At 35.7% G+C, this 135,924-nt stretch overlaps 1 protein-coding gene across 9 annotated transcripts; it reads right to left on the reverse strand.

The window, feature by feature from the left end:
- Positions 1–43,568: 43,568 nt before the first annotated feature.
- On the reverse strand, positions 43,569–114,462 carry Dhod (dihydroorotate dehydrogenase 2). Of its 9 annotated transcripts, none has more exons than XM_081758896.1 (9): positions 114,284–114,462; positions 100,276–100,504; positions 94,987–95,196; positions 82,763–82,962; positions 77,330–77,524; positions 73,426–73,609; positions 67,863–68,016; positions 64,900–65,059; positions 43,569–44,022 (listed from the first exon to the last, which is right to left on the reverse strand). In XM_081758896.1, the coding sequence occupies exons 2-9, from the start codon at positions 100,294–100,296 to the stop codon at positions 43,962–43,964; spliced, it is 1,185 nt and encodes a 394-aa protein (XP_081615022.1). In that variant the 5' UTR covers positions 100,297–100,504; positions 114,284–114,462; the 3' UTR covers positions 43,569–43,961. The 9 variants fall into 9 exon arrangements, with proteins under 9 accessions (XP_081615022.1, XP_081615021.1, XP_081615025.1 ...); XM_081758895.1 differs by lacking the exon at positions 114,284–114,462 and adding an exon at positions 114,075–114,228; XM_081758899.1 differs by lacking the exon at positions 100,276–100,504 and having other exon boundaries at positions 114,284–114,458.
- Between the last annotated feature and the right edge of the window lie 21,462 nt (positions 114,463–135,924).

Consider the following 135,924-nt stretch of genomic DNA (forward strand, 5'->3'; position numbering starts at 1 on the left):
GTGGAGAAATTGGCACACCAGAACACCACATTATGTGGTGCCCAACAATGGAAGATGACGTGATACTAAGAAGGGATATTCGAAACAAGACTTTACAAGAAATATTAACTAGTAAGGAAGATTGTGAGAAATTGAAAAAAATAAGTAATGAATACTTAGATATAAGAAGAAATATGTACAGAAGAAATTTAAACAATGGAGAGAATTAAAGTGATGGGTGAAAGAAAATGAACGAATGTGAGACTTGTTCCTGGACCGGAGAAAAGACTCCAGGAGAGGAAACACAGGAAATCCGTGTCTCCCACCGGGAACAAATTGAATGAATGTATGCACCTCCAGCCAAGGGACTGGAAGAGGAATTCCGGTGCAAGAGTGTGTGAAGAAGAGTGCGTGAAGTGGAGAGTGGTGGTGGGTTCACGGGAGGGAATAGGGTAATGGCAAGAAAGGACAAAATGGAAAACACCGCATTTACCGTTTCGGGCGCCAGGTGAAGTTGGTGAGGATAGCACTGGGATACAACGAACCGGGGACCACACTAAGTGCTCCGAGTGGACCCCGGACCCAGTCTATAAGAACCAGCCAAGATACCAAGGAACGCAAAATAAGCGGTTAAAAGAAATAAATAAATAATGAATACAGTATTAGAGTTAAATGAAAAGATAAATTTTTAGTATGTGGAAGAGAGAAAGTAGACAATAAATGGAAAAACATACAGGCTGAAAAACTAAAAGCTTAAGTTAAGCCAGAAATTCGTGTGGTGCAAGGTGAAGTTAAATATATATATATACGAGTATATATAAATAGAAAGTCATATAGGTGAAAAATAAGTGTCAGTGATTATTAGTGTTAGTGACAGCAAAAGCATACAGTGTAGTGTAGTGTTAAGAATATTAGTTTTGGTGCACAAGTGTTAGTGTGGAAACACAGGTGAAAACCATTAGTGCAGTGAAAGAAATACGGTGAATACCAAAGAAATATATATATAAAAAAATATATATATATGTGTGTATATATGTATATATATATATATATATATATATATGTGTGTATATATATATATATATATATATATATATATATATATATATATATATATATATATATATATATAAAACATGGGTGAAAAAACCTAATCATACAGGGAAAACCTGCAAGAAACAAGAAGAAGCCTAAGGTAAAAAGAAGAAGCAGCCAATAGGTAAAAACATAAATACGCAGAGAACACAGATACCAAACACACAGAAATACACAAAAAACAAGCAATCTAGATTCAAACTTATTTGTTAAATTCTTAGTTTTTTTGTTTGTTTTTCGTTTTTGTAAATTTTCCCTTTTTTTGGTCTCTTTTCCTTCGCTATCCTTTCCCTCCCAAATTTTCCTAATTTTTTTCTTTTTTCACTTATGGAAATAAAGAAAAAACCAAAACTACTATAGAAATCATTCGCAATGATGATAACTCGTCGGTTTTCGAATGCTCTAGGTAACCGACTAAGAGTAACGCGACTGAGCGAATGTAAAATAACAAATCACTGTGGAATTGTTGATGGATAGAATGGTGCACACCGGCATGGGACCATAACCAAGTAAAGAGTGCAAGGAAGAAAGAAACACTGGTCGGTAGTACTGGGTGTATGTATAGACATAGATTAGGTGATTCAAGGTACCTAGATCTTCCTAGCAGTAGCAGAGTGGATTATCCCGTAGGCCCTGAGGATATTTTTGCACTGGAGTCTATGCGGTGTTGAGTCGAAGTCGGGTGAACAACACATGATGAGCATGAGTCCATTTAGGGTGATAGATAAAAGAACGCGTGGTAGGATTAGGTTCTATTCTCCAGCAATATTTACCTGGTCCACCTCGAGCCTGATGTTGATAGTTCCGGCATTTACTCTGCTGTTGTTCTCCAAGTTTTGGGATAAATGATGTGGCCGATAACTTCACCGGTACAGGTGCTAATAACGCTCCTTGTTTAGATAATTGGTCTACCTCTTCATTACCTGGTATCATTTTATGAGCTGGTACATGGATGAATGTTACCTGTAGTCCTTTGCTTTGAATTTGACATACCTGTTGTAGAATATTGACCAGAATCCAGTTGGAATAAGCTGGTTGGGCTGTGGGAAGAAGACGACGAAGAACACTGACTGTCACTACAAATACAGCTAACAGGTAGTTGGAGACATAACACTCGTTGCAATGCGGCTCGAATAGCAAACGCTTCGGCCATGTTGATTGATGTGTGGCCAGGCAATGCTTGATGATGCGGTATAAAGACGCCAATGCCCACCTTCGATTGTCCAGCCTTGACCTGTTTAGAAGCATCCGTGTAAATTAGCAAAGCGTCTGCATGGTGTTGGTTAATATAGTCTTGCCATAAATGCGATGTTAGAGAGCGGGGAGCGTTATTTAGCCAGTGGGGCAAAAGAGATGGAAATTCTACTTGCGTAGGATGTGCGTGGTGTATGAGGATTGGTAGGATGGAAGTTTAGGCGTGCGGTAGATAAAATTCAGCCATTGTTTTACACGAACATACGCAAAATAGGTCCAAGGCAACTGGCGATGATAGGGTATAGGAGTTGAGTTTTGGGGATGATGGGTGACGTTGTAATTGCCATACGGTTCAAGATGAAAAGTTTAGCTACATGAAAAGCTTGGATATTGTATGGAATGATACCTGCTTCTTCCAGGAGTGCCCTGTTGGGTGAGTTTCGAGGTTGCCGAAGTATTGAACGGAGTCCTTGCACTTGTAATCGAACACATAGTTCACTGAGACGCCGAGGTAGTGGAGAAAGAGTTGGTCAGCCATATAGAAGCCTTGATTTGAAGCACTGACGAAATATACATAACTGTGATCTGATATCCAATCCCCATCTCTTAGTACTAAGTCCGCTGATTAGGTTAAGAACGGGTTGCACTTTGGTGTTAAGTGTATCAAGATGTGCTGTCCAAAGTATTCGAGAATCCAATGTCACTCCGAAGTAATGGAGATGAGAAACAGACGAGAGTTGGGCATCTTGGAGTATTAGTGGCGAAGCGAATGTGCGCTTTTTCCGGGTGAAAATGATGTACTGACTCTTACGCCAGTTTACACTAAGGCCATGATCTCTGCACCAGTGTTGTAGGCTATCTATGGCGTGACGAAGTTGGTTGACACCATGGATCACTGTGGACGTGCGAACATATAACAAGAAATCATCGGCGAACTGATTTACTCTAACAAACGCTCGAAGCTGCCTATGAAGCGAGATGGTGAATAGATTAAAAAGAAGCGGGCAAAGTGGAGAACCCTGTGGCAATCCTTGAGATACTATCCTGGGGTCTGTATAGCGGTGACCAATGCGCACTGATACTTGACGGTGTATGAGCCAATTATGCATGAAGTGGAGGTATCCAGCTGATATCTTAAGTGAAAATAACTCTTGGACGAGCACATCTAAGGGTACACTATCGTAGGCTCGTGCGAGGTCAATATGAACTGCCATAAGATATTCCCTCCGTTGGAAAGTACTTCATATGTCGGTGACGAGACTAGTAAGAGCGTCGTGTGTGCTTCGAGATCGGCGGAACCCGTCAAGGGTTGGGGGAAATATACCGTAATACTCGGCCCACCACATAAGACGTTGTAGGAGAATCTTCTCAAATATTTTAGAGATGCACGGCAATAGTGTGATCGGTCTGTAGCTGCTAGGTTCCCCAGAGGGCACATTAGGTTTTGGAACTGGCACAACAAGGTGGTGTTTCCAGGATTGCGGCACGTGTGAAGTTTGAAGCACGCTGTTGTACAGTTGCAGCAGATAGTTGAAACCGCTGGCAGGAAGCAGTTGAAGGTGGCAAAATTTGATTCCATCAACACCAGGTGAGGTAGAAGGAGAACTCTGAAGCACTCGTTGAAGCTCTGTGGCTGTTGTTGGAAGTAAAGGAGGATCCTTTTCAGAAGGCACCAAGCAGTGCTGCAGGTTTTGCCGAGCCGGTAATGGAGTGGCCGGAGTGATCATCGCATGAAACGAAGTAAGCCAGTCTTCATTAAGTACCATTGGTGGAGGCCTCTGAATGTACCCTTGCATTCTGGATCGGATATAGTTCCATAAACGTCGAGGTGTGGTGGAGAGAGTTAGAGTACGACAAAACTGTATTCAGTAAGCCTTTTTCTTGGAAGCTTGTGTTCGTCGAAATTTGGCATGGGCTTCCTGATATCGAAGATAAGCTTCTCGGGATTGACTTCGTAGGTACTCCAGTTGACAACTCCTGCGATAGTTACAGCAGCGCTGACATTCTATGTCCCACCATGGTGGATTGCTGAGAGGTGAGCGACTAGTGCGAGCTGTAGAAGTAGGCGGCTTTGTAGGTGTGACAGCTTTGCGGCAGCGAATACAATGGTGTCCTGAAGATGATTCACTGAACGTTCGTCCACTGTAGTACACTCACGGAAGATATCCTGGAAATGCTTATGAAAGATACTAGGCTGGGATGGGAAAGGGACTTTAGGAATAGAAAGAGGGAGCATCCGTTCTGAGTCGTGTGTGGGACGGGCGACCCGTGATGAGTGAAGAGTCAAAAGAATGGGAAAATGATCGCTTTCATAAGCATAGCCATGAACTCGCCAGGTATGCTGGATATACAACTCTGGACTAAGAATGGTGATGTCAGGAGCACTGGGTCTGGCGTGAAGAGAAGGCATCCTAGTAGGAGTACCGTCATTTGCTAATAAATAGGTACAGTGGCGGAGAGCCGTAAGCAGGTCCGTACCAGCCGTGTTGGTGACTGCATTGCCCCACAGAGGGCTCTTCGTATTACGATCTCCTCCGATGACAGTGGAGTGCGGGAATTGGTTAAACAGGCGGGTCCAATAAACGGTAGGAATAGGATATTCTGGGGGTGAATAAACATTGATGAAATTTACATCTCCTAAACATATACCTTGTAATTGCGTGTTGGGAGACGGTGAAGGTGGTATCCCATTGAGGATAGCATAGGGAAATCCACGTCGAATCCCCAGACCGATACCGCCATATTGATCCAGTCGGTCTTCCTGTAGTAGGCGGTAACCTGGGATGCGTAATCGAAAATGATGAAACGACCAGACCTCTTGGATTAGGAGTATGGTTGGTTGAAAAATAGTACACAGTCGTTGTAAAGCCATTTGCTTGCCCTGTGCTTGATGAATGTTCCACTGTAACATGGTCATTACACTTGTTCCTGCCATCCTAAGATATGTGAGATTGTGGTAAGCGCAGGTTCTAGGTCACTATCGTTAAGAAGATTGGTACTCACTAGTTGTTGAAACAACACAGTTCGAATGGCTTTGTATTGATTTTTGAGGACAGTAGTAGAACTGTCCTTAATTAAACAATCTGGTATTTTAGGTTCAGAATGAAGTTGGCGCACTACATCTCGTAACGGTTCTCTGCGAGCACGAGTGGAAGAAGCTGGTGAGGTAGTTGAAGAGGCAGATAAGGGAGAAGTCTCCAAAGAGAATAGACCTTTGCGCCTCTTGGAGGAAGAAGGTTCTTGCAACGAACCAAGCTGGGCGTCACGATCTGCTGGTATACTGTAAGCAGTCAGGAATCGAGCATGGCGTCTCGGCGATGTAGGTGGTGGGCGCTGTGCACTGGGAATCGTTCCAGTAGAACGAGTAGCTACACTAAATGTGCTATCGGAACGAGGTGAAGCCTGTACCGTTTGAGCGTAGGTGGCTTGCCTTGGATGTAACTTTCGTGCTTCACTGTAAGATAACTTCGATTTAACCATAATTTCTTGTAGTTTTTGTGATGTTGGCGTTCTGGACAAGCCGGATCATCAGCCACATGGGAAGCACCACAATAAAGGCAGATCATAGGGTTAGAGCATTGATCAGAGGTATGGCCCTGACCACACTGACGACATCTAGCGGCCGATTTGCAAGTTTTGGCGATGTGCCCGTATCGATAGCATTTGCGGCATATTTTCGCTAACGGTACATAAGGTACAACTTTGAAACGGTAAAAATATAACTTACACTCGATAGGAAGTATTTGGCTGTGAAAAGTGAGGACGACTGTAGAGGTGGGAAGACGAGTCGGCTGTACCGGCGGATCAGTAGGTATGTTAGGAGCATCTGACCCTTGCACTACTGTAGTGATCGGAGTGCGGACCATACGTTCTATTCGCCGTGCATGTACCACAGGAGTTCCAGCACACTGTATATCAGCGAGTAGATCTTCCATCGAAACGTCGACAGGCACTCCTTTAATAACACCCATGGTAGTAACTGCATAGTTAGGTATATACGCCGTCCAACCTTGTTGTTTGAGAATATCATTATTAAGCAGAGCATTAGCGTGGGTAGCACTGTCACAGGTTGCCTTTATTAAATTGCGCCCGATGATGTCAAAACTGGTTATTCCTGTCACTTTGGATTTCAAGAGAGCACGTCCTAAAGCTATGGGATGAGTTTTCCCCACAGGTTTGGAATGATCTTTCGTAGTGATGTGCACTACATAAGGAGCCAGATGATGAGATTTGTATGTAACGGAAGGCTGAGCAGCCACCGGAGAAGAGGATGGAGCAGTGGTAAGGGTGACTTCCATAGCTGGACTTGGAGGCTTCTGCAATTCTGACATAGGTAAATCCGGTATCAATGGGCCAGGCGGGAGCCAGATGGTGAAATCAATGGCTTTCCACCCGATTGGGCGGCCATGTTGAATAATTGCCCCCAAGGAGGCAAATATATAAGCACTAAACACGACACACAATGAAAATAACACAAACACTAATCACAGCACAAGTAACAGACGGAAAGTCGGTGTGATAGGAGAATTCGAAGATTAGACGAGGACAGGTACCGAACGCCACCAGGTCTAACTCGTGAATCCGAACTCACATTATTTGATTGTTTTCCTTCGTTATCCGAGTCCAAACAAATTTGACAACATTACTCTTCTTCTTTTACTACCAAAATTAATTTAAATATATACGCATCATTCAAGCCATGTCGACAATATCACTGTGTTGTTTTGTATCGGAATTGAAAATGAAAAAAAAAAAAATAATTGATAAAAGTTAGCATATGAACTGCAAAATAAAGGAAAGTAAGAAAACTTGTTGGTACCGATGAACGGATTGCCTGACTCCGAATAATATATCACAAATATAAAATTTACTATTATTTTATTTGCGCAAATGTATTTTAATTCTTTTCCTTCCTTCAGCCTAATGTTCAGTAAGGTAACCGAGTTATTATTCTTTAAATCATTAAGGCCTCTTGTACTTCGTCAATTGTTGTTGGGATCTTCCTACGGTCTCAGAGCTACAGAGATTGATTTACTTTTTTATATTGTGTCCCTTCATTGGTTTCTTCCCAATGACTATAGTTACCGTAACACGTGTGTTGTTGTGTGTTAAGCAAATTAACCAAATTAAAGTACCGCTATAATTTTATCATTTTTCTGTAATCAAACTGAAAAATATTCGAAAAATTGCTTTGTAGGAACAGTAGGTATTATATCCATGTATGTAGAAGATAATTGCTTGAGTTCAGCAGTCAAGAGAACGGCTTCTTTTTTCTTTCCTTTCTGTTTTTTTTAGTGTACCTTAATAATATGCTTTGAGAATCATAACTATTCAAACATTACTATGTTATAAATAAAATAATAACAATAAGACTGCAGACTGTTTTTTCAAACATATGTAAACAAGAAAAACTTACTGCGTCAATACAAAAATAATTTACATAATAAAGCTATTAAATTTTAAAAATAAATCGCATATAGTGCAAATTGATAGGTCGGTATAGTGCCCACTATCACATTGGTCCAGGGATTTTATTACATCCAGGTACCAGACCATATTTAAAAAAGAAAGTCGATGGGCGGACGAGTACACAGTAAAAAATGGTTGTGTTAATTCAACTCAATTTTAACACAGGGGAGTGTTTCCAGTGTGACTACCACTATGCGGTGTTAGTTCAACACAGACCCTGCAGTGTTGGCATTTAACGCATTGGGTGTGTTACGTCTTTAACACACAACCGGTGTTGAGCGGTGTTAAATTCGGATCTGAGTTAGTATTTCTGGTGTTGATTCGACACCATGTCAGGGTCGGTAGTGTGGAGAAAAGTGTTGAGTATTACTTGTGGCGGTGCTGCACCAACACGAAGAAAGTAACACAGTGCGTAGTGTGTTAATTATTTTGTGTTAATATTATACCATGTCAAGTATCATTATAACACAGTCCCTGTGTTACTTCAACATCATTTTCTTATTACTTCAACACACAATCTGTATCATAATTCAAGATCAAAGTCGTGCAACACCGTTTTGGTGTTAATTCAACACTCCCTGTGTTAAAATTCAAAGTCAGACCACCAGATTAACACCGTTTTTGGCGTTAGTTCGACTCCACTTGTGTTACTACGACTCCTATTTTGGCGTTGAAATAACTCCGTGTGTTGTGTTGATGTAACCATTTTTCTGTGTTGGGAAACCACATAGTGTGCATGCTTACGCTTACCGAAGATTCTAATTTTAAAATAAGAATAGTAAACTACAGAACATTTCATATAGAAAATCTTCATAAAAATTTTTGTCGTCCTCCCCAACATTTATTGTGAAGTATTTCTCGATGGTGCAAAACACAACCTTCACCAGCATCTTGTTCAAGAATGATAGGAAAGTCTTACCTATATCCTTATAATAAGTTTGCCCCTTAATTGTCATTCTACTTGTTTTCCGCCATTTTTGAAGCACAGTCCCCGGTCTTAACTGGTGAGCTCTAGTGCAGTGAAGAAATGACACACTAATATGATGCTGTTTCTCTTGTCTTGTCTTGTCTTTTTCACTATTTAAAGGTGTTTCATTCCTTTTGCACCCTCCTATTGTTGTGCAACAAATGTTGATAATAGATTTTTTTTATATATTTCATTATTGATGTTTAATTTTTCCTTGGAAGTATATATTAGACTTATTTTCCTTGTGCCTTCTGTTGGTTATTACGAGTTCACTGTAAGGTTGTTGTTGTTTTTTTTCCCCTTCTTCAAGGTTTGCATATTACTTCCTTGTATTGGTTAGTTTGAAATGAAAATAGAATAAAAGGAAGGTAGAAAGATTTTTTTAAATATCAAGTCCTGACTTCACTATATATTGTATAATTGCTTTTATTCCTTTCCAGTTATTGGATGCCAAAACCAATTTGTATGAGAAGGATCCATGTCCCAGAGTATAGTTCAGTTGTTGAAGTAGATTAGTTCGGTGTGATTTAAATAGTTCGCATTCAAATAATAAGTGATTCAGGGTGCCGATACCTTTATTTCACCAACAATGATAAGTATCTTTTCTTTTTATTTGAAATAATTTAGACGGAGTTAATGCGGTGTTAAATAACATGCGATAATATATTATCTCTTCTCGTCTAGTCTAGGAAGATAGATTTTTGGAGAAGATTGCAAAATTATTTCCATGAATTTCCCAATAAAGTTTTCCAGGTAGTGACGAATTATTTGATCTACATTGCTTAATTTCTGATTTTTCATACTCTGATATTATATATTTGAAATTTTGTGGTGCTAGTTTAATATTTATATTTTGGCCTTCTCGACATGCTCTTTTTGCTGCTAGGTCAATAATAGTTCAATTTGGATCCAAGTTAACATGTGCTTTACTGAACACAAATGATATTTTATATTTATTTTTTGACATAGTTGCGTATAGATATTTGATATTTAATATGATCCAGGTAGACTTTTTGTTCCAGAGTGTTGAGTTGAGAGACATTAATACACTTAAAGAGTCAGAACATATTAATGTATTCACTATTTTATTTCTTTTTATGTACAGTAGAGCCTGACGTATCGCGAAAGCTTCTCCTTCAAATATGGATGTATATTGTGGTAGTCTGTATTTAATAGTTTTTGGATTTTTCAGGAATAAATACTTCAGCTCCGACTTTAGAATTTGGGAATTTTGAAGCATCAGTATATATAAATATAAAATCTTCGTCAAAGGTATTCATGATATCTTTCCAAATATTCTGGTAGATTGATTGATTGAGATCTTCATGGTAAATTTTTATATAATTCGGTATTATTGGATTGATCTGCGTAATGTTTACGTGATAATACCAGACAAAACAACTTAGAGTGGGAACTTCTGAATATGTGGATTAATGTTTTTTAAGTCCAAATATGCTTGAATGAGCCATGGTCTGTTTTTGGAAAAAGGAATATTTCTTTTCTGCAGAATTAAGTCTATTTGTTGTAATTTAATTGAGATTGGGGAATTGGATTTTCCAAGAACGTTTAAAATATATTGGTGAGCATATTTCGAAATAATTATGTGAATTGGATTACAACCAATTTCTGATAATAGACCTCTTTTTGGGCAGAAGGCCGGTTGTGAAAAAAATAATCTTGCTAGTGAATAAAATATTTGATCCAGTTTGTTGATGTGGGACTGAATATGATACATGAATATGATGCCGTAAAGTACCTTTGCTATAAATCCTTGTTTAAGAATAGTTACTAGGGATATAGGATTAATCCCCCATTTTTTTATGCAAGACAACTAAGTAAATTTTGATATTTTATAAATTCGGTCATCAAGTATTGAACATGTTTTCTCCATATTAATTTCTTGTCAAAGTGCATTCCTAGATATTTCATTTCACATACAGGGTTGATCTTATTGTTTTTCATTTTTATTTATATTATTGGTTATTCCTCTTCCTATTAAAGATGATGAATTTAGTTTTTTTTTTCATTAAGTTCTAAACCGTTCTGATTCATCCAATTGTTTATTTTGTCTAGATTCCTTTCTAGTGTAGGAAGACTACTTTCCATATTATTAGATTGTATGCTTATCAAGACATCATCTGCAAAGCCTATCAACTGGTATGGATGCAAGTTGTATTTCATTAAATCCGAGATGTATATATTGAAAAGGATGGGGCTTAATTTGCTTCCTTATAATAAACCCAATGAAGTTTCCCTGGGTAGGGAATATGAATTGTTCCATTTAATATACAATTTCCTGTTAATTAAGGAGTTGTGTATAATTCTTATCATTTTTCCTGGTATTTTTAATACATGCATTTTTGATGAGAATATCTAATATAACGTTATCATATGCACCCTTAATGTCCAGGGATATTGCTAGTAATGAACGCCTTAAATAAAAAGATTTGTAAATATCTAATATCAATAACGACAAAGCATCGTGAGTTGAGAATTTTTTCCTAAAACCAGTTATATTAGGAGGAAGAATTTGAAAATGTTCTATAAACCACATGAGACGATTTAGTAAAAGGTTTTCGAATATTTTCATTGAGCAATTTAGTAACGCTATTGGACGAAAGTTGTTTGAAGTATCATTCTGTTGTTTAATTTCTGGAATTGGAGTCACTAAGTTTTGTTTCCATGTTGATGGTATAATACCAGAGTTCCAAATGTTATTGTAGTAGTTTAGCAAGATTTGGAGACCTGGTGGGAAATTTTTATAATGTTTGAATCCAATGCCATCAATACCTGCGGATAAGTTTTTATGTACATTTTTGAGCACAATTTCCAGTTTTTTTTATTGTAAAGTCTTTGTCTAATTGAGGGTTGGGGTTGTTAAATAATAAGTGCTTAGTATCATTCTGTCGTTATTGACTGAACATGGTGTTAGTTTGCAATGAAATGATTCAATCCAAGTGAAGTCGTTAATTGTAAGCGAGTTTACATTGTTGGTATGGTAGTTTCTAAAATTCTTCCAGAAGTTCCATATTCTATATGTTGACGTGCGGTCTGATAAAGAGTTGCAGAAATTTTGCCAGTATTGTCTTTTTGTATTATTGATTGTAATTTTCGTTAGGGCTTTCTTTTGTTGATAGTAAAATTAGCAGGAGATTTTACTGTTATAAATTGTTTGAAGGCATGTATGCATTTGTTAACACTTTTTTGACATTCGACGTTCCACCATATTGGTTTGTTACATGTATTCAGCTTGGAGTTTTTAATTCTGACCAGCTCTTGTTTTTGCCTCTCTGATAGACTGGAGGCAGAGATTTTGATTAATTTAAACAAGTCTTGCTCTCTGGTTAAATTTGAAATGTTTTCTTGAATTATGCTGCTAAACGCTGTCCAATTTAATTCCTTTGCCACATGCTGAAGTTTTGATTACAAGGTACCTTGAAATTCTGAGGATTGTCCGGTATCTGTTTTATTATGTGAGTTTTGAAAATGATAGGATAATGATCACTGTTACACGTATGAAAATATGTAGACCATTCTGCTTCAATATAATGATCTCTTTTGGTTAGGATTAGGTCTGGAACACTAAATGAGTTATTTTGGACTCTAGTTGGAGCCCCGTTGTTTATAAACGTGAATGACGATTCTGTAAGAATTTTAAGGAATCTGCGTCCTTCTGGGTGTTCTATTTGATCCCCATATGGTATGCGATACATTGAGATCGCCACAAATGTAATCAAATTCTTGTTGGTTTTGTAATAAGGATTTTCAAAAGGAATTGTTAACTTTTGTTTTGGGTGGGATATATAGGTTTATCAACTTTATATTATAAATTTGAATTCCAATATATTGAATATGCTCATGATGATCAGCTAATTGAACATTAAAAGTTTGATATTGTAAATTTGATTTTATACAGGCAGCAATTCCTCCATGAGAATCGTGTCTGAACTGGTTGATGCAAGTGTAGCCCTTTATTCTTAGTGGAATATTAGGTATACACCATGTTTCTTGTAACAAGACTATATCTGGAGAATATATATTAATTAGTGATTTTATATGATAAAGTTTCCCATATATACTTTGTGCATTCCATTGTAAAATAACCAATTTTCTATTAATTATGTTATCCATTAAGGTTTATCTTAATAAAGCTATGGTTAAATTTTAATTTTTTTTCTTTTGGAACACTTTTTTTAAAATCTAAGATTGAGTATAGTTCTTGAATAATTGTATCAACTTGTGCTTCGGTTTCACTAGATTCTGGCTATGAATTAATCAAATATCATTGGAGAATTTCTCTTAATTTAAGAATTTTGTTTTCAGATTTTCTTACTGAGTCCGTTTTACTATCTATTTCGTGAATAGATGCTGAGTCCATGTCTTTAGGTGTACGGGATGTTGGATGATAGGTTTTGGTTCTATTAGGAAAATCTTTTCCTTGAAAAAGAGCGTTGTTCAAAAGGGAGTGCTGTGTGGGTGGTTTGAAGGGTATTTTCCTTTTAAAAGCTAGTGCTCCTTCTTTTGAGCCCATAGAGAGTCTGCTACTGTCCTTCTTCACACTAAGAATTCTGAAGGAGAGTTTTAGATGTCGTAGGTTGTTGATCTTTAAAGTTTGGTTCAGTATCAATGTTAAATTGAACCATTTTTTGTTGTTATCACTCATACTTTTTGCGGATTTATGTTCCACTATATATTTTTTTTTCTGGTGGACTACCGAATGTTTCTCCGCGCTGGGATTCGGTAGATGGAATAGATTTGTTTGAAATAGCCTCCGAGTAAGTGAACTGTTTTACTCTAGGAGAGAATGGTGGCAGAGAAGTTTGCGCTGTTGTATCTTTGTGTATTTCAAAATGAAATGATGAGTTTTCTAAAGCTGGGGGTCGTTTTATGATTGTGCTAGCTTCATTAAAAGATATTTTTTCTTTGGTCATTAATTCCATGATTTTGGATTGTCTTATGCGTTCTACGCATTGATTGTAGTCTGCTCTGTGATTGCCTCCGCAATTTAAGCTTTGAGCTGGGTTATTGCAAGCATCTAGTTGATGGCATTGACCGCACTTGACACATGTGTTTTTTTTTTTTTTTTTTGCGCGACAGCTATTTTTTCTGTGACCAAATTTGTAACAACCTGATAGGCATTGTTTAATACTTGGAATATATAAATGTACATCTCGTTTCATGTAATATAATTTGATATCTGTAGGAAGTGTTTGAGCATCAAATGTTAAGATAACTGTTGACGTTGGTTGAAGCTCTTTGTTATCATTTTTGCGGAAGATTCTGCGCGCTGAGGTGACTTGAACGTCACACTGTATGTCTGATAAAAGTTCATCCATGGTTATATCTGGATCTATACCATAAATGGCGCCAGTTGAATATAATAGATGATTTGGGATGAAGGCTTCCCATTGATTGTTAGTTAAAATGGGATGTAACAAAGTTAAAATGATAACAAAGAGCCTCGGCAAAAGGTCGGCAACTTTGAGCAAGTAGATCGTCGTGCAGTCGCGGACGGCTGCCGACTGCCTACCGCCGGCAATCTCTCCTGCCGAGCGCGACTTCCTGATGGGGTTGTTTGATATTATCCCAGTTCAATAACAGTGAACTTGAGTACGGGTTTTACAAACGTGGAGAAGTGTATTCGTCGTGCTCCTGAAAAGTTGTTCGGTTTCGTGTGAAGTAGTGCGTTTCGTGTGAAGTGTGTGTGTTCATTGTGTGAGTTTTTAGTGAACACAACAATGAAAACAGCATAAAATTTGGTAAAGTGGTTTAAAAATAACAAACAAAAACATTAACAATATTTTGTGTAAATCACCATTATAAAGCAATACACGTATAATATTTAAAAGAGAAGAACTCTAAAAAGTAAAAACTCATGAATTATCACTTCCTGTGTTGCTGTCGTATCATCTGTTGGACTACAATGGTTGAGGTGAGTGATTTGTAATTTTCTGTCATTAGTGGTAGTTAGGCAACTATATATATATATATATATATATATATATATATATATATATATATATATATATATATATATATATATATATACACATATATATATATATATATATATAGTAATCTTAAGTTGGAGAAGCATCAACACGAGTGTGGTATAGGCAACCCTCCACATGTTAGTGCGCTGCGCGTTATCTGTACTTTTTAAGGGGCAGTATGCAAAGAACACCATCATCAGTGAGAAAACAAAAACAATCAAGAGAAGACTCAGCAGTTAGTCATTCCAACCCTCAAGCGACACCAACAAGAATGGAAGAAGAGAAGGCGCGTAAAAGAACAAGGGAGGAAGCATCACCAGAGACACAACCTTCAAAGAAATACTCAACTATGACATCCTATGGCTTTGACACAATTGATCAATATGAAAGTGAACTCAGCTACTTAGATAGCTTTCTAGATTGGAAAAAGACAGGGAAGGGTCATCTTGACAAACTAAAGAAAAGAATGGTGGTATGAGTTAAAGATAGAACACTTTTAGAAGGGAAACTCCAACAAATGGAGAAAATAAATGAGGAACTCCAGAGTAGATACGAGGATCTCCAGAAAGAAAAATTAATAATTGAAATAGAAGTTATGAACGGACACAAGGGCTCAAGACTGGAGGATAAACAGACAATTGAGAACCTTCACGAGATCATAAAGGACCAGGAAAAGGAAATAGAAGAACTGAGGAAGGACAAACAAGAAATAAGACAGGAAAGGGACAAACAAATACAAAAAATGGAGAGCGAACTTAAAGAAAAAACGTCCCACCTAAGGAAATCAGAAGACAAAGGTAACCAACTGGAAAAGGAAAATAAAAAACTAAAAGAAAAGGTAAAGGAACTAGGTCTCATGGTAAAGATCACGAGATGAACTCATTAAAAGAATTTTCTATTTTAAAAGAAAAAATGGGAAATACAAATCTAAACGAGGAACTAAGGGAAATAACAAAAAAAAATCGACAATCTAAAATCAGATAAAATGGAAGCAGTTGAAGCGTCTATATCATGGTCAGAAGTAGTGAGACAGAGAAGAAAGATTACAGAGAAGGAGAAAAAGATATGGAGGTTTCGGCTAAGATAAAACCGGCACTAATCTTTAGACCGAAAGAGGGAGAAATCAGCAAACAAATGGCACAAAGACTGGTCGAAGTCATTGACCCAAGGAAAGAAAAATTTAAAATAACCGGAGTGAGAACTACGAAGGACATTGTCGTACTGGAAACGGCCACCAAGGAAGATATAAATAGAATAAAATCGAAAGAAGAAATTAAAAGTAACTTCAACTTTGAAGAAAACAGAAAACGGAACCCACTAATGATCGTATATGGTGTTCCATCCGATCTGAAAGATGAAGAAACTCTGGAAACAATGATCGAACAGAACTTCGAAGACAACTTACCTGAAGTAAAAGAGCAAATTTAGGCCAGATTTCGTGCAGGGAAAAAGAACCAAAAGAAGTGCCACTTGGTAATTGAAGTTACTCCTAATATCAGAAAGTACCTAATAAATAAGGACAAGGTTTATATCGATCACGAGTCACACAAGGTTAAAGACTTCCTAGTGGTGCCGAAGTGTTACATCTGTCAAGAGTTCGGGTACATCACAAAATATTGTGATAAATATAAAACAAGATGCAGATACTACGGTACACTGAAACACAAAAGTGAAGACTGCGATGAAAAAGAAAAACATTTGCGTTCCTGGCAAACTAAAACACAAAACATGTCAAACCCCAAATACAGAGGAATGTGTGTCCTATAGAGTAGCCCGAGAGAGGATAATTAGTAAAATAAACTATGGATAAAGATATCCAACAAAAAATAAAAATAAGAAAAACAAACAACGAGCAAAGTTAAAAGAGAGAGAATAAGACTGGAAACATTCTTAGAAAGGAAGAGAAACGAGAATATAACAAAGAACAAATATGTACAAACAGAAGATCCAGATACAGTGAAACCAATACAGAGCGAATTTACAACATTATTGGAGAATCGGAAGAAAAAACAAAAGAAGAAACACATCGGAAGAAAAATTGGAAAATTCGTTCACACATGGTGAAGAGAAATACTTATTTCCAGCCAAAGAAGAGAAAATCCAAGACCCAACAATTTCAACAACATCCACAGATATTTCAGAAATATCTCCAATATTCAAAGAACCAAAGCCACTTTATAAAAAAAAAAAAAAGGAGAGACAATATAAGCTTGCCAAGTTGGATAATAAGCAAATACTAACAGTGGCGTTTAGGCAAATAACAATGGATCTTCACGAGAAGGGTAGATCTATAACATATCCCGTTCTGGAAGAAGTAGACAGGATGGAATTACGAACTTACGATTTACCGGCGAACGGATGGGAATTAGTAGATTTAATTGACGAAGCATTTGAACCACGGGTAATTTATTGGAATTTGAAAAATGTATACAAGGAACTCGTGAATGCTCATGGACGAATATATTTTGACTTCAGCAAATCCGGCAAGGAGGTATTGGTCCATACTAAATATGCATAATAAATTTACAAAATTAAAAATAGTGCAAAACAACACCCAAAGATCAAAAATTGCCACGATGGAATTAAGAACATTTGTTGAAATCAATGAAATAGACATAGTAAACATACAGGAACCATACACTGTCAAGAGCAAATTAACAGCATTTCCGCCGACAGCAAGAATAATAAAGGAAGGAAACGATCCGAAAGCAATAACGGTAATCATGAATAAAAATATTCAAGTACTAAACATTGCGCAATATTGTGACGAATGAACAGTATGCACGGAGGTAACCTTCGGTAACAAATCCTTTTGGCTGATTAATTCTTATTTCCAATATAGCTTAAATATACAGGATTTCATACAAAAAATACAAACAATAATTTAGCAAAATCAAAGGACTAATTTTATTATTACAATAGATGCAAACGCAAAATCAAGTAAGTGGGGCTCACCGATAATAGATGACAAAGGCGAAATCCTGGAAGATTTTATTCTACAAAATGGTTTAAGAGTTACAAAAAAATGTAACACACCAACATTCGCAGGTCGAGAGGGAAGTCCTTCATTGATGTTATTATAAGCACTATTCAATTAGAGGAACTAATAGTGAACTGGACAGTTCAAGACAATGTAACAGCAAGCGATCATGAAGTAATAACATTTAACATAGAAGATACCACTCTTCGAACAAAAGGTAAGAATTATAACATACGAAAAATAGATTGGGAACTTTTCGAGAAAAACCTGTGCTCATCACAAATTGATGACTACGACGACCTAGATAAATTGGTAACAGAGATAGAAAATAAAACAAAAAAATCTATAGAGGAATCAATTCCAGAAGCCAAGACAAAGAAAAGATATAATGACTTATGGTCCCCGAAACTAGAAAGACTAAAGAAGATAGCAAAAGCAAAAAGAAAAAGCTACCAATCTACAATAATTTCTTTACTTAAAGAAAGAAGACTAGAAAATTATAGGCTAGCGAAACATAAATATACGGAAGAATTATTAGCTGCTAAAAAGAAGAGTTGGGAACAATTTCTAAAAAATAATATAGAACTGGATCAATGGGGGCTTCCCTATAAACTAATCATGCAGAAGGTTAAAAACATAACGCTAACTACACTAAAGAATAATGATAATTCATATAAGAAAACAAGAGAAGAAACTATGCTTAAACTGTCAAATAACTTTTTCCCAAGGGATGACGTAAATGAAGAAACAGATCAACAACGAAAATTAAGGGAGGACTATAATCAAATTATCAAAAAAGAACATGAAGACCAAATAGACTTAGTAACAAATGAGGAAATCGAACAAATAATAAAGAAATTGAAATCAGGAAAAGCCTCTGGACTAGACGAAATAAAAAATGAAATTTATAAAAAGAAAAAAGAAATATGGATACCCTATTTAACTAAATTATGCAATACTCTACTAAGGAAGAGGAAATTTTCGCTCCCTTGGAAGGAATCAAAATTAATAATATTAATGAAAAGTGAAGATAGAAACCCAACAGATGTAAGCTCCTACAGACCAATTTGCCTCCTCCGGAATATTTCCAAAATTTATGAAAAAACAATAGCTTTCAGATTACAAAAATATAGAAATATTAAAGGAAATAACTTGCAATACGGCTTCAGAAGGGGGAAATCAACCGAAGACGCTCTAAATGCTTTTGTGGATAAAATTATGGATCGCAGGAGCGCAAAAAAGTACGTATTAACCTTGTTTGTAGATATAGAAGTAGATGTAGATATAGAATATGTGGCTCCCCTCGCTGGTACGAAGACTAAAAGAGCTAAAAATACCAAAATACCTAGTGAACACAATAGAAGATTATTTTCAATACAGAAAAATAATAATAAAAGAAGAGAGTGGAGATATAAGCATTAATACACAAAAAGGATTCCCACAGGGATCTATTCTAGGCCCATTAATGTGGGACATCGAATTTCAGCCATGCTTGGAAGCATTAAATAAAAATAAATGCGTAGATCGAGTAATAGCCTTTGTAGATGACCCCGCAGTAATATCAGCAAACACAAGAAGGGAAATAGAAGAAAATTCAAAAGAAATAATAAGAATATTACAAGATTGGAGTTCAGAAAGTAAACTTAAATTATCTAAGAAAAAAACCAAATATATGATTTTTGGAACAAAACTGGCAAGAGACCCAATCATCAAAATTGGAGAAGAAAAAATAAAAAGAGTAAGCAAATTCAAATATCTTGGCATTCAGGTGGATCATAAATTAAATTTTGGACATCACATAAATTATATTAGTGATAAAGGACAGAAGGTTACCAATAAACTAATAAATATAGCAAGTAATAAATATAAGCTTCCTATGAACTATGCTGCCAGCGTTTGGGCTCACAGGTTATTAGAAAACAATACACTAAAACAGAAAGTAGAAAGACCCCAAAGAAATATAATGATCAGACTAAGCGGGGCATTTGGTACTACTCCCGAAAATGCACTAGCTGTATTGTTGGGGTTAAAACCAATGCATTTATTAATAATCCAACGGGCGGCAATGTATTGGTTTAAAAAAGGAAGCAAAAGTAGGGTATAGGACCTAATAGGCAAAGGAATAGATAACATACAAGACATAGAACAAGTAATATTAGAAAAGTGGCAACAAGATTGGAATAACTCAGAGAAGGCAAGAAGAACACATAAAGTAATCCCAAACATAAGTGAAAGACTAAAATGGAACCATTTTGAACCATCTCCAGGTCTTGTCCACTTCCTCACGGGACATGGGCCCTATGGTCAATATTTACAAAGATTTGGCTTAAAAGAAGAAGGGTACTGTGGTTGTGGCGAATTTGGAACTCCGGACACTATGTAATGTGGTGTCCCCTGCTAGAAGACCTATTGAACGAGAGGAACAATATAAGAAGAGGAAGATTAGAAGATACGAGTATTATCACCGAAGAGAAAGACTTTAAAGTGTTGAATAGAATTACGGCTGAATTTTCCGAACTGAGCTAAAAACAATATGAAGAAAGGAATCTAGCAAACAGAAACCAATAAGGAATTAACAGATATGTAAATGAATTAGATTGAATGTGTGAACGTGTGTGTGGGTCGTTCCTTTCGGACCGGAGCTCTCCTCCAGGATTGTTGGTATTCCGCATGCCCCGGAAGGAAGCGCAGGAGTGAAAGTGGGATCGACACATCCCCGGGACAGACCGGATCGGAACTCCGGATGCGTCAGACCGGAGTGAATTTCGTGTTTCGGTGGTGGGTCATCGTGCATTCTAACATATAGCATATTAATATCTCACAGAACTAAGCAATGAGACAAATGAAGTTAACTCGAGTGAAACAAAACAGTGACCGTCCGCGATCTTGCGTTCGCGCCACTTTCGGTTCCGGTGCACACGGTGATGGGACACAACTGACCAGGGCCCGCACTAAGTGCTCCGAGTGGGTCCTGGACTCCAAGCCGTTGTATTGGGATCCGTGGACATACGCAAACAACCGAGGAACGTAAATCAAAAACAAAATCATTTCACATGAGATAGACCGGATTTAACGAAGAATGCACGAAAGGAAACGGAACAAGTGCAGTGTGTGTAGTAGAATTAGTAGTTGTGTTTCACACACAGGAGTGTGATAGTGTATTAGTGTAATATTATAAATACCAGTGTGGATAGTGCTTAATAGTGATAAGTGAAGTATGTGTTTCGACATTTAGTGGGATAATGTGGTAAATCAATAAGAAACCATACAGGAGAGAATCAAATTATATACGAAGGTGAAAAATCAAACAGGGAAAACCTGAACGAAATGAAACAAAGAAGAAGAAATACTACATGGATGGGCTAAGTATAGACCAAAAGCAATGAATGATGATATTTATGATAGGATCAACGTTAAACTCGACTTGAGTCAGAAACTAGAGTCGATTAGTTTGATTAGACAAAGAAGACTTAAATCATATTTAGATAACAGCAGTTAGTAGTTAGGATTTGCTTTTTTTCTTTAAATTTTATTTTGTTTTGTTTGTTTTGTTCTGTTCAATGTGTTGTGGTTTCGTAATCCAACCCTCGTCCTGGTCCTTGTCCTTGTCCTTGTCCCCGATAAAGAATAAAATGAATGATGAAATAAAGAAGGAAGAGAAAATTGCAATGATGATAGCCCGTTTCGGTTCAAATCTTCAGGTGCCGAAACTGAAGAGGCGCGTCTGAGCAAAAAAAAAAAAAAGTTCAATAACAGTTATTAAATCAAGAAAAGTCAGTTATATATTTTTTATCTCATGGGCTCTTCTTTCTTAATCTACATCCGATATTCTTGTATAAAAATTCTCAAATTAATACTTCTCATTACCTCAAAATTTAACAATAGTTATGGGTAAAGACGAAACTTTTTCGCAAATGCGATATGTGCGAAACGTTAAGAAAACGCGTGTTTCACGAAACCTCAAACTTTTCGCTTCAGAGCCAGAAATCACGTTTATATTATTGCGATTTTTTGCGAAATTCGGCATTATTTGCGATAAATGCGAAAAAGTGGAATTCTTGCTAATTATTGCTAATAATAACCAAAAAGCTCATTTTCAATATTATTTTACTTTAAAATCGTAGCATTTTACCGAAAACATGCACGACGCTAAATTAAATTCTCCATAAAATCCGTAAGCTTGCATGGTGTGATGTCACTTTCTGGGATTTTCAACGCCTCTTTTTCTGTCACTAAGGCCAGTCGGGACCCTTATGCTCACCTTGTTGTCGGGAAAACGAAAACTTGCAAAATAAATTAGTTAGCTCAAACAGGAAAATTTGGGTCTGCTACTGCAGAATTAAAAAGAATAGTGCTTCTCACCAGGCTGAAGTTGAAGTAAAGTTGTAAACTGTGTGTCAAAAGTATTGATGAAGCTGCAAAATTATACGCAAGCAAGTGACGACAATTCTGTGTGGAGAGTACGAAAAGCTCTGCTAGGTATTTGACCCAGAAACTGTTTCACTTCATAAAGATGTAGACATCAACAAAACTGAACTATTGTTTAAATCGTTGACTGTGTTTTGTGGTGAAAATGTTCATGATTTGTTGGTTACTTAACGGCGAATTTAAAAGTAAGGTTATTGAAGTTCTCAACAATGAAAATAAGGAAGTTGGCATTGTATAATTGTTAAACAGTTTAAAAGTTAACTACAAGTCTTTTGCTGTCAGCTCTAGGGATGCGCTCGAGTCGAGACATGTCTCGAATCTCGACTCGACTCGACTCGAATTCGAGTCGAGATTCGAGTCGAGACACACTTTGTAAAATTCGAGACGAGTCGAGACAAACGTATTTCTCGACTCGAATTTTCGAGTCGAGACACGAGTCGAGTCGAGACGGCTCTTAAAAATCTCGACTCGACTCGAATGTCTCGAAAATCTTTCTATAATTTTTAATATTATTTTGAAGAAAGTATTCACTCAGAAACAGCCTTGAAACCAATTCCAGCTTTTATTCCTTCAGAAAGGTACAGAACGCATAAAATTAATAGTTAATCTTTAAAGATCAAGATTTAATTTTCAGCTCAATTCAGTTAATTAGAACTAATAGCTAATGTCGTTGTATTTGGTTGTAATGCAAATATAATGATAATAATAATAATAATTGATTATTTAGTTTGTATAAAACTATTATCCGTAGTCTAAATCTAGTTTGTATAAAACTATTGCGATAGAGTGAACTTCATAAATTCTCTGAATGAGCAGTTGGTAGTCTATAGTAATTTAGCATAGTTATAATTATTGTGTTTTCGTTCCCATGAACGCAATAGGGTTACGTAACTTCTGGATTATTCGCTTGCCCAACTATTCTGAGGCTTTAATATGTTGCAGCATATCACGAGCTACGGATAATATATAATGTAACATTTGTTGTACATCACATATTATGATACGAGACTATTTTACATAGTATATCTTATCTAATATAAATAAAATAAAGAGTTTGTTTGTGTGTTTGTCTGTCTGTCTGTGTGCGACGTGGGGACCAGACGAGTGGACCGAGAGTTCCCGAAATTTGGTCACGGGTACCTTAGTCCAGGCCCCAGATCAAGACGAAGCGTTTTTTTTTTAATTTCGAACCAGAGGGTCTCGGGGGGGACGTTTACTGGGACCGACCTGGGGACCAGACAAGTTGACCGAGAGTTACCAAATTTTGGTCACGGATACCTTGGTCCAGGTCCCAGTCTAAGGCGAAGCGTTTTTGTCAAAATTGGAACCAGGGGGTCTCAGGGTGGCGTTTAGCGAGACATGTAGTAAAAGTAATCCAAATTGATCGACATTAGTGTCAAATCCATAGTTTTCACGGTCGCTGAGATCAATGGTGACACTTCCATCAGCGATGACTTGCAAATTCAGCTACTACTGTATGCGGGCCGGATGTCAGCGGGTGAGGAATACCGAGACATGTATAAATAGCCCATATTGATTGAAACTAGTGTCAAATCCATAGTTTTCGCGGTCACTGAAATGAATGGTGATACTTCCACAGGTGTTGACTTCCAAATACAGCCCCCATGCGAAGAATGGGTATATTAAGCTAGTATTACAATAAATGGACTGCTTGGATGCCAAGAACTAGTACAGATAAGTACCATTCACTTCTATGAATAGGTATTTTTTTAAAGGATTTTTGTAAACACTAAGTTATAAAACAATGAACTACATACAGTAGTTATGGTTTTGGTTCCCAACATAAAAGAAATATGGATTCTTCATGAGATATTGAACTTCAACTTTCACTCCTGGAAAATTTCAATTTTGGAGTTAGGCCACTTGGCATCAAAGCAGTTCACTGTAAGATAAATACACTCCGCACATTAGTAACATAGATGTTCAGGGGCCTTCGATTTCCATCCTCTCAAATGAAAGCTGAACGATTGCTTGATACATGCTTACTATATAGGAGAAATAGTGTATTAAGTTTTCGAGCTTTGGTGCGTATCCGTATTTACATTCTGATATAACTTTAAGTTCACACTCAAATCCAGCTAATTGTTTAATGCATTTCGAAAGCTTTTGTTTTTATGCAGCTCATTAAGGAAAATCTATTTCATAATCGTAACATTTATGTACTAAGAAACTATGAACGTAAAGTGGACTCGACCTAGCCCCGTGGCCGCTGTGACTCAGTGGCACAGCTCACACCCTTGGTGTGTGAGGACTCTGATTCTGTGTGTGTGTGTGAACTCCGCGGCTAGTGTACGCGTCTTTGCCGTGGAAGATTCGGGTTCAATTCCCGGCGCGAGCTCATGTAGTTCGGATTCCACGTTAATCAGTAGGTCTACATTTCATATATCCTCGCTGCTGAAAGAGACGGTAAAGTCAAAATCAACTCAACAATATATATGTGTGTGTGCTTATGTGAATTTCCTCATGGCTGTATGGTTAACACATACGCCTTGATCGCGGGAGACTCTGGTTTGATTTACGGTGGAAGCTCATGAAGTTGATACCGGTATCCCACTTTAAACTGTAGATCCATGTCTCATATAACCATAGATATAATATATATGCCATTGATACACTTATTTTCCGACTTGGAAGCCATCGAAAATTTCCGGACGCAGAGTCCCGTAGACCGAAAATGAGAAACATGGCTACAGAGTAAAACAGCCATAGAAATTTAAGCTTTTTAGGCTAACTTAATCCTTACATATAATGCAACTAGCTTGGCCAAGTTATAATGGAGGAAATGCTATCATTGCAACACTCTGAGAATAGAAAATGTTCGTCAGGTATTACTATCCCCCCCTCTCCTGCAGAATGAAAATCCTGACTAAAACTCAATATATATATATAAAACTATTTTGTGTAATGTAACAAACAGTGGCGGATAGTATTCATGTTTCCTTCCAGAGGGTTCGCTTCCATCTTCCTCTCCCCAAGAACTAAAATAAATTTAAAAAATTGCTATTACTTGTTAATCTTGTACAAAGGACGCAATTAAAGTCCCAGTGTAACACCCCTTCACATTTAGATTTTTCCCCTGGAAGAAAACCAGTTATTATTGTTTCTTGATTTCTCAGTCTCACCCACATAAACATACGAATAGAATTACAGGATAGGACATGTTTAGAGTGCTTGCACGTGACATTTAACTATATTTCTCATCAAATATGTCACAGATGAAAATTTCCGTTTGTACTGCCTCTATTTTCTGGTACATATGTTTCATTTATGTTATGTTGCAAAAAAAAATTCGTTAGGAAACAAGTACAGACTGCGCCTGTGTGCCTGACAAAACGTAAATGTACTGGATAATTATTTCTTCACTTTCTTCCAGAAAAAAAGTAACCCATCTCATGTCGGCTAACAAAAGGAGGTAGCGGACCAAAGATAGCCGTTGTTTACCTAAGGTTGTTACACAGCAGGGGTTTCATTCAGTCAGAGGGAAAAGAAAAATAATTTAAGGTTTCTACATTTGTTTTGAAGTGCAATATACTTCTTCCTTTGATTTTAAGAACCATTTCCTTCTCATTTGTCTGCATCAGAAAAAAATGCAAAAAAATCACTAGAATGTGCCTATTTACCCAAAGTACGTACTAGATCACTAGTTCAATAGTAAAATCACTAAATCTAGTACGAAATCATACATGTGGCATCCCTGGGTTGGAGCGAAAGTAATGGTTGGAGTAAAAACTAGTCCGTATTTCTACTGCGTTCTGTTGTTGAATTCACAGAAATGTTCAAAAATAAATTCAAGAAGTAAAACACGATCCTACAAAAGACTGTTTACTTGCTCACTGGTTTTAGTATTGTGAACTGAAACTCAAGTGCGCAGTCATGTTGAATACTTCTGTCCCTTTCTACTTTACAACTTGAGGTGGGATGAGGGTCAAGATAGATCTATTGATATACCGCTAAAGGAAGTGCTTCAGTACAGAGTCGGAAGCGGTATGTATTGTTTATACTACTTACAACGTTACCCCCCACATAAAATATAAATTCACCCTTTCTCCCTTCCCTTTTTCGAATACAATGAACCGACTCTTTTGCCGAAGAAAGATGCGAAAAGAAAATTGAAACATCTGTGTCTAAACTTTCTTTGAAGCGCAGTCTTTTGTATTTGTAAGGTTTTGCGAGTGTTTTCGAGATAGTCAAATCTTTTACCATGGACTCCTCCTGCAAACTGACCGTGAGTAAACACCAGATCTCGCTGTGCTCAATTTCTCTCGCACACGTGAAATGGGTTTGTTGTTTCCAAAACAAATAGGAAGTTACCTTGTGCTTTTGCATTTCTGCACGCACACAGGTACCATTGTTGTTTTAATGATCAGAAGAAATATCAAAAACCATCCGATATATATGATACAAAACAGCTAACAGAGGGAGGCAAAGATAAAAGTAGGCCTATACCAAGTTTTCCGCGTGGTACCATTATGGAGAATAAACATTTGATAAAGTCACGTAGATGCGCTTAAACCTATTCCATCTGTCCTTATAATTTTTCTGGTCTCATCAATTTCTCAGGAGAATACGTACAACTTATGTCCAAATTCCATATATCCTCTTTCTAAACTAATGAGTAAACTCATTAAGAACACCAACTGATATCAATAAACAGGAAAGAAAACAATACTTTATACTTCTATCATTTGGTACACATCTCTATGAAGCACAGCTTGTTTCTTTTCGAAATAGCTCCTTCGTGTCACAGCTGTGGTTAGTTTTGTTTTGTGTTAGGATGAAAGAGAGAAATGCAACATTTGCTTCGCCGTGAATTATATATATTATTAAGATGAGCGGTGATAAGCGAGGTTTAACAAAGAGTGCCTTTCGGATGCCCAATTTAACGGGTAGTTGCAGTCCGTGTTGAGAATCGAACCAAAGCTATGTAAGACATGTTAATATTGAGCTCTTTTGTGGTAAAAGTGAACTTCAGAAACACACAAAAGACTTGAAACATCAAGCTAATATAAAGCAATTGAAAAATAGCCTACCTATCGCTGCATTTTTTCTGTGGCCAGGAACATGCAGTGTGTAGCAACAAGAATCGTGTTAAGGACTTTTTTTTTCGAACATAACATTCCCTTCCACACCATAAAAGACAATATAATGTTTGTTAAAAGAAAGTGCACATAATATTTTTAAATTTTGTTTGTGATCCTATCATGCATAATTATAAATAATGCCTTTCATACTACGAGAATGAGTTCAACTATACGTCATGGCCCCTCTAAAGTGCGGCCGCGGTGGCTCAGTGGTAGATCGTTCACCTCTGGTGTTTGGGGACCCTGGTTCGATCCCAGCTCGCACCAAGTGAACTTTGTTGTGGACAAACACCGTGTGCGTGGGTTTCCTCGGGGTTCTTCCGTTCCTCCCACTTTCTTCAATCCACGATTTCACTAATTTCTCATCATCACCCCTCTCCTTTAGCCTAACCGGCATAACCGTGGGACGTAAAACTCAAAGATTTCACTTCATTTTTTCCCTCGAAAGCGATATGTTTCAAAATTATTTATTGTTAGATATTGTAAATTTACGGTATCTATTTTAGTGGACGGGAAATTTTGCATCTAATCGGATAATTTCATGGCTTCTAACAGGAATTCGCAGTTACGAAATTTGCATCACTGTCTTTTGAAAGGATCCCTAGAAAAAATACTACTAGAAAATAACTGAAAACACAAAATGGATTTGATAGCCAAATTCACGTCATCTTGGTGCGTCATCATTTTTCTTTAAATATTTGTATTTAGTATTAGATTAGAGTTTAGTGTCCCTTTCAGCATCAAGGCTATATGAGACGTGAACTTACAAATTAACGTGGGTTCAGAACCACAGGAGTTCCCATCGGAAATCGAACCTAGGTCTCCCGCAGCAAAGACGCGTACGCTAATCATATGGACAAGGGTGTTCGATATTTAGTAATGTGTACATAAAGTTGTGAAATTGCGCTTGTATAATGGAATGCAATTCCTTCTACTGACATAAACCTTCACAATACTTAGCTGGACAAAGTATCTTTAAAAAGAAAATGTCACTCTTTGTGTTTCAGTTCCTGGTTCGACTGAAGGATGGAACAAATTGCAATGAGCGTTTTTGGATCCTACTTTGTGTAGTTGATTCATCATAAACTTGGTATTTGATATGGATATGAACTATTACACTTATTTGGTGTTTATTTCTAAATAATAAGTCCTAATACAACTTCATAAAGTTGTAATTCTTCTTTAGTTTGTATCACTTTACACAATGACAAATCCAAAAGGTGTATTGTATCGGTGCAGTACCAGTTTATCACGTTTTTCAAAATGTTCCAAAACCCAAAGAATAATCTTTAATTTCTGATATTTTAGTCGTCACAAATTACAATTTTATAATGTAGTCAATGTTTATAATTACTGGGCAGTTGGGCGTTTAAACTAATGTCATCATAATAAAGTCAAAACCATAATTTTGAGTTGAATTGATTCTGAGTTTAACGTCCCGTTCAGCAGCGAGGCTATGTGAGACGTGGACCTACTGATTAACGTGGAATCCGAACCACATGAACTCCCACCGGGAATCAAGCCCAGGTTTTCCACGCCAAAGACAAGTATGCTAACCGTTAGCCACGAAGGAGCTCCACCATAATTTTAGTGGGCGATAAGAAATATCTCGCCAGTGCTTTTACAATAAATAAAATTTTATAAGTATTAAAGAATAGTGGTAAGAGATTTTATAATAGCTCTTTTATTTATGAGATATGAGTATTTTGAAAAAAAAAACAACTAAAGAATAGGTTGGCGGAACCACAAAAGACTCGTAAAATAAACTTTCTTATAAATACATACGCACCTTACTCACCTTTTATAATTGCTATGCTTACGTTCTCCATAAAAACAGAAATTCTCTTTTAGTGATACTTTACACAAGATCATGAAGTGGGTTCAAATTTAATTAAAGGCAAAATACAATACAATAGTCCTCAAATATTGCCTCAAGTGAATTTAAAGATTTCTAAACACTAGTGCGAAACCGGGCTCTGCCGTTGCGATCGATTTACAGGTCTTGAGACGAAAGTAAGAAGGGACTAACGCACACAGTAAGTAAAAACAATTAATATGCCTGTAACTTTCCCCCAAATGGGTGTATCTTAAAACTAACCTCACCATTATTTTTCTAATTAAATTCTAGCCCGAAATTATGTATCATATTACCCTAATCCCATTTTGAAAACTTGACCTTAATTCAAAATGGCGGATTTTAAGATGGCTGCCATCAAGGTCATATCTACCATACGACTTCCCCCAGGACTTATATGTATCCACATGGTTTTTCTTCACTTTTCTTCATTAACGCTCCGTTTACAAAGGGTAGTAAGAGACTTCTGTAGTAATATCTAATAACCACATCACAACTCTTAAAAGTTATTTAAAAAAAAATAGAAAACATGCACCAGGGCAAAAATTTGTCATCACAAGTAATGATGCATACATGCCTTCTATCAGCAAAAAAAGTTTCATTGAAACTGGAGCCGGACATTTGAGTGATGTCCCTTGTGGGATGTGATTGAACGTCACGTCAGAACACATCGCCCCCCTTCCCGGAATTTACGGGAATTAGGTGAGCTGAGTGAGCACATGTGGTGCCAGCTCTCTCCAGCGACCTATCAAGGATCATTGCGTGTATACCAAGACGTGTCGCCGTTTTTATCCATGCCAAAAGTCGACATACTGACAATTAGGTAGGTAGTCATGATGGTCTGGCTGAAGTGTGCGTATATTTTAACTCATATATTTTGTCTCGACTCGAATTTCGAGACGTCTCGACTCGAATTCGAGTCGAGTCGAGACAGAGACTGTCGAGTCGAGACACGAGACGAGACAGAAACATATTTTCGAGTCGAGACACGAGTCGAGACAACATTTTCTCGAGTCGAGTCGAGACAGGCTTAAATCTCGACTCGACTCGACTCGAATGCATCCCTAGTCAGCTCGTTACGTTCAATATGGTTGCCAGTCTCGAGTGTTAATGCCCAGAGATATTTTTCGAAGTATAATATGATTTTACTGACAGAAGAACAAACTTAAAAGAAGAATTGGTAATGTTTTCTTGCATGTTATCCTTTAACTAAGGATGAGGTTAGAGGAAGTACTTTTGTATTAATTTCTATTTCCAGATAATACATTAGCTACAATGTGCACCTAATTAAGGTATATCCTCATTTTTGTATTAGATATACACCTTACTACCAAAAATATACTGTTTACAAGTACCATATTTTTTTTAAAAAAAAAACTTGTGCTATATTTAAAAAAATAAATGCGAAAATTGTGATAATTAATGCTACAAAATATCAAAATTGTTGCGAAAATATTTCGTCTCTAGTTATGGGCATGCAAGCAGTGTAACTATATAAATCGTGTATATTATCAACAAAAAATACTAACATTTTCCAGCGCAGATATTAGTTCTTGTTTATTATTACAGAGGTTGTTCAGTCTACATTTGGTCAATTTCGACTTACCTAAAAATTTGGAAGAATCCATGCCGTCAGGTCTGTAAGTGCTCGATGTGTTTCCCTTCGTTCCTAACAACAGCCCGACAGCGTAATTTCCACTGTAATACGCTTCTATGAAGAACTGGGAGGGGAATCTTGTCCCATTCCCTTTGCACAGCTTTCCAAAGTCCTTCCACAGTTGTCACACGCTGTTTTCCCAAAGCCCGCTTCAGCAATCCAAATCCACAATAGTCTATAGGACTTACATCTGGAGATTTAACAGGTATCTCATTGAAAGGTATCACCTGTATATCACTTGCCGCCTCCATCTCCCTGTAGAATGCGAGGGACGATCGTGAGGTATGTGATGAGGTCTTGTAAATGTGAATGCGCACCAGGTTGGCGTCATTTCCGTACATTGTTGGAATCTCATGCTCGTAGATCGGCCGCATGATCTGCTCCTGAAGATACTGCGAATTTATTTTGCAGTTCTTCGCCACCCTACGAATCTTCAGTTTATCTCGGTAACAGTAAACAGTAACGACCATGTACCATTTTGGGAAGGATTCTTTACAGACACGGACACAGCTTCTGAAGTTCTTGGCGCCTTTCTCTCGGTACATGATGGCTCTCGGTTTGCCGCAGTCGGAAAGGTAAATCCATGCTTCATCGAGCGTCACGACGTACATCCACCTTTGTTCTGCCAGATGTCGTTCGTACAGCTTCCGAGCGTTACACTTTCGTTCCTTTTGGTAGGCATCCGTGAGAAGATGGCCGTGAGCTTTCATGACTTTTTCCAGCTTGAGTTAATGGTGTAACGTCCGGCTCACAGTCCCCAAAGACACGTCAAGACGATTAGCCATACACCTTTGTGTTGGCGGATTTTCTTGCATTGCCATTTTGCGAAGTTTCCTCTGCATGGTGGAGGTGGCCTTGGTGCATTCCCGCTTCCTAGGCAACTTTGTTGGTGATCCAAATGGTGGAGCTTCGTTGCCCTTGTACTTTTTAATAACATTTTTTATTCCACTTAAACTGATGTTGCAACCATTCGTCTTGCATTGTTTTCTAATGACAGAAACACTAAAGTGGGCGTCATAAAGAGCCGCAACATGGCCTTCCCAAAACCGGCTTAGTTTGGGCGGCATTTTGGTCACAGAGCGGAAACCTACACACTTGGAAACAAATTTAACACAACACTCACAACAATGGTCCTGTTTTGTGCGTTATTGTCGTCCGCGCGGAAAAACAACTCCGTTTACAGGAAGCCACTGCACAACACTGCAGGACGCCACGAGCCAGGTCGCGTCAGTCTATTCTGCCCGGGAGAAGAAAGGGACGAAATCGGCCAAACGTAGGCGGAACAACCTCTGTATAATGCACACTTGGAACATCAGATAATTATGGAAAAGAGTAATGAAAATATATTTACTCAACAACTACCGCTGTCTCACGATGTCATCATACTTGTTTTGTATTTACCTGCACTCAACTCGAGCGCTGATTGGCTATTGAATGTACATGAATTGGGTTGTTTAGAACAGGACCGAAACGAAATATCTTGAAACTATTGAATTCAAGACAAAAGTGACGTCAGTGCTGACATCTTGTTTCATCAAGAATCTTGAATGGTGTTGAACAAGAGTCTTGCTCAAGGTTTCTTGGATCGTCTACAAGCGGTATTAGACTGAACGATTTCAAGGCCAAACCGGCTGCTTATAGATTTTCCCGTCCCATGATTGGCCTTGAAGACAAGGAAGACAAGGAGTTAACTTAAAAAAAAAAAAAAAAAAACTGCTCGATGCTAGCGCCTAGGTCTCACCTGGTGGCCAACTGATTCCAACCGACTTCTTAAACTCTTAATATCACACCGAGAGATCTATTCTTTACACTGGTTTTTCTTTTTGTTTATCATTTTCTTGCTTCCCATCATTCTGTAGAGCAAGATTACGTTTTCCACTTTTAATATATGCTTGTCCTCCTGCAGTTCATAAGAGCCGTCAGAGGGCCGGAAGCATAATTTAACCAGGTTGCTTTAATGAATAGTCATTCCCGAGGAAACATTTCTTCCTTAACTTTTCTTGTATTGCTCTCCCACTCCTTCTCTTCACAAATCGGGGGATGTCTACACTCGGAGTCAGAAGCCTGGCCTCTCAAGGCTACAAGTCATATAGCATAATATATTCAGCTAATTTTGAACTTAGTTCCATTGTTACTCGAACATATTAATAAACTTCGAAACAAAATAATGCATGAAGAGAAATGTTATAAAAATTACTACAGTAAATAAGAAGTTACCTTAACGTTTCAAAAACCTATACAAGGAGCAAAATGCTTTCATTTCGAACTTACTTCAAAGTCCTTGGGTATGCACTTACAGTATTTTTTCCTCAAAAGTTTCAAACTTGTTAATATAACTTCAATATATCTTTAAGACAAATCTTTCAAAAACAGAATTAACGAAAACAAGTACTGCAGAATAAATTATTGATAAACGCATTACAGAAAGACTATTGTTCTTTTAAGAGTTTTATTTTGTTCCTAAATATGTCTATCTAAAATAGCATTCTAAATTGTCTTCGATAACAACATTCAAATTAAAAGCAATTCTGGGTGTTTATACTTATAATAATAATAATAATAATAATAATAATAATAATAATAATAATAATAATAATAATAATAATAATAATAATAATAATAATAATAATAAGCAAATACGGAAAGTGTTTCAAACGAACATACTGATTGAACGCGTTGGTGTTTTAACTTTCCCTTCCAGCCTTCAGACGGACCTACAGGCATTCGGTTCCAGTTATCTCTGAGCTCGATAGCCCTGTTTTATGGCCTGATGAAAAACTGCTAGCAGATAATTCACCACGATACCTAGTTGGTAAGAAAATAACCTCTTTGCAATGTTTACTAGTCAGAAACCCAAACCACATGGAACGATTCGCGAGCAATTCACTACTCTGGTTGAATATGCTAATATGAGTGTAACCGAAGCTGGTGAACAACTTGGTGGTCTCCGTGTTACAGCATACGCTTGATGGAAGTAGTATAGAGAAACAGGTAACGCGGCTCAAAACATCGCCATTAGCTCTCAAAGGATCTTAACCCAGGACCAAATTCATGGCTTGATTAATGTTAGCAGTCAAAACCTGTTCATGACTTCCCGACAATGTTGTCATCTCGTTTCCCTGGAACTGCTCGACGACGCCTCAAGGATGCCAGTGTTCAGGCTTATGGAGTTGTACGCAAGGAGCAGTTGGCAGACATCCATAAAGTCAACTGACTAGTATTTGTTGAGGCAAATATTAATCGTAACTGAGATAGAGTAATATTTATAGATGAGAACATATTTGCATCATCGAACGATGGTCCAAGACCCATTTACGTCCTGCGGCCGCGGTGGCTCAGTGGTAGAGCTAGGGATGCGCACGAGTCGAGACAAACGTATTTCTCGACTCGAAAATTCGGGTCGAGACACCTCGTAAAAATCTCGACTTGACTGGAATGTCTCGAAATTTTTTCTATAATTTTTAATATTAATTTGAAGAAAGTACTCATTCAGAAACACTCGGCACGAGAATTTCGGAAACTGCAGGACTTGTCACGTGTTCGAGGAGTGTTGTGGTGAGTCTTCAACAAGTGGCGAAACTAAGGGAAAACGACGTCCAAACGTCGAGGGTTGAGCGTCCCCCCCCCCTCATTACATTTGTTCGACGTCGTAGGCTGGGCAGACTGGTAAAACAGGACAGGCAGCGAACTGTGTCGAAACTAACATCAGAGCTTAATGCTGGGCCAAGTACAAGTGTGTCTGAAGTAGTGTTGTGAAATTTCCGGAAATTTTGAACCTGTTGGTAAAAAGCAGTTTTTTTTTTTCGATTTATTTCCGGAAAAATTGGCAACATTGAAAAAATAAAAAAGTTTGTATGAGGTTAATTTTATTAGTAATGACTAGTGACATTTCGCCAAAAGCTGGCGGCCTCGCAGCGACTCTACGTGGTTTCCACACTTCTATTTTGAAAATTACACCAGCATTGGCCCAACAGGGGCAGAGACACGACGGAACGCCAATGAATCACAAATTACTCCCCAAAAGTACGTTAAGTTCCCATTATGCGTGATTTGTTTACATTAAGGTTTGTCAAGAGAAACACTTTTTAAAAAAGTAAAAGAAACATGTTCGGGATGGGCGCGAACCGCCAACCTTGTGATTGCTAGTCTCGTTCTCTTCCGAGTTTGCTTCGGAGGCGATAAAGAAAACAATGCTTCTGGAGGGATAAATCGTTGAAGTCTTTTTTGATTCGCTAATCAGAGTCCTCCTTTAACCTTGTATATTCGACAATAATCGTTTAGGATCAGATAAAATGCATTTGTATTGTTGTAATTTTATAATAAAATAACACGCGTCTCTTTACTTCATTTCATAGTTCTCCTATATTCACTTTCTAATGATCATCCATATTGCCATCTAAATTCATTGAAGTATACGCACTCACATCTCACAACTTTTCCTTTATGATCAAGAAGAAGAAAAGAGAGAAGATAGACGGATTATAGATATATCTGTGTGTGTGTGTATGTATGTGTAAAAGAAAGAGAGAGACAGACAGACAGAAACACGCTAAAGTTCACTTACTTTTGCTAGAAAACTTTGTAAAAGCATTCAGACTGTTTCATATTGTATTCATCCCAGACACACACACATATATATAAGATAGTTTTCTTGCGGTTATGTCGTGGCTTCTTTTTATGCTTGTAAAGATTTTGTCATAGTCAATATGCATTCAGCTTATTTATTCAATAGACAATAAATATATAACCACATTAATATACTGATAAAAATCCGTTATCCGAAAAGCGGTATACCGTATTGTACAAATATACGGGATCCTTATGTTTACTGCAAAAGTCTGCACGGAACATACGTTATCTATGTGCTACATATGCACTGCCTTTTTCACGCTTAGATGTCACATACTGCAGTTACAAGATGTCTGACATCTAACAGTCTTCCTTATATTACATACGTATACGTATGTTACATACGTCAGCTATATGTTACATATGCCCATCTGTATGTGAGATCCTGACCACCTTTGTACATTTTTTTTTGTTCGTACGGTAAGTACGTTTATTCAGAACACTTATACGGAAAGAATGTATAAAATATACTTCTTCAGTTATACGTTTGCAGTACGTTAAGTCCAAAAACTACAGACTTTCTTAGACTGAGAAAAAATTGTATGTGGCGTACGTAAAATCGTATGTTACATTTGTAAATCTTGTAAGTTTTGGACTTAACGTACAGCAAACGTATAACTGAAAATGCATGTTTTATAATACTTTCTGTATGTGTTCCATCTGTACGTACTTTCCATAAGAAACAACATAGGCGGTCAGGATCTCACATACAAATGGACGTATATAACATATAGCCGACAAAGGTAACATACATATATGTATGTAACATACAGAAGACTGTTAAATATCAGACATCCTGCAACGGCATAATGTGACATCTAAGAGCAGTGCATATGTAGCATACGGATAACGTATGCTTCGTAGTAATTTCTGGAGTAAGCTAAAGAATTCCGTATATTTGTACAATGTACCGCTGTCCTGAGAACAGATTTTTCTCAGTGTACGCACAACGGCACTTAACGTTTTTTCTCAATGTAAACGTTAAAAACACAAACGTATTACTTACTATTGTCTGAAGTAATAGGATTCTATATACAGATATATCAGTACTGCCTAATATCATAAGGCAGTACTTCCTGACTGTCTATGATAATGAAACGTCGCTCAAAGAGAAGAGCAGCAACCATGAACTCCACATAAGTAGCAAACGTGTAAGGTGAAAGCATGTGTGCCTGATACGCATCTACTGTCATTAGTTCACCGGTACCATGATGTAAGATAAAGGGACCATAGAAAGCGTAGTGTTCAACTATGTATTGGACCACATCTTTACGTACGTTCATCGCATACTCTTCAGTACCAAACAATGCCAAACTAAATGTCCGGAAGAAACAAGCCCCATCTCCACAAACATTGTGCACATGAAACTTAGTTATTTCTTGATCAATGCATATTGCAAATTCTTTGGATTTTGCAGAATTGAAAACTACATTGTTTTGGGAATAAGGATTTTCAAGTTCCATAGTAATCTGTTTTAGTATATTAGAATTCTTATTCTTTCTTCAACCTACTGCTTTCTTTCTTGGACGACCAGATCTTTTACGCACATTGGAAGTCAAGGGTGAAGGTATTATAACAGAATAATTACAATCACTCTCATCAATAGGAAGTTCAGGTGGAATTGAAGTGGCTTTTGGTGGACGACCCAACTTCCTCTTTTTTGGTCTCCCACATTTAGAAGTAGAAGAGTGTTCAATACATAGAGGGTATTCAGCAACAAACCTAGTTTGAAGTGGTGAAACATATGGAAGAGCTGGTGAAGGAAGTGGTGTAGTAATTGGCCTCAATAGACTGAAGTGGCCACTCTCGCGCGGTCCAGTGAGCAATGCGATAATCATATCCCACTCACGGTTGCCCTCATCACACAGTACTTCCTGACCCTCTATGATAATGAAACGTCGCTCAAAGAGAAGAGCAGCAGCCATGAACTCCACATAAGTAGCAAACGTGTAATGCGAAAGCATGTGTGCCTGATACGCATCTACTGTCATTGGTTCACCGGTATCATGGTGTAAGATAAAGGGACCATAAAAAGCGTAGTGTTCAACTATGTATTAGACCACATCTTTACGTATGTTCATCGCATAAATCCCCTCTTTAGACCCCCTAAAAATTAAAAATATTCCCTTTTGGCAATTTTCCCGCGAATTTGTCCCGAAAAGCTATAATCATGTCAAATTTAATCATTGTAGCCCTGCAGGAAGTGCTCAATAATTTGAGGGTGTAAAAGGTGTCCCATATAAATAACATGGGAAAGATTTTTCAGTTCCCTATAAAACCACTCTAAAGTTGGAATTTTTTACTTTTGGCAATTTTTCTGTCGGTTAGTCCTGGAAGGCTACAATCATGCCAAATTTCGTCATTCTAATCTTGCCGAAAGTGCCTAAACATTTTGGGGTATACAAGACGTCCCGTATAAATAATATTGGAAAGATTTTTCAGTTCCCCATAAAACCACCTTACGGTTAGAAATTTTCATTTCTGATGATTCACTTAGGTAAAGCTAACGAAAACGTACAAGCATACCGAATTTGAAGTTTTTATTCCAATTCTAAGTACCTAAAACATGAGATTATAGGTCCAGAAAAAATCTCATTTAAATAACATGGGGAAATTCTTCATCCTCTCTTTAGACCCTCTAAAAATTAAAAATATTCACTTTTGGCAATTTTCCTGTGGGTTTGTCCCGAAAAGCTATAATCATGTCAAATTTAATCATTGTAGCCCTGCAGGAAGTGCTCAATAATTTGAGGGTGTAAAAGGTGTCCCATATAAATAACATGGGAAAGATTTTTCAGTTCCCTATAAAACCACTCTAAAGTTGGAATTTTTTACTTTTGGCAATTTTTCTGTCGGTTAGTCCTGGAAGGCTACAATCATGCCAAATTTCGTCATTCTAATCTTGCCGAAAGTGCCTAAACATTTTGGGGTATAGAAGACGTCCCGTATAAATAACATTGGAAAGATTTTTTAGTTCCCCATAAAACCACCTTACGGTTAGAAATTTTCATTTCTGATGATTCACTTAGGTAAAGCTAACGAAAACGTACAAGCATACCGAATTTGAAGTTTTTATTCCAATTCTAAGTACCTAAAACATGAGATTATAGGTCCAGAAAAAGTCTCATTTAAATAACATGGGGAAATTCTTCATCCCCTCTAAAAATTAAAAATATTCACTTTTGGCAATTTTCCTGTGGGTTTGTCCCGAAAAGCTATAATCATGTCAAATTTAATCATTGTAACTCTGCAGGAAGTGCTCAATAATTTGAGGGTGTAAAAGGTGTCTCATATAAATAGCATGGAAAAGATTTTTCAGTTCCCTATAAAACCACTCTAAGTTCGGAATTTTTTACTTGTACTGATTCACTTAGGTAGTGCTAACGAAAATGTGTAAGCATACCGAATTTCAAGTTTCTATTCCAATTCTAAGTACCTAAAACATGAGATTATACGTCCAAAAAAAGGTCCATTTAAATAACATGGGGAAATTTTTCATCCCCTCTTTAGACCCCCTAAAAATTAAAAATATTCACTTTTGACAATTTTCCTGTGGGTTAGTTCCGGAAAGCTACAATCATGCCAAATTTAATCATTGTAGCCCTACAGGAAGTGCTCAATAATTTATGTCAGCTCATGTAGTTTTATATATAGTTAGGATATTCTTTTTTTTCAAACGCGTGAAAAATATAAGTTCAAAAATTTCAATATTGCGAATATTAAAAAACAGCACTCGAAAATAAAACTATTCCAATTATTATCTGTATTAAAATACTAGATTTACGTGTATATGTTTGTCCCCAAAGAAAAGTTTATAAGTTTGTCTCCAGTCCTTTCGTCAATGAGATATTGAACCCACAAGTGCTAGAAACGTGCTGTTTTCATTGGTCGATTCCAAATTTTGTGTAAATTGTCCAGTTCTAATGAATATTTAAAAAAAACATGGTAATTAGTTCTTTATTAAATCTTTAGGGGTACACTGGAAATACTGAAATTTTTGAAAAAGTAAAGCTTCATACCCTACGAGTTATATATTCCAACATCTCATAGTTGTATATAGGGGTTGTATATCTCTCAGGTGTTTGTTTCATGGCCAAATGATAAGAAAACGAAAGATAACCATTTCTCCTGTCTAAGGTGAATCTTCATTGTTTGGGGAGTTTTTTGTTTTAATGAACTCCGTATATAACTGACATAATTAATTGTGTGTGTAATTTATTTACTTATTACATAATGCATGCAAAAAGAAAGAAAACACTGGCCATATATGAATTACAAATTCCAACCACAAGTGGGTTCAAATCTTGCAAATGGTGCGAGATATTGAAAAAAAATAGTCGAAAAAGTTTCCCCTTTATGATACTCCTTGCCGATTTTTATGAAGGCGTTCTTCACTTGTATCTGTAAAGGGACATGTACAGATATGAGGAATGACAAGGGGATTTATGCTCATATGTGAATGATGCGCTGTGTAGAGAGCGCAGGCTCAGCTAGTTGAAAATTAATAGTCTGCACTTATTTCTGTTATATCCTTTATTCGTGGATGTGCATTAATTACAGAAGTTACAGTTACATGCATTAATTACAGTTACATACAAGCCTACCAACATGAAGTGTTCTGTTGCAACAAATAGGTCTTTTGAATAAAACTGAGTTCTCAATATGCTCTTTGGTCTGATGAAGTTTTGTTAATTTTAACCAAATTACTTCTTAAGAGAAAGAACAGTAGGCAAATCTCACTAATACTCATGCACTAAAACATATAATTACTATTATTTAATATTTTAATATAGACTTTTATAAACTTTATGTACAAAATCCTGTATGTAAACTAATACATGTTTTCTACTGCGACAGATTATCTTTTACAATCAAAATGAAAGAGACTGTTTCTAACTTAATAGCTCTTGTTGATGCGTGGGAAAAATTTGCACAGGGACATCGATAAGTCGCCAACTTAATTAACTCTTTACCAAGGAGATTAAGAGCCGTCATAGAAGCTAATGGAGACTATACAAGATATTGATCTTGAATAATTTCTTAATCAAATCTAAAAAGCTCTTTTCAGAGCTGCCTAATTACATCTTTCTGGCCTTAAATGTCTCTCTGGGGGGCCACTCTTTTTGTGACAAATATTTTCCTGTGGCTCTTGAGTCCCAAAGACACACAAAACAACAGTACTTTGTAAATCCACCTTGCAGACCAAGTAATATTGCAATAACTTTCAAATCTCCGCAAATTTGTCAACCATATTCTTTGTAGTTAATACGATTTAAAATGAGTGCGAGATTCTCGTAAGTCTCTTTCATCGAAACAGAGTGTGCCACAGGAAAAGACGGCAGCTTATTTTCATTATGAAGTAAAACCGCTTTCAGACTGTACTTAGACGAATCTATGAAAATACGCCAATCGGATGGATCATGTTGAATTTCTAATTCATTCATCAGACCATTGATGTCCGTGCATACGCAAAGGGAATCTTCCATTCTGTAGTATTCTGAAAAGGGCTCGTTCCTTTTCCTGTAGTGAGTGTAAGTAGTTCCAGGAGCCAGTAAATTCCACTCTTTGAGTCTAGCACCCAAAAGTTGAGCTTTCTCTTTCGAAAGCTGTAACTCTCTCACTAAATCATTCAACTCATGTTGTAGGATGCAGTGAGACTCATTTTTTACGTGGAAGGAACTATCTCTCGGATCTTCATCTGCAGATATTGAGTTGATGTCTTCATCGCTTCCTGTAGGCGCTGTAATATCGATAGTTTCCCAATGTTTTGGAGGACTAGGTACAGGTAAATTTTCTCCATGGGGCACTGGTCAGATCGCGGATTGCAAGTTTGGGTATTCGACGGCACGTTGTTTCTTCTTGTTACTTCCTGCTGTATTCGTCATACAGAAATAGCAATCATCATGATTCCGGGGTTCTCTCCATATCATCGGAACAGAAAAAGGCATCCTTCGTTTGGTTCCTTTAAGCCAGGCAATCAGAGTCGCATAACACATCAAACACACATGAGGGGCCCAGCTTTTATCTTGATCACCGATCTTGCAGCCAAAATAAAAATAATATCCTTTCCTAACGTCATCATTTATCGATTAATCTGCGACTTAACCATAAATACGTCACAGATATAACAAAATCTGTCCGGTGAATTTTTATATCCTCTGCGGGAAGAACTTGACATTGTGCACAGGAAAGCGAAACATAGAACAACTGCACAACCACTTATTCCATAAAATCACTAAAAGATACTGAAAACACAGGCAAACAGTTCTAAAAATACGGTAAAATAAAACTGAAGTTACTGACAAAAATTTCAAGTCAATTCTCCCGACAAAATACTTAGACACTTGAGAGATTACTTACTGCAATGCATAAGAGCAAGACTGAGCCGCGCAGTCGGCGCTTTTTTCGCCCGCGTCATCGTGCCGCTCATTGTTGCTACATAGACCCTATTTTTTAAACCGGTTTCAGTGGTCTAAAAACAAACAAACAAAGGACGGGGAGGAACACAAGTGTCAAGCATTTCAATCATCCCCGTCCTCCCGATATTCATTTATATATATATATATATATATGCCAACAACAAGGGGGGTCCTAACTGTCGCCAACTGAGTGAAATCTAATTTATTTCTTACTCAAATAGTATTGTCAGACTGGTTACTTCGATGACAACTGAAACCGTCTCTACAAAATGGCAAAATTGGCAACAATGCATAACGCCAAAATACGAGCTAATGTAGTAAAGCGGGTATCAATTTCGAATTCAGCATCCTGAAATTAGTCAGAATCAGAGGTTTTCCTTTCTGTAACTAAACTGATGTCGGCCAGTGATTATTATTATCTGGTTTCGTTTGACATCCACTCTCTACATTTCAACTTACTAACACCAAAGCTGAGATGTGCTTGCTTAGAAGGAGTTTCCTTCTCAGTTGAGTCACTATCACTACTAGAGTTCAAATCTGTGTTATAAACTGTAACTCATCGTGCAGCTCTTGATTACGACTATCCAATGATTCTACGACAGATTCACTGGTTTTCCTAAAATTTTCCAAAGAACGCATAGAACTACGATATTCATCTAAACAGTTTGACATACTCTATATACTGGTTTCATGAGATTGTAAAACTTTACCCTCTTATTAAGATCTGTTTCTAAATTTTGAAATTGAGCTTCCTGCTGTAATTGAACGAAGGTGAAATGAAAGAAAAAGTTCTAATAAACATGAGTCGAAAAATGCCTTGTTTCTGGGGTTATAAACCGCTGAAAATGCGAAATATCACGTTTTAAAACGCTTGGCTTGAAAACTTTGGAATTTATCGCTCGCGGTTCAAGCAATTACACAATAACTAATATACGCTAGATTTCAATATCCATGCTCCAGAATTCTCTGATACCGGCGAAACTAATGCTCCTTTAGTATTTAAAAGCGTATTCCTATACCCAAACTTTCTTCATACAATTCGTTTCACCGATATTGGAAGACAAGGATATTTTGACAGAGCGCGTACTAGTCAGTGAAGGCAGCAAAAATTCGACAATTGGGTGTTCTTCCATACATTTATATCAGAATACAGAAGAGTAAGGCAATTATTTTTATAATTTATTAATTAACAGTATCTAATCCGCAGCGTTTTAAAGTACTTGCGAATAAAAGACTATAGCCTCATTACATAATTATCAAAAGTTGTTTTCATAATAAATAAATGAAATTTAGAGTCCCAGTAATTGTGTTGCATCCATGCTAAAACAGAAATTCTTTAAATCTACAATGGCTGAAGCTTAATGTTGCAGAAATGAAGATAGGAAAATAGAGGTAATTTTATCACTGAATAACGATTCCTAGAAACTTAGCGGGAAAAATGTATTTTATTATCTTGTATTTTTTTCATGATAATTAATAATGCAACTTAAGAAATTGAACTCTGTCGTGGATGTAAAGTAATATCCATGAATTTTATAGGTTACTTACAAGAACTTAAAAAAATGGTTGATAAAAAGTATTAAATAGTATGCGTGCCAAAGTGCAAAGTGTACATAGTTGTTTTACTCAAGGTTATACACAACACACCTCTGCGAAACTTCGACAATCGCGTGCATGAAAATGAAAACGAACATTAAATGATCCAACACTTTTTTTTTTTTTTTTCAGATACCTCGTACATAAAATTGGGTCCTGTCAGATTGTAATTTTTAAAAAAAAATCATAGTGAAGCAAGAAATAATTCAGTTTTAACAATAAACTAACCTTTTATTCACAGAAAAATACAGCAAAGTGATGTCTTTAATAGCAAATATAACTCACTTAAAAAACAAATGTAACTGATCCAATTCATTCAACTAACTTTATTCCTTTCCACTGTTAGTACACTTCGATGGTAATGCAACGAGAAATAACATATTTTAAAATGTAGAAGGCGATAAAAAGTCATCTTTATTGTGTTGTTTCCCTTTCTATATTAGTAATAAGGCACTAACAACTGGCACGCACGTTTCATATTGACGAGGATGCAGTTTTATCATTTCAATTCTATACAGAATCATAAATACATATACACTCACTTCACTATCAATTGGCATCAGTTTTCATAACCACGCGCTTCGTCGTGAAACAAGAGTTACTTCTTAGAATGAGATTCACTTCCCACTGCAGCTGAGACTGATTCAACACCATCGGCACTGTGGAGAAAACAATTACAATAACAACCTTCAAACATCATAAAAAGTTAATTAAAGTACTACCGAATTCACTTAGCGTTTCTTACTTTACATAAACTAAAGGTGACGAAGGGTTATGCTTAATGTTGCAGGATAGAGATGCGTGTCCATACATTGTCTTTACAATTTTAGACTTTAATAACTTTAAAACTATCAGATAATAACAAACGGTTTTCAGCATGTCACAAGATAAATCATAAAGTTTTGTTTCCTCTTACATGTCAATGTGTGCATGCCTACTGGCATGGACAACGTCCAATCGGCATTCAAATTCTTCTCATGTACGCTCCAGATACTTCACGGTGACATGTTCAAATGCATTGCCAATGCGTGTCTTCAGGTCCTCTAGGACTGTAACGTTGGTTCGGTACATCTGATCCTTTACAGAACCCAATAAGAAGGGTTACTATAAAACCTTCTTATGGGGTTCCGTATCTATTAACCGGGCTACATACTAAGCTTTCTCCTGTATCATCTAAATCATAAAATAAAAAAAAATATAAAAAGTTTATGAATTATCTAGTCACCTGTTGAAAACCGTTTGTTTTTACATACTAGAGTTTTGAAGTTATTAAAGATGAAAGTTGAAAAGGTAATTTATAGACACCCGATATATTTTGCCATTTTCCTTTCAAGCCTATGTAGAGGAAAAAGAAAATTTTTCGAGTTCATACACACATACATACACACACATATCTATATATCTATCTATCTATCTATATCTATATCTATCTATCTATCTATCTATATATATATATATATATATATATATATATATATATATATATCTGACGGACTGCTGTATGAACATACTGTAGTGTGTGTAATTTGCAATGAAACAATATCAGTCCTCAAAGAATATACTATAAAACGTCATTATGACACTAAACATTCTCAGAATTACTCCAAATTTACAGGAAGCCTACGGTTTGAAAGGTATGGATCTTTGAAAAGCAGATTGAAATCTCAGCAACTGTTGTTAAAGAAATTAAATGCTGAACAAGAAACATCAACTCCTACTAATTTTCAAGTGACTCATTCAATAGCGAAACCATTGGAATTGGAAATCCATTTACTGACGTCGATTTAATTAAGGATTGCATGATGGCAGACACAGAAGAAATGTATCCAGAAAAAGCATTAGTTTGTCAGCAGACACTGATTTCTCCTGGCTTTTACAGGTACATTTATTTATTTATTTTTTAGAAAGAATCGTGTTCTGTAGTAGTTCAAACTGAACTTCATGCTGTAGTGTAGGGATGCGCACGAGACAAAATTTGGGTCTGTCTCGACTCGAAAATGTGCTGTAAAACTGATGTCTTGACTCGAAAAATATATATTTTTCTGTTAGAAGGGCTTTGTCTTGTAAGGGGTCACTGGTTCGTTTTATCTTAAAAGTTAATCTTCATAATAATTTACACGCCTTGTATCACTTTCTTAACTGTCGTTTAATATTTGATCACTTGTAAGTGTACATAATCGACTTTTCTATATATACAATAAAAATATTTATTCCTTCATACATTCACTTCCTTACTCGTTAATATGTCTTCGTATATGTATATTATTTACGACGTTGCTATAGAAACATCAACACACACTTATTTTTGTTACTGATTACCTAAATAATAATTCGAAATCTCAATATATCTTTCTTTTCCTTATACATCATATTGCTCACATAATTCGCCTCTGATTCCTTTCATTAAATAGGCACAGATTGATAATAAAACAAAATGAAACATACAACGTTATCGTTGTAGATGTCGCTTCGAACGGGACTTCCATAATAGTCGTACTATGAAGGAAAGAACCCTGGGTTAACTACCATGAAACATTTATCTTTCGAATAGCCCTCATATATATAATGTCACCTTTAATATACATATTCTACTTTTCCATATATAATATACTATAATATAACACATTTTCATATCTGTCAAAATATCTCAATATTAATAATGACGCATTACCAATTATCATAAGTAAGGCTATTCACAAATTGAACCTAACTGGTAGTTTTCTTCTAGGGTACAAAATTAACTATTCCTTCATATACAAATAACACTATTTACAAACCAAGATCTTCATAACATTAAATATTGATAGGATCAGAAGTTAACAAAGTTGGAACATATGAACGCATTGATGGTTCTTATTTAATACATTAATAAACTTCGAGAAATTAAGAGATTCGATATTCATTATTCTTATTCTTTTCCATATAATAAGGTGCATTTATCTTATATATCTGTCATTACTTTCATAAGTTTACATTAAAATTGTGATCTTTCAAATATTCATAATATTCAAATGAAATCCGAATGAAATAAAAACACGAAAACAGTAATAGCTTCTTGTAATAAAGCTCTTAGATAATTTCTTATCATGAAACACAAATTAACATTTTCTCAATTAATGCTATAAAAAGGAAATTGCAACAAAACAGTAAGGAATTAATTCAATAATATTTTCAATTAACTACGATAAATTAACTTCGGTCAACTTTCCGTAAATAATGAGTTTTACCCATAATCAAAATATTTCATAATTACATATGTTTTCAACGTATATTTTAATAATAAATTGAACGAAGAACACATTAACCATAGACGTAAGCAAAGGTCAAATTAATACAAATCCATCGGACGCCTTTTTGTCAGTTGATACGTTCAAAGGGTTCATTCAAGGAACATTGTATAGCACAATCTTGTGTACGTACTTGTCTTTCATAGGATGATACCATATTTTGATTCCTATTTACGAAATTCCTGCTATCTGCAAATTGATTTTGTGAAGATCGGCGGTAATTATTATTCCTATTGAAATTCCTGTTGTTGTTCCTGAAATTCCTAGCTCCATTTCTATAGTTAGGTTGCGTTTGATTTCCGGTACCATTATAACTATTCATTCTATTATTCACGCTACGAACATTAGTATCATTTTCAGGTCGTACATCTACGTTACGAACTGGAGCATATTGTGTTTGATTACGTGCATAATTACCCTGACCTCTATCCTGCATTTTATTGTTATTCTGAATTACAGATTGACTCTCATAGCTTTGAACGAGCATTATTAAATGACTGAAATTAATACACTGAGCTGACATTAACAACTGTTGTAATCTAAATGGCAACAAGATCCTAATTGAAGCTATAATTCGAGATTCAGGATGGTTAGGATTTAATGATCTTAGCTCATGATATGTCGACACTACAAATTCGGTAATACTTCGGTGTAACTTAGGATTGTAATGGTTCGTTCGCAAAACAGCATCTCTATTTGCTACCATAAAATCGTTTTCGTAGTTTGACAAAAGAGCATTTTTAAAATCTGAATACGAACGGATACTATCCCTAATAGCCTTAAACCAAGTTAGGCAAGGTGGCAACAAGATATGGGGTAATAATTTTAAGTATTGAGACTCATTTACACCGATGAGCTCGCATTCATCTTGGAATTTTTCAAGAAATGACCTGGCAGGCATATCTCCTGGCACGCCACTAAACTTGGTAAGCGACTTTATTTCACTAAAACGTAACCGATTACCTGTGGTTGTCTTCAAATTTCTACTGGAGATGTGTCGGCGCTTGGATATTTGTCTCACTTGTTCTTCTCTGTCACTACCCTCTGCACTGCTGGATGATCCCTCTAATTCCAATGTTGTTCTTGGATGGTGATCAGGTACCCAACCTGTGGCTATATGATGACTCGCGCCTTCGGTATCCTGGAATGAAGTTCCGGGAATACATTTTTCTTTGAAGTAATTAACTTCATCTCGCAGCATTTTGATATGATTATCATGGACGTTGATAGTTGATTTTAGAACATCCATGGATTCCTCTATTTCTGTACTTCTTTGTACCATCTTTCCTATCTTCTCCTCATATTTCTCGAATTTTTCCGTCACCTGGAGGTTGATCTGATTTAGCTGATGACACACCTGCTCCCATCTGTCTTCATTACGTTGGCTTAGTTTCACTAATTTTTCATCAAAGTCCTGTGCTAAATGAGTCAATTTCTGGTCCAATTTGTCATGAATTTGTTGAGATTGGTTTTTCATCTGCTGGCCCAAATCTTTTAAGATATCAGCCAAATTGTCACTCGAAGTTGGTTTGGGATATACATTCTGTTCACCAGTCATGTTATTACACTCAATACTCATATCCATATTTCGCCTAATAATTTTTCCACTTCGCAATTTTGTGACGTGTTGAGATGCCGTTTTTACTGATCTTCGAAACGACACACTTATACTCCCATGGTTCGGCACCAATTATTGTAAAGGGTCACTGGTTCGTTTTATCTTAAAAGTTAATCTTCATAATAATTTACACGCCTTGTATCATTTTCTTAACTGTCGTTTAATATTTGATCACTTGTAAGTGTACATAATCGACTTTTCTACATATACAATAAAAAAATTTATTCCTTCATACATTCACTTCCTTACTCGTTAATATGTCTTCGTATATGTATATTATTTACGACGTTGCTATAGAAACATCAACACACACTTATTTTTGTTACTGATTACCTAAATAATAATTCGAAATCTCAATATATCTTTCTTTTCCTTATACATCATATTGCTCACATAATTCGCCTCTGATTCCTTTCATTAAATAGGCACAGATTGATAATAAAACAAAATGAAACATACAACGTTATCGTTGTAGTCTCGACTCGAATTTTGTCAGGAAAATTCTGCCTCGTCTCGTCTCGTCTCGTCCGCATCCCTAGTGCGTTTAGTAGTCTCATTAGTGGCTTGAAGAGTAAATTATATTGCAGAAACTGTCTAACAAAAATCGAAACTTATAGTTGTTCTCTTTGGCTCTGGATGAGTCAATTGATGTTTCAGATACTGCTCAGGTGTTATTGTTATTCAAAGGAATATATACAAATTATGAAATGTATGAACAACTTCTTGACATTCATAGAATTCACGACACGACCACTGGAAAGGATACTTTTAAAAGATTTGAACATGTTCTTACAATAAATAAATAAATAAATAAATAAATAAATAAATAAATAAATAAATAAATAAATAAATAAATAAATAAAATAAATACTGTATCACTACTGATAGTGGCAAAAACATGCATGGAAAAAATAAAGATGATGTTGCTCTCGTGTCACATGCCGTAGAAAATTATGGTGGTTCAAAACCATTAATCGTACATTGCATCATTCATCAACAGTCTTTGTGCGAAAAATACTTGGATATATCAGAAGTTTTAAAGCCAGTCATGTCAGCTGTTAATTATATCAAATAACATGTGTTCAATCATCGCCAATTTAGCGAGTTTATCAAAGAAATGGGAGAAAATGACTTAACCATGTTATACTGTAAAACGTTGGCTTAGCTGCGGAGAAGTTCCAACGCGATTTTTGGAGCTCCGAACAATGACTGAAATTTTCTTCAATAAAATAATCATACGGTGGCTAAGTTACACATCAACGAGTGGATATGAAAGTTAGCATTTTATACAGATGTAACCAAATATATGAATAACCTTAATTTAAAATTACAAGGAGAAAACCAATTTCTACCTGATTGATACACTCTCATTAAGTCCTTTCGAAAAAAGAATTGTTTTGTTTCAATCCCAATTGAAAATAAATATAAATAAATAGAAAATTTCACGCATTTTAATGTATGCTTGCCAAACATTTAGTCGGAGTCTCTCCGGTGGATTTTGCAATTAATGCTTTGGGTGCTTTAAAAATAAATTTTGAGTCTCATTTTCCACATTTGATGCAAACGACATCAAGATTTTCCAAAATCCTTTTAACGCCAACACACGCCCTTGCCCCAGAACTTTAAATGGAAATGATTAATTTGCAGTGCAGTGACATTTTTGAAGAAAAATATTTCAATTCACCATTGATGGAATTTTATAGAAGTGTTCCACTCATACAGATTGATCAGTTCCATAAATTTTCTCGTGGTATTCTTTCCACTTCCGAAACTACTGATCTGTGTGAACATATCCGAAACATTCTCCAGAATCAAATATACAAAAGAATATTTACAGACTCAAGTTAACTGATAAGCATTTGAAGTCACTGCTGATAATTTCCACTAGCAAACAGTTCTCAGTGTAAAGCTACAACACAAATCTTACTAATGAAACAGAAGCAAGCAATACGGATAATATTTGGTCTACACATGAGAACATCATGCGAAGATAAATTTAAACAGCACTACATCCTTACCCTACCATTTATGTATGTATACGAAACTGCAATCTATGCAGCAAAATTGAAAGGCGGAACTCAAATAAGTCACGTTTATAATACTAGACAGCAAAATGAAAGAAGACAATATTTTACAAAACTAGTACAGGAAGGCCCAAGCCATATGGGAGTACAAATTTACAATAAGCTGCCCAGAGAAATAAAAAATGAATAAAATATAAATGTTTTTAAAAAGAAACTCAAGAGATTCCTGGTGGATAAAGTATATTACAGCGTAGCAGATTATCTTTGCAATAATGCGTATTAAATAATGTAACATGTTTCCTTTTTTAAAAGTGTATTAGAAACAAGAAAGAGGACTGTCTGAACCCTCCAAATACCAAATGTATCTTGGTTTCAAATGTAGTAAATAAGTACAAATACATAATTACAATGTTTAATTTCGTTATGTGAATTACCTATATATGTCACTTATTTTATTTTTCTAGGATAAATCTCGTATCTATAAATACAGTTAAAATGTTCAATTTCATCATGTATATGAGTTATTGTGTTTCTTAATTGGTCGCATAAAACCATCTGATTATTACCTTGTAATTTACTTAGTAGGTTTTACAATTTAATCAAAAGAAACTGTGGTGGACCAGTGTTCACCCGCGGGCCGTAGTTTGGAGAATCCTAGTCCAGTGCATTATGTTTACCTTGCACTTTTTATAAGAACAATGCATGACAATTTCCCTTTATATTTGAACCCCTAACACATAAAGCGTTGATTTGGATAAGGGCTTATGTAGCTTTTTCTTCAGGATGCGTTTTAATGTATAAAGATTACGTTTGGATATGAACTGATGTCTACACAATGCCTATCAAAGTATACGGCGAAATTAGGATAACCTTATATTCATACAAACCAAGTACAAAAACAAAATCTGTAAAAGATGGAATGAAAAATATTATTATTAACATAGCCTTCCCACTTGTCTAGTGATTAGCGCGTACGCATTTGTTGTACGTGATCCCGGATTTGATTCCTAGTAGAAGAGCCCAAAATTTAATTACACAATTATTCATTCATTAATCAGCCGTCTCCTTTAGCCTAAAGGGCATAACTAAGAGACGTTAAATAAAATTTCATTTCAATAATAATAATAATAATAATAATAATAATAATAATAATAATAATAATAATAATAATAGTAAAAAATTATCCTCTAAAATTTCAAATTTGTTGCATGAGCCTTATCCAAATCGACCTTCCATATGTAATTTCTAGTCAAGTGCGGCTCTTCTTTTCTTTCACCTTAACAAATTATCATTTATTTACTTAATTCAATAATTATATCACTAACAAAGAAAATCGTATCTTAGAGATGCTTTTGAAAATTCAACAACACTGACCTCAGAATCAACTTTTTCTACGTGCCTAAGAAGTTCTGTTGTGTGTGAAACTCCAATTTTTCCTTCTAATGGCTGCCATCTTCAGCGTTTAAGAACAAGTTACTTTTGGTAAGTCAAATAGAATAGAAAGTAATCATTATATCTAACAGAGGGAGAAAAGAAGGATAAAATATTTGAAGAATTTGTTTGCCGTCGTAACTCTAACTGTAGAAAACCAAACGGTGTCATAGCTCTCATATCTTAAATTTGATGACAATTGCAGGTGACACAAAAAACTGACTTACGCGATCTTACTTTTGGACCTGTCGACATTTCATATTATTTTTCACATTGAGAATAACGATAAAATGATTATGTCTCACATTTCCTCGAAATGATATGATCAGTGTTTATATATATTAGAAAACAAATCATATTATCACACAGCACTTTTTAAAAAAACATTCTTAAGACATTCCAACATTGATGCGCCCACCTTGACGATTCACAGCCACTTTTCTGGACTTCAATATGCTTTTATACATATTTCGACGTTTGTGAAATCGCTTTCACATCTTGACACCCTAACAGCGATTTACAATGTACATGGAGGTCTTAAGCAGGTTTAAGATTGTATTGCTGAAAAATTTCCTGCAATATTTGAGATATGCGAATTAGGATACACCTATCCAGTTTGCACGCTTATTTCATTTTGATTCATTACATTGTGTGTTTAACCGCTTAATCTGTGTTCGGTATAATATGCCCGCCGATATATCTTACTAAATTAGAGCATTCACCTCTGGTGCATGATGTCCTTGGTTCGATCCCAGCTCGCGCTAAGTGAACTTTGTGGTGGACAAACACCGTGTAAGTGGGGCTTTTTTCGCGGTTCTTCCATTTCCTACCACTGTATTCATCCCACCATTTCATTTATTTCTCATCACCGTTTCCTTTAGCTTAGCCGGTATAATCGTGGGACGTAAAATTTTAATTTTTTTCTCTTACTAAATTTATCTGTGTTGAACGGAATAATACGTTTTTCGCTGGTATTTGGTCATGATTTCCAATTTAAACTACTCGCTGAGCAAAACAATACGTTCATTATAAATACTATTATTAATGTGTAACAGTTTGGCCAATACTTGGGCTCATCAGACACTATAAACATACAGGTAATGACCAGATTATATATATATATCAGAGGTAGCGAAGCAATTCCTGAATGCTGATTGGCTACCACAGGCTACTTCAGCAAATCCCCTTCAATCACAAAACCAGAATATAAAAGAGAAACAAAATTCGCTAATTCCCTCCCCCCCCCTTTGTTGACACGATATACATACATATCTAATTTACAAAATAACCTTACAAATAACTCTGAAATCTGAAAATTAAATAAATAGCATAGAATAAATAAATATAAAATTCACAAAAATAACCTGTACAATGAACATATTTAATATTTGAGGCTCCTTAACAATTTATTCCACTGTTCATCAATTTTAAGTCCTGAATTCCAGTTCATGATGCTATTACCTTCTATTTCAATGAATCTTGATTCTTTCCATTTTCTCAAGGGCGTATACTAGTTTGACGGTATGGGATACCACTGACCTTGTATAATATTATTATTATTATTATTATTATTAGTAGTAGTAGTAGTAGTAGTAGTAGTAGTAGTAGTAGTAATAATAATAATAATAATAATAATAATAATAATAATATAAAAATATCCACAACAATGAACAAATGGTGGTTGATGTTTCAGACTATTAATGTTTTCCACCGTAAATGAAATGCCATCATACCGCTGCGCAGTTAACTTTTCGTAGAACTAGATTGCATCCGTAAAATGCTAATTTTTACCAATGTCACTTCCACTAAGAGATTCCTCTGTTACTGGTGTTGGTAATCATTCCGTACCAGTCCTCGCAAAACTTCTGCGTACAACAACACAAAACGCGCAGAAAGTCGTTATAATTGCCGTGTCTATTATCACAACCTAAATCGTAAATTTTGGGTCGTGTTAATGCAAACAGTTACTGAATATGCCAGGTTATCCTATGTAATATTCTTCCCATGTTCAAAGAAATCAAGAGCAATTTTTCGTTCATCAGTTTGCATCACGAATAATGTACAGTGATATTGCTATCAGACCTAAATCTGTCGCTGAACTGATTTTAGGCTTACAAACGTTCAATAATCAATTTACTTTGTAATAAAAATAAAAATAATTTTCGTCGTAGTATTTCATTTTCCAACTAGATATCAATCACAACGTTCACAAGAGCAGATAGAAGTCAATATATTCTGTAATCGACACTATGCCTCATTTCTCATTTCTGTTACCTTAATTCGTAAAGATTCGCGCAAAATTTGCTTATTATACTGCAATACAAATAACAATAAGTAATTATAATTACAATACCAACAATCGTAAAATAAACTAATTTTGCATTGTGTTGACCAAAATCGCTGTGGAATGATGCCCCGAAATTCTCAGATATCCCCAAAAATGGCTGAACTCCCATTCACTCTGTCGCTCTGCCTTCGGAAACCGATATACAGAGGGGCAATCTGCATAGTTGCCAGCCCGTAGCTCGCTGCACGTTGTTAAAGCGGAATCTACGAGGACACAGAAGCAGTTACACGATCCTTTCTGCTGGCAGTAGCAGGGCAGCAGACAGTGGTATCCCAGGGGGTTGCCACATCACCAGTCTCTAAGAAAGAAAAGGGATTGCGTTCAAAGCGTTAACAGCTGTGTCTTAGTACGTATTGGCACCAGAAGGGGAGGGCAGAGTGGGACCGGTCCCCCTGGCTCACGAGAATGCATAGTAAACCACGTATATTAAACACCAGAAATACCAAACGTAATGTAGCAACCATGGAGATAGCCCCCCTACAAAATTTTCTTCGGGCACCCCTGAGTATCCATGTTTGCGAAAAATATAGATTAACTAGTAGCTGTAAACTTATTATTTTAAATTAGTTTATAGTGTTATATTAACTTTCCATTTTTAATGTTGTAAGGCTACTGCCGGTAGCCTCGGTTGCCCATAAAATACGCCCCTGCATTTTCTCACTAACCTTCTCTCCTCTTGGCCCTGCACTTTCATTTCACTCCAAGTAATTGAATGTCCCTGAATGAAAGATGTCAAGGCTAAAGAGACAGGGGTGTGCAAAGTAGGGATGAGCAAAACCGGTTTCTATAAAACAGAAAACCGGTTTCTAGAAAACCTAATCCTGAAACCCATTTCGGTTTCTCCAAAACTGGTTTCAGTTTTCTTCAAAACCGGTTCGGTTTTCACCCGAAACTGGTTTCGGTAAAATCATTTGCAAGACACAAAACTATTTCTGTGGCTAACTGATTCATACTAGCTTTGCTCTATTTAATAACTTACACTAAAATACAAATTGCTGAGCAAAGCAACGTTTATTATAAAATAATAAATGTGACAGTTTCGCCAACTAACTGAACATATTGCTTCATCAGACACTGTAAAAACAAGAGAGAGTTGCATCTAGATATAACAGAATCACAGAAAATGGTTCTGAACGCTGACTGGTTGATCAAAACAGATTTAGCCAATCATAACAGAAGTTGACAAAAATTAAACACCGAAGATCATTTCCCTCCCTGATTCAGTGTAAAAGTAAGCTACAAATTAAAGACTTTCCAATAACTTTCCCCACTGTTCGTCAATTTTAAGTCCTGTATTTCAATTCATAACACAGCTTTTCTCTTTTTCAGTGAACCTGGCCTCCTTCCACTTTCTTATTAACGTCCTTTGTTCCTGTGCTAACACTTCAATCTCGCACCAATTAATATGCCCTGTGTCCTTTACATGTTTAAAAATGGCATTTCATTCCCTTTCCAATTTCACATTATCTTGGTGCTGTTTTAAGCGTTCTTTTAGTTTTTTCCCGTTTCACCAATATACCAACTATTACAATGACCGCACCATATCTTAAAACCACTCCTCTTCTTTCCATCAGCTCTTCTCGGCTTTCCTCTTCCTCTTCTTTCTTCTTTTTCTTCATGCATAACACGTCCAATAGTCTCTTACTCCCTTTCCTGTACGTTGAAACGTTCCTATTTTCTTTAGAGCTTTCTTGATTATCTCAATATCTTCCCCTATACTTTCTATTCCCCACCATGGTTTCTTTTCTTCCCTCCATTTTCTTCCTTATATTCCTTCTTCTTACTTTTCTGGTTCTTTCTTTCTTATTTTTTCCATCCTTAGCTTCCTTTTATCATATCCGTTGATCTCCAATTGGTTGTGAAATTTCTCTATGTCTTCCTCTGCCTTCCTTTTGTCACTACTGATCCACATGATCCTCTCCTCCATATTTTCTATGAAATTTCTCTTCGTTGATCGATCAACATCACTCCTTTTGACAGAAGTTCCCTGATGCACACTTCTTCTGGAACCATTCTGTGACCAACTTGTCACTCTGCCTGCTTATTTTCATATCTAGAAACACAATTGTCCCTTCCTCTTCTATTTCCAATTCCAGTTCTATGCCCTTCACTTGATCTTCTATTTCCTTCCCAAGTTTAAGAAGTTGCCTCCGAGTACCTTTCCGTATCCCGAAGCAATCATCGACATACCTGCTGAAAAACATGAGCTTGTCCCCTCCTTTCCTTTTGGCTTCCTTTTCCCACCTGTTCATCACTATCTCCGCCAATACCGGACTCATTCTCGATCCTATGCTCAGGCTCTCCTTGATCCTTGCTAACCTCTCTCTTATAACGCAGAAACTGTTCCTCCATATGGTCTTCAAGGCTTCTTTGAGCTTTTCTGCACTCTAACCATGTATTTTCTTTCCTCCCATTTTCTCTGTCACTGCTTTCAATATATACTCCCTCTTCAAGCTCGGAAACTTTGCTTTCGCATCAATGCTAAACAACAGCGTTCTACCTTCCATACGTCCCATGTTGCCCAGTCTATCCTTCAGCTCCTTCGAATTTTTCACACTATTACTCTCCTGCTCTTTCCTTAAACCTTCAGCTATCCTCTTGACCTTCTCCTCCAGCGGATCACACAGATTCCCTCTGCAGTCAAGCACCGGCCTCAGCTTTATCACTTCCTTATGAATCTTGGGAAATCCTTTCATTACTGGAATTCTTTCTTCCTCATTTAAACCTGGTTGGTAACCTTCTTTCTTCAAAAACAAATACCGTTTCTTTTATTTCTCTCCTTAAATCTTTCCCCTCTATCACTTCGCATGTCCCATCACACAAGTCATTTAATTTTGTCTCATACCATTGCTTTTCCATCACTATCACTGCACCCCCTTTGTCCACTTTCTGCACTATTATATCCTTTCTCTTAACAAATTTTCTAAGCGTCACCTTCTCTTCTTTAGTAACGTTTCCCCCTTCCTTTTTCATGTTTTTCTTAACTATCGCCACAGCCTTTCTCCTAATTTTGTTTCTCTTTTCTTTATCTTCAACCTGGCTAACGGCCTGTTCAACAGAATAAATCACTTCTTCCACATTCAATCTGTCATCTTTGATTTTGAATTTATGTCCTAAGCTTAATAACTTCTTTTCTTCCTCTGACACTGATACATCACCAATCACTACCAGAGAAAAGCTGTTATGAACTGGAATGCAGGACTTAAAATTCACGAGCAGTGGGGAAAGTTATTGGAAAGTCTTAATTTGTAGCTTAGTTTTCCACTGGACCACGGACGGAAATGATCTTCGGTGTTTAGTTTAATATTTGTCAACTTCTGTTATGATTGGCTGAATCTGTTTTGATCAACCAATCACCATTCAGATCTATTTTCTGTGTTCTTCTTATATTTAGATGCAACTCTCTCTATGGGTCAATCCATACGAAGTGGTCCAGAGGTGGTTACTCAACAATCTCCGAAAAATATAAAACACTGAGTGTGATGAACCTTGTGTACGAGAAGATCAATAACATGATTCACGTTGAGATATGTACAAGTGTTCGTGAATGGTGGCCATCTTTGTTGTCAGTGGAGTGCCAATTTTTGCATTTGCAAGCGTTTACGAAAATTACAGTTGCTCAGGACGTACGAATCAGACTAACAACAAACAAAAACGAATGTTTAGAGGAGAGACCGAGGTATGCGGAGAATATAAACTTGCGTCAAAAAATATGCAGGGTTGCAGACCAATACATGAAATCACCAGGAAAACTACAGAAAATTACACTTTTAAAGGGGCTGTATTTTGGAATGACATAACGTGGGGGATTCATAAGTTTTGTGCTGAATATTATTGCATGTAAAGAGTCTGCAGAAATATCCACAGCTATGATAATACTGGCACTGTACATTTATGGGGTCCAAAAGTTGAAGTTTGTGGTTTTGATGCCATTTTTGGGGCATAATATCTCAGGAGGGCAAATTGCTAAAAATTACTGCTTATACCACAAAGTAATTCTGTATGTTAATAAACTATTGCAAAAAAAATCATGACTGATATTACACGGAGAAAAAAGTGGGAACATGGTAAAAACGCGAAGAAAGCACGTGCGTGACGATGGTTGTGACCCGGAAAAAGTAAATGTTTGGATATGTTTTATGCTAGATCTCAAAAACTATGCATGGTGCAGCAATTACGCCCGCTTTGTTTGTGTTCAGTTGTGTAAAAGCTTGCGAGTGGCGTTTATTTCATCTTTCTAGCTCCATGATCATTGCCACGTCTATATGGCAAGGGGTTAGCTCCCCCTTGCTCCCACGACACATATCGTCGAACTGGACCTCAGTATTAAAGCATCTAATGTATCAGCTAAGTGATATTGAAATCCAATCACAGTTACGGAAGTTAATATGTTCACAAAGTTGCGTTATGTAGGATAGACTAGTCTTTGGCTAGCTGGGGACCCCACACCCCAACCCCCGCGTTTGCTCGGCCTACGGCCTCGAACCTCTAAAACCTACAATTCTACCAAATTTCAAATTTCTTTTCGTATTTCAATTATGTAAAAGATAAGATTTTGTATCACAAGAAAACACCCATTTAAATAACATGGCAATTACTTCATCCCCCAATAGATACCTTAAAAACTAAAAATATTTACTTTTGGCAATTTTCTGTTGATTAGTCTACAATCATGCCAAATTTCATCATTCTAATCGTGCCGGAAGTGCCTAAACATTTTGGGGTGTAGAAGATGTCTCATATAAATAATATTGGGAAGACTTTTCAGTTCCCCATAAAACATCTCTACGGTTTAACTTCTTTTATTATGGGTGATTTACTTAAGTAACGCTAACGGAAACGTACAAGCATATAGAATTTCAAGTTTTTATTCCAATTCCAAGTACCTAAAATATGAGATTAAAAAGGGCTCATTTAAATAGCAGAGAGAATTTCTTCATCCCCCCCTTAAACCCCCTAAAAATTAAAAAAAAAAAATAAAAAGAAACTTTCCTGTGGGTTAGTACTTGAAAGCTACAATCATGCTAAATTTCAACTTCCCACGTCAACCAAAAGTACCCCTTTATTTTATGTCAGTTCAAGTAGTTTTATACATAGTTAGGATAGATATAACGCAACCTTTTGAACATATTAACTTCCGTAACTGGGATTGGATTTCAATGTCACTTTGCTGCAGGGACGTGTAGTGCATATTACCGCTGTTACCGGCGGTAACGGTAAAAATATTACAGTTTTTCGTTGTTTTCATATATCTTCAAATTTCATTATCGACATGGGAAGATGTTTACATTTTCCTTTTTCTTTTCTTTTCTTTTCTTTTTTTTTAAGTTTGGATGGCCTATGCTTCATTTACATTGTGAACGAATGCAACATGCCAAACCAAATAGGAGCATACTGTTGTTGATACCGCAGATTTCAGAGGTAACGCGAACCCCGATAGCGTTCGTTCACTCCAGAAGCACCTTTTAGCGTGTCAGCCAGAAGCATCCTGCGCGCTCGTATTTGGACTTCCGGAATAGCCCTTATGTTACCGTTCGGCTGAGTGGAACAGGAAAAAATAGGAACGTTCCCTGTCAAAACAAGGAGAATCTAGAATATCATCAACATGTATATTCTGCTCACCGCCCGCTTAGGAGTCTATTCGCTTTCCTCTCGCTGTTGAGGATCGAGCGGGCGGTAACTCTACTATACTGTTTCGTTTGCTTCCCCATTCTAAGGATAGAAACTTGGCTGTAATTTCAGTATTCATAAGGTTATTTCACTGTCTTAACAGCATACACTTTCGGACAAATATAAGTAGCATTTTTTTCATACTACAGTGAAACCTGTCTATGTTGGCCACTATCGGTTCCATCGAAAAGTGGCCAACTTACAGAAAATAAGTGTGATTTGTGTATTTTTAGAATAGGATTTCTAGTATTACTTGATTGTAAAATTTTAATAAGCAGTGGCACGACAGCTACTTATAAATAATGTATATAGAGTAATCATAAAAATATACAGTACTAGAAAATATTACTATAGTATGTGTAATATATGTGCATATCTTTCTCTTCCTGAAAACTAGTCTGGTACATTGGATTATTCGGATTGAAAACACAATAACACAAACAACCATGAAATAGAAGCGTATGTACGCAGTTTATTGAAATTGATATTATAGCACACTGAGTTATTCAGATTGAAAACAAGAAAAACTAAGTTATAAATTGAGAAATTCATATGCAAGTTATACGACTTCTTTTCAGTTGTTACTGAATGGTGGTTCATTCTAGACGTATTTCTTTTATTCTTTTTGGCAGATATGCACATTCTAATATTGTAGTTAACTACCTCTTGTTAACGAGCTAAAAGTGTTTCCCTCGGAGCAAAAGATGTTTTGAGAAAATCTTGAAGTAATTGATATCTCAAATACTCCGCTATCTTTTGACAAGCCAACAGGTGCCAATAGTTGACAATTGAGATGGTTAGTTTTAACCTTGAGAATTTTCCGGAATTACTAAAGCTCCCCACTGATGTGAGGAGTTGATATAGCTAATGGTTTTACCAAAACAGACAAGGTAAACAAATACGTACAACCATTTCCTGAATTCCTGTACGTGCTTTTTCTTATTCACACCTTCCTTCACCACCCTTTATGAGGGTAGTGTTCTGGCCATTGACCTCCAAGAACAAATCGTCCGAATCTATGCTTCTTTGTGTCCAGTCACAAACACAGAACATCTGCCTCTTATATGGGAATAAGAAAGAGTTAAGAAAAATAACAAAACATATTTCGCGTGGCCAAGATACGCAGGTAAATTTATCATTATCATCATAGGATAAACATTGCTTCAGTGTGGCCAACTTCCAAGATAAATAGGTGGCCAACTTACAGAGTAGTAAGTAACGAATGTCTTATGGAAAAATGCAGGTTCAAGACGAACTAGGCCAAGATATGCAGGTGGCCAACTTAGAGAGGTGGCCAAGTTGACATGTTTCACTGTAATAGTATTTAACACGTGCTACTGTGAGACTGATGTTCTAGTGCATTATTTATATGTTAATCTATCATTTTTACACGACTTTTGTATGTTAATACGTTATCTTTAAATTTGTATAATACAGCAACAGTGAACAAGAAGAATATATTCCATAGGATATTCTAACAAAAATTTAATATAGCTTTAATTTGGTTCAAAATAAAGTTTCTCATTGAATGTTAATTTGAGCTTACGGGCATTTTTTTTTTTTTTTTTGTTTTGTTTTGTTTTGTTTTGTTTTAATTGAGATTTTATTTCTGTTTAAACGGTATATATAAATTTAGATGGCTATCTCATGCCTGAAGGAGCAAAGATATTGTCAGTCCCTGAAGTGTCATTAAGTATATAGAAATGCCTATCGATGAAACACATTGTGCTATATGGGAACTGTTTCAAGAGCAAGGGGAATAGTAATAATTAGAGCGAAGCAGAGATGTTGCCCGCACTTATTCCAATTCGAGTAATTATTATTATTTAGGATTTATGCTAATTAAGTTGAAAATATTTTGTTTTTAATTTAGTATAGAAAACTTTCGATGCAACAAATTTCCAACTCCAACCACTAGCCTGCTAGTTGAATTTGCACTTTGATGCAGTTTGATGCGTTGAAAAAGAACTGTGCAATCGTCTTCATCGTGTCGCAGTTTGACTGTCTGACTAATTTTCAATACGGAAAACTTGTTGCTCAAACATACGATGAAACTCCAGTTATGGTTGGTGAGATAGGGAACTGCAGCCTCTTGTTAATTATATTTTCATTCTTATGCCCATAGACTTAATTTAGTTTTAGAAAAGTCCGTTGATTATAAAAAAGGGCACAGGCGTAAATAGCACCTTCGCAACCCTCGTGGCGGAGGGGGGGGGGGAGCGCACGAGCTCCAGGGTCGCAAAATATATCGAAACTAGGGGCGCATAACTAGGTTGCGGGGGTACTGAAGCTTCAAGTTACGCTACTGGAAAAAGGTATAAGTTGTTTTTTTAAATTGTGTTGGGACTTGCTACTTCTTCCTCGAAGTCTTCAAAAAGAACAAATGCTCTGGATTATTTAGTCAACAAAAGTATCCCAACAGTCTCAAACACAGGGTATGGAACTATAGAAGTAGGGTAAATGATGTGCTGTATGTCTTTAAAGATGAACTGTTAGGAGTCTTTAAATTCATGATGGATTAAACGGACGAATAGGATTCTCAAACCAGAGTTTGTGTAGCAAAATTCTATCAAACATTTCAAAGTTTTGACTTCAATTTTTTACTTGAACTGTTTTCTGTTATAGCATCAAGATAAGAAATCTTGTTCAATATCTTACAAAAGAAAGTTCATGATGTAGGTTACTGCAGAAAGAAAACAGTTGAGTTTGAAGAATGTCTAAGATCATTGAGAGACAGTTTCAATAATATTTAGTAAAAATATGAAAGAACCTGAAGAGTCACATTGTTCAAAAAGGTCAAGAGTAAATGAAGTGGGATTTGACCACTTTGCCAATGCCTATAGTTTGAAATGGTTGATACTCGGAAAGAAAAAGTGACTACTAGATTTTCTGTTATTGAGAAACAAGAGTTACTTGTAGTATCAGCAACCGGTAACAATCGTCAAAGTGTCACGCCACGCCACTGCTTTGCTGATACATTAAATGGCTTAATACCGCGGTCCAGTTCGACGATGGGTGTCGTGGGTACAAGGGGGAGCTAACCTCCTTACCAAATAGAAGTGGCAATGGTCACAGAGCTAGAAAGATGGAACAAACACCACTCGCAAGCTTTTGCACAACTGAACACAAACAAAAGCGGGCCTAATTGTTGCGCCATATATAGCTTTTGAGAACTAACATGAAATATAATCCAAACATTTAAATTTTTCCGGGCTACGACCATCGTCACGCACGTGCTTTCTTATCATTTTTACCATATCCTCACTTTTTTATCCATGTAATATCAGTCGTTTTTTTTTTTTTTTTTGTTGTTGTTGTTTTTTTTTGCAATAGCTTATTCACATACAGAATTACTTTGTGGCATAAGAGGCAATTTTTAGCAATTTGCCCTTCTGAGATATTACGCCCCAAAAATGGCACCAAAATCACAAACTTCAACTTTCGGACCCCCATAAATCTACGGTGTCGGTAGTATCATAGCTGTGGATATTTCTGCAGACTCTTTATATGCAATACTATTCAGCACAAAACTTATGAACCCCCTCCCCCCACTTTATGTCATTCCAAAATACAGCCCCTTTAAGTGTAATTTTCTGTAGTTATCCTGGTGATTTCACGTATTGGTTTGCAACCCTATATATATATATATATATATATATATTTTTAACGCAAAAGTTTATATTCTCCGTATACCTCGGTCTCTCCTCTAAACATTCGTTTCTGTTTGGTGTTTGTTTGATTCGTATATCCTAAGCAAATATAATTTTCGTAAACGCTTGCAAATGCAAAAATTGGCACTCCGCCGACAACAAAGATGGCCGCCATTTAGGAAAAAAATGAAATGAAATCTTTAAGTTTTACGTCCCACGGTTATGCCGGTTAGGCTAAAGGAGACGATGATCATGAGAAATGAGTGAAATGAACAAAGTGGGAGGAAACGGGAGAACCCCGACAAAACCCACGAGCACAGTGTTTGTCCACCACAAAGTCCACACGGCGCGAGCTGGGATCGAACCAGGGACCCCAAGCACCGGAGGTGAACGCTCTACCACTGTGCCACCGCGCCTCCCGCCATTTAGGACCACGTGCACATACGAAAACGGGAATCATGTTATAGACCTTCTATGGTTCGTCACACTCAAATGCTTATAATTTTCGGAGATGATCGAGCAACCATTTTTGGACCACTTCAGATGGATTAACTCCTATTATTTTATAATAAACGTTGCTTAGCTCGGTAATTTGTATTTTAGTGCAAGTTATTTTTGTGGAAACGGAATCCGTTTCTGGAGAACAACGAAACATTAGCCTGGTCAGAAATGGAACCAATTTTGTAAAAAAAACGGAACCGGTGAAAAACCGGAAAACCTGTTTTTGCGCCCACCACTAGTGCAAAGTATTGTACTCTGTAAATCAGAAAGAATTTCATCGTGGATATATGGTTACCATAGTACCTTCGGCGCGGGAGACCCATGTTCGATTCCTGGTGGGAGCTCAAGTGGTTCAGCTCCCACGTTGCGCTATAGATTCACGTTCCATATAGCCTCGATATTGAAAAGAGCACTAAACTCCAATTCAACCAACCAATCTATAGGGCAGAAATATGGACATTACGCAAAAGCGATGAGAAAAGACTAGAGGCTTTCGAAATATGGATGAGAAGAAGAATGGAAATAATTAACTGGGTTGAACGGAAAACGAATGAGAAAATATTAGGAATAATAGGAGAGAAAAGAGCAATTCTAGACATAATTAAATAGAGAAAGGCGTTGGCTGAGAAGGTGTATCTTGAGAGACATAATAGAATATACGGTGGTAGAAGAAGAAGGAGAAGGAAAAAAATACAGTTGATGGACTATATTAAAACAGAAAATTATTATTCCAGGACAAAAAGGTTAGCTGAAGACCGTAGTATATGGAAATTTCTCAGATTTTGGCAAATGACCTGTCAATACTGATTAAAACAATACACCATTTACAAGGTAAGAGTTGCTTCCTATCATGTTGGACTTATTTACCTAAAATAATCTATTTCTAATCTAATCTTACTCTACTGAAGTTTAACCCAAGCCATACAGATTTGGGAACCGAAATTCCACTTCTGAGGTACGTCAAAAAATTTATATTGATTGTTACGTGCGTTCTATCAATATACTTACCTTAGTAGTTCATCCAGTTCACGTTTTATCCTTGTCACTATTGGTGGACCATGGTATGTAAATGCAGTGTACAACTGCACGAGACTAGCTCCTGCCTTTATTTTATCATATGCATCTTTACCAGTGAACACGCCACCTACTCCAATGATTGGTATTTTACCTTTAAAAAAGTACGAACTAATGCATTCGACAACAGTATCAAATACAGAATAATGTTAATTCGCTTTCAATATACATTTCACACCAATTACACAAAAATATCTACAATCTGTACAATTTTAGTTCTTGAATCTAGTGAAATTTTATTAACATGCATGCAGACTGTAAACTTATTATTCATTATCATAAAATATCTAATACTATAAGAGTGAATTGTAAGTAATTTAATGGACATAACTGTAAAATGCACAGAATTGTAATGAAAATGCAGTTGTTAACTATAATAATAAACATAAATTTATTTCAACAGAGATATTTTCCGTATGCCAATGAAATCTCTCGGGGCGCTAAAGAAATTCTATTCGCAAAAAATGGAAAAATCAGTGAAAAATTACCGTATTTAAATTGGAGTTTTTGAGTCATGTGCCAATAAATGAACGCTAAGAAGCCAATCTCCTCCTGATAAAATAACTGAATGTTTTCATTTTTGTATAAGACGCTGCCGATTATTTCAATGTCCTATTGACGTTTTCTTTTGGACGAGTGCATATTAGTGACTTTAATTGAACTCAAAATTGAATTTAGTATTTTCTACTAGTGACAGGTGATTACCAATAACATTCACGGAGTGTTTAGTAATATTAAATATTTTCAGTTGAAAAAATTACAAGATAAACAATAAATTTATCAGCCGCTCAAGTAACTTAAGGCTTGTTCTTTAAAAAAAAAAAAATGTCACTATGACAATGAAATACTCGAAGCTTAAATTGAACTCAAATACGCTAAAATATGTGTCTTTATTTCTTTATTGTTTTACTCCTCTTAGCCCTGCCCCGAATCCCGGAGAAGGCAGTGGACAATCAATTAGGCTGAGCTTGACGTATTGATTAAAAACTACGAAAAATATTCTGTTTTCCATCATACTCATCAAATGTTACATAAAATACATTAAAACCGTACTATCCTGGATTTCATAAAATTACTAACGTAACAATCTCTTCGAAAAAAAAAACAACGAAAAAACGAGGTATTGCTTCAGAGTTAGCACATCATCATCATAGGTATTCTGCCTTTATTGGCAGGTCACTTGCCGCAGCTGAGAAGCTTCCATGCTCCACGGTCCTCCGCTAACCTTTTCGTCTTCGCGTATGATCTTTCTGTTTTAATATCATCCATAATTGTAGTCTCCTTCGCCCCCTCCCTCTCTTTCCCGCCACCATACCCTCTAGGACGTCCCTCATAATACAATCTCTTCTTAGGCAATGTCCCAACCAGTTTCTCTTCCTCTTCCTAATAATATCTAAAAGTGTTCTTTTCTCACCCACCATTTCTAACACTTTCTCATTCGTTTTCCGCTCGACCCAACTAACTCTTTCCATTCTTCTCCACACCACATTTCGAAGGCTTCCAGTCGATTTTCGTCACCCTTACGCAATGTCCACGTTTCCGCCCCATACAGCACAACACTCCACACGAAGCATTTTATGAGTCTTTTTCTCAACTCTTTGTTCAAGGTCCCACAAAACAGACTTTTCTTTCTTTTAAAGGCTTCTTTCGCCATTCCTATCCTTGCTTTTATTTCACGTTCGCATTTCATGTCATTACTAAGAACACTACCCAGGTATCGAAAACTATTCACTTGTTCTATTTTCTCCCCTCCTACTTTTATATTTGACACAGACCCCTTCGTTCCAATCACCATGGCTTTTGTCTTTCTAACATTTATTTTCATCCCATATTCTTCAAAGCCCCTTCTCATTTTTTCTAACATTTTATTGATTTTCTTTTCAGATTCTGCAACAAGGGCCATATCGTCTGCAAATCTCATGCATCTAATCATTCTACCTCCTACCGAAATGCCATCATCATCATGTAGGCTCTTTTTCACTATCTCTTCTAGATAGACATTAAATAGTGTTGGCGAGAGGCAGCATCCTTGTCGAACTCCCCTTCCAATTGCACTCTCTTCCGTCAGTTCTTCCCCTATCCTAACACTTACTTGTTGGTTCATGTATAGGTTTCTTATGAGTCTTCTATCTTTCCATTCCAACCCTATCTTTGTTAGAACTCCCAACAACAATTCCCAATTCACGCGGTCAAAAGCCTTTTCTAGATCAATAAATACAACATACACCTCTTTCCCTTTTTCTATAAATCTTTCACCGATCACCCTTAATAATCCAATAGCATCTCTAGTGCCCTTGCCTCTTCTGAACCCGAACTGCTCTTCCTCAACATCTTTATTTGTTCTTCCATATAACCTTCTGTTCAGTATTCGGAGCAGAATTTTAGCTGCATGAGAAATGAGACTAATAGTTCTATAATCCTCACATCTCTTTGGGTTCGATTTCTTAGCCATCGGTATCATGATCGTTTTCAGAAAGTCTCTTGGCCATTCTCCTGTTTCATATATTTCATTGCATAGTCGCCACAATTCTTTCTTTCCCTTGTCTCCTATATTTTTAATGAATTCAATTGGTATGTTATCTATTCCTGTTGCCTTTCCATTCCTAATCTCGGATATAGCCTTTTCAAACTCATCCCGAAGAATACTAAATCCTTTATCATCCTCGCCTACTTCATTTTCCACACGATAAAATTTATTATACTAATTTCAAACCATTAATAACGAAAAAAATTGTTATTGACAATTGATAATTTCTTACAAATTTATTTCTTATATCTAAAAGTTAAGACGGCCAAGCACAAATTTTGACTCCTATATAGTTTTGGTATGAAATGAATGCAGGTACTAAATAAATAATTTACTTGATTAATTAATTAATAAAATAAATAAAACTAACCTTGCGTTAATTGGTACATTTCTGCTATAAGCGCCGTGGAAATTTCTTTGAGAGGAGCACCACTTAATCCCCCTTCTTCATTCCGATTGTCACTTTGGAGATTTGACGGTCGAGATACAGTAGTATTACTAATTATAAGTCCATCTACACGACACTATTGACAAAGAATGAAAAATATTATTATTAATTTTGTGAATTGATTTGGATTTCTTCTTTCTTTCTTTTTTTTTTTTTTTTCATTTCATTTAAATGATATAACATTACATTATATAGAAAAGATACACTATAGTATTAATAATTGTTTACAGGTTCACAATTTTAACTTTTCTTGAATGAATAGACTTTCGTTATCAAGGGCCCATTGAATACTTACTTTTAATTTCACCGTGATATTCATCATCCTACTCGCTGGTTCAGTGGCTAGTACGTGCGCCTTTAGTTCACACGGTCCCGGATTACCTTCCCGGTGGAGAGGATTAAAATTTGAAAGCATTACGGTGGTTCGGATTCCATCTTAAAACTGAAAGTCCAAGTTTCATATACCCTAAATGCTGAAAAGAGAGGCTAAACTTAAACAAACAAACAAACAAGCACTTCGTGCTTCCACTACATCCCATACGCTGTATTCACGGCCACACTATGTTCGGTAAACTTTTCGTAAGTGGTGAAACACAGTAAACAGGCTCTATGTTTCGCTACTCCTAGCGCAGTATATCAACTAACTGGACCAGAAATTTGATGCTCGAATTTTCCAGAGAAGCATGAGACTTATGATATGAACTACTGTGAAGTTGCATAAAGAGTCCTTCGGTTCACCACTGTTGACCAACAATGGCAAAGAACAATATTAATTTACTCAGCAGGATGGTCCACAATTTTTCATTGATGACTCAACCATATGGGACAATTTCTCAGTGAACAGAATTTGAGGCGTCAACACGGAAGAAATATTGGGAATTCTATCGCTCATGAACAAAAATGGTTGAAAGTTCTAAAACTACATACTAAAAATAAAATAATTAAAATTCGTTAGCAATATTTATTATGACGATCCAGAGTTTGAAAAGTTTGTGGTGACAGTTTGAAACTGGTTCTGTAAGTGCAAAAGTGATAGCATGTATGACTATTCGGCAAGATGCGACGAAAAAAGCGAATTTTCGAATACCGAGTTCCAATAGTACGGAAAAATTGAGTATTCGTATTCTAAACGAAGGAAAATATTGAAAAACAATCTATATTTTCCTCATTTCGCGCAAAAGGCCCGAAGTTTGAAAAATTAACTAAAAAATCTATTATTCATTTTCCAACTTCCAATAGCATGAAATTATTTATTTCTAAAATAACAGTGGTACATTTAGAACTCGCGCATTTGGCCTAAAGTTAGTGAATTTTTATGAAAAATCGATTTTTTGAAGTTTTACAAACAGACGAACTTTCGCATTAAAATGTATATACAAGGCTAGTTTCTAACTCATTTTTTTAGAGAGTGATTTTATATATTCAAATTTGAAATGAAAATGTTAGCTTGTAGCTTTTTGTCCATTACGCAAAATTATTCTCGCTAAAATGGCTCAGATCTCATCACGTGTAGCTGAGTGCAATTTGAGTTGCATCCATGCCCTACCCAATCCTTCAGAACATGTTAAGGGTCATCACTACAGCGAAATTAAACTACCGCTAATTTTAGATTTTTCTGTAATATCTTGAAAACAAATAAAAATATTCGAAAAGCATAAACGTAGTGAACTAGACAACAGCGGCGGTTGGTACTATATGTTGCATGGTTGTGCAACCGGATATTTTTTTTTAATACTAAAAATATTTTTAGTATTAAAGTAGTGTATCAGTAAAAAATAAATCTTTGCCCTTGAGCGCAAAACAGTATTGATGCATTTCCTTCAAAAAATCAATTAAAAAGCTGAAAGAAAGAGAGAGATTTACATTTCCAGTGGCAGCGAGCGTTGCCACTGGAAGCAGTAACATTGAACATATGGCAGCGAGCTCCTATCTCTTAACATGGGGAAGTGGATTTATTCTTGCATCGCTCCTATCTTCCCGTATTGCTCGCTTGCAGTAGCACCTTCTTCCGCAACTGGTCAACTTCTGTAATAGTTACGAATTCCTCCGCTTAGCAGCACATGACTCAATTGATAGGGTGAGAGAGATACAGACGCTTGGAAGAAAGAAGTTATTCACAAAGCACAAACTCGCAAAGAACAAATATAAATCTGGTGGTAGCAAGGACGGATCCAGGCTGAAAGTTTGGGGGACGGTCGTTCGAAGTCAATAGATTTTACTTAACATTTTTAATACAAAGGTGAAAATTCTTGGGATAAGTTTTATTTAAGAAAAAAAATCCTATTCTGAGGGGGGGAGGCGATCGAGTATCGAAGAAGAAAATGTCTTACCACTGGTCTAATTCCTAGCTCTGTCTCTTTCGTGCACATGATCCCGTGTTCGATTTCCGGCGGAGAGCATAAAAAATTAATATCAAATCATTCACCTCCAATATTCATATGTCTTCTTTAGCCTAATTTGCTGGAATGTTAAACTATTTTCTCTCTCTTTTTTTTTTTTTTTTTTTTTCATTCTCGAAGGAGAACATCTTAGATTTCATGCTTCTTTATACTAGAGCAACAGACAAAAATACGTGATTTCTGGGTTGATGGACTTTTTGTACCGTATATTTACACAAAGAAATGCTAACAAAATGCATATTGTTGGAGGAGAGAGGTGTTTCTGGACCCTAAAGAAAATAAAGCGCAAAATATTTGCGGTAGCGATGCTTTCTATTCAGAAAAACTTGGCGAGCAGCGTTTCAGATTTCAGTGAAGTCAGAAAAAATTGAAGCTCGAAAATAACGAAGAAAGACCTTCCATTTTAAAATAATGCATAGTTTATATAATTAAATAATTTTGTTTAACTGCATGCATGCAATTTTCTTGCTTTTTTTTTTTTTTTTTTTATTCTTTTCGGGTTAACGCCATCATTCATGGCTTACAGCACATGCTATATATTCGATTTATCTCTTGTTCAAGAACATGAGTGTAGAAGTTTTGTATATAAATAGTGTATAAACGTACATTGATAATGGTTGTTTGAAAAAAAGGAAATAGCATATATATTAAACCAATATTAGAGAAATAATTTAATCAATAATATACAAATAGAGCTTAAAAGACTTTCCTCTTCATATTTCTTGAATATTTTTTGGATAAGATTCAAGAATGCTGGGGGAAGGGAACACTTGCGCGTACGTACGTACCTTTGATATTGCAACATTGCAACCGGTGCTTGTACAGACCACGAACCGCTACTGCTAGACAATACGATTTTGCATATGATACCGTTATCACAACTCATCTATCTGCTTTTGATTTGCAACTGTAGATGGATTTAGAATTTTTTTGCGGGTTCTGTAAATAGCGGCATAGTAAAAGCAGATGTGTGAATTGTGGTAAAGGTATCACATGTAAAATTAGTTCACTATGTTTCTGCTTTTCGAATATTTTTATTTGTTTTGGTGATATTACAGAAAAATTCTAAAATTAGCGGTAGTTTAATTTCGCTATAGTGAAGACCCTTAACCCAACCCCTGTTTCGCCACTATCGGTCAAGGCGGTCATCTTGAAATCGGATTTCCAATTTAATTTAGGCATCAAAAACTGCAATGTTGCTCTAATATATCCATCATTGTTATCCTGTCCGCACACTTTTTCGGCGATTTCCGTCGTAACAAACCTTTGCACTGTTTGAGCGTGATAGGTAACTTTATAAATTCAAACTCAGTTTTATTTTGCACAAATGATAAAATATTTTCTGTTGTCAGGCTTTCAATAATTGAAGGGGATAATAGCTTACATTTCATTTAATCAATTAGATCAATGTACTCCTTGACATTAATATGTATTAAGGGAGGCATAAGTATTAAGGACAGATTTTCTCTTCGTTAGTTGATTCCTTGCTGTCAGTATTTTCCTGTAACCCAATTTTTGTTCGCGTTATCTCTCAGCCACTGTTATCGCTAACATGTTGTCATAATGACCAAAAAAAAAAAAAAAAGCATGCCAGGAAAGCAGTGTTGCCAATACCACACCTAAAATTACACTGACATTGTTTTCTGCGATACTCAAACTTACGAATATGGGGACTTCTCGGACGCCCTGTATATACTTGAATTCGCACTATAGAGGATTGGTGTGATATAAAAGACGGGTTATTTCTTTCATTTATCATATATAATGCAAAAGTCAGAGGTATTCTGTAATATAGACACTGGGTTGTCCAAACACAAACAGGCGTAGTGGCAGAGTTCATGTGTTCTGAGTGGATAAGCACAGACTCATGAGTGAGAGAACATATGGCTGTTCAGGGAGCGTAGTTTGTAGCGTACTGAGTAAAGCATCGGCACTGTAAGCTGAAGACCCAACTTTAAATTACATTTCTCATTATTTGTATATAATTTAATTATATTTCTTAACAATTTTGTGCTCAACTAATTTTAACTATTTGTTATGTGACAAACTCTCTAATTTCACTCTTTGAATGAAGAAGAAATGAGCTATCTAATACTTCTTGTAAAGACTGTAAAACTCTGCATTAATTGAAACCATACACTTACTACGCTGATACTGAAAGTAAAGTACCAAACACTGAACTATAATTGCATACTTCACTCTCCTCACATTGAACGAACAAGTTCATGAACTCCTGTTACAACAAACAACTTGAAGTACTAAACTGACATGATTACAAATATTCACTTGCACTAATATTGACATACGTGTGTTATTTAGTAATAGCCGTAATTTTTCAAGATGTTGATTTCGGGTATTGAATGCGTTTGGTGCAAATTTAACTTGAATATGTTTTGTGAACTACAGATTGTCGCGTAACATTGGAGAAGAATTATAGGCAGCAGTATAGAGAAATTATTCTATAGAAGTTCCAACTAGCGCTTTTTTTCTTTGTTAAATAACTGGTGAGTGTGTGTCAACAAATGGTATTAAGTAAAAGAAAAAAAAAGAAAAAGAAAGAAAGAAAGAAAGAAAGAATAGCGTATTAGTGAATACTTATATCAGGGTAAAAGTACTATAAAATATATTGCATATATCATGTTATTCACAAAAAGATCAGCAATGTTTATAATCTCAAGCTGACAACCGTATAGCATATTTGTACAATTCTCGAAACTTTTAAGTAATCAGAAAAATCTCAAGAATGATTCTGTGAAAGTTCAAAATTTTAAGAGTGCAATTTTTGTTACTGACATTACCATTTGTACGTATTTTCATTAACCAGGAAAAAAAAATTGTTTTGGTATTTCTACACACAACCATGGATGTCCTGTGACGTGATGAGTTTCCTCGCCACTGAAGAAGATACAGATTTCCACTGCAAATTTACGCAATTAATAGACGTATGTATATCAAGATTAGTTCAAGTGAATATCCTGTTACATTTGTTTCTTTCTAGAAAGGAAGTTCTCAGACGCAAGACACATATTGAATTCTTAAACTCCCAAAAATGAATGATACACGACATATACTTGGAAAATACCCACCTTTTCTTTAACGATTATCGAAGCTATACTCTTCCTTTCTTCCTGTGTAAGGTCGGGTGCAAGTTTTAATAATAATGGAGGCTTCTTCTCTATCTGCAGCGAATTTCGCGTTGCAATAACTTTTGTAAGCAACTCTTCTAAATGATGTTCCTTTTGTAAATCGCGAAGACCTGCAGTATTAGGACTGGAAAATTAATGTAGAATTACTTTATTTGATGTAAATTGAAATTAGAAAACATTTAAATTTAGATGAAACAAGCATTAGAAACGTAACTATAGATAATATATGAAAAGATATTGTTATACAAAAATCTGTCTTTGCAATTTAGTATAGCAATTATTAACATAATGGTCCTAAGCACCAAACTGGAGTTAAAAAATGTACCAAATTTAATTACTTCACCCAGTTCATATTAACCATACTGCTGGCATAACTTGTTATTTGTGTTTAGCACTTGGCAATACTGAAGAACGCAAAATTTATTTGACGTAATCTCAAATATAGTTCAATTACAATTTGTGAAGCATTTTATAAATATTTTAAATATATATTTTTTTTGTTTTGTAGCTTATAGCTGCATGTTGTTTCCTAGATTTTACAAGAGCAAGCATCTGCCCAGCTAGTTATAAGAATGGTTCATTATTCTGTTTTTTGTTAGAAAAGAAACAGAATCGAATATAAATGTGAATTCCTTGACAATGACATTTCATTCTCCGAAGCAGCTTTTGAAATGATTCTATATCAAAAAGCGATAGCATATGAAATGTTAACAATAGCTTTTATTTTAACAAAATGTGCCAGACGCTTTTCTATATTACCTATGGCACAAGGACCAGAATACTAAGTAGCAACGATCAGAGTACTTAGTAATGTTCACTCATTTTATCATTTTTGCATTCAGTATTCCGTAGTTACACTCAATGTGAGTGTATGTGTGAAGGGAATGGATATATCAACATTGCATAAGAAACTGGAAGTCGTCAGTGTTGGCATCCGCGTAAGTCCCAACCATAATGACTATCGTTTTGCCTATCTTTCACAATTCATTTTGCTAATTTTACTGCATTACGAGTACAACCCTAGCTACTTAATTTTTATTTATGAAGTGCGACAAAAAAGTACTCACGTAGGTGCTGGTACTTGCCGTAATACTGTCTAGTGTAACCATTACCTTCGAAGTAGTCCCTTTGACATTCACATAATTCTGCATTTGATGTTGCCACTGTTGACAACAATACTGAATCATTTTCTGTGAGTTCGCGTAAAAGGTCTGCTGTTTTCGACTTGACTTCTTCAACTGTGGCACAATCTGTTAGTCTGGGCAGAAAAAGTCATACAGTGTCAGATCCGGGGAGTAGGGAGAGATGTTCCATGACAGTGTTTTTACACTCCAAATATTGCCTGACAAAAAGACCCTTAGGGATCTTCATAGTCGAGGCCCTTTCTCTGGTCAAATGGTGGTGTAGTAGCACCCATTGACTGTCTTCTAGTAAGAACCCACTCAAACATAATTCCATGCATGTCAAAGAACACGAACAGAATTTTGAGTGTAACATACTTATTTTTTTCTTTCTTTTGTCTGGGGAAACCAGGGCCTTTCCACTGCACGGACTGCCACTTGGTCTCTGGGTCATAGATATAAATCCATGTTTCATTGAAAGTGATTACAGATTTCAACAAGTCTGGTTAATTTTCGAACCGTTCCAACATGTCCGCACCCAATGCTTGACGGTACTCTTTGTTCCTGCGAGAGATTTTCCCGCAAAACTTCGGGACAGATTTTCCTTATGTTTAATTCTTCTGTGATAATCTGCCAAATAGATTTCCTATTCAAGTTCACTAGTAGGTCCAACGACGCTCAATCTTGGGTCACTTTTGATCACTTCATGTATTCTGTTGATGTTTATATCAGTAACCGAAGACCATGGCTTGCTTGAACTATCATTGTCTTCAACACTTTCTCTTCCCTCCGAAAAACGTTTATGTCGCTGAAAGACTTGCACTCTGGACATACACAATCCGCATCAGCATTCGGACTGTTTGGCTTGGTGCCTTTTTAAGTTTCACTAGAAAGCTACGTTAATACTTTGTTCCACATTCGAAATAATCATTTCCCGACACAGCACAACTACACGTGACGATGCCTCGGAACTACCAAGGTCGTAGATGTTCAAACTTCATGCAGATGGCAAAGAGAGGGGGAAAAGATGGTGCTTCAACACACACATTAACCAATTTAGTGCAAATATAATAAATTCGGTACTTTCTTTTTGTATGTGTCCTCCTCGTATAAATCCTATTATTTTCTTCAATATTAACAGAATATAATTTATTTTGAATCACTAGCTCGTGTTATAAGCAGCGTTTCTATCTGTAGGTCTATCGCGAGCATCATTCCTTCCTCACGGTTCACCAACAAGGTTCAATCAATGTAGGTACTAAGTTTGTCCTCATAATTAATTGGGAACACAATAAATTAATTTTTAGTGTTAATCCACATAAATTCATTCCACATTTCCATAATCCACATAAATTCAATATTATGGAAATGTCCAGTTTGAATGAGAAACGGAAGCACTAAATCATACTGTACAAAACAAGCCGTAGATATTACGAGGGCCATCCGGAAAGTGGTACCCGTTTGTGAAATACACACTAGTACATATTAACAAATATACACATTTTTATTGGAAAGAGCATACTTTACACTACTTCTCCACATAATCACCAAGCAAATTGAGGCATTTGTCATACCGTGTGACGAGTTTTTGTATTCCAGCGTCATAGTCCCCCGCCGCCAGCGTATTGAGATACGTAGAATGACGCCTATAGACAACAGACCTCGCCGTCGATTTTGTATTGCCCGCCGTAATTTCTTTAACGTTTCACAATACGCATTAGCATTAATTGTGTCTCCACGGGCCATAAAATCAATGAGCAGTACACCTCGTCGATCCCAGAGTATGGTTGCCATGAGTTTCCTGGTGGACGGAACTGTCTTGAATTTTTTTGGTTTGGTTGGTGAATGAGCGTGATGCCATCCACTCCATCAACTGTCGTTTACTCTCAGGTGATGCATAACAAACCCATGTTCCGTCCCCTGTAATGATGCGATTCAGGAAAGAGTCTCCTTCATCGGAATAACGTCCCAGAAATGTCAGTGCTGCAGCCATACGCTTGGTTTTGTGCCTATCTGTGAGCATGCGAGGTACCCACCTTGCACAGATTTTTGAATAATGCAGATAGTCTTTGACAATTTCATGAACAATTGTTCGAGACACGTTAGGAAAATGTTCACAGAGTTCATCAATTGTGACGCGCCGATCGTTCCTCACGCATTCGTCTACTGACCTCAGCAGTTCGTCTGTAATGACAGATGGTCTCCCTGAACGCTCCTCGTCGTGTGTACTCCCCCTCCCCAGGTTGAAGTTGCGACACCAGCGCCGAACAGACGACTCGTCCATCACACTGTCTCCATACACCTCCTTTAATTGGCGATGAATTTCACAAGGTCGAACGTTTCGTGCATTAAGAAATTTAATCACGGCCCTCACTTCACAACTGGCGGGGTTCTCAATTCGTTTAATCATTATAAACGAGCACAGACACAACACAGGCACTGCTAGCGTCACGCAACCTCGCAAAGAGCAGGCAGACAAGCCACTGACGCGGTCTGACCTTGCCCAGCGGCTCCCCGAGTCGCCAGCGCTTCATGCGGCGCAAACGGGTACCACTTTCCGGATGGCCCTCGTAAATGCAGATTTGCAGACAATACTACCTAGGTATGAACTACAGTTTAGAAAATCAGAGCTTACATACTTGCAAAGTTAACAAAAATCGTCAACAATAATCTATTCACTTACAGTTTACCATTTCAAACTTATATATTCTGTCCACACATACCTGGAAACATTAATAACTAGGTAATCCGCAACGTCGCCGAACTTCTTTACTCCCTCTACGTAGTCTTTAATAGGATCAGGTGAACTTTTGTTTTTCCCTAAGTTGACACCAACAATGCCACAGAATTTTTCTGTGTCTTTTAAGGCTTGCAACCTACTATATACAATATTGTGCCCATCACTGTTAAAACCATACCTGAAAGAACATTTAAATATTACGTTCGTATAACTTAGAACGTATTATGAGTTCTAATGATACAACGAAAACTATCTTGCATTATAATACTGTAATTCAAGATATACATATTAAAAAAACATTAATGAGCTACAAAAACTTGCACAGACAATATCATGTCCAATGTACTATGAACAATCGAAGTAACGAAAGTGATGACAATTTGGCATGAAATAGCGTAATATCAAATCTGAATCAAAGAACATACCAATGTCGCATAGGTGCATCTACTTCCAAATCTTTCCAAACTCACGGGAGAGAGGATTTTTTTTCGAACAAGGTCTAAAAAGAAATACTAATCCCTACACCCTTTTCAGATCAGCAGTTTCTCGATTGGTTTGACGCAGCTTTCTATTCTTCCCTATCTTGAGTCAGACTTCTCATTTTCCTTCCTGTATCTTATATTGTTTGTTCATCCTCCATATACTTCAATTACAGCCTTTCTACAGGTATTTTTTTCTCTCATTCCCTTTATAGTTTCTACGTTTCACAATGTGTATAACTATTCTCTCTTCTTTTCGATATAATGCTCCATAAATTATCTTTTCTTCCCCTACTATTTGCCATACTTTCATTTAATACTTTTTGCATGCATCTAATTATGAACATTCTTCTAATGCACCACATCTTTGTTTTACTCTTCTCCTAGAGTAAATGACTTAAATCCACATAATCACACTTCATGCATACGCTTTATTAGTCTCTTCTTCGTTTCTACTTTCACCTGAGCTATTCTCGATTTTACATCTTGTTTGTACCTATTATTACTTGTTATTTTACTGCAGACTGAAAATTAACAGAACTTCAGCACCTTCTTCTACCATTTTGCCTCACTGCCTCGTGAGCCAGTCACGTCTTGTCAGCCCTCGACGAGTTCGTCTTTGAGACGCGTGATTCCGAATTAGTCTAGAGGACGGCATTGTAGACTCATGCAACGTGTTTTTGTTGATTGAAAATCGATTCCAAAGCAGCATGATGTCTAAAGCAACCAGAATGCGGCCTGAGGTTTTAAATTAGTTAACTTAAAAAAAATAATCCAGTACCCTGAAACAGCAGATTCCAATCAATATCAGTATCTGTTCAATGCCTTGCCGTAAAAAAATCAGGGCCTGAGGCGAGAGCATACGGCAGCGCCTCCGTACATATGAGTTGTCAATTTAAAGTTGACTTTTCTGGACTATTTTTTCTGCATAATACTTTACTATTTTATCATGACTGAAATCAGAAAGTTTCAGCATTATTATACTGGAATCGTAAAAGTGTGTAATTACTGAATTCACTGCAGTTCCATTTTTTCCTTCTCCCAGAACAGTGATGTCTTAGAGTAGTGGCTTAAGCGTTAGTCTCATAATGTTGGGGACGCGAGTTCGATACCGGCTGTGACAATTTAGCAAATTTTTATAATTTGCAACACTGATACTTCTGATATATACTAACATGAAAAATATTCAATTTCTCTGGGTCTAAGAGTTGACACGACTTCCTTCATAGGTGAAATGCCAACAACACAAAATTACGTCATCCGTATCAACTTTATTCGTAACTGTCTGGGAAGTAACGTGTTTGGACAAGAATTGATGAATACATAAAGGCTAAACACGTCCTTACTGCTGTAGTATGGGCCAAAAATGAGTTCCGATGAATTGTTCCTAGCTATGCACAAATTGCAAATAGTGATCGAACTTACAACGCTAGTCACGGGAATGATCCTATTTAAGATGTCACCTCACCTTTCTACCTAGAAGAAGGGCTAAACAAAATGCATTACTGTTATCAGCTAACACATATTTATATTCCCTTTCTTGTTGTAAACGTAAACGTAATAATATTATTGCGTTCATGTGTAAACCTAAGAAACATCTGACATACTGTAAATCTTTTGTTCCTATGAACACTTTCGACTATGTTACTTTTTCTTTCCTTCCGTGGTAATAATAATAATAATAATAATAATAATAATAATAAAGGAATAACATAATTACAATACCAATTACATACACATTATCTTCCCACTCAGAAAAATTAATAATTGCCACGACGGGATTTGAACCCAGGTAGCTGCAATGGGAGCTTTCACAATTTTTTTTAAAACAAATCACTCCAACCGGAGCGTTGTTCGCCACTGGCAGCTCATGTCCTTTCGAAGTATTCCAAACACTACAAGGACACGAACACAGAAATACTGAGGACAGTTAAAATTCCGCCCTTGCTCTTCAGAGGAATTCGAACCCCTAGTGGATTGCGCCTCATGATCAGAAGCCGAACGCCCGAGATCACTCGGCTAGTACTACTGGCTCAATTTGACACAAATTCCTCATATGAATATAAGAAAATAAACTAGTAGTTATGGAACATAAACATAGAACTGTCTATTTCTACACGTGTTGATACAATTCAAAGAATGTGAAAATAATTTCTGTCGTCTTTTTTTCTTTGAAAATTAGGAGTTATGGTAAAGACGAAATGTAATGTAAATCGGGACCATTCCTGCAACCGATGACCAGCGCCGTAACTTAGATTTTTTCTGAGGGCAAGCACTAATAAGCTTATTTAGGCCCTCTAGAAAAAGTTGTTTTTCTAATTCTTGGGCCCCCTCTTTCCAACTTTCTCTTAATCTTTATGCCCCCCCCCCGTAGCCTGTGGGCCCTCCGCACGGCAAGGTCTGCGGTTCCGTTAGTTACTCCCTGGGCCCATTCCATAGATGACAAGAATATTAAGGGGACAATATTGATAAATCTCAAAGCCATACGAATATATATTATTTCTAGAGCCCCTAATAGTAGACACTTTTTACTGAAATGGGTCCTCGACTCATTTTTGTTCTATTTACCTTTTGAGTGCTGTTTTGTTTACGTAATGACCCTATTTGATGCTTCATTTCTAATTTCATGTTCGTATCATATATGGAGTAAGAAAATTTTCTCAAAATGGGCCCCCTCGAACGGCGGGGAGCTTCTTTGGAGGGGTAGTTTTTCCCTGCCCCCTCACAAGTTACGGCTCTGCCGATGACGTAGCCTCAACTTGAAGAACGTTTCGTGATATCTTTCTGATTGAGGAACGTCTATATAACTTGTTTTTGAGTTAAACAAGGAAATCTCGAATAAGTCATTAAGAAACTCACACAAGTTGCTTATATTTCCTTGTTTATATTTTTATTTATACTTTGTTTGTTTTTGTTATATTTGAGTAACTTGTTTATATTTTTCCACGAAACGATTTTAACTAGGTATTAGTTTGGGTGTGAAGATTAAGTGGCGCGGTAGGTGAGTGGTTAGCGCATTGAACTTCTATTCGGTAGACACGGGTTCCAATCCCGGCCAGGCTGAAACTTTTTCAAGTGTTCCTGTTTCAATTTCAATTTCAATGCATAATTAGTGTGACAAGCAAGATCTTCTCTGCTCTAGAGAGAAAAAGATGTTGGAATAAGGAGAATTGGAGAAGGTCTGTCAATGGAGACAGTGATTTACAAACTTATTTCCAGCAGTTGTTCTATATTTGATATTTGATATTATCAAGCATTTTCTGATTTATGTGTGATCAGTGTTTTTATTTCTTTGAATATACAGTATATAAAGAAATAATACATTACATACACAGCAATATTAACATATGATGTCCATTGGGCAACAGCTCTGAACCAGAGAGATTGATCTCAGAACGCAGAAATGTTTCGTGCGTCATCTACTCACAATTTTACTTGCATAAAGACTTGACTCAGTGCTACCAACTGCTGTCAGTGCCGAGAAAAGGTACGTGTAAGTTAGGTTGCATCTGTCTAGGCGTTCTCACAACTGCAAATGACCTGGACCCCAAGTAATGGAATTAAAGCACTTAGGGAGGGAGATACTTTTGTGACATAGGACCACCCCTTAAATTTGGGAATTGTTAAAAAAATTCATAAATGTCCTCTACGACCTTAATATATACCAATGTAAATTTGGGTGATCCATTTTGTTTGTAAATTTGAAGGTTTTGACCTCTTGGTTCATTACATTATATAATTATTTTGTTGAGTATAGGAGTCCGTTTTTTTTCCACAAGACATGGGTACATTTAAGTACTCCTTTAACCTTTTGGGAGGTGTACATTGGTCCACCCCTTAAATTTACGAATTGTCAAAAACAAAAATTGGTAAATATTCTCTAGTCAAATTATATATATATATATATATATATATATATATATATATATATATATATATATATATATATATATATATCTGTAAATTTATGTTTTCTTGCTTATTCTCTTTTGAGTTAAAATAATAATAATAATAATAATAATAATAATAGTCAAATATTAGAATAGCCACGTGGTCGGTTATTGACCTAAATTATGTTCTTCAATGAGCCTTTAACACTTTATATGATGATATGGATTAGTACAAGGGTCCATTCTCTTTTTGTAGGACATGTGTACATTGATGCTCCCTTCTTAAAATTTGGAAGGTGTACATACGACCACTCCTTGAACTTGCGAATTGTCAAAAAACAAAATTTGGTAAACGTTCTCTAGGACTCAAATATATATAAGTTCGAGTACTTCTGCTATCATCTTCTACGGATAAGCAATTGGCAAAATGTTCATATTATCATGTGGTAGGTTATTGGTCTAATTTATCGTCTTAGATGTGCCTTTATTAGATCATATGGCTGAGACAGGGTCAATTCTGTTTTCACAGGAGATAGAACCCACTCTTGGAACGCTGAATTGATTGCAAAAAAAACCGCATCTCGATATTTCTTACCGTTTTTGCTCTAATACCTGTCGAAAGATTGACGATGGACGAAGCCGTTCTCTACGATTTATGACTCTAGGCATAGCACAGTAGGAAGGTCTAATACCAAGGAACTACACAATTTACACCATTTACCAAACATTGTTAGGATTATTAAGTCTAGGACGCTTAAATGGGCAGATAACATGGACAAAATAGAAAAAAGTAGGAACGCTTTCACATAAAAATTCAATCGGAAAAAGACTATTAGGAACACAGAGGTGAAGATAGGAGATGGACAGTATCATTTTTCTATATTTATTGTACTTGATATAGGCTATCATTCACTTCATTCCGCGAATCAAAAGTTATTTCCAGTATACGTTAATGTATAACTAACAGTATTAATTTAGCAATACCACGTGTACATCCTAGATTCTGTATTCGTTTGCAAAATAATAAAACAGTATAAAAGGACATACCTATTAATAATTGCATGATCCTCTTTCAATCGAAATACCCTTGGTTTGTCATTCCCCATTTGTGGCTCTGGTGTTACGGATCCAACTTCAATGAAGCCAAATCCTACTTTACTCAGTGCTTCTACGGCTTCTCCATGCTTATCAAAGCCAGCAGCTATACCTACAGGATTTTGAAAGCTTAAACTCCATACTTGGGTTTTCTGAAAGAATACATATTGTAAGTATTTCTAGAACTAAGTTTATAACGTATACATTGAGATTATAATATTTACTATAGTATGGACGCTATGAACTTCATTGTGTATTAAGCTATACCTTTTTTATTCCTAAAAAAAAAAAAGAAAAAATAACAACCTACACAACATACGTACATGTCAAAATAATAATTTGACTGTTATAATAATTTAACAAGTCAGCTAATTGATATGAATACCTACGAAATAATCATTCTCTTTCAGCGGCTTACAACGATAATGTACTATATCAACTTTCGTTATAGACTAAAATAAAATATATAGGAATAGACTAGGTTGATTCGATGTGTTGATTCAACAGTTTCCTTACCGTTTTGATATATAATTTTCAGTACGTTTAGGCCGTGACCGAACTCCGGAAGAACATTTCTTAGATCAAATAAAATTAAAAAAAAAAAAAAAAAAATCTAATACAAACAGGTCAAAAGTCGCCGAGAATGCAAAATGTAACGTTTTAAAAGCTTGACTTGAAAACTAAGGAATCTGTCACAAGTGGTTCAACAAATGCTCATTTAAAATTAGTATTTAAACATGTATCCTCATACCTAAACTTCCTTTATACAATTCGTTTTGGTACAAGAGAATAGTAAAACAGATTATTTACGTAAAGCGCATACTAGTACCTGTATAATTCATTGAACCGTTTGCAACATGTACCGTAGTTCTCAAGCCAGAATATTTTAAACGTGATATTTTATATTTTCAGTGATTTATAGCTTTGAAAGGTGTTTCTTCATCCATATTTATCAGAATTTATTTTTTCTTTTATTCGATATAAGGAATCACCTCCCGGAGTTTGGACACTGAATTTTTAAAACACTATATATATATATATACGAGATATGTTCAAGAAGCATCGTACCTTATTTTTTCCTGCGTAAACCAATGAAGCACGGGAGACTTTCTTCAGTGTAGATGTAGAGGGGACACTAATGCGCAGTCATTAATTTTTCCCGCCCTCAGAAAGCGTGTCGCTGGCAGTCGGTCAACAAGTGGAAACGTGTAGTAAGTGGTCGTCGGATTTCATTTCTTTTGTAAAATAACAGAAAAACTTGAGCAGCGATATTACACCAAATTTTGCCAAAAGCTTGGAGATACTCAAGAGGAAACCATTCAATCGATTAGGTCATTCAATTTTGAACGAGAATTCGGGCATGAGGAGAGTCTCCGCGAAATTTGATTCAGTCTTTCATCACCGAACACAACATTTCTGTGTGTCATCAGGCTCCCTACTCATCCGACATGGCTCCATGTAACTTTTGGTTATTTCCCAAGCTGAAAATGGCACTAAAAAGGACCCGATTTGAGTCAAGAGAAGACATCATGCGGAATGCGAGACACGATTGCTCACCATTCCAAAAACTGCGTTCCAGAATGGCGGAAGTGCTGGGAGAAGTGTGTGCATTACCAAGAAGAGTACTTTGAAGGGGATTAGTATTTCCAGTTTCTAAACCAACAAATGTATTTTTGCCAACCAAAGATTGGATACTTTTTGAACATACCTCATATATATATATATAACAGTGGGGGATGATGCTACACGTAACAAGAAGATGAAAACATATGGCCTTATTTCAGCAGTAAGTCCGGTAAAGATATAACGATGTGACAACACTGCATGATATCGGGGTTAGGTGTATGACTTAACCAGGCGATCCATGTTCAAATTCTACCAAGGATTCTTTTTTTCAAAGGTGCGAAACGTTATTGGAAGCTAAATGTGAACAAAAACAAGGAAGCAAGGAGGGAATAGTGTCATGAAATAAGTACACTCACTTATCATATAAATGTGTGAACGTGTCTAAGTTTTGTTACAAACCAGAGATGCAGTTAGAGATGTTCTGACAAGGACACAAGCAAGTAACATCCATATGCATGATTTGAGCATTCCTCGCATACCAAGCGGCTAGGAGATTCAATTTCAATGCACGTGAACTTCCTTGTGGCTATATGATTACCATACGCGCCTTTGGTGCGGGAAACGCTTGTTTGATTTCTCGTGGAAGCTCATATGGTTCAGATCACACGTTAAGCTAAAGGTTTCATGTCTCATATAACTTCGGTGCTGAACTCAAACTTAACTAATCCAGTGCGCGTGAGTCTGGTTCATAAATCTATATGATACGTCAGAGTACTTATTTCTGTTTTTCACAGTATTCCCACTTTGTTTCAGTTTCCATTCACATTTAGCTTGCAATAATATTTTGCACCATACTAATAAATAGAATCAAAAAAGTGAAGTCCGTGGTAGGATTTGAACACGGATCGCCAGGTTGCTAGTAACACATGTTACACCTATTCCATGCCAGTGTTATTTTATCTGTTAGACATTTACCTTGTAATATGCCATGCGGTATGCCACATCGTCATATTTTTACCGGGCCCTGCCGTCGAAAAAAGGTCCCGGAAGTCGAACGTCATACATATGTTCTTGTCTTCCTTTTAAATCTAGCATCACCCCCTGTTGAGTATAGGCGTGAATTTTAGCATCCGAGAAAGAGAGAGAGATTTATCAAGGTCTTTATTTATTTAGGTTTACAAAGTCTCTGTAACAAAACCCCGAAAAATGAGTGCACCATAGTTTCATTTATTGAAATCGGAAAAATAAATATTACCATTTATTTACAACGAGAAAAATTAATTTATCGTCTAATGTACTAAGAATAATTATAAGAAGTTATTTTCACAGTGGTTTATCTTAATCTACTCTGACATTCACCATTCGTATTTAATGCGCTCCAGTTTACTATCGTATTTAGTGCATTCACAACTCACTAAAAGGAAATAAGTTATTATAACTTTTGCTTATTAACGACATCAATAACAAGAACACCATGTTTGGTTAAGATTTTGTTACTTTTTCTATTATTTTTAATATTACGGCAATTATAATATCAAAATAAAGTTATGATTTTTAATTAGTTTTCTAAATTCATGTTCTGTACCATAGCTACTTTCCAAATGACTGGCCCTTATATTTAGAAAATACAATTGAATTACGTATTATTAATGAATACTAAGATAAATAAAGGAACTAAACTGATTCATGATTACAAAATTAATTTAACAAAAGAAATACTGTCCAAAGCTTAAAACCCATTGTATTTTAAATTATAATAAGTAATGGTTTCGGATATCTAACATATCCTTCAGACACTATCATACATAAATGAAAATACAGATATATACGCGCCACAGTGATCACAAATTTTCGTACCATCAAAATCGAACGCGGAGTCCTTGGCAGTTACAAACCGTTCAGGGCGTTCAGCTAAGTATCCACTCTTAAAGAATGCATATAGAATGATATTGGTGTAACGGGTGCCGTCACATTCCATCAGTTCTTATCTTACCGTTATATCAATATGATTCTATACGCATTGTTCGCCTTTGATCTTCATGGTCTGAACGTTTGTGATCACTGTGGCACGTCATTTTTCATTCGCTGTTCATGTTGCAAGTTAATGATTTATTTTCAACATTTCGTGAATGTCGACGATGTCCATTTTGTGAAGTGTAATACATATATCCCATAGAAGATTGATCTCTGCACCTCCCCGTGTCACCCTCCTGATGCACATGGTGAGTCATTAGCAGCTAATATTTTTCCTGTCATCATTATTCACACTACACTTTCAAATGAGCCTTACTAGAGATTGCACTTCTGACCTCGCACTCAAGGGGTTCCTTGTGAGACTGTATTTTCTTCCATAGAAAACTCCACTTCCAGTACACCAGGGTTTTCAGCACAGAATTTGAAGCTGTAAATTTTCGAAAATTTTAGATCATTTCTTGGTCATCAGTATTACGCTTGTGTATTTCTGACAAAATACATTTTGTCACATTGAGGAAATATTCCTGTTTCATACTGACAACAACAAAAAGTTTGCGTTTGTTGGTACGCAGTATTACATTTCTCCATGCATCTGGTGTTTACACCGCTCCCACAATGTGCCCTCTTGAATTTTACAATTTTTCCAAAATCTCTGTCGGTAGACAGCAGGGTGTGGCCTGGAATCAGAAAGCAGTGTTCAATTGATGAAAATTTTCTACTTTTGGTTAGGTGATGCCACAAAGCCATAGTTGTCCAATTTTTGTTTTGTCCTGGACAGTTGTTTTCGATTAATTTATTTTCTTATACTGTTAGCATGTACAAAACTAAATCTAAAAAATGGGATAGGCAGCATCTTTTTGTAACACTACATTTAAAAATTTTCGGGTTAATAAATTGCGGTCAGTTCCTGTTCTAATTCAATACACAGAAGACCTCTCGTCCCCATCTTTTGTGTGCAACCAACGATTTTCCCATGAAACGAAGAAAAGCACATGCCACTATTATGTACCCCATGCATGGATACGAAGCAGAAAAATAACATTGAAGATTCAGTTTCAAACAAACCTTATACAGAGTGTCTATCGGTCACGAAAAACACGAAATTAGAAAACGGTCATGAAAAAAAAAAAGTCAAGAAAAAGTCACGAAATTTAGTTTTTGGGTCACGATTTTTTTTTCTGTACAAATATAAGTACAGACTGGAAAATTTTGTTCTATAAAACATCAAATTCACCACCAAAAATGTCTGTGGTCGGCTTTAGGCGCTACCAAATCGCTAGCAAAGCAAGTTTCTATTACATGCATGAAAATTCGTCCTAATTCGCACCCAAATTCCCTTTTGAGAATGTTAAAATATTTTATGGTTTGGTAAATAAAAGGTCACAAAATTTCATTTTGGAATTTTAGTAGATACCCTGTTATGGTTCTAAGCGCACATATTTTTCATTAACCTATTACACCTATACTAATTAACTTTCCATTCAATGGTTCAAATACCTTTCACAACCTTGAAAGGCATCACCCAATCAGGAATTTACTTCCTCATTTCAATAAACTATTAATATTATTGCTATTTCAAACATAGGACGGCTTCAAACGAGAGCACACGAAGAATTTCAGAAAATAGTCCAAAGCCACATTTTATTTTAAAAATCCAGTTCGCTTTCTTGAATCCAAATCCTCGTCACTGGAATCCAGGGAACCTTCTTCGTCACTACTGCGCAATAATTCATTAATATGATTTTCAAAATCCACATATGACAATCTTTTTTTCTCTGGTGTTCTGGAGTGTTACTTTCACCCCGTTCAGCCATATTGAATCGATACGTGGCATAGGCTGTTCTTACTGAAATATTTTAGTGCAACACGTGTGAGGCAAAAAGGAATTTTAGTGCTTGTGCTGCCATTTATTAACGTTTCTGGAAAATTTTTACTGCCAATTAAAAGTACTCCAGATGACGTCTCACAAGGCACTCTTAGTTCATTTTCGTCCACAGTGTGGCATAGGACTATATCGCGCCAAGCGCTTCATATATATAAAGCATCTACTGCAAATTCATCACATCATGTGGCATCAATCGTTGTACTATAGAAGTACGAAACAAAAACATTTCTTCTAGTAAAATATATACAGTTACCTCCATATTATCTCAACAATATAATATTTGAACTTTCACAGAACCACTCTGAAACTTTTCTTGACATTACTCAAAACTTTTCTGATAATGCAGATGTATTATACATCGTGAAGTTGAGACACAGTGCTAATATGCTGCTTGTGAATAGCATAATGGATTTAATAGATTTTCTGCTACGTCTGCTATAAGCATCTACAAACCATAACTCCGTTCTTTTATTTTTCACAGGATACAATTTGTTGGCACACTTTCACTAATTACTTTTTACAAAGTACTAGTTGGAATTTCATATACAATAATGTCTCCTTAGATTTTGGTATGATTCTGCAAAGTAACAAAACATTTAAACTAACTAGGGAAGGTCGGGTGGTGTTACTCTGACTTCATATCGATACTGTGCTCAATCGACTCGTTTTTACATATGAAACAGTTATACAAATGGAGAAATCCTCAATCGCAAGCGTGTTTGAATTTCAAACGTTAAAAGTTCAAAATTGAACAGATTTTGCAGAGTTTGAAGTAACCATTTCTGGAGATAGACGCTTCAGTTTTGGTATTGGGGGTTTTCTTCGGTGTCCAGCACAGTGATGAGGTCAAAATATACTCATTTTACAAGATGGGCACTTATTAGGGAGGGGGTGAAGGGTAATGGCGTCTTACAACTTGCAGATTGCCACCTGTTTGGTACACCCGGTCGATAAGCTAATAAAATGTATTTGCTACCGCTATGACTGTATTGTCATTCAAATATCTTTTTCCTGTGTGGCCACCTTCAAATCAAACAATGATATTTGTCTCCGAAACGCTTTGCCAGGCGTTCGAAATTTAACGAAAAAGTAGTGTCGCGAAAATTTAACAGATCGCGCAGCGCCAAAGCGGCCGGCCGTGGAACTATCCTGAGCAGTACTCCCTGTCGACTTATGCATTGCAGAACACGGTGTTTTAGTACATTATCGTTTTGTTTTTTTTTTTTTTTTTTTTTTTTTTTTTTTTTTTTTTTTTTTTTTTTAAGGTTTTAGCGAATTGAAATGTCGATTATGGGAAAATATTGGTCTAACTCCAGAGAATATTTGAAGGTATTCAGCGACAAAATAGGGCGGAAAATTTTTAAAAATGATTAGCGGGAACGTGCGCTCAAAGCTGTAAACAAGGTAGCTATCGCCGAATATCGTAAAATACTCCCTCAAGTTTGGCACTATTTTCCGATAATTGCATTAAAATCCGTTGAAAATTAAAAACAATAGCGATGAAATATTGAAATACCGTCTTCCACAATGCATACACAGAGGCCGACTGGGTTCGGAGTCCTGTTCACGTTAGTTTAGAGGCCAAGCGTTTCGGAAACAAATGTCATAGTTCAATTTGAAGGTGGCCACACAGGAAAGGTGGAAGGCAATATAATAGAATAGGGGTGGCAAATACATTTTATCAGGCTATTGACCAGGTGTGCCAAACAGAAGGCAATTTGCAAGTTGTAAGACGCTGTTACTCTTCCCCTCCTGCCTAATAAGTAGCCTTATCTTACAAAATATATACATTTTGACCTCACCACTGTGCTAGGCACCCAAGAAAATCCTCCGATACCAAAATTGAAGCGTGTACCGGTATCTCAAAAAATAGTTACTTCAAACTTTTTGCAAAATCTGCTCAATTTTGAACTTTTAACGTTCGTAATTCAAACACGCTTGCGACCGAGGATTTCTCCGTTTGCGTAATTGTTTCATACGTAAAAACGAGTCGATTAAGCATAGTATCGATATGAAGTTAGAGTAGCATCCCGCGACCTTCCCTAGTAAAACGTTTATTGGTAAATAAACATCAAGAACATTTTAAAATAATTGAACTATTGATACTTCGCTAACATGTCAACAGCTACTAAATGACAGACATATACTAATTAATACGTTAATCAAGTTAATTTTGTAGCAAGACTATCCATGGCTTTGGATTGATTATTTTAACAAAAGAAACACTGACCAAAGCTTAAAACCCACTGTATTTTAAAATATAATAAGTAATGGTTTCGTATATCTAACATATCCTTCTTCAGACACTATTAAACATAAATGAAAATACAGACATATATATGAGACGATGAGACAGATGCCGAAACAGGAAAGCACGTGTTTAATCATTTTAAAAGTACAACGCATTGAAGGAAGAAATATTGTCCTAGGGCCACCCGCAGGGTCCCAGGCGGGATCCAACTAAAAAATTGCAAATGGTAAGGGGGTCAAGTACCATGTCATGTAGTTGGAAACTTGTTGAGAAATGCAAGAAGATGAAACAAGCCTTGACTCTCTAAAATTACCGTGTGCAAAATGGCGGCCGGACAAAATGTCGGCAAAAACATCATTGTAAAGTTTATGGCCACCCCCTAAAAACTGAAACGGCGAGATAGATGTCAAAACAGGAAAAGACGCATTACATCATTTCAAAAGTACAATGATTGAAAGTAAACATATTTGTCTGAGGATCCTCCACAGAATTTCAGACGGGGTCGTACTCAAAATTTTCAAATAACAAGGGAGGTTAAGTAGCATATCGCGGGAAAACTGTTGGGAAATAAAAGAAGACGGAATAAGTGCCGACTCTCTAAAATTACCCTGTGCAAAATGGCGGCCGGTCTAAGTGTGCATCGTCATTTCGATTATCCGATCGCATTCGCTTTCTATTTTGCAATCGGCACTTGTTATTATGAGGTATTAGCACGTAATCGCTGTTCCTGGTACATTTTTTTTTTTTTTTTTTTTTGATAATCCAGACAACGAGCATAAGTACCTCTATTCTACACTATATGTTAACTAGTCAGTTCTATACTCAAAGATGTCAAATGATATTTCTTTTCTTTTCTTTATTTCTTAATTTTCTTTTCTGTTATTATATTTCTTTAACTATTTAGACATTACTAGGTCCAAAGAACAGAATCTCACAGTAGGGAATTTTCTTTCTTTCCGTTGAGTACAAGAATGAAAGTGAAAACAAACGAAAACCCGACTAGAGAAAGAACTAAAAAGCTAGACGTTTACACAGTATTATCGTATGGCGTCCAGACTTGTTTCATCTACTTTAATTTAACAACAGCTTTCCAACGATATACTACTTTCCTGACCTCCCTTGTCATTTGAAAATTTTGAGTAGAACTCCGTCTGGGACTCTGTGGACGACCCTTCAATCATTATAGTTTTGAAATGACACAGGTGTTTTCCTGTTTTGACATCTGTCTCACTGTTTCAGTTTTTTTGGGGTGGCCATAAACTTTACAATGACGTTTTTGCTGACATTTTGTCCGGCCGCCAATTTGCACACGGTAATTTTACAGAGTGAGACCTGTTCCGTCTTCTTTCATTTCCTAATAGGTTTCTAACGATATGCTACTTAAGCCCCTTACCATTTGCAATTTTTGAGTTGGACCCCGCCTGGGGTCCTGCGGGTGGCCCTGGGACAACACTTTTTGCTTTGATACATTCCACTTTTAAAATGATCAAACACCTGTTTACCTGTTTTGGTATCTGTCTCATCGTTTGCGATTTCCAGAGGTGGAAATGGATTTTCTGGACACTGTATATTTATATAACTAGCATAATATATGCATTCGGAAAATTTTTATTGCAGTTTCGTAATAGGCGTCCTTAGTGCTTTTGATTGGTGTATAAACCATCTTCCACTTCGATATATAATCTCCTTCTCTTCCCTTGTAAGTGTAGAATAAAATTTGCATTAAATGAGAAGAAAAGCTAAACACAATAGAAATACTGACTAGTATTACTTTACCAAACATACTTATACACGTAAAGCTCATGCTGTACAAACATTGTTGATATCCCATTGTGTTAGACATTATTAAAATTTATATTAATAGTTCGGTATCCACTGAAAAAAAATAAATAAAATCTTTATGCATGTACCCACAAAAGGGGAACTTCATTAGTTTGCCATTTATTTTATTCTTTCCATTGTTCTCGTAGTGTTCCTTTACCAAGAACTTTCTTACTTCAAATTGCTCAATATACGTTCATTTTTTATCATATTTTGTCAACCATTTTAATATTTATACACGTAAAGTGGAATAAATATGTGAGGAGAAAAGTGCGGATTCCCGTATTAGGTTCACTTTCTCGAACATAGTTCTAAGTTCAGGCCATTTGTGCATTAATGTCTCTATCAATAATATATTTTGAATGCAAAGTGCTAAAGTGATAATGATCGATTATTCTAAAACTTTCTTTAACATGTTTCTCGAAATTATTATTATGTGGCATAGGATTATTTTACATAGAGTCCATTTTTTATGAAAAAAAAACTAGCAGCAATATAGTGCTATGACACAATTTTCAACATTAGCCTTACTGTTTTTTTACATTTATTCAGTATCTAATGCTTAAATTGATTCAAATTAGAGTTCTGTTGGTAGAAGAAATGTTGGGCTTTCTTTTCTAATATAACTTACTGAGAAAAAGGAGAAACTATAATTTATGGAATTTTTTGAAAACTTAATCCTCATTTATCTCAAAATCATCCAAATGTGGCATAGTACTATATATATCGAGTGTTATAAAAATAGGGCCCACAGACCACAGAATATTATTCTAAAAGTCAAAATAAAGCAATATATACAGGAGTTGGACAAAAAATCTAAAACGTTTGCAAAAGTGTGAAAATCATACCTAGTATGCTGTGGGGCCTCCTTTTGCGTCCAAAACAGCTTGGATCCGAAGTGGAATGGACGTATACAACTCCTGAATCGTGGTGTGTGGAATTTTGTACCATTGTTCCTCCAAAACATGATACAGGTCCTTAAGGGATGCTGGTGGAGGGTAATGAGACCGAACACGCCTTTCTAACTTAGACCACAATGGCTCAATGATGTTCATATCTGGTGATTGTGGGACCCAGGGGAGGTGTGATAGCTCCTGGTCATGCTCCTCAAACCATGATTTCACCGTTTTTGCAGCGTGACAGGGTGCCAAATCATCTTGGTAGATGCCATCACTATCAGGGAACAATATTTGGGCTATGGGTAGAACCTGTCCCCCCAAAATGGCCTCATACGCCTTAGCATTCATCATTCAATGCAGGGCTATGATGGGACCTGCAGAAAATCACGATATCACTGCCCATACTGTAACAGAACCACCCTATGCTTTACAGTTGTGAGCAGATAGTCTGTATCATAGGCCTGCGACGGTGTTCTCCATACGTAAATACGACCGGTTGTTGGAAACAAGGTGAAGGTCGATTCATCGGACCACATTATGTGTTTCCACTGCTTATGAGTCCACGCCTTGTGGTCCTTGCACAACTGGATACGCCTCTTCGCATTTACTGCTATGACCAGGGGTTTGGTGATAGCGGCCCTGCCATGAATTTTCATTTTATGAAGTTCCCGTCGCACTGTTTTTGATAAAACTGGGTTCTGTAGGCCGGAATTGAGTTCAGACGTAATTTTCATTGCAGTGGTCTTCTTTTTAGCTGCTACAATCCGTTTTAATACCCTCCGGTCCCTATCTGACAGGATTGTCTTTCGACCACTGTTGTGCTTTGCAGACGTCGTTTGCCCATGAATTGTGTATGCCCTCATGACATTGGACACAGTGCCTTTCGATACCCCCACAATGTTCACCACTGTTGCCACTGCAGCTCCAACCACATGGGCATCAACGATCATGCCTCTTTGGAAGTCTGTCAGGTCGCCCATTTTACCGCACCACTTTCACACCACGACCTCACAGGTGAACTGGTTACTGCTGATGGAAGAGAAAGGTCCACATGACACATTGAAAACAAAAAACGATCGGCAACCGATCGGCAATGTTGTGCATTGGAGGGTCAAACTTACGTGTTCTGTATGAAGTGTTTTTAGATTTTTTTGTCTACCTTTTTTTTTGTCTGTATATATATATATATATATATATATATATATATATATATATATATATTGTATACCTTTCGAGTCCTCGTCTGGAGAGACAAATTGTACTATGTGGCAACGTCGCAAATAAAGAACCATAGATTAGATCTACCAATCTATCAAATAGTTATATCGATTCTTTCCAGATGGCAGCTAAAGTCGATATTGATTGACACTAGCATCACTTATTAGTGTAGCAATCGAATCGGCTGAAGGAGGCCCCGGAGAGCATACCATCATATATTTTCGCTTTATTTTCGCCTGTAGAATAGTGTTCTGTGGTCCATGGACTCCGTTTTTAGAACATCCGATTTATTTATATATATATATATGCTTTGTTTGATCCACCATTGTTGATTAAAAAATAATAATCACGTGTTTGGGGAACTTAGCAACTAAGAAAATTAAGATACGAAAGTTCACAAGAATCTATGTGGTGAAAAGAATAACAATAAGGTTCACTCTCGTTATTGCTTGTCTCTCGAAGGTAAGTGTATTTTTCTTTTACAAAGCTACTTCCCATTATTATGACTAATGTTATTTCAAAACAAAAAACAAAATGAAGTGACCAACATAGCAGTACTCACAAGAGTTTCCGGGTCCTTATATTTACTTTGAGGTAATAATTTGTACTTTGAAGCTGCTACAGCTATTTTATGAGATGTCTCAGGGTCACACAAGTGGAAAAGAGGCATCAAATAATCGTGGTAAAACTTTTCATTTTGTAGATAAATGTTGAACGCAGTGAATGATACAAATCCTCCACTTGTGACAATAAACAGTGATCTTATTTTTTGCTGGAATTAAACATAATTAATAAGTATAATTAAGGATAAACTATATTACAACATAGATATTTGTTCATAGATGTCGATAATGTATATAATTTAAACAATTGTACTGTATTAAGTTTTAAAAACGCCTTGCTACCTTATAATTTGAATCAATGTGGTGAGCCAGGGAAAACACTGACTTAAATTATCCATATGTGCAAATGTTTAATTAATTATATCCCACACAAACTAAAGTGCTTGCTGTTAGTTATCACATTTAACACTAGTTAACAAATTTAAACTTTTTGTTTGTTACATGAGAAAAATCACCTGATCTTAAAGGAACTTTTTGCGCTGAATTAGAATATGCACTCGGTTTCTCTCCATCACGTACAGTTTTCCCGTAACAGAGGGATTTTCGGGAAATTCCCTCAAAAATTTCCCTTTTTCAGATATTTTATTCCCCTAGCTACTGTCCCCTTACATATAGTAACATAGAAATTATACCTAAGTATACCTTGATTTATATTTAATAAACCCTAAAAGTTTCGTAAAAATCGCTTAGTTCTTTCTAGAGAAATAAATATATTTGTATGTATACTGTGTGCACTGTTTATTGCACCTGATAGTAATGCTTTCAGATCTCCTGAGTTGGGGTAAAAACGATTTGCTTTATTACTACAAACACAGACATAAAAATGAATATTTACAATAGTCAACAACACACTTGTATTGCTCTCTGTAAATTAGAAACGTGTATAAAAATAGAATGTACTTCCAACGTATATATTTTTTAAACGTACAGTATATGTATATCTTAATACATATATAGACAATTCTCCAAGTTTTTTCGTTTTGTTCATGAAATGGTTATCAATATTTGTTATCAAATGTAACAGAATGCAAAAGAAAGAAAGAATGGAATACAGGCTCCAGCAGTGGAACTTATTGGATGCAGAAACGAACATATCAGTGTACAGGAAAAGGCATGTTCAATTTTCAAGCTATTTCTCAATGCAAGATAATGTGTGCGTATGTACGCATATAAATGGGTTGATGGCGGAGCTAGGAATTCCTTACGTTCCAGAAGAATGGAGGTTATTTATCGACGCGTCAAAGGTCAGCCTTAAAGCTGTCCTTTTACATAATGGAAATAAAAAACCTTCTATACCACTTGCGCACTCAGTGAAGATTAAGGAATCCTATGACACCATGTCAACTTTGCTAAATCTTATAAATTACAAGGACCATTGTTAGCAAATATGTTGTGATCTCAAGGTAGTTGGTATTTTATTAGGACTGCAGTGCGGTTACACGAAGTACCAATGTTTTTTATGTTTATGAGATAGCCGAGCTGATGACAAACATTATGAAGTGAAGGAATGGGAACCTAGAGTGAATTACGTACCTGGAGAATGCAACGTCAAATACGCTCCTTTGGTAGATCCTAATAAGATATTACTACCGCCACTTCATATCAAGTTAGGACTTATGAAAAACTTTGTCAAAGCCATGGACACATCTGGTGAAGGTTTCAAGTATTTGCGAGATAAGTTCCCTAACCTGAGTGATGCTAAGATTTCAGCGGGAGTGTTTATTGGTCCCCAAATTAGGAAATTAATGCTTGATGATAGCTTTGACAGCAAGTTAAACAGTGCTGAGCTAGCTGCCTGGACAGCATTTAAGTGTGTTGTGCGCAACTTTCTGGGCAATAACAAAGCTGAGAGTTACACAGAAATCGTACAGGACATGATACAGAAATACAAAGAGTTGGGTTGTAGGATGTCTTTAAAAATCCACTTTTTGCACTCCCACCTCAGCTTCTTTCCTGCTAACCTAGGTGCTCTCAGCGACGAACAGGGGGAAAGATTCCACCAAGATATAATGGCAATGGAGAAAAGGTACCAGGGACGATGGGATCCTTCAATGATGGGGGACTATTGTTGGGGTCTTGTTAGAGAATGCAACATTTCTTACAAAAGAAGGAAGTAGTGTACGTTTTTGTAACCCAATGGAAGTTTCATATATTGTGATAGTTTTGATTGTCTTTTCATGACCTTTTGGTACATTTGTATTATTGTTTATTGTAAATTGTCACACTTGTAAATTATATTGTATTATATTTTATATATGTGTTTGTGGTAATAAAGCAAAACGTTTTACCTCAACTTAAGAGATCTGAAAGCATTACTATAAGGTGCAATAAACAGTACACACAGTATACATACAAACATATTTATTTCTCTAGAAAGAATAAAGCGATTATTACGAAACTTGGAGGGTTTGTTAAATATGAATCAAAGTATACTTAGGTATAATTTCTATGTTAGTATATGCAAGGGGACAAGATCTTGGGGTGTAAAATAAACGAAAAAGGAAATTTTTGAGGGATTTTCCCGAAAATCCCTCTGTTACGGGAAAATCGTACGTGATGGAGAAAAACCGAGTGCATATTCGAATTCAGCGCAAAAAGTTCCTTTAAGAACAGGTATTTCCTTTTATGTAACAAAACCTTTGTTAACTAGTGTAATTAATAAAGACAAATAATTAGCTGCTTCTTCACAGAGCATCAGGTACTCAAAATTTGTTTAGGGATGCTGGAAACTTCCCTTCTTCTGCAGATCGTAATTTTAAATGTAGTGATAACATGTAATTTTTTTAATTTTTTTAATTTATTTTTTTATTTTAAACATAGACCTGATAAAAGTTAGCAACGCATCGCACATAACGTTACAATCCATCCAAGATACATTTCCAATCCAAAGTATACTCGGAGCTGCACACACCGATGCACAAAATATCGTACCATTGCTTCAGCCCGAACAAATTTTTCATTTGTTACGAGTAATTAATTGATTGATTGATTAATTAACTAATTAAAGCTTAGCGTTCCTTGCTTTTCATCTTTTTTATTTCCATAATCTTCTGTGGAGATATGTATACTTTAGATTGGCGCTACTGCCAACACAATACACGAAAACGTCAAATTTATTTTCTTTAGAATTGAGGAATTACTGTATATATCGGTGTGCAAGTTGTAAATCAAATAGCTTTCTGGAAAGGGGGAACAAGTTAAAGGTCTGTAAGGCTCAGACCGAACTCATGGGTCTTGACCTGGCCTCCTGCGAGTCGGACTCAGTCCTAGGAGACTTCTTACTCCAGTAATAAATGTTGAAAATATATAACGATATTTCTGGGAGCTTCTCATACTTACGTATACTTATAATTCATACATCAAAAGGTGTTTATAGCCCTGAGAAAGACGTCCGAACTCGAAGTATTGAACGTATACAAGGAAGAGAAATTCAACGATTCATAATAATAATAATAATAATAATAATAATAATAATACAGTGTAGGTGTATGAAATAATGTATGAACTGTTCCTTACAATAAGTGACAGGAAAAACATATTCGGGACTACTGTATTCGTCAAACGGCTCACCATTTTCTAAACAATAATAGTTTATAACCTTTTTCTACTTCTTTTGCTAGTGTTGGTATAATTTCCTTTATAAACTCTACATAAAATATTGCATTCATATTTTCATTGTTCAAAAGACAAATTCAATGCGTTAATGAACTACACAGTAATAATAATATCTACTTTTTGCTCCAATCGCGTATCGATTTTTAAAAATGAAAAAGAAAATTGGTAAATTTAGTTCTTAAACTCAAAGTAGTAGTTCTGTAAACCCAGCTCCACACTGAAGCTGTACTAAGACAATTAGAGTATCCATATCTATGTATCTTAACAAGTTTGCTCTCGATTAGTAACTTAAAACAAATAGTACTTTGTTAATAAAACCATTGATGTCGAGAATAATCGAGCAAAGTTACATATTAAATTGTGACAATTAAAAATATTATTTTGCGATAATTAGTGAATTTAATTCCAGCTCACTTCAGACTCACTTGAATATCATAGGGGCTTGAGTCAAAAACATAAACAAATTTCGGGCTCCGACAGGTCGTTAAAATTTAAATTCACGAAACAAGCCGTACCGTCCGTGAAAATCCAGACCTCTAAGGTGCCTCTCCTTGATACATTTGCAATATTAGAAAGTAAGGATTTGTGGAAATAAATAATACATGTAATGTAGTGTGAATTTTTCAAATAAATCTAATTATTATGTCTTCCCACGACTTAACTAGATTATAGTACTTCTGCCGGTGTTAAAAAAAAAAACCTTGTAAGAATATAGAATGATACCTAAGACAAAAGTGGAAAACGATCAATGCAAATCATTCAATATCCATATAACAAAACTCTCTTTTATCACAGAAATAATTTGGACGAATTTTGTGTTTAAATACAAGCAGGTCAAAAATAAATAAGAACTCGCCACAAAAATATATTTATTTTCAGAAATCAATATATTATAATACTACAAGTATTTCAGGTAAGTTACTCGTCTCCATTTTTCACGAAATTATCATTTGCAAATTTTGTAAGTTGGTGAAAATATCTGACCAATAGGGAATTATGAATAAAAGTGGATATACGTTGTATCTCAAAAAATTTAGAAACAAGAAGAGATTACAGATTGCAAAACTTCATATTTATAATAACATTGTTGGTACAGTATAGAGTCAATCTGTTTATTGAATCATTTATAAACTCATCCATCCTTTTACAAAACCAACTCAGCTCAAAAATAAAAAAATAATAAAAACAAGTCCAAAGCAAAAATAATTAACATTGAGTTTTTTGATGATGATTTGTCCTACGTTAATAATAATAATAATAATAATAATAATAATAATAATAATAATAATAATAATAATAATAAAATTAATTGAATATTTGAACAATATAAGGAAAAATATTCAAATCATTTTAATAGTATTATTAAATTATTTGACAATTACCTATCAATTATGTAAAATCCATAGTAAGTTATTACTTGTCACCAATCGCTACGGCTGTTTTGTTACACATTGACTGAATATTATTTTCGTACTTTATATAATACTTTACATTACACAAAACAGACAGTAAATATTTAATGAAATCCGTTTCAAGAACTTTTTACCTTTCTTGAATCATTTGGAGGTTCGCATAATACACGAATGGGAGCATCGACAAATATATATACTTACCTTGAAATTAGAAGTGGTCATAACTGAGGTATTTTATAACTTCAATTTATATAAATAAACCTCTACTATATATATATGCGATAACAGTCATTTGCATTTTTGACTGATAACATCAGCATATCTTATGCTGTTGCCTTAGACTCAATTATAAGTTTATTTGTCTGCACAAATTATCTCGAAGTGCTTCCTTAGTCATTTGAGGACTTTATACCAACAAATACTTGTGTTCCTGCATAGGTAAAAAAAATAATAAAACTAAGAATAATAATCTGATTCACATCTAAAAAATCTACGAACTTTCAAGCTACTATTACATGTACTTTAGCACAAATACAATCTGGCACATGTTGTTAAGATTACCTAACACTCATCTGTATTGTTCCCAGCTGACACATCATAGTCGAGTGAAGTCAATTGTTTCATACTGTATGAAACACATGTTAAAGAGTACATAGTGGATTGCGTTTGTGTTGGTACTCCTAGTTGTAAATTAGTGATAACTAAAATTTCATTAATTTGTTGCTTATTCTAGTGTTTCGTATGGTAAAAGGACCAAATCTAATAAAATGTACAACAATATTTATGAACCCGAAGCTCTTCATTACTGATCAGCCGTTCAAAGTAACAAGGTTGGTTTTACTGAAATTATACTAGGAATTTGAAAATCCTTTTGGGATTTCCAGGGCACATTACAGATGAGCAGGTAGAAAAATTTTTTTTTAAATACTTTTATTGATTTTTTAAATTGACTTTTTTATTTAAATAATTGTACTGGATTTTCTTAAATAAAATGAAATGAAATATTTAAGTTTTACTTCCTACAATTATGTCGGCTAGGCTAAAGGAGACGGTGACGATGAGAAATGAATGAAGTGATGGAATGAAGAAAGTAAGAGAACCCCGAAAAAACGCACACACACGGCGTTTGTCCAGCACAAAGCTCACTTGGCGCGAGCTGGGATCGAATCAAGGATCTCTTGCACCCGAGATGAATGCTGTACCACTGAACCATTGATTTTCTTTTAAAAAATGGAATACAATTTAAACTATATCTCTTTTTCAACTGGTAAACTACGGATATTTTAGGTTTCGTTTATTATGTGATGTTAGAATAAAAAAAAAAAAAAAAAAAAGATTGGGATTTTCTTGATATTTATGTTATTTTTTTCCAAGGTATTTCTCACACGTCACAGTTGCTCAGTAGCAGCACATTATTTTTCTCCCAACATATAAGAGTGGGCAGTCATAATTCACTTCACAATAATTTGACGAAAGATAATTATAATCGTCTTAGTACGTATTTCTTTTTAAACATCTTCATCAGTAAAGAACCAAAATAAAATATACAGAATATGCTACCGTTCTGCAAGCTGCACAAATTTTGCACTGAGTTCCACATCAAATTGTATCGTTTCTAAAAATTATATATATATATATATATATATATATATATATATATATATAGAGAGAGAGAGAGAGAGAGAGAGAGAGAGAGAATTCTTTTACACGACTTTCATCGTAACTTTCTCATAATGAATATCAGTATCTTTTACTTTAAAATTGTAAAAATATTCAAGGTAAATTTGCATATCAGCATGAATTGTTTGTAAGTAGTTTGATTTCAAGTTACACTCATTCAGTATTAAAAAAATAATACTAAAATAAGAAAGATCTTTTAATAGTAAGATGTTTTTAATCAAGAATGTCTTTTTTTTTATCAAATATATTTATCATTTTTCTTCCTATTTACAGTATTAACGACTACCTGAAACGTTGGTTTTTAGCACGGGAACAACACATTTTTGGCAAGTATAAAAGAACTTATTTTTCAACCCTCTTTTAAACCTCTTAGGATGAGTATTTAAATCGAAATAGATAGAAAGCCAAATCGACCCAAATGCTAATTATCTTTTTTTTAAATCCTTTCAAACAGTGCGGTCATTATTTTTTGCGAAAAATCTATCTCGTCCCCTCAGAATACATATTTGAATTTACGTGTAGAGCTAATGACAAGTACCCAGGTCAAACCAACTATCATTTTAAACGATTCAATCGAGTCTCACTTTCGTCATTTTATGAATAGGAAATTAAAATAAATGGTTAGCCATCGGCTTGTTTCTTTGAAATATGGTAGCAAAGGAACACCGTCCAATATCGTTCAACATTGTTGCTTTATTGGAAAGAATACATCTTGCGATATGGATATAATTTCAATTAAATGGCTGCCTCGACTCACTTGGCAGTAGCCCATCCTTTCAATCCAATTTTGAACTTTATGTTCGATGGTTTGTAGCGCTATTTCTAGAACAGCTCCATCAATATTGTGCTTAAGTGCCTAAATCGTTTCTGTATTATCAGAGTAACATCGACCTTTAACGGCACTCCACAAAAATCTAATGGTGCCAAATCGCAGTTTCGCGGAGGTCACGCAATATCAAAGAAATGGCTGATGACACGATTATTGAACTTAGTGTGCAAAAGAACGATTGTAAGACGGCTTGTGTGGAACACTGTGCCATACTGCTGGACCAAAAGCTCGCCCACGTAAATTGCTGCAAAAGAAGAAATTGGTAAACATGCTTTTGTAGAGTACTCCGTTAATCATAACGTTGTTACTATCTTCATCTTCGAAAAAAAAAGGGAGCAATTAACGCTGCCGCTCCACAATCACACCAGTCATACGCTGAGGACGTATTGACTTCTCAATGACGACTTATGGGTTTTCCGAGCTCCAAATACGGCAAGTTTGCTTGTTGGTATAGCCGCCGAGATGAAAATAGGTTCTTATTCGAAAAGTTGATTTTGTAAGTGAAATCGACATCTACTTCAAGCTTCTCTAAATTCCAAACATAGAAGCCATAACGAAAAAAAATTTTTAAAAATGTTATTTTCCTTCAATTTCTGAGTAAGTTGGACCTTGTAACTAAATAGTCCCAGATCTTATGCAGAAATCGCCTCAGGCTTGTGCGACTAATGTTCAGTTGCTGCGATCTGTTGCGAGTTGAGGTTCTCAGGTTGAAGTGCACATTTTTGTCGACACAGTAGCAATATTCTGGACTGAGTGCATTAGACGCACAGAAGGATACCTCTTGTTATCACTTAACATGCCAATCCCACAAACTTTCTGCACAAACCTGCGGTACAGTAGGTGCGGTGGGTGTACTATGTTGACCGAACTTTCTTTTCAAACTTCGCACTGTTTCAAAACACAATATTCACTTTAGAAATAAGTTTTCAATATTCCCCAACGTTGTTCAAGCGTAAATCGATTCATTTCATATTGCGGAGATATTATACTGTGCAGGGTGGATTGATTTAAATCACGATTTTAATCAAGATTTAAATCACTTGATTTTTTAAATAAAAATCGTTGATTTAAATCAAATTCCGAAATAAATTATTTTAAAGTGAAAATAAGTAAAATTCCGTTTCTGTTCTGTTATTACGATTATAGAAGATAATTATGATAATACAACGAGACTCAAATATATGTAAGCACAGTATGAAAACGAGTATCATGCAGAGGAATGATTAGGGAATATCCCGTTTTGAACGGGTAATTGGTGAATCCTGCTTTCTTCTCTTCGTAACATAAGGTTTTTAAATCGTTAACTATTCCAACGGAGAAATCACCATGGACATTTAAGACAAAAATTCTTTTGTATTCACGTCTGTTTGTTTGTTTCCAGATAATAGGGGTGTATTTAGAGGGGCACGATCCCTTAAAATCCGATTTTAAAACTTTAGGCGAAATTTATGTACTAAATACATTTTGGATGCGTTAAAATATCGAATAATACTTTTGATAAAGTGGATACTTTCAAATATCTAGGATCAATATTAACAGACGAAAACGATATTTACGAAGAAATTAAATGTCGACTAAAAGCAGGGAATTCGTGTTATTATTCAGTTCAAAATCTCTGGTCGTCACGAATTCTGTCGAGGAATTTGAAGCTTAAAATATATAAAACGATAATAATGACCGTTGCTCTGTATGGTCGCAACTACTATGAGGGAAGAGTATAGACTGAAAGTATTTGAGAACAAGATCCTGAGACGAATATTCGAACCCAAGAGGAACGGGAATGGTGAAAACTTCGTAACAAGGAACTACATAATTTATACGGTTTACCAATCATTGTTAGGGTAATCAAGTCTAGGAGACACAGACGGGCAGGTCATGTAGCCAGGATGGAAGAAAGTAGGAACACTTTCAAAGTCTTAACTGGAAGACCAATCGGAAAACGACCATTAGAAAGACCTAGGCGCAGATGGGAGGACAATATTAAGATGGATCTCGCAGAAATAGGTATACAAAGTAGAAACTGGATCCAGTTGGCTAAGGATCAGGGTTGGTTGGTTAAAACCAACTGGTTTAAACCCCACCCAAAAAAAAAAACAAAAAAAAAAACGAAAAATGCTTTACATCGTCTGAATTTCATGGTGACGTTTCCACATATCAAATCATCTGCATTAGTTTTATCTCTTTTTCACCCTTTAATCAAGGCGTCCAATGTTCAATTCTCGGTCGAACCACAGCCCTTCTTTCAAGTGTAAACCAAGTAGCGGTTCGGATGTCACTTTCAGCGAAAGTTTTCTTCTTACCTCGGTATTACATGAGGATATTAAGCTTAAACATACGAAACAAAATAAATTGTATGCCTGAATGCCTGTTGTTATATAAAGAACCCAAGGTTGTTAAATATATTGATAAAAAAATTGGCAAAATTTATCGACTGCCTATGTAGCTTCCAACATTAGCTTGGACTGGACTTTTGTTTTAATTTTATTGAATGATTTCTAGATACTAAATTTGTAATTTAATACCTCAGTTTTAGCGTACTGGTTATGATACCTTGACCTTAAAATTACATACAAAGCAATAACGACATTTTCCCGTTATTGCTTTGCATTCATGCTTGCCAACTACTTGGGTGCTCCGGCACCCACAAGATTTTTAGTTTGGACAAGGGTTTGAACCCGTTTCTCTTGCGTTTAAGTCAGCCGTGTTACCGACTGAGCTAGGCCAGCCACAACTTATCCTTATACTACCGGTATATTTTACTTTATCACAGCACAGCTTTTTGTAACAGTGTTCATAAAAGATTTTAACTAAAAATAAGTCAATCAAACATTGAAACTTCCTTCAAAACATACAGACTAACACGTCCCGCCATTGATACGCACCCACATAAATTTTGGAAAGTCGGCGCAGTTGTTTGCATTTAAAGTAATAACAATATTTTTCCAATGGCTAAGGCGGGAGTTTCCCGATTTATATATAATTCTGTATAACGGTTTCATTTATGCAAATGTTAATTTTTTTGTTCTTCTGAAATGACTCTTGATAATTATATTAACAATTATGTAAAGATCAGTACAACGTATTTTTATCAGGAGTGCTTCGTGAGTGTCGGCAGACTCGTCGCATTTGTGGCCAATTAGTTCCGGTTTCGTGTCCAAATAGACAATTTCTCTTGGATGTAAGCCGAGAAGCGGTTTGGATTCCGCTTTAAGCTTATGTGACGTCTTCCAGCATAATCCTGGTGTTGCATAATAATGCCAAGGCGAAACAAACTTGTTTATGTCCATAGGTAATATAAATACACAGAGCAAATCATTTAAATCAAAACAACCGGGTTTTTTGGTTTTTTCAATAAAAACCATGTTTTTTGCCAACCCTGCTAAGGATAGAAGTCAATGGACAGTTTTTGTAAACACGGCATTGAACCTCCGGGTTCTATAGGCCATAGAGTTAGTTAAAATTAGGCGAAATGTATGTACTTAATATGTATCTCGTGCTACTAGCTAGTTCCGATTTTTTTTTAATATGCCCCTGCCAAATATCATTAACTTTCGTGAATAGAAAACTGTCATGTTGATAAACGTTTCTGAATGTTTTTTCCTTAATTCTTAAGAAACATTGTTTGGGATTGAAATAGGTTAACGATTGGGCATTAATTCAAAATTAAACCCTAATACTTTCACTTAAGTGGCATAATTAATATTTAACACCAATTCGTAATGTTTTTTCTTCAGTTCGCGACTTGTATTATATGAGGAGAAAGATTTGATTTAAATAAAAAAAAATCAACAAAAATGACTAAAAAAAAATCATGATTTTTTCCACCCTGATACTGTGTTTCTTTCACTTGTTTGAGTAAGAATGAATTATAAGTCTCAACACAACATTACTTTAAAAAGAAACAACGAAATAGCCATCCCTTTATTACAAAAATGTTTCTCTATCAGAGACAGAATTTTCGAAAAAAAAAAATCTGGAAACCGAGTTCCACTTGCCTAACTTGAAGAGCTAGTGAGATTTTTTTTTTTCTTTTAATGCATTTTGGTCAAAGTAACAAGATTAAAAATCCAAATCGAGTCAAGCGCTATGCTCAAAAATTTATTGCAAACGGTTTACCCATTTTCCTGTGATGATAAAACAGACAAGATCGATGTTACTTTTCTATACTGACAATAACATCGAAATTTCCTTCCCCTTCTAGGGGGACTTAAAAGGGAAATTTTCTAAAACGCTGGAGCACATGGTTACAATGAGGTTATATACTAAGTTTCATTTCCGAACATGAGGGACTCGGGAGATACTCTATGTTTTGAATACATTTTAAACCTTTTCTTCCACTGCCTTCACGTGTCCAATTATTTTTAATGTGGAGTTCATGTATCACGTTTCATTTTCTTAATTTGAAATTCTCTTCTTTAAATTTTGTTGCTCTTCTAATTGGAAGTTATGGCTACAAAGATCTCCTGATCTTATTCTAATATATTTCTACCTACGGAGCACTCTTAAAGAGAATAGACAACAAGACTCTTCCGAAATTACAAGAAAACAATTCAGCAGGAAATTACGGTTGTGGTTTCCTATATGTTGCTCTCTTTATAAAATAAGATGTATTTCAGGAATCTATTAATCCAACTGCTATGAATCATCAACTTTCTCGTAGAAAAGGCACCTTCGTATCAATCTTCAATGCGTGAAGTTATGCTTCTTCTTTGAAAATTATTCGGGAAAATTACAGGTTGAGAGCGAGAGAAATATCTTGAACTTTAATATTTCACAGTATTTTAGTGAAAACTGAGTGTAGTGAGTGGGCAGCCTAACGTATCCAGTTTAATGAAGTGACAAAGAACACATTATTAGCAAGTTATCCTGCTGGGGAAGACACAGAATTTGGTGAGATTGGGGTTGTTTATGAGGGATAAGCTATTTATTATTCTACGATAAGTGCTACTTATTGAACTAATTTGGTATGATATTCTTTTTCAAATTCTTAATTGTCATATCTTTCACACCCAACTTCGAACTCAACACAACCTAACCCTTTCCTAGCTAGTCTACACGCTCCCAGAAAGACATTTCTACGAAATTCTGAGCCCAGGGTATAATTATGTAATTCAACTTTCTTGGAGGAGGACAACTACCTATAATGTGAGGGTAGATGTTGAATAATCGTTTCTGCACCCGCCAAGGTTATATACATGATATGCTGATGAATAATAGGGGCCCACTTATTTGTAACATTTACCGGCAAAGTTTCTAATACAGTATTGAGTAAATAAAATATATATGTGAGAGACATATCTATACAGCAACTAGTATTGGAGAAACTGATAAATGAAAATAAACGATGAGCACAACGGAATCCGACATAAAGAAACCATTGTTTAAGGCATACAAATATTCAATCAGTAAAAAGTGAATATGCTGCATTAACTCATGATGCGACACTGGAATAGATAGCAATCTTACTTTTAGTTGCTACATAACGTAGATTTCACAGTAGTTGTAATCTTCTCATAAAGAGATACTGTAAATCTCCACACAATTGGTGTGTAGCATCATAATAAATATGGAAAGCAATTATTTTTGGCGGTTTGTGTCAAATTCTGCTAAGAAAACGCTACACTTATAGCAAAAACATTATGCACTCTGAAAATGAACTGGCACAAAGGAATGCAACGTTGCATACAAATACGATAGTAACATATGATTTTGTCAAAAAAGCAAGGATATATGTCATAAATTCCTACGTGAACCCCTATTACCAAACTGCACCGAAAATAAAATAGTATTCCATCTTACATAAAATGAAATAATAATAATAATAATAATAATAAAATGAAATCTTACAGTTATACCCTATACCGGTACGCTAGAAACATGCAATTAATGAAAGTGATTGACTTGTGAATCAACAGAAAGATATGTGACAAGTAACGGAAGAACTCAAGAGAAAATCTACAAACACAACGTTGTCCATCATAAACTCGCTTGGCCTGGGATTCACCAGCGATTCGTCGCACCAGAGGTGAGTGTTACACCACTGAGCCACGATACCACCCCCTTCTAATTTTTATGCCCCACCAGGGTGTCTATTGAGTTTCATTTCCAAAATTCCAGTATATTTCCAGTATATTCAGTATAATTATCAGCAAAATTCCAATACCTAATATAATGATGTTTTAAAAGTTCTTTAGAAATAATCACACTCTTGATGATTTCAGGTTTGTAATTGTTTTACCATCAAAAGAATAGTTTATTTTTAATAAACTTAGCCTTGATTTTTTTAAATACAATGATATTTTAACATTTTTAAAAGGGCCTCCCCTCACAACCTTCCACTCCACCCATTGCCTTAAATGTCTAATTACAAAATGCATACAACTCTTGCTTTGGAAAAATTTACAATCTCAATGGATACAAAATTGTTTCTAAGAGGATTCATGATTCATTATTTTTTCAGTATGTGGATCAAAATTCCAGTATTTCCAGCATCAAAATTAAATTCCAGTATAATTCAAGTATTTCCAGCATCAGTAGACATCCTACCCACAAGCTAACACTGGCTATTGAGAAAGAACAATTGGCGAAAAAAGTACCTATTGGCACGATAGCAGGCTTGCAGCCCGAACATTACGACACGGGGAACCCGAGATTATGTTTGGGGCGGGGGCTGACTTGAGTTCTTTACATATATGTATACCAAAAACAACTTAAAAAGTTTCAGCGGAGCGGTCCCGAGTTCGATTTCCGGTTGGGGCACTCGGTCGAAAAAGTGTAAAACGCTTTTCCAGGCCAGCCACCCTGAATGAAGTTTTCCTGGGTTTTCCTCAGTCACACCAGGGGTGATGCTTAACTTATAGGACCCAGGCCACTTTCTTCATTCCCTTTCTCCGAAGAACGTCATCCCTCAAATGTGACGGGCTAAATGGCCTTAGATGCCGAAAGTCCAGAAATCTAAATCCTACATCCTTAAAAATTCAGCGAGGGCTCAGCCTTTCCCACTGCGTCACTCCTTACAGACGGCTCATTCCACGTCAAATCACCCAGGCCATGTCACCCACCAATTCAGATTTTAATGAAACTTCGTGTACTTGTTAACACTACCATGGTATGAAGACCTGTAAAATTTTTCTTCCGAAATCCTAATAGTTTGTGAGAAATACGAGACCAAAGTTTCAGAATTTCAGGCATCCCGGTCGTTCTCGATGCCATCTAATATTTCGTAGAGCTTAATACAAAAATTCATATCTTAGTATGTAAGCAATGTATCACTTGGAAATTTCTACCCGAGGTTTATGCAAGTCTGTACACCATCAAGATTGCTGTACATTAAGGGTGAAAAATGCACCCTTGCACTTCAAAACAGTTAATTCTTTGTGTAAATTTCTAATTTTACATAGTACGCACTATCGCTGTGAGGCGGATCAATTACCTTGCCGCTCTTTTTTAAAAAATTGAACCTTAAGGTATGTTCTAAGAGACTGTAAAATAAAATTAGTGGTTTTTTGAATGCTTCGGTTAGTATTTCTCGTTTAACCCTTCAACGCCAACGCGCCAGCTTTTCGTGTCATCTGTAAAGTGTTATTGCCATTGATGCAAGCAAGGTATCGGGACATTATTGCTCGATTAACTCACACAGGTCTCAAGCATGGGCGGCGATTAGGGGGGGGGGCAAGAGGGGCAGTTGCCCCTCTTTTGAAGTGAACACTTAACTCTTAAATTATATCATCTGTTTTTCGCTGATAGGCTAGAATCTTCATTATTCGATTTAAAAAAGTACCAATAAAACTTTCTCTTTTTTTTCTCAAGCCTGTAGGCATTGTAGAACACGTTACATATGCTTTCACGCCTTTCTGTGTCGAGACGTAGAGTATGATGACGTCATAACTAAAAAAAAATAATTATTATGACCTTTTTATTACTTTTTGCAGGTCTTACTTTTGCACCTAGAAGATTGAAATTTTTCACACAAACTTCAATGCACCCCTTAATATTTTCTAGATTCTTTTCAGATTTCTGCGATAAAACAGAGGGTCCAGAGAGACAGAAAGGTTAAAAAAAAAAACTTTTTAACAAAGATCCCTTTTTTCGCGAGTTTCCCTCCTCAGATACATGATGGAGACATGTGAATGCTACCGTTTGAAAGACTGTTCTCTTCTAAAAAGAATGATGTACGAACCATGATCCTAGTGTAAATGGGGATGTCTCAGGGAATTTTTACCTGAGATCCTTTTTTATAGGGGAATCTGGAATATTGTAAAGATATTATTTTTGGCAGGTTTACTTTTGAACCTAGAAGATTGAAATTTTGTACACATTTAGTACAACCCTTAGTATTTTTCAGATTGGTTTCAGATCTCTGCGTTAAAACACGAGGGGCAAAAAAGTACAAAGAAGGAATATTTTTAAAACAAATAATCCATTTTTTCACGATTTTCCCACCTGTGAGCTCCTCCGTGGCTAAGCGGTTAGCGTACGCGCCTTTGGCGTGGGAGACCCGGGTTTGATTCCCGGCGGGAGCTCATGTGGTTCGGATTCCACGTTAATCAGTAGGTCCACGTCTCATATAGCCTCGCTGCTGAAAGGGACGCTAAACTAAAATCAACTCAACAACAACAATTTTCCCACCTCAGGGGGAAAGAGGGGGTCACACTCTTGTCCAAAATGATTGTCGCATATCTATAACTGTCTTCTTGTAAGAATATAATTTGATAATAATTTTGCAGGGTAACTTTAATATTGATACTATGTGTATAATCGGGAAATGTATATTTGTGGTAAATTTCATAGGAAAAGAATTATAAATACGAAAATTAGAATGAGTAAAACAAAACTTTGCTAAATGGACAAGAAAGTTTTATTTTCTTTTTATTGTTCTTATTACTGCTCTTTTGACATGAAATTTGATACATACATGTACTAGCTGATTACACAGATGCTAACATTATAAGAAATACAGGGCGAATTAGTTATCAAATTATAATCCTACAACAACATATTTATAGACATACGACAATAATTTTGGACATGAGTGTATATAATGGAGATATGTAAGTGGTATCGTTTAAAAGTATGTTATATTCTGAAGGGAATGATGTACGAACAATGATCATAGGATAAATAAGGATGTCTCAGGAAAATTTTATATTACATCCGGGTCATCTGGGGCATTGTGGGAATGTTCTTAGCTCATTGGTAAACAACGATTATATGAAGTTCCGAAACTCAAAATGCGAAAAATTTTATACTGTTCTGTTCCTCTCATCGAGATTAACAATAATTGTGGTGTCACACCGCATCATCCCAACCACAATATTAACGGTAGGGTAAAACCACATCTCATAAGTAGAAAATTCTCTGCTTACTAGATAACCTACACTCAATAATCCGCCAGCAGGGTGTCTAATAAAATTCCAAAATGAAAATTCGTGACTTTTCCTTTACCAAACATGAAACTGCGTACCATTCTCAAGAGCAAATTTGAGTGCGAATTAGGTCGAATTTTTATGCATGCGATAGAAGCGTGCTTTGCTTGCGATTTGGTAGCGTGTAAAGCCGATCATAGATATTTTTGGTGATGAATTTTGACGTTTTATAGAACCAAATTTTCCAGTTTGTGCTTGTTTGTACAGATAAAAAAATTCGTGACCCAAAAATTTCGTGACTTCTTGATTTTCATGACCGTTTTCTAATTTCATGACTTTTTCGTGACATTCGTGACTAATAGACACCCTGGCCAGCTCGTATGACCGCAAGCCCACACACATCCGCTATCATTAGTATCTATGTAAAACATAAATCTTAATTGCAAAGAAAAAGCTTGCTGAGACAAAATCATGACGCATGTTGTTAAGCTGATCTAGTTTTCCTTTATCAGACGTTTGCATAAAACAAAATTTTACACCCACCCCAAACACACACAGGTACAAACTATTTGTCTACAAAAGATGTTTTTATCAGTGCTGGTTTAGTTTTGGTACATCACATTCTGGAAAATGTATAGGTAAAATTCAATACTTTGCATGAAAAGACATATTCATAAGAAACACATTTCTACAGGCGACAGTAATAAATACAAAGTAATACAGTTGTATTTTAGTTTTATAAGTGTAGAGTTACTAGTGTTAAACCATTACAAGTGCTTTACTACGGATAAAATAAGTTAGTGCATAAAAGATGACTGTATATAATATTATTTTCCACCGGCAGTATATTTCTGCACAGTGTACAAAAGTTGTATTTTACGTTTACAAGTGGTACGTTACTAGTATGAAACCATCACAAGTGCCAAAACCAGTTTGTTTTCACTACACTCGCTTATGCATATACGATCGTCGCTGACGCGCCTGCTTCCTTCGGACACCTTCCCCCGGACAGACATACCCTACCAGCTTCGCTGACCCGGTTAGATAGCATTCGTGCTTTGTAGTGGCCACCTAGCACAGGTTAGTTTTATGCACTGCAGTTTTTGCCATACACCCGGACACCGTATTTATATCCAAATCGCAAAACAAGGCATTTATTCCGAAGTTGGGCGTCCGCTTTCGCCACGTTTTTTAGCTGTTATCTCCTTTCCACACTTTCTGCAATTTGTTATTAGGTTCATTAATCCGTGCCCTTCACAAACTTTTAAAAGATTTTGCTCGTTATCAACGCATTCCTTCACAAATGTTAAAACTGTTAGTTTATTGCCCTTGTACATTCACCATGTTGATAACATAAATGCTCGTTTCTTTCCCACAGTGCAACTATTCGGTTACCTTGCGCCAAGTAGTTCCCTCCGCTCGCCGTATAGTCCCATGTTTATAACCGCTTATATATAAGAAATAAACATATTTTTCGAGACTCTTATACATTATCAAGCACACAAACGATCAAATTATCCTTATCTTTCCTGTAAATTTTAAAAATTTTGCTGGAAACGGACGCCCAACTTTGGAATTTAACCCCAAAACAATTGTAATCTTTTAAAAATTACTTCCTGATGGTCACCTTGAATTTTATTTATGCTAAACAGGGTTAATGTAATGTCGTTCAGCGCAAAGGTTTTGGAGAACAATAAAAACATTAGTGAAAGAATTATAATGTTTCAACAATTATTTCCAGTGGTGTGCCACGAGTAAATGTGCACGCTTTTATCTATGACAATACACATCGTACAAAAATATTATCTTGCAACAATTAACATGAAAATAGCACGTAAAATCAATGAATTTCTCGGCTAACAAAGATGGAATTGGGGCTACAAAATATAAATATCGGTTTAAGAATTTGAGTGTTGCTATGTACAAAAAACATATCTTGTATGTGAAGTACCAATGCAATTACTATCCCTAAATTACTGGATTTTAAACATATTCCTTCTTACGCGCTAAAACATTCGGCCAATCATAAACTAACCTAAAGCCTAATATGAATATTGGACGAAATAATCAAGAACATTTACTCAGATGAAATGAAATCTAGAAATGAGCAAACATAAAATACGTACACGTATAGTTAGTGGCATGTCTTTGCTTATATTTTGAATTAATTCAAAATACTTTTTCTTCTGTTATTTTGGTTTCCTACCTTCACCAAACATATGCTTGCGCTACAGCCAATGTTGCAATAATAACCTAAAAATATTTCTTGGGAACTCTCATAATTTTCCACTCTATTAATAAAACTAACCAAACACCAAATAAATATAAATAATACCTATAGCAATAAAATTGCTTTCACCAGATACATTATGGAAGATCGGCAAATTTTTACTTTGAGCCAAACAGTGACTTCAACCGATTCATGTGATCCGATTACAATTACTAACACAGTGAAAGTAATATACGATGTTAAGAATTATACTATAAGTACAAGGGCCACAATGTTACTACAGTTCCAAGAAGTAACTGAACCTATAAGAACCGATTAAAGTCACAGTTGGAGTCAAAGTAAAGACTTACCGGAAGATCAATACAAGAGTGACAATATCCACAGAAAGTGAAAGCACAACATATACACACTTCCGCAGTGGCGGCGGTTGGACGTTAAAAGGGGGGGAAGACATGATATGAACAATTGTACCTAAGTATATCAATGTTAGATTTCCTGGTTGTTTCTAACACTGTTTGATGAAACGTTGTATAACTAATAGGATACTATCTTTTTTCACTTAAAATGCCGCATATCGTATTTCTATTTTATTAAGTAAATACATGAGAGCAATACAGGAAGGTACTAGAGACCTGCACGGGCCGAATTTTTCAGCCCGAGCCCAATCCAGCCCGAATGTACGTCGGCCCGGCCCAGCCCGGGCCCGAAACGTTTTGCAGATTTTCGGCCCGAGCCCGGCCTGGCCCGATAAGTTTTTTAAAATTCTTGGCCCAAGCCCGGCCCGGGCCCGATAAATTTTCGAAGTTTCATTTTGTAACATTTTTCACGGGCACACTTCTTCAACGTTTGCCTTTATTCTAATTATCGTTTAACGAATGTCAATAATTATTAAAGAATTGCAATTAATCGGCCCTAGCCCGGCCCGACCTGAAAAAAAATCAGTATCGGCCCGCCCAAGCCCGGCCCGGCCCAAAGAAATAATAGAGTCGGCCCGCCCAAGGCCGGCCCGCGGGCCGGGCCGGGCTTCGGGCCAGGCCCGGCCCGTGCAGGTCTCTAGTAGGTACTAGTCCTTTATACTCTAAAACAACGAAAGTGTAAGAAGAGATTTGAGTTCTTGCTCATGAACATCTTAAAATTCTGTCTGGAAAATTGTGTGATCAGATTGTTTAATAAATTTGCAAAACAAATAAATAGAAAGGATAATATTAATCATAGTAATGAATAATGACGCTTGTTTTGCAGAAGTTATATTGAAACTGTGAATTAATGAACAACTTATAGTTTTAATTTCACATATGCCATTAAATGAATGTCTTTACTCTTAGAAAATGAAATACAGTAAGTACTACAAATATATGCTATAACATAAAGAAGTATGCAATTGCAATATTAATTGCATTGAATTGCAATTAAAACGCAATTCCTATAGCTTTCTTAACTCCACAGGAAGACAAATAACCAATACGTACTCAAGCAACGGCAAACATATGGCACCGTTTTTTCTATGAAACAGTAATACATACAAAACCTTTACCAGGGTGTCCACATTCTGGAAAATAAGTGAAAGTTAGGAAAAGGTCAGGGAACTAAAAAATGTATCAGGCGAAGTGAGGGAAATGATAGATTGGTTAAGGAAAGTCAGGAAAAAATCGATTTAGTTCCATTGTTCAATTACTGAATTTATGAAATAGGGTTGATTTCTTTACTGTTACTGGATGCAAAATGTGGTGTTCTCAATGATGATATTGAGGGAGTCTGTGTTCTCTAATATAGTTGTTGAAACTAATTTTTTTTTTGCGCTCAAAAGGGTAGACGCTGTTCTAGAAGAATTGCATGGTGCCAAGAGGATATCTGGACAAGTGGCTGAGAACGCGAAGAAATAGTATATTCAGCTCACAGTGAAAGCTCAGACTGAAGACTTTAAGGAACACTCGAATAAATTCATAGCCAATGACAGAGATGGTATTGAACTTGATGAGTTTTTTACTTAGTCTTAGGAAATATGAAGAACTTTGTTGACTTATGGTCAGTTATGATTTTAAGGAAAGAATTAAAAGAGTAAACAACACTACAGATGGGCAGGTTTGAATGTTGCCTGTAAACAACACTACAGGTAAAAAAAAAGAGCAAGTATGCGCATTGTTTGGGAACTATCTGACAAGCACTTATTAATTTAAAAAAACATTTTGTACCTAATAAAAGATTTACGTTTTGTACAGATGGTTGTATAAAGTGAATGGAAGTGTGGGCATGTCCTTCTTTCAATTTCTAGATGTTTAAGTTGTTATTCTATTAACCATGATCGTAAGATACACATTATAAAAACTTTCTGGTCACTTCTCGCATTAAAAAATCCTGGGACTTCGTTATTGTCAAATGTACATACATATACAATTGACAGTGAAAGCTGTTGGTCTCGTCCAAGCTTGTGCTAGACACTTTTCCTTCTCCTTGTTTGCTAGTAACAAAAGAAAGAACATCAACAACGCCTTTCAACTGGTGAAATCATAATCAAAATAGTGATGTGGTGTTAAATTTAACAATTACATAACATGTTCAGGTATTCAGTTCGCGACAGTAATAGGGAATTTATCTTTGATAGAAGCATGACAAGACAAGTTGTAGGTAGAAGCAAGATTCAGTCAATCTGCAGTACCGATGTGACCAACAGTCAATAGACTATGAAGCTTGTATATTGCGTCCTTCAAGTAGGCAGAGAAACTAAAACTACAAATGGCAATTCATTAGCATCAATATGCTCTAGATGAGTTGTAGTGATACTGTGAAAAACAATATTTAATTTATACAGTCACGAAAAGAAAAATGAAACAAAAGTATGTAACTTACGATACATAGTGGTGTGCCAATCATTTTCCGGAAAGCAAGAGTACATTATTTGGAATGCGAAGGAACACAGAAAATTCATCTAAATTATATTTGTAGAAGTGAAAGCATAAGCGCTAATGGAACAGTGCCTCTAAATCTATCAACCGTCCGCCTGTGATTTACGACAAATAATTTTATGACTATTACAAGAAGTGTATTAATACGGCAAGATCAATCAAATTCATATGTCAATATATATATATATATATATATATATATATATATATATATATATATATATATATATATATATATATATATATATATATATATATATATATAATTCCAATTTATGATCTAAATTGTGAATTAATGTGTAGTGATTTTTTAAGTGCTATCTATGATTTAAGAACAGGAATACATTGAACTGAACCCTTTAATGTTACAAAATGGCACACAAACAGGGATATATTAGATCGCACCCAGTAGCATTAGAAAATAGCGTCCGACAGAAACATAGTATATTGGACGCACAAATATTACCTTGGATTTATCTTTCATAACTTGGCTAATGAAGGCGATGTTATATTGCCGAAACTATTATATACAGAGGTGGACAAAAAATCTAAATCGTTTGCAAAAGTCTGAAAATCATACCTAGTATGGTGTGAGGCCTCCTTTTGCGTTCAAAACAGCTTGGGTCCCAAGTGGAATGGACGTATACAGCTCCTGAATCGTGATGTGTGGAATTTTGTGCCATTGTTCCTCCAAAACATGATACAGTTCCTTAAGGGATGCTGGTGGAGTGTAACGAGAACGAGCACGCCTTTCTAACTCAGGCCACAATGGCTCAATGATGTTCAGATCTGGTGATTGTGGGACCCAGAGGAGGTGTGATAGCTCCTTGTCATGCTCCTCAAACCATGATTTCATCGTTTTTGCAACGTGACAGGGTACCAAATCATCTTGGTAGATGCCATCACCATTAGAGAACAATATTTTTTGTCATCGGTAGAACCTGGTCCCCCAAAATTGCCTCATACGCCTTAGCATTCATCATTCAATGCAGGGCTATGATGGGACCTGCAAAAACCACGATATCACTGCCCATACTGTAACAGAACCACCTCATGCTTTACAGTTGGGAGCAGACAGTCTGTATCATAGGCCTGCGATGGTGTTCTCCATACGTAAACACGACCGGTTGTTGGAAACAAGGTGAAGGTCGATTCATCGGACTACATTACATGTTTCTACTGCTTATGAGTCCACGCCTTGTGGTCCTTGCACAACTGGATATGCCTCTTCGCATTTACTGCTGTGACCAGGGTTTTGGTGATAGTGGCCCTGCCATGAATTTTCATTTTATGAAGTTCCCGTCGCACTGTTTTCGATGAAACTGGGTTCTCTAGGCCGGAATTGAGTTCAGACGTAATTTTCATTGCAGTGGTCTTCTTTTTAGCTACTACAATCCGTTTTAATCCGTTTTAATGCCCTCCGGTCCCTATCTGACAGGATTGTCTTTCGACCACTGTTGTGCTTCGCAGACGTCGTTTGCCCATGAATTGTGTATGCCCTCGTAACATTGAACACAGTGCCTTTCGATACCCCCACAATGTTCGCCACTGTTGCCACTGAAGCTCCAGCCAGACGGGCACCAACGATCATGCCTCTTTGAAATTCTGTCAGATCGCCCATTTTACCGCACCAGTTTCACACAACGACACTCGCAGGTGAACTGGTTACTGCTGACGGAAGAGGAAGGTCCAGATGACACATTGAAAACAAAAACGATCGGCAACCGCAAAACGTGTTGTACAGTGGAGGGCCGAACTTACGTGTCCTGTGTGAAGTGTTTTTAGATTTTTTGTCTACCCGTGTAGGTATTAGTAATAGAAAGTAGTGTTTTGGACAATTTTGTTTAATTAATATTATAAATATTTCAAAAGCTATAATGAACAAGCTACACATTTTCCTCTACTTGACATTCAATTAATTTTTACGTTATGACGAAATATTACTTTTTAAATGAAGGTTTAGGTTAACTTGGTGCGAGTAATTGGAAAATACAAAAATAAATCTGCCGGAAAACAGTTTAGCACACATATTATGGCTACAAAATTCCTTTTTTTTTTTTTTTGACAAAATTAAACTCACAATCAAGGACTATTGTCTTCTAATATCTCAAATAGACTTGCCTCAGCGATCAGGACATTTTCCTCTTCTAATCATAGTTTATCATAGATATAAAATTTCGAAATATATATTAATTTAGCTGCTATTGTTTATTTTAGCTCTGCCATTATAATTGGAATTTCCACTAAAACACGAATTCAATATTTAAATTCAAAAATATATGTAAAACATTTATATAAAATATCCCTTACAATATTTATTCAGGCACTTTTAATACTTGGAAACATCAAGAAAAGAAATGCCGCCCAAATTCGCCAAAAATGTATTTTTATTCTTCCTTTCTCGCAGGTATCCTGCAGTCGATGTCTGCGTTTGCCCAGCAGAGATAGAGTGCGTAATCGCATATTTTTATACGATACTGCATACAATGGTTTCTTATATAGATAAAAGAAAGTACGATAAGTAGTAAAGCGCGCTTCTACCCACGACAAGAATCTCTCGTAGAAGGCAGGGATGAACTGAAAGTCGAATGGTCTAGTGGCTAGCACGAATAACCTTCGTGCACATAGCCCCATGTTAAATTCCCAATAAAAGAGGACAAAACTTCACTGTCATCACTAGCTGAGCGTGCGCTCTCTACACAGCGCATCATTCACATATGAGAATGAATCTCTTTGCCATTCCTCACTACATATGTACATGTCCTTTACAGACACATGTGAAAAACATCTTGATAAAAGGGGCAAGGGGAACTATACAGTTTTTCGATTATTTTTCAATATCTCGCACCATTTACAATATTTGAGCCTACTTTCGGTTTGAGTTTCTAATTCGTATATGATCAGTATTTTCTTTCTTCTTGCATGCAGTATGTAATAAACAAATGCATTACACACACAATTAATTATAATGTCAGTGATATATGGTGTTAATTGGACAAAATACTGCAAACAATAAATATTCATCTTAAACTGGAGAAATGGTTATCCTTCATTTTTCATTATCATTTGACTATGAAACAAACGCCAGATATATATATATATATATATATATATATATATATATATATATATATATATATATATATATATATATACACTAACCCCGTATACAAATGTGTGTTGTTGGAATGTATAACTCGTAAGGTATGATGCTTTACTTTCTTTAAATTTCAACACTTCCAGTGTATCCCTAAAATGTAATAAAGAAACAACAGCTATTTTAAAAAACTATTCAATTAAAACTGAACAACCTATGCAAAATTTGCAATCGATCAGTGAAAACGGCATCTTTCTAGAGCCTATGGTTCCCGAGAACTCACTGTCAAAAGAATTGACCACAAACATATTAACTTCTCTTGACTACAAACATATAAACTTAGCATTTTGATATATAGATTATTCACTTTCAATAATTATCCGTCAGCTGTAGTCTATGAGATGTTTATCGAAGGATCAATCCATCCAAAGTGGTCCAAAAATGATGAAAATAGCTGCTCGAGTATTTCCGAAAATGATAAAAATTTGAGTGCCACGAACCTTCTGTATCACAAGGTCAATAACATCATTAACATTGTTGTATCTACAAGTGTTTCTGAATGGCGGCCATCTTTGTTGTCAGTGGAGTGCCAATTTTTGCATTTGCAAGTGTTTACGAAAACTACAGTTGCTCAGGACGTACGTATCAGACGAACACCAAACAAAAAACGAATGTTTAGAGGAAAGACTGAGGTACACAGAGAATATAAACTTTTGCGTCTAAATAAATATGCAGGGTTGCAAACCAATACATGAAATCACAAGAAAAAACTGCAGAAAATTAAACTTTTAAATTGGCTGTATTTTGGAATGGCATAATGTGGGGGGTTCATAAATTTTGTGCTGAATACTATTGCATGTAAAGAGTCTGCAGAAATATCCACAGCTATGATACTACTGGGGCTGTAGATTTATAGGGGTTCGAAAGTTGAAGTTTGGGATTTTGATGTCATTTTTAGGCTAATATCTCAAGAGGACAAACTGCCAAAAATCGCTGCTTATGCTACAAAGTAATTTTATATGCCTATGCACTATTGCAAAAAATCATGACTGATATTACAGGATAAAAAATTGAGGACATGTTAAAAACGCAAAAAAAAGCACCGCCCTTTACACCACGCACTAATGCCATTTTTCTGTTTGATGCCTCGTTTATATTCGTGTTCGTGTGAATGTAGAAAGTTTACTTACCTTTGTTGTTGTTGCCGAAACAGGTTACGTTTTCCTGCACTCGTTTACTTTCACTTCTCTTTCTATCAATCTCAGTTGACATCATAAGTATACGTGGAAAAAGTTAGATTTGATAATCAAATCTATATCTATATGTATATGTCCTTTTTAAAATATCAGTTATTTTTTATTAATGTAATGAATTTTATACGATTTTTTTAAAAGAGCAAAATATCGTACCTTCATTAATTGCATAACGTTAATAGATACTGTATTTTAGAGGACAAGAAGTATGCGTATTCTTTCTTTAACTTACATAGAACAGACATACTTTTTAGTATTATGTACCTTATATGATTAATCTTTTGATAATTGTACGGGATGTGGAAATAAAATGCAGGAATGTAATTTTAAAAACTATTGTAAATTTTAAAAAAGATTGTATATATAATAAAAATGTAAATATATATAATAAAAAATAAAGTATTTGAATATGAATATATATACAGTATATATATCGTTCTTAAGTATTTTCATAAGTTTGTACTTGATTTGAACAATAATTTAAAATTTGAATTATGTTATTTAGAATTAATATTTACAATATATGAAAAAACTATTTACAATATATGAAAATTCTATTTACATTATATAATATACTATTTACAAAATGAGGCTGACATTTAAGGGGTGCGAATTATTTGCAATACGTAATTATTGATGTTTTGGTAGGCGATGAAAACTTTGGAAGAAGTTTTAATGTAACTTAACCGGGAATAAATACAGCTGTTAGCGTATTTAAGGCCAATATGTAGTATTATCATAATGTTTCCTTCCCCATTCACTTAATGAACTATTTACATTATTTTATTGAAACTTCTTTAAAGCTGTATTTTCATTTGAATAATATTTACATATTTACAACGCATTCACACACTTTTACGTTATTTACGAACCATGAACACGACTAAACTTTACCCGGAATAACCATACTGTAATGTCCTATAGTCCATCTCACTATTATCGTCAAGTCGTCGTCTTTTGTTACCTACTCTTTCGTGTGTCTTTATTTCGGATCTGGATACAATGATAAGGTTTTTCTTACGGACAATCCGCCCTGGGATGTCTAACACTTTTTCTCAATTTTTCTGCGGACTAAATCATAAAAATTGTCGAAATTTATTTCCTGCAATGCGCGATAGTCTAAATGATTCCCCTGATTTTTTACACATACTCTACTTTACCGGTCCCAATTTCTTTCATCCGATAGTTATAATTTTTTGCCTTCAAACCTATAAACGTGTTAATTTTCCACCCTCCCGGAACTTCGTCTGTTAGCTCTCCCAGGTAGGAACTCAACGCGAGCTTAGGTTTTTCATTGCGTCTTTGGACAAACATAATTCTATTATATCAATAAAGAACGTCTTTCGTTCCTACAGTCATCAAGATATCATAAAACTTTAGCCGCGCTCACGATGTAATGAACGCAGCAAGTACAACGTTTAAAAACTTTAACGGTTTCAACGTTTTTGCATGTGACAACAGCATGCTTGCCCCAATTAATAGTACATTGTTTATCTCGTACTGTGGTGCCCATAAGTACCCGTAAAGCTTTTCTGATGTGTCAACAATGACTGATTGTGACAAATCCGTTCTTTGTCCCCATTTGCCGTAGAGCGAATTGAGGAATAGCTTGACTATGTACCTCAACCCAAGGTACGTTCCAATATTTTCTTCATCTAACTTGATGCCTTCGTGGGAATAATAATCTGCAATATATTTTTCTTGTCTTCTTTAGTTTTACAATAAGCGGGAAAACCTGAGGCTTCCTTCTTCATTTTCAGGAAGGAGTTCACATAGTAGTGGAAAAGACTATCCGAATTCCCTCCTCAGAACCGAGTAGTTCGAATTCCCAGATCTCATTAATTTGCAGTATTTTATATCCAGCCTTTAGTGCTCTGTGCAGCTTAGGGGTACAATACGTGTCTGTTGAGGCACGTTCGGGGTCACCATGTTTGCAATTGTTGACTGCTTTCTTCCATACACATGCGACATAGACCAAACGTAAGTCTACCATTACATGTATATGACAACACCGGAAAAAGGGATTTTTTGGGGTAAGATGGTGCATTTAACTAGCCCATGGATACTTTCCACTTCTGGAAAGTCCATCCCCTTATGTATTTTAAGCTTCCCTACAGGCATCGGCTTACGAGCCATCACATACGGATATAGTGATGTTACGTCTAGATACTGAATGGTTTCGTGATCGCTACATTCGTACAATGCATTGAAGCATTCAGTACGATAACCATGAAAACCTTCTTTAGGTGCAAAATGATCGACAAGGTACTTACACCGAGTTTTGATAAACTCTTGTGATTGTTTGTCATTTTTCACCATGCTGTCCTATTCACATTCTCACATCTCAACAACATTGAGATTTAATTTCTTTAGGAATGCGGTTTCCGTGATCATATTTTCATACCGTTTCTTCATTGATGTAGCATGACTAGAGGAACTGTCAAGCGGCTGATCAAGAAGCGTTGTATAACATTTTGGACACCATGGAAATAACACCCATTAAATTCGTATGCAGTTTTTGTCAGGTTATCAAACCCGTCGACCTTATATTTACGAAAAGATCGTTCCAGTCCATTCCAGTTGGATTCTTTTTCCTTCGGTACGTTCAAAATATCGTTATCAATACATTGCTTTCAAGCTCTGCCGGTCACGGTGATCGAACCCAAGAGGAAGAATAACTGGAATCGTCTCCTTAGGTAAATATGTAGACCGATATTTTAGTACAGGCAAACTTTCAATTGTGGGCGAAGAAAAAAAACATTCGGTCCCGTGAGTTTTTTAATCGATCAAGTTTGAAAACTTGATGACTGTTTCAGCGAGGATTTTAACATCGTTGCGGCAGTACATTGCCATCTTCTTGTGCAGATCATACTGCTCACCATTCAAAGCATGTTCACGGTGGCAGGTGATTAATTGTTGTCGATCCGAAAAACTCATACTGTCAGGATCAAAAATCTTAAGATCCGGAATCTTACGTACATAATTTTGGTTTTCTTCCGCGTTGAACAAATATGGGAAATATCCCTTTCGTAAATTACCGCTTAAGCCTAAGGTTTTGATTAGTTTTGACAGCTTAACACCCATATAGGGGTAAGTATCCCGGAAAATAATCTTATTACCAAGCCGTATTTCAATAGTTTTTTGACTGCATAATAAGTGTGGGAGATACACAATGTTTCTTTATTAAATTCCTACAACTGAACTGGACATCGTAATTAGAACCATTGTGCGTAAGTACAATGATTTTTTGAAACTTTGGACAAGGCATTAATACGAAAATAATGAACTCATCAATCGTTGAAAGGTCAAACTCACGTTTTCCTTGCTTATTTCTACAAACAAAGCATGGATTATCCAGCTCAGTGTCCTTGCAAGCATGACATTATTCCTGCAAACCAAATTGTTAACGTAGTGTTGCTCCTCACATCCATTCTTACGAAGTAACATCGTGTCCACATCAAAACGATACATAGGAACTATTAATATGTGGATGACTGGATTTCTGAACATAAGAAATATGATCAGCGTCTACGAGCTTATCACAAGACACACAAACGCTCACCACATTGATGATCAGATTTCGTACGACGTAAATCGTACATTTTAGCACACTCGGGACAAAACCGAGTGTTGTTGTTTCACACGTCCAATTACACGCTTATGATTCGTAAAGCATTCAGCTGAAGGAAACAATCTATGGCAATCGGTAAGTTCTCGCTTAATATCATCAGCACATACCTCATGGCACACCTCACATGCAGTGCGCTTAGCAGCACATTTGTGGTATTGTGCATGATTATATCCCTGTAAACATTGCTTACAGAATCCACGTTTACCCAGCAGAGGTAATATACGTAATTAATTCGTAATGGCCCTTCTCGTAGAGGGTGAGGATTTGCTTTTAATCTCGGATAAATTACATGGTATTCTCGGTTCAGTGTGTTTAATATACAACAATTTGGTATTCTGGTGCCAGATATTGTTGAAATTTCTTCACATCATCAATAGTGTACACGCACTGCTCTTGGATCTCTACATCCGTGGCAGTGGTTATTTTTCCTTTGTTTTAATAGTCGTTCCGGGTGATTTTTTAACCGATATACTTGCTTATGAGTATGTTCAGCCCTTGTTATCCCAAGGATGATGCTCTTGGGAAGGCAGTATACGTTCTTGTTAAGCGGGATGGTACTTTGCTCGTGATAAGTAGTAAGATCAACGTACTTACTAGTATCACGTATCGACCCTCTTCCCTTGCGAGGATTTACAGTATGTACCTAAAGATCACTGAATCCCCGAAAAGAAGTGCTCGTTAGTACTAAGCATGTTCTCTACTGCTCTGAAAAAGGCGTCCGGGTTTAATTCTTTCTTTAGACGCCACGTCATGTATATTGGCTTGTTTATCGTCGACGCAGAGCTCTCCATAACCATACCAACACACGTCATCGTCAATGTCATTTAGCGCATGCTCTTTTACATACTCAAAGTTTCTGGAGATAAGCGACCGGGTCTTCGATTCCAATGTTGCGCATGCGTTTTATTGTAATTTCTTTTCCACGCAAGCCAAAGTATGGGTTATGTTTCGTTTTACTACGAATGATGCGAAAATAATCATTCGTTCCAGCAACATACATTAGATTTTCTGGTACAGAACTAGCACCTGGTAAATTTACAAGCTCACGCGCGAATTCGACAGTTATCTACAGTTAGGCCCGAAGTCTTCCCTGCAGACACCAACTCTAAATATTTCACCCGCCTATTCCCGCACGTTATCCTGACGGAAGAATCCCACATGATATAAATCAATATCATTTGCGGACTTGCAACTTGTCAAAATAACAATTGAGTCATGACCAAAATGAGCCAATAATGCCCGCACTAACTTATCATAACTATCATTAGTTACTCGCACCCCTATCGCGTGACACTGCCTCACCACCTCCCAGGTAAAGGAAACTTCTCTGGCATCATCGTACCCTCGCTTTTCCAACATTCCCAACATAACTTTAATCGTGTTGGTGCCTTCACTCATTTGAACAGGTGCCATCTTTGAATTTAAGCAAACAATTAATTACTACTTTCACCTTATTATCAAATATAGTATTTAATAAATTACGTCAATTTATATCGGTATGAATACTGTACGCTCGGATTTATTAATTTACTTTTATGTGTAAACTTGTATTGTGGTAAATTATCTAAATCTGTAAACTTCCCAAAACGATGTTTATACCTTAAAGTACAAAACTAAACTGAACTGTTTCCACGTAGGATAGAATTTATATATTTTCAAACACTATTCCTTTGATTGCGTTAGACTCCACTGTAAATTTTTCCGAAAGCAGACTTAGATACGTCCGCACGCTTCTATTTCTTCCTGTGAACTGAGCGCTGTACAATTTAGGACTTGACTATGTACAATATGTTTCCAAGAATCCTGTAGCTTAGAATCAATGGTGTGCTGTGCTTACGATGTGATATCCTCGAATGATTATGGCGAAATGATTCCTGCACGACCTATTGGCTCTATTTATACTTTTTCTGGATCATAATCTACCCAAACGGTTTACATCTATTTATTTTCATTTCCAAAACAGCACGGGGTTCAGTTGGAGACGTCCGCGAGCTAGAACTGCTTCCTGTAGAATGAGCGATTGACAATTCCAAACTTCTTATATACATGTAAAGAAGTACCAATTCTATCCGAAGTTTACCGTTCTTTGACAAAATTTTTCGAAGGTAAGCTTACTAAAAATTTTTCATCTTGAAGTCCTTTAATTATACTTTATAATTTACTATTTATCCGAAATTGTATTAAGTTTATCGGCAAATCCGTCAACACTTCCTGATAACTAAATGACAATGTCCCATAATAAACATGATCACAACACAGAGAGTACAATCAGGCACATCTTTACTCTATTGGTTCTTCTTCTAAAGTGAATTGGCGCAGCTTCCTGCTCGTAATTTATACTTTCGAAAAAATGTAATCTTGTACGAAGACGCATTAAACAAAAAATCTCGTACCCTGATGTACCTCGTTTTTAAAATCTCCTACTCAAACATTAAATCTTTGATACCTCGAACCAAAATAGTTTGAAAATTATATGATACTGATATTTTTATGACAAGGTGACTTAGTAAGTATTGTGACCTGTAAATCGAAGTAAATTATAGTGATCGCATACAAATTTCCCGAAATTAATTTCGGAACACATGAAAATTATAACTAATAAAATTCAATAACCAACAACAAAAGTAAAAACAAAAACAAACATAACAAACATTTAAGAAAAATTTAGCACAAAAAACAAAACAAAAGACTACAGCTTCAAAAATTTATTTAAATGTAGTAATTAGCAAATTTTAACCAGAACTTAATGAAGTTTATTGAACGAAAATATAGAAGAAAAATAGCATGCGGTAAGAATGAAAGCATTATTAGTTACAAATCATAGTTAAAGAAAAGAAACCAGCAAAAAGAGCATAACGCAGGAAAGAAATCTATTGAATAGGAATAGTGTAAAAATAGCAGAGATTAAAAAAACTTAATTAAACCAAATAATAATAAAATGATGTAAAGCTGGGTTAGGAAACAAGCATAATTATTTAAAAATATAAAATAGATTTAATAGACGCATGGTGAAAAGCATAAATTACCTTAAAACATTATTTATCACTTCACAGATAATTTATTATTACGTTCACACATTTTAGTATCTTTGAAGCATAGTTTATGAAGCAACAAATGAATTAAAGACGTATAAACAAATGAAATAGTATATTGCAAAAAATGAAATGTATCAACAAATTCTTGAAATGGAACTTTGTAATTCTTTGTGAGTTTCTTTCACTATATTAAACTCAAAATTATATGTAGGTTTGTGTTAGTATAGGAAAGTCTTTAATTATTTAAATACATTTCTTTATATTACGGTTTCACTAAGCTAAAGTCTTTAGTTATTTAAATCAATGTTTGCTTCATTCACAATAAATTGTTCGTTTAGATTAAAATTTTATTTATGTAATTTTATAGTCTTTGAAACAAAAATATAATCTTTTAATACCAACTTTTTAAAATTTACATAAAGTAAATGAACACTCACCGCCGATGGTTACATTGCAGATAGGTCTCACAGTACACGATGTATCAGTTTTTCCGCCCGAACATAACATCTGTATGCTGCTGTCAACACTGAAACAATAAAAACATTTCTTAGTATACATGAAAACAATTTCAGTTCTAAGAAAAAAATATTTAACATTTTAATTTTATATTATAATTTTTTTCTAACTTTACTATGATTTAATTTTAATGTGTTGTGTTATGTAAGTTCACATCAAGCTATTTATTAATATCATAATCATTTTTATCAAATCTGAGTTTTAAGAACAACTATTTTACAATGAGTTTCAAATATAATCACAATCAAAGATTTATCGAGTAAATTACGAGAGAATAAATAATATTGGATCACAAGGAAACGAATTGTTCAAAGTTCAAAATGAAGTAGCTCCATTTGAGTATGGTTATACATACGAATCCTTAAAATACAAGCTGCTAAGCAAATAAAAATCAAAGATTGCTTCAACTAAGTACATTATGAAAACAGGTTTCCTATTAAAAATGTAATGAAATTAATATTGGTTGCATACTTACAGGATAACTACAGACAGTTTGTCCCAATTTCTTCAAAGTCCAATCATCTTTGGGTTGATCTGCTGGACGATTCTAAAACAAACAATATTACATTCTTTCAGTTACATAGTTTTAGTTTTATTCATTCATAATCTACAGTTGTTCTGAGGTTTCACAGAAATCGATCTAACAAATAATTAACATCGAGTGTTATTATAAATAAAACGAATTACTTGTAGGTTCACATTGTAAATGTTCTGAATTTGCTATGCAATTATTTTACTCGATCTCAACAAAGTTGGTCTTACGAGCTTGCTAAGAAAATGATTTAGGTAAAATAGGAATCATTAAAATAAAAATGGTGGAGTTTACTACTCTTAGGGGTTTACTTAGTCCAACTAAAATTGCACTGCCTACTAGAAAGTAAAATTAAAGTCATATCAGAAAATAAATTTGTTCAGAGATTCCACAAGAGTTTTAACGAGTATTGTTGTAAGTAATGCGAATTATTTATTACATCGCAACAAATTTTTTCTATTTGAGTAATTTATTTATATAGGACATCGCAACAATATTGCTCTTAGGAGCTTGCTATGCAATTTTAATATGATCAGAATCAAGGATTTATCGAATAACTACGATATAAGACAAAAAGATTACGGCTCACAATCGAAAATTGTTTATTGAGTAAATTATTACGATAGAATAAAATATTCACACTCATCAAGTGTTCTATTAGAAAATTAAAAACGAATTTTATACGAATTTTTGAAAGTTCACAGGGGAGCAGTTCTAAAATATTATTGCAAATATTACGAAAGAATTAAAATACCTTTTGTATTAATCCACAGGGAGTGTAGTACTACAGTAGTACGTCTTTGAATGGATTAGTTTAGTTGATATGCAAATAGTTGTAGCGGTAGTTCCACAAAGTATAACCTAAAATATAACAATTTTTATTAGAACTATGGAACATCTTATATGCATACACAATGTGTGTATATATATATATATATATACTGTAGATTATCTTATACCTGTACACTATGTATATATACTTATTGTAGAATATCTTACACACTGTGTATACACTATATGTATACACTATGTATATATATTTACTGTAGATTATCTTATACGTATACATTATGTATATATTTATACTGTAGAATATATCTAATACCCTTACATATGATAGAGAAGCAGTATCATGAAATCTAAAGCGGCAATATCCAATCAAATTTCAAAACAAGTTTTCTTCCCAAGCTAGTGACTGACAAAATTTCACCTATAGTTGATTCTATATACATGTGTTAAAGATTTGTAATGGGAAGAAGTAATTTTCGTAGTATCAAATGGCTATATAAGAGAACAGAAATCTACTCTTTATGAAACAGAAATTTTAACTATTTCCAGGCAGACCATATCAAATATAAAGGGGACATGCTAAAGCATGACCAAAAGGTCCATTTAAGTGTGAGAGATAACATGTGGGGGCGAGTAGATGAGTTTAGTAGAAGCATTAGGTCTAATCAGAAGATATGTAAAAGGGCAAATATCTGAAACTACTAGGTTTTGTAATAAACCAATAAAGTGAGAAGTCTTTGTAGGAAAATAAAAATTGCATTGGCTAAAGGACTAATATGATGTGAGAGAAAGAAACAAAGTTTATCAATAGGGCTAAAGTGTTGGTTTGTATAATTAATAAGGCATACGAAAAGAAAATGATGTGGAATGATATATATGTAGATCAGTGTTGAATTCAGACATTTTCGCCCGGGGGGGAATGTGAACTCCTCGGGGGAGAGGGTTGTTTTTCTGTATTTTTGCAAGAAAGCAGCATATTTAACAATTCCATTCACATGCACGTCTCACCTAATATTGAGACTAATTGCTAATAAATATTCTATGTGAGATTATCATTTAAAAAAATCGTTTAATTTTATCTAAAACATTAATTAAAGACTGGCAAAAACATTTTAGACTAAACTTTAGCTGCTATTTACAGTAGCTATTTTTGTTATTATTTCCTATATTCAGTAGTTACTGTTTGTTACTAATGTAGAGGTTTTTAAAAAAATTTAAATTAACTCAAGTATTTTTTGTTAATTTAAATGTTTTTAAAAACTTTTGATTCTAAATCAAAAAAATTCTTTCTCACACTTCTGATTCTAAATTAAGCATATTCGCCTTGGTTTCTTCACTGCATACACATCAATAGTTTAGTTTATGAAATCTTCAGTAGGATTAGTGCCGTGTCGTGGAAAATCAGCGCTTGGGGCGAGCGTATACGACGGAACTCCCGTACATATGAGTGAGGTCGACAGACCACCTGTGAAAGGTGGGAAAATTTTAAAAAGTAAACCCTGATTTTCCTTGATTTTGGGCACTTTTATTATATTTCCTTTCATTTTATATATGTGCACATGCCCACATGTGTTTCATTCCTCTCTTTTTTCTTCCCTTTTTTTCTTTTCTCTTTCCCTCCCGAATTTTGCGCCCCTTAATTCGGCCTCCGGGGCCGTTGCCCCGCTTGCCCCTCCCTCATGGCAGGGCACTGAGCAGAATCTACATCACCTTCAATAGCAATCTTTCACTTATATACTACTATTATATTGATAAATTCTATATAAATCTCTGACCCAGGAGGGATAACTGTTCCTCCCTGATCCGTCTAAATGATGCCCTCTGAATCTCACCGTTTAACTGACTTATTTTAATTAAAGAAAGGTGTATTTACTTTAATAATCGTAAAACACATTTACGTCTGTTACTTCCGATGCGAGAAATGGGATTTAGGCGCTCTATTTCAAATAATGCAAGAACTGTACATTTTCAAGAACAGAAGTCTGCTGACATTAGATATCATATGGAAAGATCGAAAGATCTTCCCTATCTTTCCTTTCCTATCTCAATCCGTGCTAGTGTTATCTACTAATATATAATATAGGGCAAGAGTATAGTACCTACTAAAATACAAACCTTTCTTCAACAGTAGACAATTTCATGTTCTGCCAAATTCGGTCATAGCGTTAAGAAAGACAGGTTTTATTGACTATTTGGTATTCTATCTTAGATGTTACATGTTTAATATTTATATAGACTGGGTCTGCGTCATTTATATGTATATTGAGAGATAGGATTTCGTCTGCACGTGCACGGAAAGAAAAGCAAATAATTGGGTGAAGTAATTTCTACATTTTGTGACTGAAATTCTGGGAGTTTCCCCGGGGGGGACAGAATTTTCTTCGGGGGGAGATTCCCCCCCGGGCTACCCCCTGAATTCATCCCTGATGTAGATGCAAGGTATAAACAACAATTTTCGTAATAGGAAAAATCAGTAAAAGTCTTAGTACAAGGGTATAGGAATCCTGTATAAAGGACAGGAAAAAGAAAAGGATAAAGATTTTAAAATAATTCACACCAACTAAGTATTACATAAACATCCAAAGAAAGAAAAAAGCAAAAAGAAACAGAAATGGATGAAGAGTTTACCCAAAAGAAAAAAAAATTAATGAGTTCATATTATCAACCCACATGAGAGAAATAGCAGAAAATACATAAAAAGAACGTTCGGTTAGGTTAGCTTATGTTTAGAAGATAATCAACAAAGGAATAAGACAAGATAAATAAAAGGATAAAAAGAAGCAGATGAAAAGAAAAGGATAAAATTATAATATTTAACACATTAAAAAGAGCAAAGAAAAAAGAAAAACTAATAGAGAAATACCGACAAATAGATAAATAAACAAAGAGGAAGAGAGAAAGAAAACGAGGAAGAGCTAGGAAAGAAAGAAGGAAAGTAGGAGGAAATAGCCAAAGAGTTAGAAAGGAAAGGAGGGAAACACCCAAAGAGGAAAGAAAAAGAAAAAAGAGAAGAAAAGAAAGAAAAGGAAATAAATATGAAGACGAGAATAGTAAGAGCGGGATGGGGAAGAGAAAAAGAATAGAAAAAAGGAAATACCCAAAGAGGTAGAGTGAATAGAAAAAGGAATAGTTATATAGATGGTAATAGAAAGAGAAGAAGAGATGAGATGGGAAGAGAGGAAGAGAGAGAGAGAATAGAAAAAAGAAACACTTTAGATATTGACAACATCCCTGGTTTGTTTCTAAACTTGGGGATGTTTGTGTGAACACAGAGAAGTTACCTTCCACTCACTATCTGAAATGAGTGGGAACTTGAGGTACTACTATGCAAGAGGTAATGGTTTGGTTCATGATATTACGGGGATTTCAATAACTGAATAAACCCTCAAGATTCTGATAATTAAATAACTGTTGTATTTTCATCACTTGGTGTAAGTAAGTGTAAAGTGTCGTGTGCTAATTCGGGTAATGAGAAGTTTGCCAATTCTAACACTGCATATCAAACATTGAGCAGTCGACTAATGTTTAGAAAGTACCACATACCTCTTGGTATTCTGCTCTGCTACTCCTGCAAGCGCTGGTCCAATGACTCCTTCCTATCGTCAGGCCACAGGCTGGGCGGTATCTTGCTGATGGTCTCTCCACTGGATGGAACGGAGGTTCGAAGTACGAACAAGCTGCGATCTATTTTGAATGCTCCGAAGTTCTGCCAACGGCTAGCATATTAATTATCCTTCGAAACGTATAATGAACTTTCAGAGTTCGTCTAGTGAAACGTTGAATTGCGTAACTTAAGGAAAGCTGTTACTAGACATTCTATTAGATAGAATCTTTTAACTTGAATCTCCGACCCTCCGTCTCCGACGGCTCTCCACTGACCCGATCTGACTCTCTGGTCTGACATCTCCGATCTCTCACCGTCGATCTCTCCGTGAGACCTCTGGTCCTCCCGTTTTTGTGGAACTTCCTCTGATCTGGAATCTGCCGTTTCTGTATGACGTCAGAAGTGTGTGCTCTTTCTTGTCTAGGAAACGCAGTGGTTTCCTCATTGTGGTCGACGACTGGGAATCCTTGGAATGCTTCGACTCACGATTCCTGGCAATTCTAACATACCCGAGAAAGTGTCTGGTATTCACAAACATCTTACAAATTTACTTACGATGAATTCTGCCAATTCTTTCCAATCAGACATTAATTGGATTTTAACTTTAAGTTCCATTCATGAAAACAATTTGCTAAAGAAAGCGTACTACATACCATCGTTACATAAGTTTTAAAAGCAATGACTACAATGTTTATGTAATTTATTTTTCCATGGATTATTGTTCCCCTGTTACTTTGCTGTTTTTATGAATTTAAAACTCAAAAATTAAATCTTTAATAAAAAATGATTAACTAAAAATATACTTGAAATAAATAAGATATACGGGCTCTGCCACAATATGTAGATGCGATAGAGAAAGAGAGAGAGGATAGAAAAAAGGGAATAGTTATGTGGATGGGAACAGCAAGAGAAAAAGAGAGGAAAGTTTAAATTACTCCATAATATTTAAAGGTAATATTCTGTCTAGTACTAAAATACGAGGAACATAAGAGGGAAGTAAATGGCAAAGAAAATCGTAAGTAAACACAAAATAATAAATCAAAAACCGGTAGTATAGAAAGAAGTTCAAAGAATAGTGAAAAGTCTATGAAAGTGACTCAACAGGTCAAAATAATTATAAGGGAATCATGGAATTCATTCATAATACCATGCAAAACAATTATTGCTTAGAGCGAAAGCAGATTCATATAGAATTCAAGTTATATCTATAAAGGGTACGGGAAAGAAATAGCAAAAAAAGAAAAATATCAAATAGCAATTATGTATTAGTCCTATATAGAGCTAAGAGAACAGTAGTTAGCGTGTTGATAATTATTTTCTATTGTCTTATCAATAGGATTGTCTCTAGAGATCGCATAATTTATCTTCAGAATAATACAAGTTTCTGCATATTTTATATACGAACGCGATAGTATAAACAAAAAACAATAAATAATCACGTACCATCAATGGTTTGAGGATTAGATCAAATAAACTTAGTTTTAATCTATATTTGTACAGCAAGTATCCTACTACAACATAAACTGATTCAGTATTCTAGTATTTAAAAATTTTATAATCTTCTCCAGTAATAGTATACAATTATTCCATTTCGTAACACGTATAACACACACACACATATTTATATATCCTCCTAATTGGAAAAAGTAAATTACTTCGGCTATTCCCATTAAAAATGCACTTCAGTTCCTTGATGGTATGCATTCCAGCACTATGAAAATGTCATATCAGATTGTCTAACCTCATATCATGAAATCGTGGGTAGAATTCAAGAATGAGTCTTATTTTAAGTAAATTACGTTATGAGTGCGTCAATTTTCTCTATAATTATATAATATGACTATAGTTCACACCCTACATTGTACCTCCCTCGACTTGACACCCTCCCCTTAAAAGCCTCAGAAAACGTACCAAGTTCTACAATATGACCCACAAATTTAACGTACATCATAACTGCACTCCCTCAAAGTGTACTACAATTCCCCTAACCCGACGTCCATAAATCACAATCCCGTTTCCACAAGCACGCTAAAATCATGTTATTCCTAACAACGCCACTAAAACTATTTCATTCCCAAACGGGTTTCAAATTTTACAGTATGTACCCATCCACTGTTTCTTGTCTTGCGGCGCCCCTGCGATTTACTTCTGCCAGCACTAAGCTTATAGATACGCTTCATCTGTATGCAATAATATGTTTTCACGTGTCTTCTACGAAAAATTATTTTTTTACAAACTCGTAACTTTAGCAAAATATTTTCAATCTTTTGCAATTATTTATCAATGACTTTCCAGGGAACAATAAATAATATAGACAATACAAAAATAAATTTGTTTCACGTTACAAAGTAGGAAAAATAAGAAAAGATATCAGCTTGGCCCAGGG

This window comes from Thermobia domestica, chromosome 5, assembly GCF_964235325.1.
Source record: "Thermobia domestica chromosome 5, izTheDome1.hap1.1, whole genome shotgun sequence".
Classification (NCBI taxonomy): domain Eukaryota; kingdom Metazoa; phylum Arthropoda; class Insecta; order Zygentoma; family Lepismatidae; genus Thermobia; species Thermobia domestica.

Bases quoted from the DNA above. Each gene is read 5' to 3' on its own strand.
- Dhod (XM_081758896.1), bottom strand. From the start codon at position 100,296: ATGACCACTTCTAATTTCAAG. The intron at 82,963-94,986 runs GTGAGTACTGCT...GTATTCTTTCAG, and splicing joins ATAAGGACCCGGAAACTCTT to AAAACCCAAGTATGGAGTTT. The intron at 77,525-82,762 runs GTATGTCCTTTT...ATGTTCTTTCAG, and splicing joins GATCATGCAATTATTAATAG to GTATGGTTTTAACAGTGATG.